The sequence below is a fragment of the Periplaneta americana genome, chromosome 8, assembly GCF_040183065.1.
Source record: "Periplaneta americana isolate PAMFEO1 chromosome 8, P.americana_PAMFEO1_priV1, whole genome shotgun sequence".
NCBI classification, from domain to species: Eukaryota; Metazoa; Arthropoda; class Insecta; order Blattodea; family Blattidae; genus Periplaneta; species Periplaneta americana.
The window spans coordinates 122,849,971-122,994,149 of NC_091124.1; the positions used below are offsets into that span (position 1 = coordinate 122,849,971).

Genomic DNA, 144,179 nt, shown 5'->3' on the forward strand with positions numbered 1-144,179 from the left:
GAATTTAATGTTCCTAATTATGTCAGGTGATGAATACAATGCTTGCAGTTCTGTGTTGTGTAACTTGCTCCATTCTCCTGTAATTTCATTCCTCTTAGCCCCAAATATTTTCCTAAGCACCTTATTCTCAAACACCATTAACCTATGTTCCTCTCTCAAAGTGAGAGTCCAAGTTTCACAACCATAAAGAACAACCGGTAATATAACTGTTTTATAAAATCTAACGTTCAGATTTTTTGACAACAGACTAGATGATAAAAGCTTCTCAACCGAATAATAACAGGCATTTCCCATATTTATTCTGTGTTTAATTTCCTCCCGAGTATCATTTATATTTGTTACTGTTGCTCCCAGGTATTTGAATTTTTCCACCTCTTCAAAGGATAAATTTCCAATTTTTATATATTTCCATTTCGTACAATATTCTCGTCACGAGACATAATCATATACTTTGCCTTTTCGGGATTTACTTCCAAACCTATTTCTTTACTTGCTTCAAGTAAAATTCCCGTACTTTTTCCTAATCGTTTGTGGATTTTCTCCTAATATATTCACGTCATCCGCATAGACAAGCAGCTGATGTAACCCGTTCAATTCCAAACTCTCTCTGTTATCCTGGACTTTCCTAATGGCATACTCTAGAGAAAAGCTAAAAAGTAAAGGTGATAGTGCATCTCCTTGCTTTAGCCCACAGTGAATTGGAAACGCATCTGACAGAAACTGACTTATATTTTAATAATAATAATAATAATAATAATAATAATAATAATAATAATAATAATAATAATAATAACAGCAACTAAATAAAATTCTGCGCACTTTCTTAAGCTTCAATTCTGTGAAATGGATTGCGGCTCTCGGCAAATTATAATTTTTCGCTTTTTGCTCTCAGTTTCTAGTGAGTAGCACTGGTCTATAGAATCAATTCCTTTTTTCGTCGCTTTGAAACATGGAAACTGGTATACCGATTGCGAACAGAACGATCGCTTCATTCGGTTCGCATTCGCTATAGAGCTATCCACATCAACCGCATTGAGTCAGCAAACGCATTCGTTCGTAAGTTTACGGTTAGGCCTATTATAGCCGCCTTGCTTCCGAAGTAGTGACAGGAGTTCGCGAGCCTGTTCACACACAATTACAACTAATGATTTTGTTCTCAGGTTAACACAAATACGCACGCACACACACCCCCAGCGCGTACACACGCGCACGCAAACACCAGAAAATAACATCGAGAACCGTTAGGCCTATACAGAATCTTGTCACATTGTAGACAATTCCAAGAATAATTACTAAAACCCGGATGTTTAGGCATTTATAATAGTTAAAATAGGCAGGCAAAAAAAGCCAATAAAACGTAAAAAAAAACACAAGAAATTTTGAAAATGGCATAAATAAAAAAAAAACCTAATAGTTTAGCAAGAAATTTAAATAAATGATATCAACATAACTCACATTTTGGTGAATCTTGAATTTGGTATTGCCAGTATAGGGAATTAAAAACAAACACTGAAAATACCTTAGTTTTGTAGTGTGGAGTAGTAGGAACTCGATGTGATCACTGGGAGAGCTGTGGTCCCACCCAACCCCCCCGTAAATAGGTTCCTTACTTATGTAGGAAAATCGTCGTACTTGAATGAAGAAGGCGCCATATTTCGTCGTTGTGACGAAATTTGAGGTGGGGTGGGAGAATGATTGCAGTGTCGCCAACTGTGGTAACCATTCATATAATCTTACACACCTAACCAAACCTAACCTAACCTAACGTACTACACACCTATTGTAACATTCCTAATGTTTAGCACACCTGTTGTAACATTCCTCACAGTTTCATTTCGTTTCCGATATTGGCATCCCTGCTACACCTATAGCATATCGTCTGCTGGAAGTCAGAGTCATCTAGTGGAAGTGAAGTGAAACTGCGACTCTGTTAATTACGTTTTCCTAAGTTGATTCTGTGTTATCTGCAAGAATTATTGTGTCATTATAGTGATAATTGCATTTATATTGTACAATAAGAATTGGAATGTGTCGCGGCTGTGATAAAAGTGTTCAAAATGGATTTCCAGCGCCACAATCCCAGTGATAAACGTGTGAATATTCGTTAGGAGTCCGTTGGAAGTGGCAATAAGAAACTGCAGATTGACCCACATTTTTATTGGTTGCACATTACCACAAGATATTGTTGTAAACAAAGCATAATATATTTTAACAATAAATTTAAATTACCGTATATCGTTTCACATTTTTATTGGTTGCACATTACCACAATGTACTGCTGTAGATGTTTTTATGTGAAACTTTGCCTCCTAGCTGACAAAATAGTTTTTATTATAGAAAAAATCGTTCTACTTCTGTTGATATAATTGGTACATATCTGAAACAAGTTAATGTAGACGGTCTTATGTTTGTCACAATTGTAGAATCACCTTTCATTATTTCACCAATTTATTTTATTTATATGAAGCCAGGTATTAGCAAGACATTACACGTTTATAATTTTTACTAATGGCACTTCCCACCTCACCTGGTACGGCTTCAAGTTGGGTGCACAGTTTCTTCCACTATCTTCATTTATACCACAAGCGATTCTCCCCTTTTTTTGAAGTTTTGTGATAGTTTCATGCAAATTAACATAATGAGCTACTATGAACGAAAAGCTATTGCAAACACTACTTTTTCACTTCACGAATGGATGTAGTTTCATCTTCAGAGAGATCAGCAACAACCTCACTTACCTTTTCGAAGTTGTCGGCATAGTACAAGGCAGCAGAAATCCATGTCCCCCACCTTGTTAAAGTGGGCTCTGGAGGCAAAGCGAGTCCAGGGGCAAGAGTCTTGAAGAGTTGGATTCGAGATGGGGCTTTGAAAAAAATTTTCTTCATGTTGGATATTAGTATATCTACATCAGGAAATAAACTGCGAATCTCTACTGCTATTCTGTGAAAACCATGCACCAAACACGTTAGATGAATCATTTGAGGGAATAGAACCTTCAAAGTATCACCAGCTTTCTCATGTATGGGGCTGCATCAGATAAGACGAGGAGGCATCATTGGTTTTATACCGCCAGGCCAAAGTAAGTTCAAAGAATCTGTGAACAATTGAGCAATGGTTGTACTGTTCGCTTTTTCCAATTCCTCTGACGACAGCAAGAATGCTTTAAGTGCTGTATCTTCCACAGGTTCCATCGCTCCAATAATAACGTTGGCAATATGCTTTTTCCTACAATCCGTGGTTTCATCAATGGAGATCCAGATTTTTTTTGTCATTTACTTCATTGTGTATTTTCATAGCAAAGAGGAAAGTAGTTTTCCCCAGCGTTGATTCCCTTGCAACAGCTTCCCCTGTATATTTTTGTGAAAAGGTTTTCAAGGACTGACTTTATAATTTCCAGAAAGGAATGCCAGCATTAATTAATGTTTTGCACAAATCTAACGAAAATTGTGATTGTTTGCTAGATGCGGTGAATGCTGTAGAAAGTAGCGTCATTTTCTTTTCACCACTCTTTGAGGCAAGTTCAGATATATGCTTCGTAGTTTACACATGTTGACTTATAAAATACTTTTTTTTCGTGATTAACTGTCTTTTCACAAACCTTACATAACAAAACTGTTCCATCGGTTGAAAACACATGGGCACTAAATTCACTAATGTAAACATGAAGTTTACTTTTCAATAGTTTACTGAATTTAGACATTCTAGCTAACCGATCTTATACCTTCTGTCACCCGACAATAACTGACTGTTCTCAACTTTTTTTCTCCTACAATTATAAACACGTGTAGCACAAAATTGTAACAGTACGATTTGAAAATATGAAAGCAAACAATTGAAAATCCTACGCGACAACTTGTATGAGAACGGGTTTAATATTTAAAATTATAAAGCTGATTGTTGGTATCGTGAAGACATGACATTGTATTTGTAACTGTGGATTACAGATCATTATTCATATTACACCAATAGTATTAAAGCACGATTATTGCAGATTAAGCACCGAAATAAATTACTTTTATTTACAATTGTTATTAAAGTGAGTCATTGTTTCATAACATTTCATACACATTACATTACAATTAATTAGAAAATTGCAAATAAACAAGTAATAGCCTATATTGCTTTAAAATGACAAAAAAAGTCATTTATTATTGAATTAGTAAGAAACACCTTAAAAAGGCAAAATAGGCAAAATAAAAATTTGCCCTGTCACTTTGATTTACTCCAAATCACATTTAGACTATATCTATGATTTACTCCCAGCCACTATAAAAGGCATTTTGCCATACATCCTGGCTCTACAAATCGCAGTACCTGTATGAGCAAGGCGCTATCGGGTTCGTTTAGACTTGCATAGTCCACTCGGCCCGATAATGATGATGACAATGCCTGTTGTGGGGAATTGTAAATTATGCAATCATTGGACTAGAGTGGCACGTTGCCGGCCCACGGCAGCAGCAAATTGCTGTTTTACACTGAATGTTTTATATATCTGTGCGTCGGCGTCGTGGGAAGCAGCGCGTTGCCTACGCAACCGACTTGTTACACCCACACAATAAATGAACTGCTGCTTTAAGTGTGCAATGAACTGTCAGTGCAGTATAGGGCGGCAGATATTTTTGAAGGGGAGTACAATTTCGAAACAGGGAGAGAGTCTCTGCGAAAGAGACAGTAAGAGACACAAGAAGAAGATTTGTGAGAAACATATTACGGTACATCTATGTATTGTTACGAGTTCGTGCGCATGAAAAATGTCTTTGATTTTCCATTCCAATAAGTCGCTTTTGCACATGACTGATCTTTGGTGAATAACATATCTGTTTCAAGCTGCTGATAAGTCAGTGGAGTTCACTTCGTTTGTGCCCATTAAAGAATAAGACACAATCAGATGTCTTGTAACAGCGAACAAAGTTTTGGGATTAAAGAACTACTTCTTGTGTAACATAGTGTGACATATTACATAAATACAAACCTGTAAGATATAATATAATATAATATAATATAATATAATATAATATAATATAATATAATATAATATAATATAATATAATATAATATAATATAATATAATATAATATAATATAATATAATATAATAATATAGCAATTACGTTTTGTTATGTTTGAATGCACATTATGTATAAATTTACTAATATATTTTAGGTATAGTTATATTAACCACTTTCATGTGTTAAAATTAAAACTCAGTTGTATGTTACCTAGTTGACTAGTTTCAGCTTTGTCTCAGCTGTTTTCATGATATTCTAACCTATGATTAATTTCTTCTAAAATGTTGAGTACCACGATCTTCTTGACGCGGTATCTTTCGTGAATTTTTGTGTCATTCAAATTTTCAAAATGATCGTTTCTTAAATTTGGTTTCTTGTATGTAAGTTTACCGGTTACTACTTTAAGTATCCCTTCCACTCGAATGAGTCCATTTGGAATCACTAACATTTCTGTAATCTCTGACTCATGATTTGCCTGATGATTCCGTTTGGTATCCCCAGAAGTAGTTTCGTTCTTTACCGACATAGCGTAGGCGGCCGGGTAGCTCGTTGGTAGAGCAGCTGGCTACGGACTGGAAGGTTCGGGGTTCGATCACAGGTCATGACAGGATTTTTTTCTCGTTGCTAAACTTTCAGAGGTTTATTCAGCCTCCTATAAAATTGAGTACCGGGTATTTCCCGGGGATAAAAGGCGGTCAGAGCGTGGTGCCGACCACACCACCTCATTCTAGTGCAAGAGGACTAATAATATCTAGGCCTCTTGTTCTAGTGCCGAGGTCATGGAAAGCCTTCATGGCATGTTACAGGGATACCTTCACCTTTTACCTTTTTACCGATAGAGTGCAGAATTCGCCAGTTTCTTGGCCAGCTGTTATTAGGAAGAGAATTGTTTTGTTTTATTTTTTGACCTTGTACACCCATAATGGTGGAAAATCAAAAACAAATTCATGTCAGAAAGGGTTGAACTGTTAGGGAACTGTTTCTAATTGGCTGTAGAAAATGGCTGTAGTACGACAAACGAAGAGTTTTTGAATCATAGATTTGTATACCGTAACATAAAATAAGCTTTTATTGTTGTTTGTGTTAACCGAATATTTATTTAAAATTAAATCAAAGAGTTTAAAAATAATATTTTTAATTTAGTTCTTTTAACGTAAAATAAGCATATTGTATTTTTATTTTTTTCTTTAAAATTTTAAATGTTTTAAAATTTTGTTTTTATAACGTGACATAAGCATCATTATTGTTTACGTTCTCTAGAATATTCAATTGAAATCAGAGGGTAGAAATATATCTTAATATTTTCAATTTAGTTTTAAATAAGCATATATTATTGTTCGCGATTTCTGAACATTTTATTAAAATGAGGTTGTAGAGTTTATTTTAAATTTCCCAATATTTTATCTAAATGACATGAGTAGTATTCATTCTCCGCTCTCGAAGACAAATTAAACACAAAAATTAAACGGTATCTCATCTGTATTTTTACGAGCTTAAAAACAATGCACGTGGCATAACTTTCACTTTCCCTGTTCGTAACAAGCCAGGTGAACGGATGGTTCAGAGCAACAAAACACTCCCTGCCGATTGCACAGCGTTGCACAATCTCGTAATTCATGTATTTTAAAATGCACATTTTTCTGGAAAATTATTAAAAAAATATGGCAAAATGGTATTTGCCTTTGTTTTGTTGTTCTTTACCAAAGGAATTAACCACCAGAACTAATGACATTACTTACGGTTCACTCTGTAGCTATATACATATCTGCAGGTGACCACATCGTGTCTCGGACTCCTGTCGAGTGTGGATTAAGGAAGCTTGTTACTATAATGCTGGGTAATAAAGCTCCATTTTTATTAATATTCTGTCTTTGTGTACCATAATGGATCGCTGGGTTTATGTGCTTGTAAACGAGGATCAGGAACAAGTGCAGCAAATTATTACTGCAATAAAAGCGAAGCAAGGCGTAATAGGACGTGGAAATACAGAGCAACAAATGTGTGAATGTGTTCAGTGAGCGTCAATCTTTACTCAATTCATATCAAAAGCATCTGGTTATGAATGTAGCCTACGCAAGGTGATGGCGGAGTTTTGAAGCTGTGGGTATTACTACCGCTTATGGCTTGTGCCACGAATGTTTGTACAGTGCGTTGTGAATATAATATCCCTTGTTGTCTTAAGTCGACGCCTCACCTAGAGAAAAGCCCTAATAACGCTTACGATAAGCGTCACTAGGAGTAATGCAAGGCAATATAATGAAACATAACGTGCTGTAATGTACTCATAATACCATTTCAATGAAAGCTAGTTTGGAAAGCAGTACACAGATGTGAGAACGTGACATTGCGTCAGGGGCTGTTATTGTTTACCACATAATTGAGTTATTTCTTCTGCTTCTCGACGTCATTATTACATGTGAGGTTTAATATTTCAGTAATATCTGGGGAAGTCATGCTCTCCTGATGCAACACAATTCGTTTCCGTCAAACCCAAGTACGTCTCTTGCAATAATGTGATGAGATTTTCCATAAAAACTTACTTCGTATTCAGTACAAAATATTCATTGTTTAATTCAAGAGGAATGTACATGGATGGGCAACTCGTGCTCACAAAGTGCTAAAAAAACCTTGAAAGAGAGAAAGACAGACGTAGCCAGCCGCAGCAGTTGCAAGTTGTTTGTAGTTTCGCTGCAAAAGCAGTTCACTGCCGCGGTGCGCTCTGGCGGCTCATGCAGGTGGTCGTGATATCTACTCCATGATTTGAATTTCAGAATGACGCATGGTACAATAATTATAGTAATTTTAGACAGACTGTACTTGAACACATAACAAAATTATATTATTTCCTAGCTTTGTAAATTGGTTTAGTACTGGAAACACAACCTGAATACACCTTTTCAGGAGACAATAAACTAAGCTGCAACACTTATACTATACTATTTGTTAATATTTATTATTATATGTCTTATTTGAAACATAGAACGCGAGAATTTACACGTCTTTGTACATTAAAGAGTATTTCTCTGTTCTCAGAAAGGTAATAGTCTATATTCGCAAACAAACACAAATTCAAGGAAGTATTTTTCACATGTCACGGCAGATGAAATAAACTTACTTCTAAGCTCTTCTGTACGTTGAGAGCTTTTACACTTCTTTCTTGTATTAAACTCTGACTCAAGTACGTAGAGTATATATTGAGGCGTCTAGAATCAAAACCCTCCAAGTCCATAAAACAAAATTTGTGGGAAAATGGAAAAAAACTGTTTCCATATAAATAAACATTCTTGGGATATAAACAATGCTTTTATCAAGTATTTTATTATCATTAGATACATTCAAACAAATTACAGGATTGCCCCTTCATTGAAACTAACAAATTCGTGAGGTTAAATTAGCACCTAACTGATTTTGAAACTGAAAAGTGTATTTGGAGGCTTTTGAAAGTAAGAGAATTAGTTCTAAGCATTAAATGAGTCAAAAAGGAAAACATTTTAACTTAAACCTTACAAATTATGTAGGCAATAAAACTCAGACATGAAGTATGATTATGCACATACTTTAAACATAACATCAGTATAAATCCGAATATATGTTACACTTTTTAAGTTCATACAAATTTTACACGATATTGTCACATTCCTCTTCCTCCAGATTAACAGTTTCTTCTTCGTATTCTTATTCTTCACGTTCAATTCTATTGTTTTTTCTTGTTACTACCTTTGCAACAACGGTGTCAGTTCTATAGTTAAACTCATCTTGCACTGTTATTTGTTCTTTCAATGCAGATCTTCTTAAAATAAATCTTTTACAGGGACTGAACTTAAAATAACAGGAGATCTTAAAATTATGTCTGCCTCTTTCTTCCAGTCTTGAAGTGGTAGGCCTACATCTTCATTTTCAAGATTAAAGACTGTTCCATGTTTGCCAATAATATCTTTATATTCTTGGGGATCTACAGTCACTTCCTTATTTCTTTTTCGATTACTCCAAATATGCGATCGGGAGGGAGAAATGAATGCCCAAGCACAGAAAATGTAATTTACACTTTTTAAATAGTTAGAGATGCTTCAGTGAGTAGCCATTTAGAGCACATTCCAATCATTGTTGTATTTTTATTTTGTGCAGTAATAAAATTGTCTTATTGCTGATTATCTGATGAAGAGTAGAAAACGGAATGGAACTTCTTTATGTCCAACAAACTTAAACTGTTGGATTTCCATTTACTGCAAACAGCATGATTACAAGCTGGTATAGCAGGAGGGCACAAGAGGAGTACCGACAAAATTATGTAATTAATTATTAATTGGTAAGAATAGGCCTACAGTATGTTATAATAATTTAATACTGTACATAATATTTATTTTCGTCATATTATGTTTTCTATGTGATGAAAATATAATTTCAACCACACATACCTTTCTTTCCTTTTCATTTATCTTTTCCATTTCTCCCTATTTAGTTTTTTTACAGGAGCTTTTCTTTGTGAACATTTTTTTAACTCACTGCTCACTCTATCCACCATTTCACTGAATATTATTAGAGTAGAAATTAAACTTAATAAGGTTTAACAAGAGCTTAACCACACAAATAATAAATGAACATCGCACAGCTGAGGAATGCTGGGTAAAGCAGTCCCACAACCTGATTGGCAGAAAGGAACTTGGAGGTTTTTGAAACTAACAATGGCCGAAATTCAGTTGGATCTAGCGGATATTGAAACTAACCCTAACTTTTGTCCAGCATTTTCAGAGGAATCCAGCGGATATTGCAGAAAAATAATGCCAGCATCGGATTGGCCATGTGAAGATACACAGAAAAATAACTTTATCTCATTTTTTTTCTTCGATAGACTTGGTGGGTTTTGATTCTAGACGCCTCATATGGAAGCAAAGAATATATTTGGAAATTTTGACTTAGGCAGCATTATGAACAGTTCGATTATATGGCGCGCTGTTCTGCATATTTATCAATTCAAGCTATAAACTTTCAGGATCTCCTATCGGCTGTAAGCCAAAAGGATTTCAGAAAAATTTCGATTCCTTGTCAGTTGTCACTGTTTCTCCAAACTTACCAGTGAATTCTGCTGTAGGTCTTGAAGTAGGGTCTCATATTTGATAAGAATATTTTCTTATCACACTTCAAGATAGTATATAATCAAAGAAAGTGAAGTTGTCTATGTTCTACATGATACTGCTACATTTCAAATTTATCCATAAATGCTCTTAGCTAGTCGATCATGTATCGTGCAATTCTGTAACTCGCACGCACAACGCGCTAGCGATATTTGATATCAGTCTCACCTTGTTGATATCCCATTTTTACCTTTAGCTATTCTAAACCAGATCTAGACAGTATTTCTTTAGGCCTACTAAAACTTTCACTGTGTTTATTTGTAACATAAAATGTCATGCGCAAGAAAGTTAATAGAACATAATACAAGCTTTACCTCCTTTCTTAATAAAAAATCTTTCTCTTTCGACTCATCACTAAAGGGAAATGATCTGGGGATTATATTGTTTTTCACTTAAAACGAGCCGCCACTTACTGCAGACGCGAGCAAACTTGTATACATTCGTATTCAGCCATCACCCACTATAGAATGAACACAAATTAACAACGCATATGACAACATATAACAAGAGTCTGTTTAACATGTTCTAAGTTTCAAATATAATACTGTTAATTCTACATTTAACATTTTATTGCTGTTATTTTCCTAACTAATCTATCTGTCCTAGTCATGGCGGATTTTATGCCTACTCATACAAACTTCCATCGCCACATAACAAAACAGTGGCCACCTAGATTTAAACAATTAACATTTTTCTTACATTCAACCAATAACATGCGAAGGGTCAGGAGAAAAAGAACATCGATGTCCACCTTTTGACATTTTTGAGTTTGAGTACTACACTCTGTTACTCTGTGCTTTCAGAGGTAGTACGAGCCTATCGAATCACCACGCTCTGTAATAAGTAGGGCTAGGATTTTGATGAAATTGCATCTTTTTTCTAGTAAGCCAGAAACATGACTGCTTTAGTATTTATATGTTGTGTGATAAATTGAGTGTTTTAAAACATATTTGTTAGGGCATTTTTTGCATTTTCTTTCCTCTTACAACTCATAGGAGCATTTTTTGTTTTATTGGGTAATTTGTGGGGTATTTTCATTTAATTTTGGCCATAAATCCCCATTATATTAATGTAGAATATTATTTATTTCCCTTGATATTTTCTCTACAAATTTTGTCTATTAATACCCATTATTTTGTATATTATTTTAATCGTTTTTCTTCACAAGTATTTATTTTAACATAGTACACCCCATGTAATGGATCAATCCAACCACCCCTTCAATATAGACTCCTCTATACCTGCTCTTTCCGAATAATAGTAGTAGCCTTGTGGTGGACTACATGGAACTACATGAGGTAAAATAATTAATTAAAGTGTACTACTTAGAAAAATTGTGTAAAAGTAAATAAACTTGAATGTTGGTACTAGAATTTAATTTAATTACTAGTCTAAATATTAATATTTCTATTAAGCCAATTATGTAAGATCAATTTTTAGGGCATTTTTAAGGGTATTTTTGAAAGATTTTTAGGTCATAAATGCATTGTTTTAGGACATTTTTTCATGATTTATAGGTCATCAAAATCATAGCTCTAATAATAAGCAACGTAGTCCTTGTAAAACAGATTTGAATACATGTACTGCGGGGAAAGAACTGGACCGATGTCCAATGTCATTTTCTCGGAACAGCTCATTGCGGACATCGACTTTCTTTCACCTGCCTAACCCTCCATGTACTCTTCCCATTACTTCTCTTATATATTTCTATCTAGTCTATTCCTAGGTTAAACATTCCGATTCCCTGATAAGATCAGTCAAAATCATTTTGTTAGTATTAAGAGGAATACATACTGCGTGTGTCTATACACAGAATGAACTATAAGTAATGTCATTAATTTTAGAATGTTATTCTGTGAGGTATTTCTAACAAAAAAGTTTAATACAATTTTGCACGTTTTTTAATTCCTTTTCGAGAAAAAATTGTTTTATATGAAACATTTCATGGCGTGTTTTGGGAAAGCCATTGATTTAATTCCCAATATGCTCAGTCAATTTAAAAGAGCAGTGTATTATGATAATAAATGATTTAATGATTTTATCCTTTAGAAAACGTATTATGTGTCTTTCACGTGTTAAATTTTATGTTACCTTGGTAACAAGTTTCGGCCTGCTATTGGCCATCATCAGAACTGCAACAACTTCTACATAGGACAGAAAGGCAGATCATTTCAAACACGTTACAAAGAACACATCACAGCCATAACAAAATTACAAAACACTTCCATATATGCACAACACATCATAAATGCTAACCATAAATACAGAGACATCAACAACATGTAAATTCTACACATCCTATCAAAAAGCCAGTAACTAAACACACTAGAACAATACGAAATATACAAACACACAAAAACACATCCAAATGATATTCTCAACACACAACTCAATTTCAGAACACACACACTCTTTGACTCCACATTACACTACACAAACACACCTCCACAGGAAACAAAACAAAAGGCGACAAGACCAGCAACGACCAGTTCTGATGAGGCCAATAGCAGGCCGAAAAATGATAACAAGGTAACAAAATTTAACACGTGAACGATACATAATATGTTTTCCAAAGTGATATAGTGTTAAAAGTTTTGTAATCAAGATGTTTTTATCCTTTAAATGTACAGAAATTTGTAAAAGAATTTTAAAGTGTTACATTAAATTAATGACTTTCCCAAAACACTCTATCAAATGTGTATATGAAACAATGTTTTTCTCGAAAGAAAAGAAGAGAAAACGAGCAAAATTATATTAAATTTTTTCTAATTGTTTCATATAAAACAATTTTTTCTAAAAAAAAAAAAAAAAACAAAAAAAAAAAAAAGCGAAAACGAGCAAAATCATATTAAATTTTTTGTTTGAAATATCTCGAAGAATAACCCTTAAACTTAATGACTTTACTTACGGTTCACCCTATATGTGTGTGTGTGTGTATGTATGTATGTATGTATGTATGTATGTATGTATGTATGTATGTATGTATGTATGTATGTATGTATGTATGCATGTATTTATTAACACTACAATTGAGTATACACCCGGTGGCAGTGGTATATAGTAATAACAATAATAATAATAATAATAATAATAATAATAATAATAATAATAATAATAATAATAATAATAAGAATAATCCGTGGCGCTATAGTCCATGAAGAGGCCAAGACCGACCAGCCGGCTACTGGCCTCACGGCCACATGCCGAAGCAGAGGTGGACAAACATCCAACCAGAATGAAGGTATCGTGTGGTTAGCACGATGAGCCTCCCAGCCGTTATAGCTGGTTTGCGTAACCGGATTTCGCTACCTATCGTAGCTCCCCAAGTGCATCACGATGCTGGGTGGGCACTGATCCCATACACTGGCCGAGGTAGTGACATATATATATATATATAATTACATTAATAAAATTTATAATAATACAGCAACAAAAATAAAATAAACGTAAATTTAATTATAACTACAAATAAATAAATGCAATAAACCTAGGACTATAAATAAAAACTATGTTATAAAAAGGCCTACTAATAAGCAAAAGTAAACCTAAGTTATACGTACTTCTATTAAACCCAACTATTGTCAACTTAAGTAACTACATATACCTTAATTATATATATGTTACAGTTAGAACGCGAAATCCGTCAAAACCCGAAGTTTCTATAAAATTCTAGTTCTGACAAAGCTCTTTAGGAAATTCTAGTTTTCATTTACGTGATTCAGTTACATCTAGAAATAACTACGGCTCTTTAGAAAATTCTAGTTTTACTAATATAACTAAGTTAGATCTAGAAATAACTTATTGTTATTCGTAAAAACCCATTGTAACGATTTCAGAACGCGAAATCCGTCAAAACCCGAGGAAATCCTAGTTTTCACTTACGTAATTCAGTTACATCTAGAAATAACTTATTACTAAAATAACTTTAGGAAATTGGTACTTGCATATTATTACAATTGTTTGTTCTCACAAGTCACTTGTTGCGACAAGGCATGCTATTGTGACATTTAGAGTTGCAGAGAATTTTCTTTTTCACACACAAGCACCATTTTGAAACATATTTTTTTTTGCAAGTACAACGGACGATCTCTTGTCCGCTTCTGATGGCTTATTTCTTTGCTGCAGTCCTTAGCGAAATTTCTACATCTCTCACCTGTTCTAGTGTCGAGAAAATTTGTGGACTTACTACTGTACATCAAATTCGGATCTGAAAGAAAGAAATTATGTACCGGGTGTTGATGAAATTAAATACGCTATCAGTTTTTTTAAGTTCAGTGAACCTACCTGCAATATACTGGGTGTTCAGTTCAAAATGTGTCATGGCTCGCTGTATGCCGTCATGTGGCTAGCTGATGAGCCTAGAGAATTCAATCTTCCTACACTTCCGCAGAGGTGTATAACCTAAGAGGCAGAGAAGTTGCCTAGCAAGTACGGCGTTCATTCTGAAGAGTACGTACCGATACGTACGGTAACGCCGGTAGTGGCAGGAATGTGAACTGTTTGGAAATACGTACTGTCGGGATATGGGGAGAGGGTTAAGACGATTACTTACTGTACGTATTTGTTGACATTAACTTCGACGGTCAACATGGACACGGAGCATTTGATTTGTGTTGTGGAATGTTACCGTACGTAACCGATGATAACAAATACCCTGCGTACGACTTGCCGGCGCAAAACACAGTTCGAAAGAGGTTATGGTAGCACACAGACCGTACAGACCGCCATCTGTTGCTACGACGTTCAAGTTATACCGTACACGTTCTCAAGTTCAGATTGAAGAACGCCTTAAATAATAGGCAACTTCTCTAACATATAAGCTGAAACTCGCTTCAAATCGGTGACCCAACAACAGTGACGTCATGACACACTTGGAAATGAACACCCAGTAGTTTATTCAAAATGTCATCCTTTGTTCCAATTCTGTACAAGTCGTCATTTGTCTCAAGCAAGACTCCTAGGAGGTTTCGCAAATCGGCCTTTCCCCTGTCTACATCCGGAGTGCGTATTATGATGTTACCTCCTATACCAACTGGAGGAAGCGTTGCATCTTACTTGAAATCGTTACAACGGGGTTTTACTAATAATAATAAGCTATTTCTAGATGTAACTTAATCATATTAGTCAAAACTAGAATTTTCTAAAGTTATTTTTAGATGTAACTGAATTACGTAAGTGAAAACTAGAATTTCCTAAAGAGCTTTGTCAGAACTAGAATTTCCTAGAAACTTCGGGTTTTGACGGATTTCGCGTTCCTGTGTGCGAAAGTGGTTCACTTTATCTTTCCTGTGTCACTGTTGCATTTGTGTATATATTTCATTTGTGTGCTGAACTAGTTTTGAATGTCATTCAGGAAAATGGTACTAGTTTCCAGAAATACGCTTGTGAGATAATATCAGACAATACATGCATTCAGAGTCTTAAGGCTCGTACAGAAATGCTCGCCGAAACCCGTATCGCAACCGCGTCGCGCACCAAGGCTAAACGAGGCAAGGTTACGCACTGTGGTTGCGCGGTTAACTTTTCCAACCAGCGCCGGAGTCCACAACACGTAACCTACCAGGGTTCCGCCAGTTCAGGTTCTGTCGGTGAATGGCAGTTGGGATTCGAGCGAGTGTTGTTGAGGTTGTTGAGTACTAGTACAACCGCTGCTTTCCCTTTTCCTCTCCACCGCAGTTATGACGTCGCTCACCGGCAGAGCTAAAATCCGAGATCTGTACCACAGTCTAATACTTACAGTCACGCAACTCATACGTATAAAATATGCCAACATTTGACAGCTGGCGCGACAGTAGCCCTCTAGCAGTAGGCAAGTTAAAAGTGTGCACACGACATATGATAACACATCAGAAAAGGGGTTTTGGGTAATTTGTTTTATATTTTCATGCTATACAGTAAGTGTATATGATTCTTATTAATTTTACTTTAGAATCCTAGAAGAATTTCACATGCAGTTAATCTACAAGTTTCAGAAGCTGAGAATAAACGTAATTCTTTCTGCTCCTTACAACTGAATCATGGAACTGTTCACGTATCATGGTTTGAAATAATATAATTGTTCGTACGTGGATGGTTAATTAAATTCATTCCTGAATATATTTATGAATCATTAGAACTCTATATTTCCTGTGAGAAGAGTCAAAATTAGTAGCTTCAAAATTGTAGGGTACATTGCGTGGTGAACTCCTCTCCCTATTTCCTGAAAAATTAACTATTTTCCATACCGCAAATTGGGGTAAACTCGGCCGCTGAGGTAAACTTGAAAATAAAAAGGGGAAGATTTAAACCTTAACATGACAGACATTGACTTATGAAGTTCATTATTTTTCATTTCTTAAGAACCGGTATTTCCTTTATTATTTTGAGTCACAAATAGTGCTGATATTATGGTTTAAATGTTTATGGCAAGTTCACCGCATTTTACATTACATTTCCAGTTTTCACACATAAGTTTAATTTTAACTTATCCTACCTATATAATACGTAATTTACATGCCCTTACTGTTAATATGGCGTAGGTGAGAACAAATAAATGAACACAATTTTGTTGAAAAAATTGTGACTTCAATTAACTCAGAAAATGTAGGCCTAATTTTATTTTCAGAGCAGAAGTGGTGTGAGTCAAAATGGGTAATGAGGGTTAGTAAATATTCTTTAAAATACAGCGCAAAGTAGCAGTTAATATTGAATTTATTTAAACTATTAGTAGTCAGTGAATAGCACGAAGGATATATTAATTGCTACTTTGCGCTGTATTTTACAGAATTTTTACTTTAAATCTCATTACCTAATTTTGACTTACACCACTTCTGCTCTGAACGGCTCAAATAATCACTGGGAATATAAAATCAACACCAATAACAGTCATGCAAATTATTACAGAAAAGATTGCTTTTTATATTAAATTTAAAAAGGCTCTTGAGAACTTAATACGTCTGCCACATGAATCTACACCAACACATCATAAATTTATCGACACAGTCTGGATTTATTGAAGAAGTGAATATTTTGCAAAAGGATTACAAAACTCCCTGAATTCTTGAAAAATTAACACCATAATCCCTACTTGAATGCAATATAACGTTCATCTTTTGAAAAATATATAGAAAAAAAAAACACGAATACAAAAAGTATGGAATTACTTGCATTAAAAACTGTAGATACATTATCCAAAATCGGAATGGTTACACATTTACACATACTGTAACAGGTATTTACTTTGTTTTTATTTAAACTCTCCTTCCTGACATACAAATAGGTAACTGATAACTAATAAATGTTTTATAGAACACAATACGTAGGCTACCTACAACGTGGATTATTGGTTATTCCTGAGTTATGATTTTCTCTTGGTCTTTAGGGAATCTGAAGAACGACAAATTCGGAGATTTAAACTTGTTACTGCAATTTTCGTCATTGCACACATTGCCTTTATTCCGATGCATGATTAAAACGTTATTATAACATCTCTCATCCCTTTAAAGCACGTGCTGGCTGAACGAGACTATGACCAGTGCCTTGCCTGCCGCTTGGGCGCTAGTGTCGCGAATGTTGGCAGAAAAAGTGTTGAAGTTTCATGACTGTATGTATTAGACTGTGATCTGTACTCCTACTTTCAATCATGGACGTAGCTGCAGCAGGCTATATTTATTAGCATTATGCGTGCAAAAAGAAACGGAAACAGAGGCAATGGTGGCAAACACAGTATATACATGTAGAAATAAATGTGGTGGTTCAAATTTGCTGGCTGACTTGAAATTTAAAACAGTTAGTGTACATTATAAACATTTTACCAGAATGTCACCTACAGACTTTGAAAATTTGATTAATTTGTTAGGGCCTAAGATTGCAAAGAAGGATACCACATTCAGAGGGCTATCTCGGTTCAAGAAAGAGTAGCAGTGACGGTGCGATTTCTAGCAACCGTACAATAACATACAGTAACATTGCTGAATCAAAAACACCAGACTAAAATTAGGATAAGAGTCATAAATGAAGAATCTTTAAAGGACTTTGAAGCAAAATTAAAAAGTGGAACTTGGAAATGAGTATATGGTAATGATGATATGAATAGTAAATTCAATATGTTTTATAATACAGTCTTTGAATTCAGTTTTCCTGTAAAGTACAACAATTCTCAAACATCTAAAAACAATTGGATTACACAAGCCATAAAAATCTCATGTAAAACAAAGAGGATTCTATGTATTCAAAGTATGATCCCAAATTAATACCTCTAATTTCTGTAGTATAATTTTATGATTAATAGGCCTACAATCGACAGCTTTGGAGAGATCACAGAATATCCCTCCTGCTTGTAATTTTTAATTAATTACTTTCAGAATTTTATCAGTTAAATTAAACACAAAGTAATCTTAAAAGCCAAAGAACTTTACTTTAACGAATTTATTCTAAATTCGAATAATAAAATCAAAACAACTTGGAACATAATAAAACAAGAAAGCGGAAAGTTTAGATGTAAGGAACTAAGCTACATTCTTGTAACATATAATAGAAAAACATCAGATACAACAGAAGTTTGGAACATATTCAACAAATACTTTCTCTAATAACTTATAACCTAACATCCTACAAAATAATAATAATAATAATAATAATAATAATAATAATAATAATAATAATAATAGTCTAATAATACAAAAAACACACACATACATACATATATACACAATATATGTATTCTACCCATGGACAGGTCTTTCACTGCAAACCCAGTATTCTCCAATCTTTCCTATTTTCTGCCTTCCTCTTAGTTTCCGCATGTGATCCAAGTATCTTATTGTTGTCTATCATCTGATATCTTCTCCTGCCCCGAACGCTTCCCCATTCCTTCCAGTGCATCCTTCAGTAGGCAGTTTCTTCTCAGCCAGTGACGCAACCAATTCCTTTTTCTCTTTCTGATCAATTTCAGCATCGTTCTTTCTTCACCCACTCTTTCCAATACAATTTCATTTCTTATTCTGTCTGTCCACTTCACACGCTCCATTCTTCTCCATATCCACATTTCAAATGCTTCTATTCGTTTCTCTTCATTTCGTCGCAATGTTCGTGTTTCTGCTCCATACAATACCACACTCCACACAAAGCACTTCAATAGTCTCTTCCTTAGCTCTTTTTCCAGAGGACCGCAGAAGATGCTCCTTTACCTATTAAAAGCTTCCTTTGCCATTGCTATCCTCTTTTTGACTTCCTGGCAGCAGCTCATGTTACTGCTTATAGTACATTCCAAATATTTGAAGCTGTTCACTTGCTCTACTGCCTCATTTAGAATTCGCAAGTTTATCTTCTTTTATATTTCTTGCGATAACCATGGTCTTCGTCTTGTTTGCATTTATCTTCATTCCATACTGCTCACAGCTGTCATTTAGCTCCAGTAGCATAACTCTTAGTATCATCTCTTCTGCTAACAACGCCAAATCATCAGTAAATCTTATGCACATTATTCTTCTGCCTCCTACTTTTACCCCTTCCATGTTCTGAAAACAGTTCTTCACTAAATCCTCCAAGTAGATATTGAACAGGGTAAATGATAAAGGGCATCTTTGTCGTACTCCTTTATTGCACTTCCTTCAGATATTTCTTCTCCTATCCTGACTTTGACTCGTTTTTTCATATATATAGGTTACTGAACAGCTTCTTGTCTTACCAGTCCACACTTCTTTTTATTCAGGATGTCCATCACTTTGTTCCAATCCACTCTGTCAAACACCTTTTCTAAGTCCACAAATACTATATACACTTCTTTATTCTTCTCTAAGTATCTTTCGCCGATTGTTCGTAGTAGTCCAACTGCATCCCTTGTACCTTTTCCTTTTCTGAAGCCAAACTGCTCTTCTTCCAACTGTCGTTTTATCTTGAAATATGAACGTCGATTGAGTATTCGCAGGAGAATCTTCGCCTAGTGCGATGTCAGGCTGATAGTTCTGAACTCCTTACATTTCTTTGTATTATTTTTCTTCGGTATTGGCAGCAACATCGTCACCGTAAAATCTTTAGGCCATTCGTCTTGCTCATATATTTCGTTGTATAATGATAGAATTTCCTTCTTGTCTTCACCCAAGCATTTCACTAATTCAATGGGGATTCCATCAACTCCTGTTGCTTTCCCATTCTTCATTTTCCTAAGCGCTAGTTCAACTTCTTCTCTTAAAATAGAAAATCTTTTTCGTCTTCTGATACAGTTGTTTCGTCTTCTGTGGCTAACTTATCTGGACGATTCACTGTATCATATACTGTAATTCTTCTACATATTTCGTCCATGTGTTCAGTATTCCCTGTTTGTCTGTTATTTCATTTTCTATTTCGTCTTCTATCAAGCACATGGATTTTCTGCTCTTATTTGTGAAGTCAAAATATTTAACTTCGCGGTACATTAAATCATATCTTCCTTTTCTCTCTAGATCCTCTACTTCTTTACATTTCTCTTTTATCCAGTCTTCCTTGGCCTTGTCAGTTTCTCTTCTTAGTTCGTTGTTTAGTTTCCTGTAGTTTCTTCTACCTTCTTCCGTATTGAAGGTTTTCCATTTTTTTCTTTTCTCCATCTTCTCCAACATTTTCCCTATGATCCAAGGTTTCTTCGTTCTCACTCTTTCTCTGTATCCTATTGTTTCTTCTGCTGTTTTCTGTATACAGCTATTTAGATGAGTCCAGTACTCATTACTATTCTCAGATGTGAATTATAATGTAGCAGCTTTCTCTTGAAAATTTGCTTGAAATTTTCTTCTTTCCTCTTCGTTCTTCAGTTTTTCCATGTTAAAATTTCTTCGTCACCTGTCTTCCTCTTATTTTCTTCAGACGAATATCTACTTCGCATATTAGCAGAACATGATCTGAGTTAATAATAATAATAATAATAATAATAATAATAATAATAATAATAATAATAATGCTATATCAATTTTTTAAAAGTATCTGTTCCTACAACTTTCACAAATATTAATATATTTCCAAGAAATCCACGAGAAATAATTACAATTCTAAATCAATTAAAATCTAAAAATTCCTGAGGATATAGTGAAATTACAAGTAATATATATATATATATATATATATATATATATATATATATATAGTGGTGTATTTAACTATGCTCGCAATTCTAGAGGTTATATCAGCGTCGCTGTGTGCCGGAATTTTGTCCCGCAGGACACTTAAATGCCATCGACCTGGGCTGGGATCGAACCCGCAACCTCGAGCACAGAAGGCCAGCGCTATACCGACTACGCTACCCACGCCGACCAAGTAAAATATTAAAAGCAAATTCACTAATAATAGATAAGCCCCTATGTTATTTATGTAACTTTTGAATGTTTAATGGTGTATTTACAGAGCGACAGAAATATTCAGTTGTTATTCCTTTATTCGAAAAAGGGGATAGAACCTCGCCCGAAAACTACAGGCCTATATCCCTTCTATCAGTCTTCTCAAAGGTTTTCGAAAAAGTTATACAGAGTGAGCAATAAGTATGGAATATTGTTAATAACTTCTTAAATTTTAATTTTATAAAGAGAAGTTTTATAGAAAAGTTGTTGGAGATGAACGATACAATATGAAAGAAGTTAGTTATTCAGGCACACGGAGTATGTCAGTAAATTTAATTTTTTATATGGCACCCTATATGTGTGTATCTAATGCCTACCCACTTCACTTACATGATTCAGTTTCCTCACACTGCGGATAGATGGCAGGACTGTGACCCATTTTCAAGTTGCACACCACTTCGGCGGGCCACGTTATGCATGATGTGTATCTGTGAAGAATTATGTGTGTACTAAGGTAAGTGTATGTTAAGTGTTCGTGTAAGTGTAGTGTAGGGAATGGGTGAGGATGATGATGAAGGTGGGGAAGGGAGAAGGGGAAACTCTGTGCCGAGGGGACCGCCAGGCTTAACGTCCCCATCTGACGGACGAATCACTATCAACAGTGACATATTATGTCTTCTCTTCATATGCACTGCGGAGAGATTTGGGATTTAACCCAGGCATATTGGTGCAGAATTTAGTGATTAGAAGTTGTGCAGCGCCATCACTCCTAGTATCGAGGTAGAAATTTTACATGAAAATTTCTGATTCCCACAGGAATCGAACCCGGGCCGGTTAGTCTAGAGGTAGACGTGCTACCACAGAGCTAACTCAGCGGGTAAAATCTTTGTGCATTCATACGTAAAATTTAGTCGAGAATCGGAATATGTCAATTTTAATGTAGAGTGTCATTTAAACAAATTTAAGTTTACTGTCATATCCTTTTGTGTCTCAGTGAAACGTACAGCAGAGTCCGTATAGGCCAGTTTCTGTCAGATGTTTTTCAAATTCAGTGCCGTCTAAAGCAAGGAGATGCACTGTCCCCTTTACTTTTTAACATCGCTCTAGAATATGCCATAAGGAAAGTTCAGGATAACAGAGAGGGTTTGGAATTGAACAGGTTACATCAGCTTCTTGTCTATGCGGATGACGTGAATATGTTAGGAGAAAATTCACAAATGATTAGGGAAAACACGGAAATTTTACTTGAAGCATGTAAAGCGTTAGGTTTGGAAGTAAATCCCGAAAAGGCAAAGTATATGATTATGTCTCGTGACGAGAATATTGTACGAAATGGAAATATAAAAATTGGAGATTTATCCTTCGAAGAGGTGGAAAAATTCAAATATCTTGGAACAACAGTAACAAATATAAATTACACTCGGGAGGAAATTAAACGTAGAATAAATTTGAGAAATGCCTGTTATTATTCGGTTGAGAAGCTTTTGTCATCTAGTCTGCTGTCAAAAAATCTGAAAGTTAGAATTTATAAAAGAGTTATATTACCTGTTGTTCTGTATGGTTGTGAAACTTGGACTCTTACTTCGAGAGAGGAACAGAGATTAAGGGTGTTTGAGAATAAGGTTCTTAGGAAAATATTTGAGGCTAAGAATGGAGAAAGTTAGGGTACGGTTACGAACCAACTCGCTTCTACTAGAGACTTGTCGTGCTAGAAGCTAGTAGATGCTTTTGCGCTTGTTTTCGTTAGTTGACTGCATGTTTATCTGAGCGAGTTCTCGCCAGTTCAATTACTCAATACACAGATAACACAGATCTTCTGACCTCTTATCTAAATCGATGCTATACACAACCAAGAGCCACCGGCGTGGCTCAATCGGTTAAGGCGTTTGCCTGCCGGTCTGAAGTTGCGTTCGGGCGCGGGTTCGATCCCCGCTTGGGCTGATTACCTGGTTGGGTTCTTTCCGAGGTTTTCGCCAACCGTAATGTGAATTCAATTTAATCTATGGTGAATCCTCGGCCTCATCTCGCCAAGTATCATCTCGCTATCACCAATCTCATCGACGCTAAATAGCTAAATAACCTAGTAGTTGATACATCGTCGTTAAATAACCAACTAAAATAAAAAAAAATAAATACACAACCAACACTTCATCGCACAAAATACACCTGATGTCACTGAATAGTGTATGAAACACCCACGTATATATAATATAGCTGTCGTACAAGCAATGAATTTCTCTATAAGTGAAGAGTTATTTTTATATTAAAGTAGTTTTCTGAAATCGAGATATTTACATAGACGAAGGTATTCCGTGCATCCAATTTATGCAAAGCGACGTGAACTAGATGAATTTCATCATCTGCATAGAATGCTTAAAGACGACGAACAAAGATTTTTCGAATATTATAGGATGAAGCCAGTTACATTTTACTGTATCTTAAATTAGATGAAAAACAATATTACAAGAAATAGAAAACATCGCATTTCATCAGAAGAGAAACTTGCATTAACAAAGAGATACGGGATTTTTTTTTTTAAATTAAACTATTTGATAATATAATGGAAGTAGAATTTTCTTACACCTTATACAGTTTCCTTTAACTTCTAAAATAAAATAAAATGAAATGAAATAAAATAAAATAAAATAAAAAGGTCTTTCATATTATATAATATAAGATACTTTAATTTAAATTCTAAAATATAACCAAATGAAATAAAAATGTCTTCCATATTGCATAGTACAAGGTATTTTGCTTTAAATTCTAGTCAAATAGAATTTTCTTTAGTATTATAGTAGTTGAATCGTAAATAATGTCTCTATTAAATTGACTTAGCATATTGGGAATTAAATCAATGGCTCTCCCAAAACACGCTATGAAATGTTTCATATTAAACAATTTTTATGTCGAAAAGGAAGCAAAAACAAGTAAAATTGTATTAAAATTTTTCGTTCGAAATACCTCAAAGAATAACCCCCTGAAATTAATGACATTACTTATGGTTCACTCTGTATAGTACAAACCCAGAAATAAAATTCAGGTGGCCCAAATTTTGTTTCTGGGTCTGTACAAGACAGTTTCCTTTCAATTCTAAAATGTAAGCAACTCAATCCAATAAAATTTTCTTTCATGTTATAATTAACTCAAATAATACATAAAATTTTCTTCCATATTATATCGACGGTGTTCAGAAAAAGGGCTTATCCCACAAAAGAAAATTTTTTCAGGAACAGCTATAATTAAATTTTAACACATTATTATTAGTTACTTTATATGAAGTAATGTAAACATAATTGCCAAGGAACATATTTTCACGTTTTGTAATTAAATTTTAACTAATTACAGCAAAAATAGTCACATTTAAAGAAATGAGGGTTAAGCACTTTTACGTAAACTTCGCCGATGTAGTACAAGATAGTTTGCTTTAAATTCTAAAATATAACCAAATAAAATTTTCTTTAATGTGATTTATTCCAAAATAGTTTCCTTTAAATTCTAAAATATAACCAAACTGAAATCAAATAAAATTTTCTTTCATATTATACAGTAATGTAGCACAAGGTAGTTTGCTTTAAATTATAAAATGTAATAAAATAAAATAAAATAAAATTTTCTTTTAGATAATGTAGTGAAGATAGTTTACTTTAAATTCCAAAATCTCGTCAAATTTTCACTATCATTATTACTTCCCTCTTGGTTGTTACTTTCTCAATTAGATACTCTTGCTGGACGAAGAGGTGAATGAAATGATTGTACATTACTACTTATTCCAGTGGCCGAGGAAACTGGCTGTGATCCAGTCATTATTTCGAAATCAAATGCACTCATTTTCATCATAAATTTAACTTTTGAATATCATTCATTTGCTTCATTATAGGCAGAAAACTTATCAAGCAATTATATTCTTCAATTATGAAAACATTTAGCATTATCTTCCATGACCAAACATCGTCATGGAAGACAATGCTGTTTTCCAATTTTTTTTCAACATCGTCATGGAAGACAATATTAAATGTTTTCATAAATTTTTCCAAGTGTAAACGAAAATGGTTTGAATGCTTCAAAGATCTGTGCACTGTAGCAATATAGTAGCCTAAGCGCAATATTTGAATGTGAAAAATGAATGTGTTTATAATTTAATTTAATATAATTAGCATAAATACTTGTACTGCCCAATTCTTTAGCTATTTCTTCCCACAGTTCTGCAGTTTTGCTTCTATTACTGTATTCTTTGTCCCTCATGTCCCACAAAGAGCGTCGTTTCTGCATTTCGCTTACTAATTTTTCACAATCCATGATTACCTCTCTACTTACAGGCTTCAGCTGGTGCGAGCATACCCGTTCAGACCTAAAGACTCGCTCATAAGGTAAACAGCGAACGCTAGGTAACGCCAGCTAGCGCGTTGAAAAATGAGAATTTAAAACACATCCATTCAGAATAATGTCAATATAAAGTAGCGCTAGCTAGAGCTAGGTCGCGCAGCTAGCTGCTAGTTGTTCCGTAATCGCAGCCCAACACAACGCAGAACTTCACGCATTGTATTATTCACCTGACATAATTAGGAACATTAAATCCAGACTTTGAGATGGGCAGGGTATGTAGCACGTATGGGCGAATCCAGAAATCCTTATAGAGTGTTAGTTGGGAGGCCGGAGGGAAAAAGACCTTTGGGGAGGCCGAGACGTAGATGGGAGGATAATATTAAAATGGATTTGAGGGAGATGGGATATGATGATAGAGAGTGGATTAATCTTGCACAGGATAGGGACCAATGGCGAACTTATGTGAGGGCGGCAATGAACTTTCGGGTTCCTTAAAAGCCATTTGTAAGTAATTAAGTAAGTCATATCCTTTAAGCCTGAATATCTAACGTTTTTCGGACACTGGTATCATATTGTATGGTTTATCTCCAACACCTTTTTTGTATAAAACTTTTTTTGTAAAAATTAAGAACTAATTAGCAGTATTCCATACTTATTGTATTAGGTCGTTACAACTTATTTGTAAATAGAAGTATCTGAAAGACAGTATATTTTCCTATATTCATTCCATTATGTTGCATGGAATAATATTTTGGGGAAATTCTGCAGGTAGTAAAAATATATTATTACAAAAAGAGCAATTAGAATAATAGTTGGAGTAAGGACTAGAGAATCGTGTAGGTCATTTTTTTAATTAGAGAGTCTGATCTTAACAAATCAGTACAATCTCTTCAATAAATTCCTCTAATGTAATAAAGAAAAATTTGCAACTAATTCAACTATACATAGTTTAAATACCCGCAGAAAGAATGATTTTCATACGCCATCATCAAACTTACCATACTATCAAAGGGGAGTACGTTACATGACAAAAAATGTTCAATAGTTTTCCTCAGTCATCGGCAGAATTGTACTCACGATGACATCAGGCAATGCAACCAGCAATACACATACGTCGCATGGTTGTTGGTAGGGAGGAGGGCCCGCTCAGACATCAGTGGCGTGCAGCCATCACAAACTTCATATTTACTGTACCGTAACTTTCAAGGTGCCACAGACTTCTAAGTTTATGTCACAAGTAGCCGATCTCAAGATAGCGAATAAACTTTCATCTTTCAGCCGCGATCTTTGTTTTGATTTTGCAAGCTTCAATTAAAAAAAAAATGTTCTCAACTGTAAGTGGAACCAAACATAGGCGCTATATAGGCTGCAAATAACCTAAGAGAAGCATACTTTCCCGTAGACAGAATTTTAAAGAAGTTTAAACCACACATGTCTTTACACCGCGTTTGTTTAATATGTATCACTCTGTAAATCAGCTACTAATTGCTGCATTTATGACCCAATCTTGTTTATGTCTATGGTCAAAGGATTCGCAAAAAGTAAGAAATCATTTGCAATATTTAAAAAATCACCGAATCTCCGTTGTTGAAATTCTGTTTTTAGAATTAGAGGAGCATAATTATTTAAATTTGATTCAGAAATATCAGAAAGAGATTGTAAGCATGAGAAATGATGGAACTGTTTTTCCCTCATACTTGATTTCCAGATATCTATCATTGCAATGAATGATCGCACCATATCGTACATATCTACTACGTTTTGCTGTTTCCCTTCGTACTACAATTTGGATTTAAAATCTTCATGAATATCTGTGATCTTCTGATGCTCTTTATGACATAGGCTACATTATAATGACGTTTAATATTGTGTTGATAAATGCCCTTTAAAATTTTCGAGCACAATAAACATATACTATTGTTTCCATAAGTACAAGAAAAATACGCCTCCTCCCTTTCTTCTTTAAATACATGTTTCCTATCTTTGGATAGAGCTATGCTTAACTAGCTATATGTTACGCCACTGGTAGCTGCTTGTACAATGTATACCTGCAAAGGGTTGGTTGGGAGGGGGGATGTGTATTCCTTGCCTGCCCCTGAAACGGCACTTAGTAACAGACATCGCGATGACATTTCTGCCGACGGCTGGTCTTCCTGAAGACATTCAGAGTCATAACCAAAACCCTGTATTATTTAAGGTAAAACTAAAAAATTACGTAATATCTAACACTTTCTATTCTATAGATGAATTCTTGACATTTTACATATTAGTAGTGTGAAATGATGAAATGATTAGCCCAAAAATGTCCCGTTAAGAGCAAAGGCCTCCTCCTATAGAGGGAGAGCTCTATTTGTCTCACGCGGTGAGCTACTCCGCGTAAGAGTGGAAATATTTTAATACTATTAAATGGTAAACATATTGGATTGTATATGTTACTGTCATTAAGGTATTAATTCTGCATATATATATATATATATATATATATATATATATATATTTGCGTTTTCATATTTTAAACGTAAGAATTGGACATATTCTTTATTCTGTGCTATAAAGCAACTTTAAGAATTTTGTGGAACGAGTAAATCTGTCTGTCTGTCCGTCCGTCTGTTCGTCCATCTATCAATTTTAATAATTGTTATATTATATCTGTGGGTAATATTAGGTTTCTTGAAATTTTTTTGTCGACAACACTTTACAATGGTAGGCCTATATTGACTTTATTTAAAAAAAAGAAAAATACCGTCAACTTTGCTATTTTTACAGCTTAGGTCTATGTTGAATGTGCATTCTCTCTTACCTATATATTATCCTTATTTTAAGTATGTATTTTATAGGGAAATGCTGTTGATACTCGTATTAGCAGAGTCTTTATTGCTCAGAAACGAGTTATTAGAACGATTTTGTTATTAAAAGTACAAAACCTTGTAAATTTTTCTTTTCTTTCTTAGGAATACAGAATATTGGCATTTCCTTGCATAGCGTATACTTCTATTTATAAATGTCTAATGCTGTTTAAGCGTGACGAAACTGAACATAAAAATATATTACGAGTAAATTGTCATGATTATAATACACGTAATGCAGAACTGTAAGAACAGAAAGTCACAGATTAAATAAATATGAAATGCCTAATTATTGTAGTACTTTATTGTTTAATAAGTTAAAATCTACGGAGTTAGGCACGGTAATTTGCGGTGATATAGACTGATTTCGTATAGGTGTATTGAATTAAGTTCAATTAATAATTGAGAAATTGAGAGTGACTTCAATTTTGTGTCCCTAAGAAGTGTGAATTACTTTTTAGTGTTTGCTTGTATTTAATTTTTAATAAGTAGTTCATTATCGCTTGTGTTTGAATGAAGTGTGGACTTCAGCAGTATGTATACAAATAATTATTGTTTATACTTGCTAGTGTAATAGAATGCTATTGAGATATTTTTACATGCCAATAACGTTATACTTACTGATTATTCGTATTATTGGCAGTAATATTTTGTATATTAACAGTGATTTTGGTTTCCGACTGTTAATTAACATAGATATTACAATTTTGAATCGTATTGATTGAATAGGACGTCTCTAAATAAATAAAACCACCCTAATCTTGAAAAAGTAATTATCCAGTGAGACAGGTTACAATATAAATTATTATATCCTTATTGGTTGCATTAGAACAGCATTTCCTACGGGTTATTGCATAACCAACATAAATTATGAAAAACTTCTCAGTCAGGATAAATAAGGACATAATAAGATAAGTGTCAATAAAGTAGTCGTATTAATATAAATGATGATGATGATGATGATGATGATGCTAATACTTACTTACTTACAAATGGCTTTTAAGGAACCCGGAGGTTCATTGCCGCCTTTACATAAGCCCGCCATCGGTCCCTATCCTGTGCAAGATTAATCCACTCTCTATCATCATATCCCATCTTCCTCAAATCCATTTTAATATTATCCTCCCATCTATATCTCGGTCTCCCCAAAGGTATTTTTCCCTCCGGTCTCCCAACTAATACTCTCTATTTGTATTTCTGGATTCGCCCATACGTGCTACATGCCCTGCCCATCTCAAATGTCTGGATTTAATGTTCATAATTATGTTAGATGAAGAATACATTGCATGCAGTTCTGTGTTGTGTAACTTTCTTAATTATCCTGTAACTGCATCTCTCTCAGCCCCAAATATTTTCCTAAGCATCTTATTCTCGTACACCCTTAACCTCTGTTCCTCTCTGAAGGTAAGAGTCCAAGTTTCACAACCATACAGAACAATCAGTAATATAACTGTTTTATAAATTCTAACTTTCAGCTTTTTTTGAAAGCAGACTGAATGACAAAAGCTTCTCAAACCAGGAACTCCGAAACAAAACATTTGAAATTCAAAAGTGGTTAAAAATTATTATTTTATTTTTTTTGGTCTTTCCTATTTACCAGCATCAGAGGTATCAGGTGCTTTTGCAAATTTAATACCAGGGGCCTTTCCTGTTAGTGAATGTTTTTAATTGTCTCATATTCTGTAAAACCATATTGAAACATCAACCATCCCTCCTGAATTATGGACTGAAGCACTAACAAACTGTACGAATTACAACACGGCAGAATGTTACCACAATGGACTGCAGCATGAATTTTATAAGACACATACACCTGTCTTTATGGTCATAGATGTACCGGTATTAAAATAGAACTATTGACTACTGTGAGATACTAAAAATGCGGGAAATAGAAATGGGAAAGACAGTAAAAAAAGCGGAATGGAAAAATACGTAAGAAACAATTAATCTTGAATCATTATTGGGAACGAGATATACACTTCGAACGAGATATTCTGTATACAGTACTTGAGAAGCATGGGATATCAAGAATAGGTGAGCACAGATTTAAATTTTCATTACAGTTTTGGGATTGGATGAAATGAAAAATATTTATATGCTGAAAAAAAAAATAAATTTCGACGAAATGACGGACAGCCATTTCCTTCTATTATAATTTTAAGTCGGACACAGTGTATTTCAACCTTCTGCATTTCTTAGTTAGTTCCTTGAGAACATCATTTTCATTCACACTGTTTCTTATGTAAATTGTATAAAGAGGATTGTTACCAAGATACGTGCAAACATAAATATGCAATAGTCGCATTGGCTAACAAGCAAACATTCTGATGGGGGCAGATAAAAAAGTTATTGTTTTTCTTCCACCATGTTAATAATGTCAAAAGAAGTGCTTATACAAATTTTGGCCACTCGACCGCAATTACGAGGCCTTCCAGAAAGTGATTTTCCCTGGACCGCTTACAGAAAAAAGCAGAATTGCATGGAAAGATTTATTGAAACAGATGAGGGGTGCGCGGGAAAAACGATGAATGTCACAGTTTTGTTAAGGTTGATTGATGTCATTATCTAATTCAAATGTTATGTTTTATTTAACGACGCTCGCAACTGCATGCCAGTAAATCTACTGACATGAGTCTGTCGCATTTAAGCACACTTAAATGCCATCGACCTGGCCCTGGATCGAACCCGCAACTTTGGGCATAGAATCTAATTCAATGGATCACTACGAAATTTAATGTTGTTCTTATGAAAAATGGTAAAAAGGAGAATTATCATCACGAATACAGTAATCCTTTCCTTTATTTTCTATAGAAACAGCACTACATCTTGCAGTTATAGACTCAATTAGATCATTATCTAATCCTTAACAGAAATATGATATTCATCGTTTTTCCCGCGAACTCTTCAGATACAACAATTATTGTGCTATTTGTCAACATATCCCCACTGGAATTAAAATATTTGTCTTATCATGGGATCAATTTTTATAACCTTGTGTCGTAGAAGTCAGCCGCCTGGGATCAGAACCAGCGTTTGACAGCCGTCTGCACCTCTCCGTAGATCCCATATGACAAATGTCTTAATTCCGGTGGAGAATATGTTGATAAATATCTCAACAATTTCTGTGTCTGTTCCAATAAATGTTTGCAATGAAATTGTGTTTTCTTTCTGTTAACGGCCCCTGGCGATCTTATTTTTTTACGGCCCTCATAATTAGAGTCGAGTGGCCAAAATTTGTATAAACACTTCTTTTGACATGATTAACATGGTGGAAGAAAAATATTTAACTTTTTTTATCTGCCCCCATCAGAATGTTTGCTTGTAAGCACAATTTGTTGTAATGCTGTATATATAAGAAATAGAACGTGTTTCGTTTATGCTGACATTTATTTCAGATCATTCTGAGCCATTTTTTATTATCAAATCAGGTAATTTGGTTGTTCCTGGATATAGGAACTTAGGCTGAATGCGAAGTGACTACAAAAGAGACTACAATTAATTTTTTTCGTTTTCCAAAGCAAAGAACAATGTAATAATAAAAATATATTTTAGACTTTATTTGAGTTTGAATATCATTACCATTACCATTATCAATATCACCGTCACCACCATCATTCTTGCCTCCACGGCGCTATATAATATGGCCTTCCTCTGACGTGTTCCACATTCTTCTCTATTTATTGCTAGTTTCCTCCAATTCTTCCTCCCCCTCCATATTTAATAATAAACAACCTCCTTGTTAAGCGTTTCTCCCTCATTCTTAACACACAATAATCAGTCCATCTTAATCTGCTAATTTTAGTATGTCCGACTAGATCTATATCTGGGTCAATACACAAAGCATAAAGGTGCAATTTACATCTTTGTATCAGTTGTTCTCTGTCTGATATACTCTGAAGATGGACCTGAGATAAGTTTCAATTAATTCTGAAAATTAATGACAATGGAAATTTTAAAGAATTTGTTTTAATGAATATAATTTAAATAACTTGTCTATACAGCAAATATTTTGTAGAAGACATTAACACTTCTCAAACGCGAGTAACCCCATAGGGTTGTGTTATTATTATAGAGTCCTGCGTTTGGTTATCTTAAGCCTTCAAGCGACTCGCAACAGTGTAGGTAGAGCCTATGTATGGAATACAGATCGGCTGCACTCGACCCTTCTGGACGGTTCAGTGAACATGCGAAAACAAAATAAAGCTGGACGCTTGGAAATCAGTGCTATAATAGAAGAATTTGGTAGCCAGCATTTCATTAGGAAAGAAGAAAATTTATTTTATAAAAAAAAAAACACACACACACACTTGAAACACTTAAAATGTTTACAGTCATTCATAGCAATGTGTAGAGAATCTTAAAGCATGTACTAGGTAATATGTTTTATTTTAAGTTTGCGCTGAATTCCGGGGAGCATGTAGCCATGGCGACTAAAATTTATTGTGTGGTGCCTGAATTGTTTATTGAGTTCAAAATTGTTTAAGACTACGATTTCTTTTGTCACTACGACTAATAGACCCTACATAATGTTAACTAAAGCGGTTGTAGGAAGAAATTCGACTGTGATTCTTAGATTAATATTGTCACATTTGTTGCACATCTCAAGATATTACCACTACATAGCTTCAGTGGATAGCACAGAGTGTCTCTGAGAGTATGTGTTTGCATTGCATAGATATTTTTTTAATATTGTTTAAAATCAGTAGCGGCCGGTGACCGAAATCCTCGGTGAGGCCATATGCAACTAGTTTAAGTGCCTGCGATAGGAAATGTTTATTCATGATATTAATTAGTCCTGTTGTTATATTATTAATGCCATTATTACTTTATTATTATTATTATTATTATTATTATTATTATTATTATTATTATCATCATCATTATTATTAACGAAAAAAAATAATGTCACTCATCAAATAAGTTGTTATGCTGTGAGTTTGTTTCAGTGATTGTTTGAGTGTGATGAAGCAATCCATATTATGCTCAGCTGAAGAAGTATATGTTGAAATTCCCCTGGAAATATTTTTCAGATCGCTGAAGCTTTCAGTAGACACACCTTTCTTTCTTTCTTTCTTTCTTTCTGATGGTCCTGCTCTAATTTATCGTATGGATGGCCACCGATACGATGAACGCTTCGTGGGACGACTTAACAGGTCGGGTCGCGTGAGTGTCGCGTGTTGGGGGTGGACGTCATACGATGGGGCAGGACTTCTGGAACGCATCCACTATCGGTTTACGGCAGAAGTCTACGAAACATTTTGGCAAAAGTAATGATCCCTTCCGCCCGAGAACGATATCCAGAAGGAACACTTTTCTTCCAACAGGATAATCACCCAGTACACACCGCCAACCGGATTCAAAGGTGGTTTAAGAGGAGGCCTGATGTCGACCTGGTCGACTGGCCTCTAAAATCACCTGATATGAATCCTATTGAAAATTTGTGGGCTACAGTCAAACGGATCTTATGCTCTAATTGGGCAGAACAACCACCCGTTTGGACAGCTGACGAATTGTTGGACAGAGTTCTAGATGCGTGGAAGGAGATGGCCATAAATTTAGACCTGTTCCGTAATCTTGTGGACTCCATGCCACGCAGAGTGAGGGCAGTTTTTGACACAGGTGGTGTGTGGACGAGATACTAGTCCCCACCACAGGCCTTTTTTGTTAATATATTAACAAATTGTTGTTTGTTTATTTAATTATTTATTTATGTTTGTTATGCGTCCGATTTTTTAGAATGTGAAACAAGTATTTTTGTTTATACAGGCCAGGTCTCGCCTATTAATAGCCAACAGGTGATGGGCAATAATATTTTTACAAGGCAAGCATAACAAAGTTTATGAACAAACGCTATTTCACATTTAAACTAATAAATTAATTAAAAACTAAAATAAAAAAATAATTTTACTGTACTTGGAGACGAACTCACAACCTCTGTTACGGATGTCAGACACCTTACCACTGGGCCACATACAGCTCGGAAGGTTGATTACATTGTAGACGGACGACTTTCAATGAAGAGACACTACAGCAATGCCTTGAAGTGCAGTGCGTTTGCACGAGTGAACCGCGCGATAAAACTTAGCATTTCTATCGACCAAGAGTCGACCCATTCTTTTTTGCCGTTAGGTGTATGTACTTGCAACTAGTTCGAAAAAAACTGTTCACTATGAATTGAAAATGCACTGTGATGTCCTGAGTTCGTATTGTAGCGATAGTCGAAAGAATACTGTACCTCTGATCGAGAATCGAAATTGTACACAAACGCACAGGTAAACAAAACTCAATGCGCCACCTCACTCCACCTGTACTCCGTTGCACTGTAACTTACTTCACTTCATTCTTAAGTTGTCTCGGATCCTAAGCCTGGTTATTACAGTGTGCAGTAAAAATGTAAGCTTCACAGACCTATTCATGACACACTATTCAAAAACGTGAGTAGTGTTGGTTTGTTCTAATCTGTATATTGCTCTTTCCTACGTAGAATCTAAGAGTATATGTATGTTTGAACAGTTAATGAAACTTTGAATTTAGTTTTCATGTAATTAAAAAAAAAGTGGGAAATCTTTCACTGGAAATACATGATTTTGAGTCCACCACTAGATCTATGACGATTTTATTTTTTATGATTGTTCAATATAAGAGATGTTTTAAATCTGTGGTAATTGGAGTTCCACATCGGAGATAATGGATCTTGAATCAAGTAGTGTACCAGATATTGTGAAAATATCTCATTCTAAATCCCTGCTCCTTCTCCTTTCTTGGGGTTAGTAACAGATCCATCCGTGTGGATTTTAATCCATTTCTTTCCTGTATGTTTAGTGTTTATAGTCTTAAGTGATTTCTGAAGTAATATGTCAGGTAATCCGTTGATTTTGAGACCTTGTTGATTTGATGCTGGTTGTTTTATATCTATGTGATCTCTCGAGTTTGCTGGATGGAGTTTGGAATTTTTCCTCTATTTTCAGGTTTGTCAACAACTCTCCTGCTTTGGTTGTGAAATAATTGTATTTTTTCAGTTTAAAATCACCATTATTTCATTGGGACCATATATGATTTTATTAGTGGCATAACTTTCATACAGTTGTGTTCATTTTCCAGTGAAGTAGTGTTCGCAGCTGCATGTAGTGCTATTACATGTGTAGATTTTAATCTTCGGTACGTTGTTTTGGCATAATATTTCTATATCTGCTTTGTTCATCTTTCTGGTTGTTGGTGCAGTATAATTTCATATCTATTTAAGTATTGGTTTAATACAGGGCCGGGCATGAGAGCGGCTCCGTTTAGACGGCCAGAGCTGCTCTCGCTCCGCAAGGCAAGCCGGAGCAGAACGCTCACTCAGTGGCGGACTCACATTATAGCTACCTTCCCAGCATTAATATAACAGCAGCCACGGTTGTTCTATTCATTCAGCCTATCAGTACATAACAGTTTATAAGGATATTACATCAATCCATTGTACAGTACAGACTTTATAACACTCATTAATTTAATGGAATAAATTTCGCTCTATGTATACACACAAATCATTAGGCTTATTTACATAATCTCCTCCCCACGGTTCTACGAGACAGGCGTGTGGCTTCCACTTCCCCTACTTGCTGTGGACAGAGTTCATCTGCCAATATAATTAAACATCGCTTGATGAATTCACCTTCGTTGAATGTTTTCAATTCCTTTGCAATTTCGTGGCAAATTTTGTAGCTAATTCTCACAGCCGATTCACTAAGTGGATTATTGTCATCCTGTTAATATATAATATAATATGATATATGATATGATATATGACATGATATGATATGATATGATGTGACATGATATATGATATGAACTGTAATATACTATATTATGATATAACATAATACTTGTATAATTTAAAATTATACTTTACTAAATTTATAATAACTTATAATGCAATATAAATATCAAATAGATACTCTAGTATAGTGTACCTGAGAAACATTTTCTTTAAATTTTTGTATTAATTTATGGCGTTCATTACCAACATATTTGTCATATTCAGTAGCATGTTGTAAAGAATAATGCCGTTGGATATTGAACTTCTTAATCAGTTGGAGTGTTTTATGACAAATTAAACATTTTGCTACTCTACTGCTCTCTACGAAAAAGAACTCCTCCTCCCATGATACATTAAATGCATTGGGAGTAGCGGGCCGCTTTAATGTATGAGCGGAAGCTCCGTCTTCAGAGTTCGCCATCAAACAGCAGAGTTACCACTGCACCGACACTGAATGACGTACAGTATGCATACGTCACAGCGCTCGGAAGAACCGCTTTTTAAAGCACACAGCGCTCATTTCTCAGAATCACGTAATGTGCCCGGCCCTGGTTTAATAGAAGATTTGTATGTTCTACTTGCATAGAACTTCTCCATTTGCATCATGCCAGTCTTTTTTAGAGTGTTTGACTTTTATTTTGTTTTTGTTATTTGATTGTCTGTATGTTGGACAAAAGATTAGAATAAGTAACATAACACGACTTACAGACTGCCTTTCAAAGCAGAGAACGTCACTGAGACATTTCTCGCAGCGTCACAATACGTTCCAATTAATACGTCGAGTAATGGGAAAGTAAACATATCGTGCTATAAAGAAACATCGAGCAATTAGAATCCCTTCTAACTCTTATAACAATACTAAATCTATTGCACTGTCGCGTTGGACATCTCAAGATTTGAACTCTTTACTGCAGTGTGAAGACCCGATATTCATCACTGAGAAATGGGAATAATAACTTACGTTAAAAAAATGTGGTCCAACACTGTACTTCCCTACCACAAGTTCACATGCTAGCGATGTGTCTGTACCGCATTGGGAGTGTGTAAACAGCGTAACAGTGTGGGCCGTCAGTCTGTTAGCTTGACGATATCGTGCATCAGAATTTCCATTCCGGCAGTAAACCGTTGAAAACCGCCCAGTGTTTGTTCAGGAGAGAAATTGAGAACTACCTACTTCAGCACTTTTACTGGTGAAACTGAGTGGCGGGTCCACACAGCACCGGGATAGAGTGCTATGGCCAATTTTTCAATGGTACAATTGTCATTTTAATCGTATTGTTTGTATTTAGTTAAAGTGGTTTAATCTGAATGATAAATTGAGATTTAGAATTAAAATTACTGTAACGCCCTGTTTGAATAGACCTTGTAGATTAAAATCAATGTTAAACGATGTATAATATCAGTGGCGGCTCGTGAGATTTTAGGTTGGTAGGGCTGCACTAAAATTTTCAATATACAGCATTATTATGTATTATGTACCTGTACCTAGCGAAAATTAATATTATATTAATAAAGTTCACCTGTATTGAAACTGCAGCCATGATCAATCACTGATTCAGTTCTTTTTGGTTCTGATGCTGCTGTTGTCCTTCATATTTATGATTGTTTATAATTAAAGTTTTGAAACACTGTACACTATAAAATTTAATTTAAAAATACTATATTGGTTTGTGTTACTAATTTTACTGGAGATAACATTTCACTGTTCGATTCACAATTTTATTTGAATACGAAGTTTAGCCTTGTTTGTTTGCGGCTAGAAAATGTATTAACAACTTTATCATTGAAATTAACAATATTTTCAATTATCACTTTTTCTACGCTTAACATTGCCAAAGCAACAAGACGATCTAGTTTCATTGTACTTCTTAGAAAAGTCTTCATTCTTTTCAGCATAGGAAAACACCTCTCAAGTTGAGCACTAGTCATGGAGTAATAAGAATTATTTTGAGGAGAGTGAACACTTCTGTGCAGAAAGCGCTGATTCCTGTATTCAACATGATTTAGTACATTTTCGTAAGTCCAGAAATATTACAGAATTCTTGCCTCTCGCACAAAACAGATAGTTCAGTTTTCAGATGTTCTTTACACAAGAAAGGATAAGGTTCAATGGTTTCATCAAGTTCAGCTGCAGAAAATTGTATGTAATTTATATTGTCTTTGAAAAGAAAGAAATTTAACAATTTTGCTGCCGACAAATGCTTATTGAAAGCAAATTTCTCTTTTACCTGACAAGAAATGATATCATACACCTCTTTCGCTGAGACAAGACTTTGCGACTTGCTTTTCCTTTTCTTCATGGGAGGAGTTTCTTCTTGTTGATGAGTAACAAAAGAAAGTTTGTTTCTTTCTTTCATGATTGCCTCAAATAATGAATTTACTGCCTTGTAGATACTGGTGGAATTCGCATTACGATGCTGCAGTTGGTTATACAAAATATCCAAATAAAACATGATACGATGAAAAAATTCTAGGCAGAAGTTGAAGTCCAGATCATTCAACATGCGAAGAATCTCTGTAGCTCCTTTAAAGTGGAATGATTTATTTCAATTTGAGTTTCCCAAAACATTCTATTAAACTCTCCTTATTTTCAGAAAAACAGTATTAACTAATCCGCTATGAAAATTCCATCGTATATTTGATCCTCCAGATATTCATCTAGAAATACTATGGAGCACAGCCAATCATAAGGACGACTTAGAAAGAAATGCAGGTATAGCAGCAAGATTACCGAAAAAAATACGAGCTTGTAAATTATATGATGCTGCCCTTTCTGTGATTAGATTCAGTTGATGTGCATAGCAATGCACAGAATGTGCGCATTTATAGAATTGTTTAATAACTATTTGTACATCTGTCTTCCCTCTACTCATTACAGCTCCTCAGTTGTAGGTCTGGGCGATAAATTTGTCACGGCCGCCATTCAGAACTGTATTCAACTGCTCTACAATGCATTCCGCGAATACTTACACATTTACTTTTGGGTTAAACAATCCCCACAATTTTTCATGCACAGCAATGCCCAATTCATAACGGAAAACAATAACCTGATGAGTATGACTTGATACATCAGTTGTGTCGTCTGACATGACTGATAAAAATTTTGATTGTTGTATTTCAGAAGATATTTCATCACGCCACACCTCCAGAATACAGTCAAGAAGTTCATTCTGGATTGTCTTGGAAATTCCTGTAAACACTTTTGAATTCAAAAAATGGTTTTCGAGAGACTCATCTAACTTTCCAGCAAATTCCAATAATCCTCGAAACACGTCATGATTCGATGACTGAGGTTTCGTCATGACCACATATTGGATATTCAAATTTTCCACAAAACTTTATACAGTCTATAATTTTCGAGAGAATTTCTCCATTTCTTTTCACTTTCTCATTATGTTTGTTTATTTGCTGTCTGTAAGCGTCACTTAACTGGTTTACGATGTTTTTTTTCCCTAACATAGCCGAATAAATGACATATTTAATATGTTTTGTCGAATCTTCGTGTTTTTAGCTTTCTCGGCTGAATGTTTTAAATCGTTTATTCTCATCTTTGTCCAAGTGGCATCACTCCTGAACAATAAACACGGAAAGCAAAATAGCGCATTTTTTTTCAGGACAGCCACACAAACCATTTATGCCTATAATAAACAGAAGATTTAAATATCCTGGAGTAAGAGCCGGTTTCACCAACATGTTACTAATCCACAATAAACTAATTGTAATTTAACTTAAATAGGGCGGTTAAATCGTATTTCATTCGTTTGCATTTCGCCAAACTAAAACACATTTAAATCCAATTAAGTTATCACAGTCTTCGGTATCATAGTAAAATCGTAATTCCGAAGGCCCTGTGCCTTATTAATGTAAGCAGTGACCTATACTGTGAGTTCATTTGTTATATTACGACAATCAAATGACGTCATAAACAAAGGTAACCTAAAATATATTAAAATTATCGAAAACGAAAATACCTATGGGTAAACTTTATAAGAAAAGAAGAAAGGTTGAAAATAAGTAAAAAGAGATTTCAATGCAAGAAAACCTCATCCCAATGTCTTCAGCAATATTGAAGACAAAATCGGGGTAATATGGAAGTAGATGCAAGAAAATATCATGCGACAAGCAATATGAAAAGACTTTATCGAATTACGCTTTTCTAATGCCTTTAAACGTCATATTAGGCCTATATGATAAATATGTTACTCAAGTTACTTTAGTTGCCGTTGAAAAATAATGTTTTTATCACAATGAAAAGAACACAACACACCACGAAAAAAATGTGAAATCGCTACCTGCGTTGCGTTGCCGTATGGCAGTCATGTCAACTGATGCCCATAGGAGCAAGTGCGCGCTTTAGAGCTCAGGAGAGCCTGAGCTCTTTACAGCGGAAAGGAAAGAGACAGACGAAAGAGGTAGTAGCTTATATGCCGCTTGGTCGAGGTATATACAGGGATGACCAGAACTGATTCAATGGATAAAGGGAAGAGAACTTATTAAAACTGTATCCATGTTAATTTTTATATTTGTCTGAGAAGTATAAGTGCATTATAAGAATGTAAGATTTAATTTTAATACTCATTTTTCACAAGTTTGCTTTTTATTCAAAATGAATATTTTCTAAACTTTTTTTTTTTACAGAAAAGTGAAATTTTCAGACATGTTTATTTAGTAGCTTACAGGTACTGAAACAATGTTTTCGTAAATCTAATATGTCGTAAATACGTAATATTGAAGATAGTGTATTGAAAATTTGGAAAATATTCGCATGAAAAATGTTTGCAAGGAAATGAATTAACAAAGCAACTAGTGTTACATCATAAACAAAAGATATGTGACCATGTGTTGGTAAAACGTCAGCTCTATATCTTCAGCAGAATTCCAGAAAAAAATTTAATATTCTGATGACAGGAAGTTGTGCACCAGTATCACCTTAAAAGCACAATGCGATAAGATTTTTGTTGTGTAATATTAGTTATAGTTAAAACATATACCTAGGTAACTTTGCTTTATACCATAATATTGTTTTGATTAGTTTATTGATTATTTTTATAAGGCCAAAGATACCATCAATATCAATTCCAACTTACCATGTAATACTTAATCTCTTTCTTTGGAATATCACTTTCTTTATGAATGATTTGTTTCATTCACTTAGTATAGTATAATTGTACTACAATCGAATTTATATGAATATTCTTTCATAACTCTTTATTATGTTATTAACATTTAAAACATAAGTGCAATATTAAGCATTGGTGTTAGTACTTTTATTTTACAGAAAGAAGCCATATAAAAATAACGGTATAAAATTTCACGTTCCGTTTGAAGTTTGTGCACCACTGTTTTCTTAATCCAACAGGCTTCTTATTCATATACATAATTCTTCCTCTTCCATACCTAGCGCTTGATGCCCGCTCACGACATCAAGGTCAGAAAAATGTGCTTGCTTTGACATCACTGTCGTATGGTCTGCATTGCCTGCAGTCCGAAGCTGTTGCTGTTCACAACACCAATACACCCACACCACCGCTCTGAAACAGGAGTCAACCTACAAATTCATGTGGGCACAGCCCGAGCCGCTACGTATAGCTTGAGAAAAGTATCTGACGGCAGTGCACTACCCATAGCTTGACAAAAGTATCTACCGGCGTTTTGCTGAAGACGAAGACAATAGAAACAAATAATATATTCAATACACATGCATATCTTTCAGGAATAGCTTACTAGGTAGCGCTGCAGCCCAGCAGCCCTTATTGGCGCACCGCCATTGTATAATATACATTTTCATTACTCACTTTTAACACTTTTATTACTTAAGACTCGGTAAATTTGATGTGTGGACGTAATGTCCTCCTTTTCACTAGTGTATTTATGACTGCAATTAATATAGCATGTTGTTTTTTGAAACTAACATTTCATACATGCTAGAGTTTGTAACAACCATCAGTACCACTTCATTTTCTTTTTTTTCAATACGTTAGCCATTATGGAATACGGTAGTTTGGTATAATCTGCATAGCAGTAGCCGTCTGCTATATTAATATATTTGCTCATTTTCAGTGTTTTTATTTTAAATGGTGCACGCATGTTTCTTTAAGATAGCCATCGCAACACATTGTTCAAGTAGCAACCTGTCAATGTTCTGTAAGTCCAAGATTTACTGCGTGACGCCAAATGTTTTACGAAAGGAACTAGACATCCCTTTACCATACTATTTTGGAACGAAACTTGAGCGGGATTTATTGCATTAATTTTGAATTCCACTAAGATTAATTGTAGCTTTAAATCCGAGTTTATTTGTTATAATGTAGTTTTAAAATGTTGGAATACACTTCTTTACATACTTTCATCTCTTCTAACGGAAAGTGCATATAGGTCTACTGTATAATCGGAAAAATAATGTTGCGTTTTAACTTACAACTACATATTTTACATTGCTTGGAAAGAAAATACAGAATATTTGTTCACTACTCATTTTCCTTGTCATATTTTTCGTAAGCCTCTATTCTGGCATCTATTTTTTTTTTTATAAAGATTAGAGTTCAGATCCCACAAACACTTGTGTTTTTCATATACGTAAAGAGGCTTTGTGACTATTTCAGAATTGCACTTCCTCATTCTTATAAATCAAATTTATAAAACTTGATGCAAATACATCAGCGGACTATGTACTGTACAATACTGGCGTGCCGATGAGAAACTTCAAGTTTACACGTGCAACAGAAATGTCCGTTTGCTCATGCCACTAACTTTTCGAAACATTGCATGCAGTGTCTAAACTTGCACGCCAGTAAAGGTTTACACGTGAAAGTTGTTTTTACTTGCGCGCCAATAGTTATTGGCGCCAATGAATCCATGCACGTGTAAACCCACCATAAAGGACGGTACAAGCCTGCATGATATGATGACGCAACTTACACTCTCCGCGTAACGCAATGATGTCAAAGCAAGCGCATTTTTCTGACCTTGACGTCGTGCGCGGGCAGCAAGCGCTAAGTATGGAAAGAGGAAGGGTTGTGTATATGAATAAGCAGCTTGTTGGATTAAGAAAACAGTGGTGCACAAACTTCAAACGGAATGTGAAATTTGATTTCGTTATTTTTATATGGCTTCTTTCTGTTTCATATTATCTATATTGTCTGCAAAACAAAAGTACCAATACCAGTTTCTTAATATTGCAGTTGTGTTTTAAATGTTAATAACATAATAAAGAGTTAAGAAGGAATATTCACATGAATTCCATAGTGGTACAACTATACTGTACTAAATGGATGAAACACATCATTCATAAAGAAAGTGATATAAAAAAAATAAAAAAAAAAGATTGCGTATGACATGATAAGTTGGAATTGATGGTACTTTTAGCCTTATAAAAGTTGTTGCGTACCTCAATTTTCGATGCCCGTGCGTCCTACTTTAAATGGTTCAAACCTACCCGCGCGAACGACAGTCTCTGTTTTCTCTAAGAAAGCAGGTTGGCTCGTTTTTCCCTCTTATGAGGGAGAAAGCAAAGATCATGCGGCGACGAGTAGCGTTGGCAGTAGAAATACCCCCAGGCTCTGTGACGTGAACCCACGCTAGCACCCCAAACAAAGAAGAGCTTAGTGACGTCAGCTCCGAGAGGGGTATATAAGAAGGCCCAGCGGCCGAGAGCGAAATGGGCGACGATCAGATCAGGATCGGACTTGCTGTTCGGACTTCAGAGAGAGCAGATCTGAGCAGAGCCACCAGTCCACAGCCTTCCGCTTCTTCGCACCCTTCTGCCACCCTCGCCGGTTCTTCGGTTCGGCGCTGAATGAATGAATGAGTGGGGGGAAGTGGGAGGAGAAACTTTAAAGGTACGTGAAAACACGTCCTTTTTGCAAGGGGGGAGTTGGGGCTGTGAAAAACTGAATATGTGAGCTCCAAGCCTCTTGGCCACTTGTCTCACTTCGGGTTTCGCCGCCCCAGTGAAGGAGCGCTAGAAATTTCCAGTGGGTAAGCCGAAAATGGACGTAACTGATTAGCTACAACATACGGGGGGGGAGGGGCAGAAGTACAGCGACCTGATCCGGAGGAGAGACGCGATGGAGGAGAAGTCTAGGCACGAAACGGTGATAGCCAGTTTGGCTGTTTGAAGATTCGAACGCGTAGGGATTAATCTTACAATAGCCAATTGGCTCTTTGATGATTTTTCTCAGATCAGGAGACCAGCCAATTGGCTCCTTGATGACTCCAGTGATCTGTACAAGGGGACGATTGAACCCTGCCAGGCCCGAGTTCGATGTGAACAATCATTAATCTTGAGCCGTCACCAATGTCTGGGGAAGTGAATGCAGGTCCGTGGCCCATTTCTTTTAGGGCTCATCCCGACATTTGTCTTAACGCCTTAGGAAAACCACGGAAAAACCTTAGGCAGGATGAGATGTCTCAATTTTAGAGACTAGCCAGTTGGCTCTTAGGTAAAATGACTTGATTCGATGGATGTAGACTAGCCAATTGGCTCTATTACAACTCCATCGATCAGCAAAACGGATTTATTGGGGACGATATGTTAGCTCAAGTTATTTAACCATCATAACGGTATTAGCCAATTGGCTTTTTGATGGTTTCTGTCAGATCCGGAGACTAGTCAATTGACTCTTCACTCCGTAGACCTGTAAGAGGGATAGAATGGATTTATAGCCCGAGTTAGAGCAGGCCATTTCACAGCGGTTGCTTATTAGATTAAGTCATGAATTAATAATCTACTACCTAAATCTGGGAGTGACACCTGCCTCCCTGTTTTCCTGTCTTAAGAGAATAGCTAGTGGACCTGTCTGGTGTCTTCGCCGTAACCTAGGATCATACCGGCCGAGGCCTGATATGAGCGGGTTGGGGCTGGCACGAGCGGCCTCATACAGATTGTGTTGCTGTGCTGCTTATTGGGTGCGGACCGTGGCGACAACGAAGAGGAGGCCTTGCAGTTTTGGGAATCTATAGGGAAGACCAGGTAACTTGATACCCTAAGGGTGAAACCTAACCATTTTTCCCCCATTACTACAAATGCTAGTGGATTATGGTGATTTTCTAGTTTGAAGGTTGAATTTTCTTTTGCCAACTTCGTTTCGAATTTCGATACTGACAAATACTATAAGTGGTAGTGATTTTGTAACTGGTATGTTTGCAGCTGAGGCAAATATCGACAATATTTGCCGGCACTGGAGTTCCATGAAATTAAAATTGTACTAGATTTCTCAGCCGGTTACTGGAAGATAGTGAAATCCGAACTTATTAATAATTAATTAATATTAGTATTAATATTAATACATAATAGTTATTTTACGTGTTGCGTTGTGGTTATAATTCAAGAATAGTCAGATAAGTACGAATAAATATAATATACTTGGGCATGATAATGCACGTGGGTAATGGATAGAAATATTATTTCAAATTTTAATGAATTTCTTTCGTGTTTAGATTTTTATTACAATGTCAAAAAAATGAAATAGTGTGGCAGTGACTCCTCCAAGGAAGAAAATGTGTGGCATTCAGAGTACGCTTCAGAAATCTGTAGTTCACATGTATAATGAGTTGAAGAAAGAAGATAATGAAGAAGGAATTATGCTAACAGAGACAGAAATTACAACCAGAATAGGAAAATTATTAGGAGTAAGTATTCTTAAGCATACATTTCAAAGTGGTATTCAGTTTTAGGAGTTTGCACTAATAATTTCATGATTGTGGTCAAACAAAACAAATTTTTAGGTTAGGCCTAGATGTTTAATCAAGTCAGTGATTTTTATATTGCCAAACTAAATACATTTAAGATACTGTAATACTGCAGTAGGTGATAGCTTAAATACATTTACAAATTAGACGAACAAATAATCAAACAGCACGAAAGTAAATTTCCAGTTTTCTCTTTTGGTATTAAATTAACCGTTCAGATCACAATTTACATGCCACATCGGCCGAAGAAAATACAAGTCATATTGTATTATTAACTTGATATTGCAGCAAATATTACATGAATGTTGGCCTGTTATGGTGCTTAAAAATAATTCAGTTTTATATAATAACTATATAACATACTCTATAAAGCATAGGAATGCTGACTCTGGCTGAATAATTTATTCATGACTGGTCTAAGTAATATTAAATATGGTGTTTCTTCAGAAAAGCTACCCCATCTAAAGTACTTGTTAAGATATAACACTCGAGAGGACGAGGACGCACTACTGGGAAACTAACCATTTCTCTTCGTCCTGGACCTCTCGCTGTTATATTGGTAATTAGTAACAAGTTTGAGGGAGGGACTACAACAATGCATTAGAATATACAGGTAAGTGTCAAAGGATTTTTGTGCTGAAAGTATTTGTGGCTGTGCACAAAAACCACGTGTTCATCACTATGTAAATATCACAGAAATCAATTAAACAAAATAAAATTATGCCTTCTTTGATGTAGCTTTTCTGGAGAATTACCTAAATATTAGCCTACTTAAACCTATCGTAGACCCAACCTAACATGTTGATCATTTTCTATTCATATAGCTGTAAATGTTGGTATCATGCATGAATTTTATGACATAACAATTTTTAAAAGTGTTATGTTATTGTTTGTTATTACAGCTTGGTTTTACTACAGCCACGAAAGTGATAACAAATTCACAGAAGGGGACCCCACTTGTGACACCAGGAAAACATAGACTACGTAAACATCCAGTGACTGATGCTGATGATTTTACGAAAGATGCAATTGCGAGATTTATTTATGACAAGTTACATAAAGGTAGGGAAGTTACAGGAATTATTGTGTTGATTTATGCAATGCAATTCTGATATTAGTCATATGTATAAAAATATGGCATAATTTTCATTTATTGTTACAGGGGAAGTACTAACAGCAGCAAAAGTTCTGGAACATATGAATGATGATTATGAAACATATTTATTTAGAGTATCCTTATCATCGGTGAAAAAAATTTTGAAAGAGATGACATTTCTATGGAGCAAAGGGGATCCTTATACACATGTACGAGAAAGTGATGTTATTCGTTTTTAAGAGAATATATAAGAAATGTGGAGCGTGAGAACCCTAAACCCGTAGTATTCTTGGATGAGACTTGGATTTTTATGAATGGTAAATTTCAATGTATTGTGAGACATTGAGTGATTGAATTTTTTACTAACAAATAGGTTAACACTTATGTGGAATATGAAATTGCAATTAATATAGGCTACTAGTAATGAATTCAGGTGGGAACAACATGTTTTGCAATTAATAGTTTCATATTATAACTAGAGGTTAGTTATAAAATTCTTGAACGGTTTTCCTGTGTTTAAAATTTTTGTGTCTCTTAGAGTGTCAAAGTGAATTGCTTTTCTCTCTCTGTTTTTTTAAGTAGGATCACCCACTTATTCATGAAATAAACCAGGTGAAGTTTCCAGTGACATGAATGGTGTTATTCGTAGACCAACAAATGAGGGTGAAAGATTAGATGCCGGAACGAAAGGTGGATTTATACTCGGTAAGTTATATTGATTTATATTTTACATAAATTTGGCAAGAGTAATTTTTTAAATCAGGGTACAAAAATATAAAAATTGGTGACTAAATAAAAACGTGGGAAAGCCTTTCACCAAAGAGGATCTCATGTCATGTTATGTTATGTTATGTTATGTTTTATTTTCTTTATTTAAATGCTGTGAATTCATGTGACGTAATTATATGCCCAGGTATAATTTTTATTGCAGGTGCTGATTTAATTTTTTCATGCAATTGAAAGAAAAGTCAGAACTACCATAGTGCTATGAATAGCCCTGTAGTTGAGAAGTGGGTGCAAACACAGTTGTTGACCTGAGAATATTAGGGCAATGCGTTATTGCCATGGATAGTGCTGCATATCATAGCAGACTTGTGAAAAATCAGCCAACAACAAAGTGGAGGAAAGAACAGCTACTGGTGATTGCAACTGAATATAATAGATTTGTTGTACTAAATGATAAGAGTTGATGGTGTGAAATCACCTTTTCATATTACATTGCAATATTAATTTCCATACTTTACAGTCATTATAATTATCACTACTACTACTACTACTACTACTACTACTACTACTACTACTACTACTACTACTACTACTACTACTACTCCTCCTGCTGCTGCTGCTCTTATTTCTCATAATTAGGCATACTTATAGATGCTACTTTTTTCTTTCAGGTGAAATTGAATCTACATAAGAATCCTAAGACAACAGAGCCTTGCCAATTACTGTTCTGAAGCGGCCTTGTCTTATGTGTTGTGTCTATATACAATTAATTCTTTCAGTTTTTTTTCCCCTTTAATGTAATGAAGTTGTTGGTTGATTGATACCAAGTGTTCAGCAGATGATGTCATTTGTTATCTCGCACTCCAATATTTAACCAGATGATTGAAAGCTGTGTAAAGTTAAACAGTCAAGACAATGATCCATATCTTCATTGAGATTTCAGAAATGGCATGGCGAGATTCTGAAATATCAGTTCTTTGTAAATATTTGAGACAATCATGGCCTGTGATAATATGAGTACTGCCACTGTAGATTTTCATAGAAGTTCAGTTATTAAATTAGGTGTATTATTTTTACTATGTATTGTACTATATTTTTGTTTCGCTTAATTGATGAATTATATATGCTGTAAATTGAATAGTAGACTGTAGGCCTATAGCTTAACTGATGAATTGAATGTGCTGTAAATTAAATAGTAGGCTGTATACCACAAGTGATGAATTGTTTATGCTTGTAATGTGAAGTAATTTGCATGATATTTATTATCAATTTCTGTACATTTCAACTGATTGAATTGTTTATACTTTTAAATTGAATTAACTTGCTTGCTATGTATTATATTTTATAGCTTAACTGATGAATAATTGTTTAGGTTTGTCAATTTAATAATCTGAGTGCCATGTACTTCATATTTTTAGTAGAGCCACCAATGTAGCTTAGTCGGTAGACTCGTTGGCCTGCAAATTCAGAGCTGCACTCAAGGGTAGGTTGGAGCCCCCATTTGATCTGATTAGTTGGTTTCTTCTGAGGATTTTCCTTCATCGTGGAGCGGATGCCGGATGGCCTATTGCAATTTTTTCATTTGCTTTAGAATCATTCCGATTTTTGTTACCTCATTGTCATGTTCTGATCTTGTTATTCTTTTAACAGTGTGGTAAGATGCAGGTATAGATAACCTTACAGTAATTTTGCTACCTTTCAGCTACCTCATTACCTCCCACTCCATAAAGTTCATGGATCCACGGAAGTACCAGTCGTTGATGTAATTCGACCATTTTGCTTAAAATATTAAAACACTGTAAAATATTGAGATTTCATGCTGTTACGTCCAATACTGCAGCAAGAATATCTGATTTTGAATCTGATAGTATGACAGCCTTCTCAGATTTATGAAGTTGATACTGGAGATTTTGTAAGCTTAAAAGTGTATCTAAATTTTCACTATCAAAATTAGTCAGTGTTTGAAGTTAGTTAGTTAGTTAGTTAGTTAGTTAGTTAGTTAGTTAGTTAGTTAGTGGCGTTTAAAAAGGGCGCGTCAGCTACTATGGCTATTTGCGCCCTTATCTAAAATCTTTCACTAAACACAAACACAATACAATAACCAGAATGTTTAAAAGAACTAAAAAGCGTTGTCACGGTTAAAATGGGGCAAACAAGTGTTTGAATATAATTCCCTGTAAAAGGGAATATATTGGTATTGTACTACAACATCACTACATGTATGGCTTGGTAAACAGGATCCATCTATAAAAAATACTGTATGTAGTCACTCACTGACCAGATCATTTATCGTTTCTAATGATTTTTAAAATGTCTGGAGAAGTATCACATTTCTTAACATCATCTGTTAAAGTTAACTTATATACTATTCATTTTCAAATAACTAATGTTTTATTAGTAAAGTTTCCCTTAATTGAGCAAGTTTGAGTTCTCCAAGTAGAGTCAAAAAGTCTGTTGGGATTTTGGCTCAGTTTATTAATATTTGTGGACTGTGATTTTTTGTTCTAGACAACCATATTATCTGCAAATGATGAGATTATCATAAGATCTATTTCTTTAGTTAGACCATCGACATTAATATTGGAAAATGTATTCCTGAAAACAACAATGTGGGAAGCCCAGATGAATCTGTCTCTATTTACATATTTGTGTCAATGAATCAAATAATCAAGTCACTGACCCAGTGTAACACTTTATCATGGACACCCTAAGTTTGCAATTTCTTAAGTGATTTATATCTACAGAGCCATATGATCCTTGAAAATAAATTAAAATTGTTAAGGTGTTTTGTTTTCTGTTTAAAATATCTTCAATATCTTGACTAAAATTTAAAATCTGTCCATTTGTTGAATGCAATTCTCTAAAGTCAACCCAATAAGATGAAAGTTAGTTACTAGATTCCAGGAACCAATTCAATCTAAGAAATCATCTCTTCCATAATTTTGGCTATCATACTAGTAAGTGGTATCTGTCGATAACTCGAAAAGATATTAGTTGAATAATTGCTTTTCAAAATTGATGTTATGATAGATTTTCTCCAGACAGATATTGTATTTTAGATGAGATTACAAGAAAAAAGTAGTGAGTTTGCTTGTTTGCCAACATGTTTAAGAAAATCAGCATGTGTATTGTCTGGACTTGGAGATGTTTTGGGTCTCATGTTATTAAATTAATAGTAATATTCAGTTCTTGATTAAATATTGTTATATAAAGTAGATTGTACATTTTATATTTCTTTCAGTTTTTCCTTAATAGTCTGACGTACACAGATAAAACTACCAACCACACCACCAACTAATCTAATAGAAATTAAAATATAATTAAATGTAGAAAAAGTAATTAAAATTATAAATACACGTAATAAACCATAACCCCCTAATTTCAACAATATACTATTTTATTCCCTTTTACAGCTTGTAGATAATTATTAATTATAGTTATTACTTATTAGCATAATATTTATTAAACTTATTGGCTATTTCACCACGTTTGAAAGATGTTATTGTGTACAAAAAGCATTTTTTGATGATCGTTTCATGTTGTATGTTGTGTATAAATCTATGATTTCTGGCCATCTGTTCTGTGTAATCCATCTTTTGTATAGAATTAATAAAATACTCTTTTGGTAGTAATTATTTTATTAATTGAGTATTTAATTTTCACCAGCTCACATTTCTTGAATCATTTGTTTTTTCTTATTTAAATTTAGGACACAAGAGCCACAAAGAGACTTCACAGTTATGTATCATACATTTTTTCAATGACAAACGTGGAGTTGCAGAAATAATAAGTATAAGTGTAACATTATTAAGCAATTTACAAACAAATGAAATCTTTAAAAAGGTATCTAGAAGTGAAATTACTTATGGCTTTTAAGGACCAAAATTATTTTTGTAAGTTGATTTATTATTTCAGTTTTAGCCTAGTTGTATTATCCATTTCCTTACTAATTTCAAAAGATAATCAGAAGTTCATTCGAATTCCAACCAAAAGTCAATTGATTATTAATTTATCTACCTTTAGGAAGTACAGTATATGTACGCTGGAATCTTTGAAGTGAAGTGACAATAATTTAATTGGTCTTGGAACAGATTTGATTCTTGAATATTATATTATATACTATACTTTGTTGTACATTTACGTCTAATAACCTATTAATGCTAATACTAATAATAATGTAAAGGAATAAAAGAATAGAACATAGCAATACATTTCTCATTATTATTGAAACTATCTAGAATAACCTTCCAACATTAATTTAAAGTACCGTGAGTAAAGAAGTCATTCAGTACATAGGATCGTGATTTTACTGCATGTGGTGATATCTGGTAACAGTTGGCAACACTGACAAGGCGGAAATATTTGCTGTTTGGGAACTGAACTTACGTGATCCTCACTATAGCTGGGCCAGGAGGCTCAGCGTGAAGAAGGGAACTATACGGTGTGCCTACCCACCGGTGTTCTAACAAGTCCGGCCACCTAGCGGTGTTAACTGGGGGACTTGTTAGGATAGCAGCTGCCACTCACTGCCCGGCTGGGCCGATTGAGTGGTAGCAGCTGAGCTGCACCAGGGCGTGCGCCCTATAGAATTCTAAATTTTTTACTTCACTTACGTGTGGGACTAACATCCTCTCAACTTCAAAAAGAGCATCGTCCGCGGCTGGCCCTTCTGAGGGCCAGTTGCAACTGCAGTGCTACTGTAGTCTGCCCTTCTTAGGGCTACTACGTAGTACATCCCTTTAACAAAACCATGTGCTCTGCCAGGAGGTAAGCCTGTGCATCACAGAAACCGAAATGAGAACCACACGTAAGTTGAAGACTGTGATGGAGAGCCGCGTTGGACTCAAGACATCACCCGCAGCGACTAGGGCGAGATTGTCCAGAGCTGTAGTAGAGTCAAAGACAAAGCTTCCTGTCAAGGTAAAGCAGAGGCAGAAGCTTGATTCGCCGGGATCATCTCCGGCATCAAGTACTGCCGACTCTTCGGAAAGTCTGCCCTCACCGGCAGCTTCCGAATCGTCAATAGGGGCTCGACCCTCGCCCTCAGTAGGCGGTGAGACCCCGAGAGCAAGGAGGACTAGTGTGTCCTCCATCTCTACAGCCTCCAGTACTGGAGAGCTTTCTGTGAATGATAGGAGACCTGAAACACGGCCTCCATCTACACTAGTAGTCAACGAGACGGGTGCAGCTGCAACACGCTCACCCACTCAGCCAGAGACGGTTAATCCCGAAGTTGCTGCGAATGACTTTCTGACCACGAGGAGGGATGATATTCCTCCTGTAATCATCGCAAATGATTACAATGGTGACCCGGTCACTATGCTCACGACGTACCGGGACGAGCATGATCCGATGGACATTAGCTGTAAGCGGTTAATGTCAGGATTCGGAGTGAAGACTTTCACGCAACGTGACTATGCTTCACTGATCAAATTCCTAGAGCGGAACAATGTTCCTTTTCATCTGTGGAAGCCAGAAACGAGAAGGTCATTAAGGCCGTGGTGAAGGGGCTTCATCCTAGGACGAACCCCAACACCGTGACACAAGAACTGACTCGGCTAGGTTTTCCTGTGCGGAACACAGTTGTCATGTATGACAACTACCGTAAGGCACCGAATGGGATGTTTCAGGTACATCTCACTGACAATGAGAAGGCGAGATCGATTCTCGACCTAACCAGTCTACTGTTCACGACTATAAGGGTTGAAAAATATTTTCAGAGGCCCACTCCTCCACAGTGTACTCACTGCTGGAGATTCGGTCACACTGCTAGACAGTGTAAAGCACCAGCTCGGTGCAGGAAATGCGCCGGACAGAACGTAACATCTGCGTGCATGATGCCGGCGCACTACACACGTTTGTGTGTAAACTGTCAGGGCGAACACCCTGCAACATATAGAGGTTGCAGGGAATATGTAGCCTACAAAAATCTGCACCAGAGAAGGCTTGGCATAACGAGTCGGACTGCCGGTTCTGCTCGACTTCCCCCTCCCCCTCCTGCTCCGGTTAACAACCTGGATAATTTTCCAGTACTGCTTCCCTCACAGGTCGCAGAACCAGAACCTGCTCCCTCCCGGCAAGTTCCTGCAGCGCCCTCAGAAGGCGAATGGCAGGTTGCCGGGAACAAAGGTAAGAAGGGGAAACGCGCTGTAGCACATGTTGCTACTAGCAAAGTTCCCCTTACTGCCACCAAACCAGCAGCCAAAGAGAAATCTGCTGAAAAAGAGGTGTTCATACTCACCTCTCAACCGGGTACGTCTGCTGACTATAGGCGACCCAATGAGAGCGGGCGGACTTTTAGCCAGGTTGCGACCGCCCCACCAGCACCTCGCCCAACCCTCCCTCAAACAAACCGAGAGTGGGCGAATGCTTTCAAACAGCAGGCAGCCACTTGGGACCCTCAGTTTACGCTGTCTCTCATGTTTCAGATATTGAAACAAATGAGCGCGTATCTGGGGGAAAATCCTTACCTTTTCCAAGCAGCCCAGACGATCAGTAGGGCTATAGCCACACCGACGAGACCACGTAGACCTGCCGGTGGAAGAAGGAACGCGAGGAGATCGCCATGGTGATTTTCGCGTCCTAATATGGAACGCTCGAGGACTACGCGCAAATAAAAACGAGCTTACTCTTGGTTTCACAAGTAAAGAACCTTCTTTGCAGGGTTGGGTTCAGGAAGCCATAAATCTGGCTGACACGCTCCCCCAATTAGTGAAACTGTGGACAAAGATACCGACAGGAGACCGCCGAGAATGCTGTGTTGTGAATTTTCCATTTTTGAAAGAATCCAACCAGTTGCAAAAGAAAATACACTTAAAGTGTCCAGCCAAGAGCAAACGTGGCAACAGCTTCCCCTAACTGGCCTGTCAATCACTGTCATCTGTGCAGAAGTGGTGTGAGGCCAGGGTTCTTTACTTGTGGAGCCGAGAGTAGGCATTATTTAGAAACTAAAGATATAAAAATTGCGCTCATATCGGAAACCCATCTCCGCCCTTCCGATAAGTTTAGAATTACAAATTACAAAGTTTACCGTACGGATCGTTCAATCGATCCGGGACAGGACGCGGCAGTCAGGGGAGGGGGCACTGCCATACTAATTCAAAGAGGAATTCCTCACTATGAGCAACTGCTCCCTCTACTAGAAAAATTGGAAGCCACCGCTATAACTTTACAGATCTTAAATGAACCTGTAACGTTTGTAGCTGTATATTGCCCACCCCAATCACTTAAGGTTAGGGACTTAGACATCCTCATGGATACTGGACGAAAGATGGTAGTCGGCGGAGACCTAAACTCAAAACACACTGTGTGGGGCTGTCGTGTGGGCAACTCGGACGGCAATAAGCTTTATCGCCACTCCCTTAGGAGTGACTATGTTGTTTCTGCCCCGAGTACACCCACACACATCCCAGACAATGCTAACCATCAACCAGACATTTTAGATATTGCACTACTCAAAAACATTAATTTTCATACCAAACTTTCGGTACATGACTCGTTAGCAAATTCAGATCATAAACCTGTTATCATTACGTTTCGAGCGCAACTACAATTATCCCCTCCAAAAACTGTGCTACTCTACAAAGCAGCCGACTGGGAACTCTTTCGAGATAAGATGGACGCTCTCACAGATGACGTGGTTCCTACACCATCTGTTGAGATCGAAGAAGCTGCTAAAATGCTAACGAATGCTATACAGGAATCTATGTCGGTAATTCCAACGAAAACTATTACTCCGGGGAAATTAGAACTTCCACAGGATACTTTAAAATTAATAAGGGAAAGAAATGACTGTCGACGTGCCTGGCAAAGAACGCGGGACCCTCGCCTAAGACCAAGGATAAATCGTTTAAAAAGGGAAATTTCTCAGAAAATAAACGATCAGATTATCCAAGCCTGGACTCAAAAACTTAGTAAATTAGATACCGACAATATGAGCGAAGTGTGGAAAATTACAAAGTTCTTCACTAAGCCATATAGTGACATCCCTCCCATCCAGCACAATGGGACAACGTACAATAGTCCAGAGGAGAAGGCTACTATTTTCGCGGAAGTCCTCGAGAACTCCTTCCATCCACACGGTGACTTATATGACAGACAAATACATAACAGAATAACACAAGACACAACTACGTACCTACAAAACGTGGACATCAACAATAACGACGCACCACTGATCCGTCCTGCTAGTGTTCACGAGATAAAATGGCAAATTAGACACTTGCCAAATAAAAAAGCCCCTGGCCCCGATGGCATACAGGCTGAAGTACTGAAACAATTATCACATAAATCGTATAAACTGCTTACAAGTATCATAAACGCTATCTTTCGGATAGGCTATTTTCCTAAAATTTGGAAAAACTCGCATATTATTCAAATTCCTAAGCCAGGAAAGAATAAATCTGATCCACGTAATTATCGACCCATTAGTCTACTAAATGTTCTAGGTAAAGTTGCGGAAAAGATCATACAAAAAAGATTGAAATCCGAGATCGGAAACAATGATCTAATCCGAAACGATCAGTTTGGATTCCGTTCAGGTCACTCGTGCACACAGCAATTGCTGCGCACAACGGAATTCATTACCACTGCATTTAATTTAAATCGAACAGTAGCGGCTATATTCCTAGATTACACACAAGCCTTTGACAGAGTTTGGCATGCGGGCTTGATTCATAAATTAATTAACAACAATTTAAATTGCCGCCTAGTTAAGCTGTTGGACAATTATATTCGGGGCAGAACGTTCCAGGTTAAACTGAACGACGTGCTCTCCACGTCGCGAGGTATTAACGCTGGAGTGCCTCAGGGCAGCATTCTGGCACCGATACTTTTCCAAATTTATATTAATGACCTACCTTTTCATCAAAATTTCAACAATAGCATTCTAGCGCTATACGCGGATGATTCGGCATTTCTCACTGCATCGTGGAAGCCAAATGTTGCCATTAATAGGCTACAAGGTCACCTACGTGACATTGAACCATGGCTCCTCAGATGGAGAATTAAATTAAATATATCAAAAACACAAGCCATATTATTTAGCAGGAGAAATAAATTCAATAGGCCGGGCATAAATCACACAAAATTAGCCATAAATGGATCACAAATCGAGTGGAAAACTTCAGTAAAATATCTCGGAGTAACACTGGACAGACGGCTCACTTTCTCCGAACACGTACTACAAAAACTCAGACTTGCCAATGCTAGAATGGTGGAGCTTTATCCAATATTAAATAAAAGCAGACATCTAAACATACACACAGCATTAACTTCGTATAAAACATTAATTAGGTCAGTAATACTATATGCTTGTCCTGCTTGGGGACATGCACCTATTACAGTCCGTAAAAAATTACAAGTTTTCCAAAACAAAATTTTAAGATTCATCACAGGACTTCCTAGAGTAACTCCTGTTAGATTGATTAATAAAGAACTAGAAATTCCGACAATTCAAGAATTTATTTCAAATCAAGCCTTCTGCACGTACACCAAGTCGTACAGCAGCACAAACCCACTAATTTCTTCACTAGGAAATTACAACCCTGCATTAGACAAACATAAAAGACCTAAGAGCGTACTCCACCCTCTAGCTTGGAACGACAACGTACAAGACGAATACCAACTTGAACACTAAATAACCACTTGACTCTACACAAAGACAAGGCTATTAATGCACTAATAATGTTATTTCTCTGTTTCAGGGTCATCACGTTATTGGCAGCTTAGATGCATTGTTCTAATTGTTAACACTTTTTATGGACCTTTAATGTATGTGTATTTTGAATAATGATTAAATCAAAACCTCCCACCCGAACATATTCCGATCACACTATAGCCAATTGGCTTGTCGTCAGCACGACATCTCATCCTGCTCTAGGTTTTTCCGTGGTTTCCCTTGAGCAATAAGACAAATGTCGGGATGAGCCCTAAAAGAAATGGGCCACGGACCACTTCCCTTCCCCCACTCTTTCTCTTCTACTATCACAAAGAACTTGCTAATTTCTTAGATACCAACCCTGAATTATGATAATAGGGGAACATAAATATATTGTAAGTTGACAGGGCTAACGGCTTCGAAGCTGGGTACCTGGTTCTAATGAAGTGCACTGGTAGCAATCTAAACATGGGGGCATGAGATAGTTACTCTGCCTGCCATTAAAAATTCACTTCACTAAATCCCCCCCTCCAAAAAAAAGAGAGCGAAGTGGGCCACGGACCTGCACTCATATCCCCATGAATCTCCCTAATTAACTCTAAATTAATTAACAATTACATCTCTCCCCCCTCTTCGCAATTGAGCCATCATATAGCCAAATGGCTGGTCTTGAAATTGAGACAAATCAACAAGGCTCATGACAACAATCACCTCCTATATAATAGCCAAATTGGCTAGTCTCTTATATGAGACAACTCATCCTGCCTAAGGTATTCCGTGATTTTCCTCAGGTGTAAGACAAATGTCGGGATGAGCCCTATAAGAAATGGGCCACGGACCTATATGCCCTTCCCCATATATATTCCCCTTTATTATAAACGACGTATGCCCTAGTTCAGAACATATAAATTGTCTATTAAATATACGAGGTCACTCAATTAGTCGCAAATTGAAAGGACAGGGACCTCTCAAATTGCAGATTTAGATTTCACGGCGCTTCTTCCGACGGCCTTCACATTCCTTGTCATCGAACAACAGATGGCAGCGTCTTGCCATCCTAACGGCAAACACCAGCCAGCTCTTCCTCTTCCCGTTCCGTGATCACTTGATCAAATCTCAGTCCCCCTCGCGTATGTGGTACCTAAGAGGTTACGTCCAATTTCGGCTTCCCCTTCAAAATTTTCTAGAGTTCCTTCAGTGGAGCAGCGTAACCCGGAGTGAGACTAGTGGCCAACAGGCTTGGAGCTCACATATTTAGTTTTGTACAGCCCCCAACCCCTTGCAAGGACGCGTTTTGCGTACCTTTTAAAATTTTTCCTCCCAATTCTCTTTCGATTTTTCGATTTTTCGAGAGCGGTAGACTGGTCAGACGGGGGTTAGCTAGCAGCTGCCCTCGTCCAGTGCTCACTCCTCTCGCTTAGGCGCAGAGACTTGCCTTTTGTTCGGACGTGTCTACACACGGCCACCACCCCAGGAACAGGGAGCCAGCCGCGCCCCTGTCTCCTGTATTCTTTCCTACACCAGCCGAATCTTCTTCACTTCTTACGTACTTATTTTCTTCTCGTCTCGCCACAGGCCTCATCAGCACCTCCAACCCACACACTTCTCTCCCCTGATCACCCTTATCTCTCACCACCCTGACTTCGACTCCCCGCTTGTTCAATTAAACACAACCATCTCCTCAGAATCCCCCCCCCCTCTAGTGTCGGTAAGTCGCATAGTACGCTGTGTTGATCCTCCGAACGCTAGGGGCCACCATTCTTCCCCCTCTTGGAGTCGGTAAGTCGCATAGTACGCTGTGTTGATCCTCCGAATCCAAAGGGGTGTGTTCTCGAACGTCGATAAGTCGCACAGTACGCTGTGTTTGATCCTTCGACCTAGAGAATCAACCATCATCCCGATTCCATCTCTCTCGTTATCCTGCCCACCCCACAACACACAAGAAAGCAAGCCGATTTTCCCCAGGCACTCCCGTTACCCCTACCTCCCTTTCATTCAAGTCGTACTTTACTATCACCCCTCATAACTTTCCTCGCATCGAAGCCTCAGGACGAAATTCTAAACTATCAATTTCTATCACGACTCTCCCGTTACCCCTACCACAGGACTAGGAGGGAACCACAGTTATACTTTCTTTGTTAGCTATTTCTGTAATAAACAAATGTTACTTTAAAACAGTCTTTCCTTTAAACTTCACCACAGTTCCTTATTATCACCCCACACACAAGCGACAGCCATCTTGTCACGTCACTCCCGTTTCCCCTCCCCACCTCGACAACACGTCGGAGAGGAACAACCACGGAGACCGGCGTACGACAAAGTAATCAATAAATTAATCAAAACAATATGACAGTACAAAGCAAAGTTACCTAGGTGCTGTATATGTTTTAAGTGTAACTAATATTTCATAACAAAACTCTTATTACATTATGCTTTTAAGGTGATATTGGTGAGCAACTTCCTATCATCAGAATATTAAATTATTTTCTCGAAATGTGCTGAAGCTACTGTATAGTGTTGACATTTTTAGAACACATGGGCACGTATCTTTTGCTTATGATGTAGTAATAGTTGCTTTGTTAATTCATTTCCTTACAAACAATTTCCATGCGAATATTTTCAAAATTTTCAATACACTACCTGCAGTAATATGTATTTACGCTATATTAGATTTACGGAAACATTCTGTAAGGCTACTAAATAAATAGGCCTATATCTGAAAATTTCACTTTTCTGTAAAAAAGGTTGTGAAAATATTCTTTTGAATAAAAAAATCAAACTTGTGAAAAATGAGCATTAGAATTAAAACTTAGATTCTTATAATGCACTTATATTTCTCAGACAAATCTAAAAATTAACATGGATACAGTTTTAATACGTTCCCTTGCCTTTTTTTATTGAATCAGTGTTGGCCATCCCTGAATATAGCTCGATCAAGCTGCATATACTACCTCTTTCGTCTGTCTCTTTCCTTTCTGCTGTAAAGCGCTCAGGCTCTCCTGAGCTCTAAAGCGCGCGCTTGCTCCTATGGGCATCAATGACATAACTGGCGTAACGCAAGGTCGAGAACTCGGGCCGAGACGGGATCATTGTTCATCTGTACTCACCCGCCAATTGTATAAAGGGTCCCTAATTTTGGTTTTTGAAAGGTGACAACACTACTCTAACACTGGCAAACATTTGAAAAATAAATATGAAACTTCTGCGTTATGTCCTCTAGCCCAGTGGTTCCCAACTTATTTGACTGACGACACACTTTACTGAACGCCCACGATATCGTGACGTATTTATTTGTTTTTATTAAAAATAATAATATAATAATAACAACCAAGTTTTCTTCTGGAGAGAAAGGTGGCGGAACTCTGTGTAGAATATTTTATAGCGGACAGGGAGATGATTACTGTTCACTGCACGGGAATTTTGTCGTTTTTAACCTCCTTTTCGTGCAACTAAGACTTTCGAGGTATAAGCGGAATTCAAAGAAAAATAATATTAAAAACATAGTTATTCACACATATTTCGGTTCCATGATGAAAAATGTAACAAAAAGGTGCCGGAATGCCGTTCCAGAGCGACCCGTCAGAAAAGAGCACTTATAACAATTTCTATGTAGTGTCGGACATAGGTCGATGTTAACACGCAATAAAAAAATCTTTTAAAAAAGCAGAAACTTGAGTGGCATTAGAAAAAAAAACAAAGGTATGTGTCAAAAATCTCAACCTGTCTATTTTGAATGTCCGATAAAAGATTTTTATCATCGTTCTTGGAAACTCACCTATTTCAATTAATGTGAAGTCTGGGCTTGGTGGGTTGCATAAAGTTTCTCTATACGTGACCTTATGATTGACAGGCCAACATGTAAATCATCTTCAAGATGCAGCAGTCAGTTACTTTGTTTAGAGTTCACTATTTTCATGGTACAAAATGCTGATTTACATAAGGATGACGTTGAAAACAGCAGTTCTAAATGTCTTTTTAGTTTATTCGGGCACCATCGACTGATTTGACAAAACATTTCCGCATATAAGACACTCGGGATTTTGTTTATATTCATCTCCATGCCACGTAAAACCATATTGAAAGTATTCATCACTACATTATTTACGAAACGCAGTACGTTTTTGCGAACCCTGAAAAGAACTTTCGATCACATTATTTGAATGAGCACTGTTGTCATCTAACCCAGACCTTAATACAGACTGAGTTTTTTAATTAAAAATTTGTCCATAAAATCTAAATAAAGCAATTTTGATAAAATAATCGCACTGTCACCCACTCACATGTGTATATACTGAAACTGACCAATATGTTCTGACGATTCTAAACTCTGCTTATTACTAAGTGGGAATAGTACACGAATTACTAAGCATTGTTGCAGTGTTCACTTTCATTCGAATAATCGCCAGGCAGAAAAATTAAACTAAGCATTGTTACAGGTGTTCAAGTTCTATTGGTAAAGTTTGTCTCAAAATAAAATGTACCATATCAACGACTTCGTTGTAAAAAAATGCGTTGTAAAGAGACTTTCTGGATGGCATAACATTTATTTTTTAATTCCAAAATTTCGCGACACACTCCATAGGGCTGCGCGACACACCGGTTAGGAACCATTGCTGTAGCCTATGATTTAGGTAGTTTTCATTTTGGGGCCGTATAGTTAAAAAACAAGTAGGGGAGGCTCGTCCAATTTGGCAATATTTGTATCTTGACACTGCTTGTAGTTACATATTCTGAAATTAAATATTCCTCTATTATGGAATGTGTTTAAACATTAAATCCCAATGAACCTCTGAAAGAAAATTCTACAAATCTAAATTACTTTACACATAACACACTAATAAATAACAAATGACATGTTTCCAGATTTGGTACTTCATCAGGATAAATTGGCAATAGTACAGGGGTAATTTGGCAATAGGATTAAAAATAAATTTTTCAAAATAAAACAGCGGTACAAGGTTTATAAGACTTAATTTAGTGGGACAAGAAGTCACTAAAAAAAAAAAAAAAAAAAAAAAAAAAAAAAGAATTGAATGGATTTTTCCGACCACTCTTATTAACTATATTGAAGGGTTGTCTTCTAATTTCTCTTGCCGATAGCCCAAACCCAAGTTCTTGCATTTTGATTACATATGTCACCAGTTTTTGATCTTCCTCAACGGTTAGAACTATGGGTCTTCCTTTCTTGGGAATGACTACGTAATCGGGTCCTGAGGTTGCATACAGAAACCTCTTTAAGTTGTTAAAGGGCACATTGTACTTCTTAGAAGCCTTATAAGTCGACGATCTATTTTTCAAAACACTCCCAACCGCAGCCCGCAAATCATCTTTGGAATATTTTTCAGAATAATGTCTTCGTTCCCTTGGCATATCTGCAACACACCACACACAGTGCTGCATTGAAGACTGTAAAAATCCCTCATACGTCCCTACTCTTAAATTTTACCATCGAGTACACATTCTTGTTCAAAGAGAGAAGCAATATATCACTATAAAGGAAAATGGCTAATTCACACTACCCTCGAGAAGACATTTTTTGCTAGGAAGAACATAAAACGAGCTAAGGCCTGATGAGTTATTAACAGAAAATATTAATTATATAAATGCCTTACCTTATAATATGGAATCTCAGCTTTTGCTATATAAGGCGCAAACATACGTAGGTAATGAAAAACACTTTCTTTCCGTCTTTGTATACACACGTCCACACAATCACCACGTTCACAGGAAGTATTCAATACTTCTTTCTATTAGTAACAATATGTGTCACTATAATGCTCGGATTCGAATGAAACGAAAACTAAAAGTACACTCAGATGTTGCACTCTATGAAGGTGTCATTGAACTTCTTAAAACTCTGGAGGAAATTTGGCAATAAAAGAAATACAAGAATATTGCCAAATTTCCCATATTGCTAAATTCCTTGAGTTCAGGAGAATAGTTCGCCACTTTTGACTTGAGGTCTAACCCCTAGATCGATTTTTATGAAATTTATATGTTTTACTTGCCCATAATGTCCTATTTCAATTAATTTTTCTTAATATTATTTTTTATTTTATGTGATTTTAGTGAATGAATAAATGAGCCGATGTGTCCCCTCTAAGGCCTCCTAATAGAAAGGGAGCCAGAGAGCTTATCCTGTGGACCACTCCGATGACTTGATTATAACCTAGCTTCTGTTACATGCACGCTTGTGCCTGTCACTTTCACATCGTGCCCTCGTAGCTAGTTGCAGTAAGACTTTGTTCATTCGGCCTGAACCCTTACTGGCATACATTTAATTCAATAAATCTAGTTTTGATCTGTTATACCTATGTTTTATGACAAGCACAAAAATATTTATTAAAAGCCAGTATGTATACAATATCGTGCCAGACAGGGTGGCTACGCGGTCTAATGAGCGGTCCTCTTAGAAGGCATGACTCGAAGGTTCATGGGTTCGATTTCCTTCTCTGGCATATTTCGATGTTCTTCGTTAATGTCTGTCCTGTGTGTGTCTCAATGCAGACCCTACACTCTGCTGACCCCAGGCTAGGGCAGACACACTAATGAGTCGAGGTTAGTGTGTGTCCATAGAATCGTCTCCACCCCTACAGTCATTGGTGGGGAAGACATATAACAGGTGGGGTTAAAGGGAAAACAATACGGGAAAAATGTGTACAATATCAGATAACTTGGATTACACCAAAAATGGCTTACGGAAATGTGATGTGACTGAAAAGATAACAAAGAAAGAAGTGAACTAAACAAAATATGTCATTGTCATTATCTATGATACCAAATATAATCCAATATGACTTACTGATCCTCCTCCTCCTCTTCTTTTTCTTCTTCTTCTTCTTCTTCTTCTTCTTCTTCTTCTTCTCCTTCTTCTTCATCACTTATTGCTGTGGTTTTTACCAAGCTGTAATATTCTTGCTCAACTGGATCAAGATACTTAGTGTTTTTTGGTTTTTCAGCCTTTATTGGGAATGTGACGGCTGAAATATAGATTATGTTCTCAGGCACTTGTAAGTCTTTCACTAAAATGTTACCGTTTAACAGATTGAATTTTACCCACACATTACTAACTGCTCTTTCTGATACTTGAATACATGACGACGTTTTTGTGTAGACAAAAGTCTGTATTTTGTTACTGTAAATTTCCCTCTCCTAGATACTGTAACTTTAAAATTCAAAACAATAATGTAGTTTTATTCTTACAACAATAACTCTTCACTTTCTACAATTTATTTCTACTCCCGTCAACAATGGGATTTGCACTCCACACGAGAATGACAATTTACTTGGATTATTAAGAACAACAATGAACTGTTAATTTTAACTAATGTTCACATAGCACTATTTACAAATCAGAACTGTCGGTTCTCAGTTCACAGTTCGTTTGCCTTGGCTAGTTCTTCTAGCTCAATCACTCGAGTTCACAGTATCTCGAACCCCAGACCTTCAGAGACAATCCGCTGAACTTCGAACTCAGGTCCCCCAACTGCGGTCCACTGCACTCAAACTCAGGACTTCCGGCTCCACAGTTACGGACACAACTCAAGTCGAACTTCGGTCTCGAAGCTGGCTTCACTGCTACACAAGACTGGCTGGCTTGCTATCCACTGACTATAACAACACTAACTCAAGTTCACTCGCGTGTCGTAATTTATAACCACACCATAGTTACGAGAAAGTACGATTGTTCGAAATTTCCAGAAGATGGCGCCTCAGTCACCAGCTGCTTTACTCCCCTCTCTTCCGCGGTCGCTCTCTCTCCTCTCCTCTCCTCTCCTCTCCTCTCTCCTCTTCTACGCCACCGCACATATCCCAGGAAGCAGATGCGCGCGCAACATGCCCGAACCACGGCCGACCTAGCCCTTCTTCTGCCGGTCGTGAGATCGAATCTCAGCTCTGTCACAATACTACACTTTTCTTAAATTACAACGAAAATAACTTACAAAATCATAGAATTATATCTCTGGTAACGTTATAATTACATAATTTTATTCTTCTGGAATACTGAAATGTAGTCTGCTGGAGAGCTGCTCTTTCTTTCTTTCTTTCTTTCTTTCTTTCTTTCTTTCTTTCTTTCTTTCTTTCTTTCTTTCTTTCTGTTTTTTTTTTATTTTTCTAATTTTGCAAAATCAGGGTCACAGGGAACGAAAAAGTGGTCACTGGTGGGGAAAAACTACAGACGTTTCTGATATGCTGAAACTCTGACCAAAGTGTTGATTAAAGTTGTTCTGAAAAACATGCAAGGCTAAGCAGCAGACTCGTCAACCTCTTTTTTATGAAGTCAGGTCAACAAAGATAAGACGTCTCCTGAAGGAAATTCGATGCATTTTAGCAATAGTCAAATCTGATTGTATTAAAAAAAACATAATAATACTACAAAGTCTTAATTCATAGTCACAGTCTAGTTGAAATATATACAGAAGAGTTTTACTGTATACTAATTCAACACAAGAGATAGTACCGATACTTATTACAAGACAGAAATATTCATGCAGCCAGCGTTGTTGAATGTCATAAATTCACCTACATAGTAGAAGGCGTGAGAAATTAGGTACGTACTTATTTAATTTGGCCTTTAATGATCCTATGTTTTGAGTCTGATTTTTATGTCCATAGGGAGGCTATTAAAAATTTTTACTGCCATATATCTAGAGCCTTCAAGCGAACCGCAGCAGTGTAGATATGTATGGAGTATAGATAGAAGAATTTGGTAGCCAGCACTTCAGTAGTAAAGAAAAAATTGTATTCTATGAGAAAGAAGTAGATATTTTAAATTTGAAACACTTAAAATATTAGAGACATTCATCGTAATGTGTAGAGACACACTCATATTTTGTTTTATTTTAAGCTAATGCTAATATTGATGTTTTTCATTTGTTAATTCCAACCTTTAATTAAATCTAAAGTGCCTTCATGCAATTTAATTAGGCTACTGTAAAAATGAGGGATATACAAATTCCAGACAGCATGTAGCCATGGCGACTAAAAAGTTTTATGTGGTACCTGAATTGTTTTATTGAGTTCAAATTTTTTAAGATTTGAATTTTTTAGGTCACTAATACATAATGTTAACAAAAACGGTTGTATGAAGGAATTCGAATGTGCTTCTTAGATTAATATTGTTACAAATTTTGTTGCGTATCTCAAGATATTGTCACTAGTTCAGTGGAGAGCACAGAGCGTCTTTGAGAGTGTGTGTTTGCATTGGATAGATGTTTAATATTATTTAATATGTTTCAGTAAATATATCTTTATTTTAGATCGAATGATTTTCTCATTGAGTGTGTGAGCAAAATGTGCTGGTTCCCGAAAATAAATGGGCTGGCTCCTGAAAATTTTTGGTTTTGTCTAACCGTGGTAAAAATATATTTTACTACATATAAACTCCCTTTAAATAAGTACTTCGTTATTATTGTTATTAAATTCAAGTGGTATTTTGTACATGAATACTATTCCTGTTGTACACCGACTTATAGACACAAGTATATGAATAGAATAAACACAATACCGGAGCGTGCGGGGAGAGCTCTCCGTACCAAGCTAGTATGATGGACGTACACCTAACTTGTATCTGAAGTACCCAAACTCAAGACTATACATATAACGCACTTCTTTTTTATGGCACTATTGGCTTGTCGTTGCAGTTTGAAAGTATTTTTGACTAGTATTTATACTAAACTATTGAATTAGTTACAAAGTTTTCAAAATTACATATGAGAAAGTTCATTAATTAAAAAGTATACTGACATTGACATTATTTGTGTTTTTCTGAAAATGGTCCCACACGATTCCCTAGATTTGGTATTTACTATTATTATAATTACTCTTTTTTTTAGCGGGAATATACTGTTACTATCTGTAGAATTTCCCTAGAATATTGTTCCAAAATGCATTATCGAGTGGAACTATGCAAAGTATATTGTTGTTAAAGTATTGATAGTTACTATCTCTCGCTTAAATTTAATAACAAAACATGGTGAATTTATGATAGATTTATTAATTTGTCCTACAGAATAATATCTGTAATATTGGAGGAGAAAAATTCGCTCCGACACCGGGGATCGAAGCCGGGTCCTTGGTTCTACGTACCAAGCGCTCTGACCACTGAGCTACGCCGAATTCAATCCACAGCACCGGATCGAATCTTCTTCCTTCAATGTTTCCCTTTATGGCCTGACTCCAAATTAGGCATATATGTTGATGTATATGTCCAATGTCAACTGCCATTATATTAGGAGCGCACTCAGCTGAGTGACTTGTTTGGCCGGGATTCCGCAGTTAAGTGCGTAGTAATCTGTACAGACATATGCGCTGCAGCTATGAGAATATTATAGATTTATTAATTTGTCCTACAGAATAATATCTGTAATATTGACAATTAATATTTGAGGAGAAAAATTCGCTCCGGCGCCGCGGATCGAACCCGGGTCCTTGGTTCTACGTACCAAGCGCTCTGACCACTGAGCTACGCCGAATTCAATCCACAGCACCGGATCGAATCTTCCTCCTTCAATGTTTCCCTTTATGGCCTGACTCCAAATTAGGCATATATGTTGACGTATATGTCCAATGTCAACTGCACTTAACTGCGGAATCCCGGCCAAACAAGTCACTCAGCTGAGTGCGCTCCTAATATAATGGCAGTTGACATTGGACATATACGTCAACATATGTGCCTAATTTGGAGTCAGGCCATAAAGGGAAACATTGAAGGAGGAAGATTCGATCCGGTGCTGTGTATTGAATTCGGCGTAGCTCAGTGGTCAGAGCGCTTGGTACGTAGAACCAAGGACCCGGGTTCGATCCCGGCGCCGGAGCGAGTTTTTCTCCTCAAATATTAATGCTGAATTTAGTTTTGGGGGTAATTTCTTTAATATTATTTTTCCAGTTTAATATATTATCAATTTGAAAGCCAAGAAATTTGGTTGTTCTTGTTTCTATTAGGAACCTGTTGTTAATTATTGCGCTTGAAATTTGCGAGGTTGACTTTGAGCAGGATTTAAATAAAATTGGATTATGTTAGTTTTGTTACAATCTAATAATAATTTATTGGCTGAGAACCAATCACATATTCTGACAAGAATTGCTTCTGTTGAAGATTGAAATGTGTTGGAGTTATTGGCTGTAATTACTGTAATTGTGTAATCTGAAAATAATGTTGATGACCTACATCTTTTATTAGGGAGGAAAGATCTTTTATAAACGCTAGAAAAAGTAGGGGACCTAATTTGTGAAATTTCATTATTAATAGGTCGCCATGTCGATGAAGATTTCATAGTTCTGTTAATTGTAATGATTTCGATTTTCTGCTTCTTATCTATGAGTTATGAGTGAAATCATTAGTGTGCAACGTCTTTATTTCCATAATAATCTAATTTCTCTAGAAGCATTTTATGATTTATGCAGTCAATGCTTTGGATAAATCACAGAAAATTCCTCAACTTGGAGTATTTTATTAATTGACTCCAAAATTTTGCCAGTTAAACTAAATGTTATATTTGCTGTGGATTTATTTTTCCTAAATCCAAACTGTTTTTGAACCAAAATATTGTATCTCTCAAGATGATGATATAATCTTTTGTACATTACGTTTTCAAAGACTTTGAAGAAAACTGGTAGAAATGGTAGGGGTATGTAATTTTCTGGAGACGTTGTTTCTCCTTTTATGAAGATAGGAGTAACCATTGAATATTTCAATCTCTCGGGGAAATATACCATTGGACATTGAATAGTTACATAAATAACTTGGTGGCCTAGCTATAATATGTGAACTCGCTTTTAAGCTCGATTCATATTATACGTCACATCAACGTCACGTCACGGACCAGCAGGGTTGCATCAAAATATTGTACAACGCATTTTATATGGTAGCGTTCACATATACAGGCAACGTCACGGACCGTCTGAGATTCTCGAGGAGAATGTTTAGACGTGACGTGGACGGTTTGTTCTGCTAGACTTTAGCAGCAACGTTAAACATTAACATGTCGTAGCTCCTACGAGAGACAATCAATTGCACTGTAATTTTTAGGATTCATATATAAATGCCTAAGGAAAGCATAGAAAAAATTTGGAATCAAAATCTCTTTTGGACAGTGAGAAAAAAATTACTAACAACGAAGTCACCCGTTCAAAATAGACATTGACACTCTCAAAATTGATAAGCGACTTTTTTTTTTAATTTTTCACGTTACATGGGGGGGTCAAGGCGAGAGAAATGTTTAGAAAGAATGGAAATTACTTTTAAAAGTGGCTGATATTTAAAACCTGTACCGGTTTCCGACTTACGGCGAGTTTAATGCGGGGGTTTGCTTGGCGAACTTTCTTATGCAGAGTGACAACTTTTATCTGTTAGAACTGCGGATTCTCATAGCAATCATCGGTCTGATTCCAAATTTGTGTTCAAAATATTTCCAGTGCTTAAGGTTTTCGAGTAAATTGTGAGTTTTGAAATGTAATTAAACTATTCCTAGTACAATATATAAATAACATCTATGTTGATTAACGACTAGTATAGCATAGTTTGAAATTGAGAAAAAAGAAAAGAAAGAGTTTATTATTGTATTACTGTCATTATTATTATTATTATTATTATTATTATTATTATTATTATCATTATTATTATTATTATTATTTTGAAAACAAATTTGAAATTAGAGCGATGATTTCTATGAGAATCCGCAGTTCTAACAGACAAGCGTTGTCACTCTGCACAAGAAATTCCGTCACGCAAACCCCCGCATTAAACTCGCCGTAACTCCCAAACCGGTACAAGTTTTGAATATCAGCCACTTTTAAAAGTAATTTCCATTCTTTCTAAACATTTCTCTCGCTTTAACCCTCCATCTAACATGAAAAAAATAACCTTTGCCGCTTATCAACTTTTGATATGTCAATATCTATTTTGAACGGGTGACGTTTCTCACTATCCAAAAAAGATTTTGAGTCCAAATTTTTCTTATGGTTTCCTTAGACATTTATATAATGAACCCTAAAAATTACAGTGCAATTCATTGTCTCACATAAGAGCTACGACATTTTTTTAGAGCATAACCTACTTATCTATTGTTGATGACGCCGGCAATCTGACGGTCACTTGCCGTTCAATGTGAATGACTTTGCATTGGACGTGACGGTGACGGTGATGGTCCGTGACGTTGATGTTCCGTATAATGTGAATCGAGCCTTAATATTTTGATTGTTATTTCATTATACCGTGATGATGATAAGTAATAACATATATCTTTGTACTCTAGTGTATCTGATGAATAGGGAAACACCTGATCACACATATTAGGTCTAGGTCTACTGTGATTTTTCCTGCGTTCATCACAGGATGCTAATCTCATTACAGAGAGACGTGCTAAGCTTTTTATTCTTCCTCCCACCTTCTCACCAAAAAGTCCACATTAAGTTTTCCCGCATAGTTAACTTCTTTTACACCATTTGTTTTTGTAGAAGAACAGTAAAATAAAGTTTTGGGTTGCCTACATTTTGTTTCTCCTTCTTACAGAAGTCAGTCGCCAGCAGCCTTGAAGAAATATATTTTGAGCCATTTTCGTACCAAGATAGTTGAATTTTTGTAACAATCCATTCCTCTTGTATTTCGAAAATTTGTGATGACCAACCCATGCTCTTTGTGCAAGACCATTCTCTGTTGCACACGAGCACGAACAGTTTGCGAGAGCAATTCCAAAGACATTCGGAGGATAGATAGACTACTGTGGCTAAGAGTTGAAGCACATCTGTCGTCACTTCTTTCCCGCAAATATACTATGACGCTACTATATACTATATTCTATACCGAGTGAAAAATGCTATTTACGTTTAATAATTACAAACCTTTATTGGTTTTAGAAATAAAAGATTAGCATGGGAAATCTTAAGTTAGATATATGGAAGATGAGTTTTTAATGAGTTGAGAAACAGTTAAGGCATGTAATTAGTAATCTTTACTGTAGATATTAATGTATAACCTGTGGCATAATTTTAATTGTATCACATATTATACACAGTCCCGTTACCTGGATTATATTCGCACGAAATAATTTTCTATTGGATGTTAAAAATGCTGTTTCATAAGTTTTCATAAAGCATCTCTACAACCAAATGTTCAATACAGTATGAATTTTGGAAATTTCGCCTATTCCTTTTCTGTTAACATCTAGGTTTAATTCTTACATACAATTTAAATTCTGAAAACCAAATTAATGATATCATAGATGAAGTATATGGACAACCAGGTTTTATTTTTCGTAATTCAAGATATATTTTAAATATGAACATCTTTTACATTACTTTATAGTAGTTTAACCCATTAATACGTAAAAAATCTGAAGATGCTTTAATTATGTTGTTACTTATATAAAAAATAATAGTAATTACCGCAGGGTAAAGGTTGGTAATATTGTGATAAGAGTAACATTGTGATAGTTCTTTTTAAGAATTTATTACAATTTTACTGAGCGAGAGGGAGATCGGTTTTTTGCGTCAACGCATTAAGGAATGTTCGTGGACAAGTTTCCGTCCTTCTCTCGCTCAGTAAAATTGTAATGAATTCTCAAAAAGAACTATCACAATATTACTCGTATCATACATAACATTACCAACCTTTACCCTATGTAGAAACAAATTCAGAAAGCTTTCTTTCGATATATGTGTATTTTAAGGAAATAAATGTGGCAGTAATTAATAACAATAATTTTTTTAATGCATTATTAAAGGAACTTCATTATGTAGGCCTAACTTCAATATTGGTAGAAGATTGGTGATGGAACAATTATTCTTTTATAAAATTGTTAATAGTGTAATTCTGTGGTGCCCGGGTAAGGGAGTATAAGTCCAAAATATGGAAAAATGAGTTACGTATATCATGGTGTTCAAAAAGGCATACCGGTATTCTATCAGATGGTTATAATTAAACTGACGGTGATCAGCGTGGCACAACACGGACTGTAATAGTCGTAGGAGTGTCAAACCTCATAGATATGTTAATCAATCAATGCGCTCGCCAATTATGAAAAATAGTTCCAAGTCTTACCGCCAGGTGAAAATATGGCGCTGTAAGCAGTCAGAACGTGGTATGGGAGCAGGAAAAAGGCAGGGAAGATCAAACACATGATAACGGTAGTTCTGGTACGTTTATTAGAAGCTATGGTTACAAACACTGTTCAACATGGCCTCCCACCTCAGCAACATGTTGCAACCGTAACATGATCGACAGTTGCAACATATCTGTTGAAATCAGAGCGACATGTCGTATGCTAACCTTTAGATCAGACAGAGACCGGATATGTCCCTGATAGACACGATCTTTCAAATATTCCCACAGACAGAAGTCACCTGGATTTAGGTCGGGGATCTTGAAAGCCACGCATCTGGAAATTGCCTAGAGATGATGCGGTCGTTACTGAAAGTTTCTCGCAGCAAATCTTTCACCTGGCGAGCGATATGTGATGTTGTCCTATCTTACATGAAAATAATGATGTGGTCACAGTTGCGTTCTTGCAAAGCTGGAATCACGTGTTGCACAAGCAGGTCCCTATAATGTGCAGATGTCACTGTACACTTATCATTTACACGAATTGTACATACATGTTTAGTACTGAACTTAGGGGAGAGTCGGGTAGTATCGGACATCGGGTAATATCGGACAGTGAGTTTCTTTCATCTACCATACGATGATAGTACCTGATTGACATGGTTACGTTCTGTGATGTCGCATAGAGAAACGTAACCATGTCATTCAGGTACACTGGCTCGCAAAACTTTTGTCCTATGAAATAACGTGGAAGTGAGCTCTGTGAGACGTTATGTTGGCAATATACCTACATACCCCACTCCACATGTCCTGGGGAGGGAGGTATTCGAACTCTGAGTTCCAGGTATATCGATGACTCAGAACCAGACTGTTCTAAGTCCATTTTACTATTCTTTTTTCAGGAGAGTTATTTTAAGTCCTGACATTCTATGCTTCATGAACAATTTGGAATAGTTTCATAGCAACCATATGGAGAGGAATATTTACAATTTTGTTCGATTCATATATCCAGACAAGAACTGGAACACAATGAAACACAGATTTCTTTCTTATAAAAAGTTGGACTCAGAACAGTCTGGTTCTCAACCATCGATATACCAAAAATATTTTAGAGCAATAACGGTATATGTAACCTACAGAAATAACAACACTGAGTCAATTTTCCACCGAAATATTTAAAATATGTTGTTTATTTCACTTGAGTATTACAGAACATTCCAGGATCATTTTTCATCTTTTCTGCACGTATAAATACAATGTTGGATCACAATATAACATCAGTTTGTAATAATGGATAATAAAGCTAAGGTGATAGCGCTTATTGAAGAGGGAGAAATGAGCGCTGCTAGTGCTGGAGAACGCTACGGAGTGCACCCAAGAACAGCATCCCGTTGGTGGAAACAATATCAAGAACGAGGTTATTTAACAAGAAAACCAGGGGGCGGACGACCACGCATTTCTATTCCAGAACAAGACGCTGCACTAATTGCTGCCCTTAGACAACAACCATTCAGCACTGATAAAATCCTGCGTGTTCGTGCTAACTTCCCAGGATCGAGAGACACAGTTCTTCGACGTATTAAGACACTAGCTAACACAAAGCCAAGGAGGGCAGCTATTAAGGATATACTAAAGGAAGATCACAAAATAGATCGCATCCCATTTTGCCAGGAATATTATGAATATCCGTGGGAAAATGTGATATTTTCAGATGAAAAGATTTTTCAAACTCCAGTCATGGGCCTATTCAAGTATTTCGTCCTATTGGGTCCACAAGGTTCCAACCTGAATATGTAGCATCAAGACAACGCAGTGGACGTAATTCTGTCGCTGTTTGAGAATGGATTTCCAGGCTAGGAGGAGGAACTGTGCGGAAAATAGAAGAGAATTTTACTTCCCAGCAATATATCCACATACTGGAAAATATAATGCTACCCAGAGTGCGCATGCTGCAACCTGATGGAATTATATTTTTCCAACAGGACAATTCCTCCATCCACACATCTTTGTTGTGTCAGAGATGGTTTCAGACTCATGAACATGATATTTCACTCGTCCCTTGGGTTCCAAAAAGTCCTGATCTCAATCCATTGGAAAATGTTTGGGCCGAAGTTCAGCGCACGGTGAATGATACCCTGGATAACACAAGACCCCAAACGTCACAATAGTTATGGGAAATACTACAGGATGCTTGGGATGATGTTGTCATGTCTGAATGCTATATAAATGGGTTGGTAACTTCCATGAGGAGAAGAATGGACAACGTATACGACACGATGGTAACTGGAGTGGCTATTGATTACATTAATCAAAACAAATTAAAAAGGTAATCAGTATTTCATTTATTAGCTACCATTCTTCATTACAAAAATGTTTTTTCATTGGCGCTTAAATTGATGAAAATTCAGTTTTCAAATAAATGTCATAAACCCAGCTCGAGTGCAAAGAAACGAAATAATGAAGTTTATCTGTGGCATACTATAATTTGGTTTTACTTGAAATTAAAAATTTTCACTAATTTCCTCTGCGTTATATTATTTATAAAAATATACACATGGAGAAATGTTTTTCATTTTATAAATCAGCAGTCAGTGTTTACTGTTTACAAGCCAATATCATGTTTGGTGTTGAAAGAACAGACATTTGAAGGGTACAGAGAAAAAACGAACAGAGTCACAATTTTCTTAAGGATGATGCCATCATCTAATTCAATATATTACTGCAAAATTTATTGCTATTACTAATGAAAAAATAGGAAAGGATAACTGTATTCGTAGTGATAATTCTCTTTTACCAGTTTTGATAAGAAAAACACATACATTTTGCAGTAATATACTAAATTAAATGATGTCGTCACTCCTATGACAATTCTGACTGTTCGTTTTTTCTCTGTACTCTTCATTTGCTATTTTCTATATGCTTTGTTTATTTTTTGTTCGTTACATCCTCATTTTTGTTCCATTACTATATGAGAGTAATATGCAAACCTATTTTTATGTGTGCAAAATATAAATTAAACTCCGTATCCCACGGGATACAATTGACAATTAAGGTTTAAATTATACACATACCCATAAAAATTTATCTTAAAATTATTTACACGATTTTTTTTTAGAATATTAATCTGTCGATTGTTAGTGACAGCTTTAATTACCTAATGTAATTAACGTAGTGTTATTTCTATGACAACAGCCAAAGAAAATAAACTATACGCGCATCATAACGCAAAGAAATGTGCCTAGAGGGGGATCTTCAATATGTAATGTTTATTCACTTATGACGTTAGGATTCTCTTTCAGTTTAGAATCAACTAGCTTACTTGTCGTCAACCTTCTTATTGTGAGGAGGGGTGGGTCATGGTTGGTTACCTGCAAGGAGGATACCTGCCGACTGGGGTGAGTACAAATGCCAACTTAAGAACGAGGAAAACTCTACAGTATATTGGACAAAAGTTTTGCGAGCCAGTGTACTACCATATGGTGGTAGATGAAAGAAACGCACTGTCCGATATTACCCGATGTCCGATACTACCCGACTATCCCCTATAGCCTTTTACACAATCTATAAATGAAGACACGTGTAGACCTGTAACACCGTACTTAAAATTTACTGACAGTTTGGCAAATATACTGTATCACATAGCAAGAATAACAACATTTTGCATATTTGATGGTTAGGGTAAGGTTGCTATCAATGGGCCACTTAAAAGAAATATTATATAATATTCTCGGATAAAATAATATTTATTTCCTTTTTCAAGCAAACTTAAATATTATCTTCTGTATTTCACTACGCTACAAATAGAAATTATAAGTATTCGATGTTAATGAAATATTTGGAAAATAAAAATAAGCATCATCGGCCCAATCAAAGAGACTGGTTTCCTTCTTTGGGCCAGGTAGTTTCCGTGAATGGGCTGCAGAATAATATTGTTAAATAACAACCCACATCTAAATAAATGCCAATACACAATATCTTCGGCATTAATATGAGTAGTGTGTTGGCATATGGAACCACAGAACGTGTATTCGAAAGCAAGAAAGACCACTAGGACACTTAAAAAATCTTCAGATATTAATTCATTAACACACGAAAACGAAATACATATTGTTAGTTTGTAATCAGGCTAAAACCTCCAATATTTCTATGTTTAATGATTTATGATCTTACAGAAATAAAAAGAAATCACTTTAGGCCCTATTTGTTCTATAGTGTGATTAAACAGAAATAAACCTTTCAAAATAACCTATGTTTAAGGGCTAATTAAACAAAAGGACATTTTATATACACTGAAAACAAAACATATCAAGACAATTAAATTATTAAACTATAAATACCATTACTCATTGTTAAGTCAATTAAAATCTATCCTTCTCCTCTCTTTGGCTGACCAAATAAAAAACTGAAAACTTAAAAAAGAACGTACAATGAAAACCATGAATTCGGTTTTGTTTATAGCAGCTCAGATGAGACAAAACAAAACTTTTATAAAATATTGCCACACTTTAGTCACAGTTTTCGCAATAGAACACTTTGGCTCCTTTTGCAACACCAGCACAATTCTCATGAACCCACTTGTTACATGACAGACAGTGAATCATATCTTCTTTTATGTCATTGCAACAGATGCCACAGTACCATGACTCCTTGTTAGAATTACACCTCGTTGAACCTTTCGAAGAAAATGAGAGTTTGGTTTGAGCTGACTTCTCCGGTGCAGAAATTTCAAGACGTCTTCTTTTAGTTATTTGCTTTTACCTCTTCCAGTCTCTGCTTGTACGGACTACTCGTGATCACTATAATTTTTTTAAGCTTTATTTGCACTTCTTCCCGAGAGAAATTTTGTTTGGTATAGGAGTGATTTCACCCAAGGAAACTTGCAATTTTGGTGCCAATTTGCTGTATCAGCTGGAAGAGATTCTAAACTATCTTGACTTCTAGATGCTATTGCTCCTTTTTCTTGAATCACGGTATTAGGCCTATTTGGTTCTGGAATTTCCTCACTGACAAGTTCAATTGTAGAAGCTTCCATAACGGAAACATCATCTGTTTGAAACTGCATCGCTGCCACAAAATGGCAATCTTGGAACACATCCCTGTTGACTGGCCAAACTCCTGTTTTTGCAAATCCATTCACTGCAGTCCCTATTGTTGCCGCCAGTCCATACGCTTTACCAAACAGTCGTGGAATATGAAATTGGGTAACAACTTCAGGTTTGCCTACTCAAATGCTTAAAAAACTATACGTCCAGTGGCTGCAACCTATGAGTAATGTGTACTGGAAGTGCCAGCATGATGACTCCATTCTCTTGAGCAATATCTAGATCATCGAGATTTCCGGTATGAGTTTAATGTCCATCGAGAAGAAGCAAGACTTCTCTTTCCTTTGAAGGACGGACAGTGTCGATGAAATGCCTTAACCACCTCACAAATACATCTTTGTTAATGTATCCATTTTCAGGATTATAAGCAAAAAATTATTCCCGTTGGAGCTCCAGCTTCTAACCCTTGCGCAGGACACGAACGTTTGTAGATGATCAGTGGCGAGCCCCTACCACGCTCTAGCGGAGAACTGAGAAATATGTTCCCAAATTGAAGCAGCAGAGAGCCGCCATTTGTTTGTTAGAAAACGCGCGGGATTTCGAAACCGCTATTTGAATACGTGTTGTATTGCGTATCCGAAAGCTAAATCTTTTTGTTTAACCCTTTGTTGCCTGACATAATAAAAAATTAAAATAAATCCGTTTTCTTTAGTGAATGTTGTTTGAATATTAATTCAAAACGTACAGTAATTTTTTCAGAAATTTTTTATTTTTTATTTATTTTTTTTAATTCTTTTATTTTAAAAAAGGTCGTATTTCTACGTACAGTACTGTCAGTATCCTTGATGGATTTTATTTATCAGGTTGCACTTAATTTCTGGCGGTTTATTATTCTTCCAGGTCTTCCAGTATGCAAAATAAATCACGGTACTTGTAAGTACCGTCAGGCAACTAAGGGTTAAAGTAACAATACTTCCTTTGCGATATATCTTTAATAACGTGTGTCTCCTGTCAGCAGAGTTGCTAGGTTTTCTGCGAGGGAAATCGGGATATCAGAAGCTAAGTTAAGATATTATATTTATCATCACTTTATCAAAGAGATTTATAGTTGTTTTCTGCAAAGTAGTATTCGCGTGCTTTTAATGCAATATTCGCCTCCCTGAGAAACACTAAAATACGAAAGACACACAGTAGGCTACAGTGAATACTACAGGCTAATCGTTTTTTTTCTTTTATTAACCATGAATATGTTTTAACCATTCGCTACTAAATTAACTTTGCAACTTTTCTTTTTCGGAACCGGTACTGCAACAGTACATCGACGATGAGTCCATGTTTAAACATAGTTCACTGCACTATAAAACGCAGCAATTGTATGTGTCTGTTATTAGTGTAAAATATAATATCAAAATGCTTTTTTTTTTGGCACTCAACGCACCTAAAATTAAAATACACAATGTTGATTACTTGCGAGAACAGCAACTAGGTACCGAAACGGATTAATCAACAATGTGGTAGAACTAGGGGAACTATTATCTTGCGAGTAGAGTTACCTTACGGCAATCAGCTGGGTTACCTCACAGACTTACTAAATTTCCGCGGGTTACCTCTGTGTTTGCAATGTAACCATCTGAGTCAATATATAAATAAAAATATCGGATAATAGGAAATGCAGACTAACTTGTTTAAATTGCGTTCTAGGCTATTATCGCTCAAATCGGGATTTTTATCAATCTCGATCCGCTTTATCGGGATTCAACCAGGCTGTCAGACTTGCATCATTTTCATAGGAACTCCGAATGTGAATATTCATAACCAAGGTTAATAATGCCTACTTTTTAATTTAATCTGTAGGTTAAACTGTTCTATAAAATCAAAAAGCATTATTATTATTATTATTATTATTATTATTATTATTATTATTATTATTATTTATTATTATTATTGTTATTATTATTATTATTATTATTATTAGTAGTAGTAGTAGTAGTAGTAGTAGTAGTAGTAGTAGTAGTAGTAGCAAGTAGCAGGCGCAGCAACAGCAGCAGCAGCAGTAGCAGTAGTATAAAAAACTGTTTCATTAATTCGTAACTAAGACAAGAGTTACTTTCAATCAGGGATATTAAAAAATTAACTTTTTGTAGTTTATACAGTTTCTGTTGAGTTGTCCAAAGGAACGATGGTGTGAAAATTCCTTCCTCTAACAGGCTATGTGGCTTAATACTTGTTCTGGGAGATGAATTTGAAATGTGTTATGCCATTACTTAATGAGTGGTTAGTACATGCAGTATTAATGAACATGTTTCAGCTTTTAGGCTCTGAAATTTGTTTATATATATTTTTTTTTTAAACAGGATCTATTTCTACCGTCCCGCGCCGTGGCGTGGTGGTCTAAGGCATACTGCCTAGGGCTCGCATTACGGAATGCGCGCTGGTTCGAGTCCTCATGGGGAAGAAATTTTGTCATGAAATTTCGGCCAGTGTATGGGACCGGTGCCCATCCAGAATCGTGATGCACTTGGGGAGCTGCGATAGGTAGCAAAATCCGGTTGCGAAAGCCAGCTGTAAAGGCTGGGGGGATCATCGTGCTAACCACACGATACCTCTATTCTGGTTGGATGATCGTCCACCTCTGCTTCGGTATGTGGGCGTGAGGCCAGCAGCCGGCTGGTCGGTCTGGGGCCTTCACGGACTGTAGCGCCACGGATTATTATTATTATTATTATTATTATTATTATTATTATTATTATTATTATTATTAATTCTGTATCTTCGAATTCGGCGAATAATTTTATTATTCAAGTATGCACTGAAGCAACAGCTGTTTGAAGAAAGGGAAGGATATGGAGTGGATGAAGGACAATGACAATGTATACGGTAATAACGTAGTTTGAGAGGTAACAACTATCTTCGAAATGAGTTGAAACACTGAATGATTCATTGTAGGGTAGAAATTCTCTCTGCGGATTGCACCTATCCATTTTCAGTTAAGGGAATCTTTACTCAGAGGAAATCTGAAGCACAAACAGCCGTATAAGTACAATAGTTTGTCTTCTGTAACATAATACGGGCCAAAAATATAGTAGAAATTAAAGATTAACTAATCAGTGAAATGTAACATTCCTTCCCTCTTTATCTTTACATCTGTGTGCATTGCTGCAATTAAAAATAGCACACGAACTAAACCTGTACTTATTCATCTCAACCAAGCAAATGGCCGCCAGTCGACTGTTAAATTTGGGAGCATAACACTAGCGCCAGTGAGCGGTCTAGCGGTTATTTAGTAAGTCTATGATCAGTGGTGGAACATACTGACACGCAGCACTTGTCCAGCAAACTGGAGCAGTAGTGGAACCTCTTTCTTCATTGGCTGTCGAACCTACTGCTCTTTTACCTTTGAAGGCAAACACCTTCCTAGATTTCTTTTACACAGTTGATAAACCAGTCTCATCAACGTTGAACACTCACATTGAATCAAGCTGGTTTTCATCAACAATTTTCCGCAAGGTGTCAAAAAAAACTTACGTTATCTTTACTAAACCAAAAAAGACTTACGTTATCTTTACTAAACCCCTTAGCTCGAGCAAAAGAGGACTACTCTGATTGACGCAAGTTAAGTTCGGAATGTCTCCTCATAAATGCGTAATACCATTTCTTTCCGGCGATTCTCTTTTCTTTACTGAATCTATGAGGGACTTCGTGGACCCAACAAAGTAACTTGGAAGGCCATGGTTTGATCAATGTGTGCTCTTTCATTTCAAACGTTTATTATGTGATTAATATCCTTAACTGGATTAATTCTTGATTATCCGAAGACTTTCTTATTTCGTTTGTTCATGTGTATATTAGGAAAGTTTTTCATCATGTGAATCTTCAAGAAATTCAGTGTGTTTTCTAGTGACTTTATAGGCTTGTTGATTTTACATAGCAACAGTGCTTACAAACATTAATTCGTTTTATTTCGTTTTTGTGTAGTTTATTTACGCGTTTTAGTTTAATTTATCAGTGATGTCAACCAACATCCCTCTGTCTACTCCATTTGATTTTACTAACACTTCTTCTGTCACTTGTACTTTATGTGATAAATCTTTTACTCATCGAGGCATCAATACCCACATTTCGAGATGTCACACATCAGAAGATTCTTCGCTGAATATTACCCCAGCAGCAGCAGAAAATCCTTACGATATTTCTACACATATTAGTGCTACTAATCAACCTGATGATAATGATTCATCATTACGACAAAATAAAATTGGATGTATTTATTGCAAAAAGTTGTATGATAAAAGGGGTATTCATAAGCACATGAAAGTGGCTCATGGTATACGGTCAACTGCACTAAACATCTGTCCTCATTGTAATAAATTTTTCAAAGGTGTTAAGCAGCATATTGCTAAAGCTCATCCGGAAGAATTTCGTACTAATCTATGTTCTAGTTATAATTCTAATAATCAGAATGTTTCCCTTGATATACCGGAGATACCACTCCCTAATCTCGAGAGTGAGAATGTTTCAGACAAAAATGATGTTCATGGGTTTCAACAAAATTTGGATGAGTGGATTCAAATTTTTCAGAGTAATATGGACGAGGAAAACTTTAAAAAATATACGGAAGATTTCAAAGATTTTCTTGGTACTGCTCATCATTTTCTCCCAGGCCCCAAACACCCCGCCACGCGGTATTATCTAGCACGCAGACGTGGTGACTTCAAAAATAATAATAGACACTATACTGAAACCACAAATCCGCAAAGGAAATCCAAACGAGAAAAGCAAGTCAGACTAGAAAAATACAATTACCAGGTGACACAATTCCTATATTATAACCAAAGAAAGAAAGCAGTTCGTCGAATATTGGAACCAAAGAAATGTCCTTTAAGTATTCCGGTAAATGAGATTGAAACTACGTTTAATAATAAATTTAATAATGTAAACCACCATCACTTGGATAATTATCCGAACCATATTACTGAAGTTGACAAAGATGATATTAACAACAAATTTCTGGATACTGTTAGTAAGGAAGAAATTCTTAAAGCTATGCAAGGTATTTCGATTGACACTTCTGCAGGACCAGATAAAATATTGATGCGAACTATTAAATGTGAAAAAGTTGCAGTAATTTTAGCATTAATAGGAACTAAAATGTTATCACACAATTGGGTACCTAATTTTTTTCGGAAAGCTAGAACTGTTCTTATATATAAAGGTGGAGAAAAAAAGGACCCAAATAATTATCGACCTATAACCATTTGTTCAGTAATTCGAAGAGTTTTGGAGAGGTGTCTTTGTTCAAGAATGCAACAATACGTAGAATTTAATGAAAACCAACGAGGATTTGTATCTACTGCTGGTGCACAGATTAATGCCTCTATATTAAATTCAGTTCTTCGTAAGGCCAAAATCGAAAAAGAAGATGTCACCATCTTGTTTCTTGATGTGCATAAAGCTTATGATACTGTTGGACATCGGCATTTGGAATCTGTCATTCACAATTCTGCCCTTCCCCAAAAATTACAGGATTTAATTATAAATTTACAGTGTGGAAATGAAACCCAGATAGAGGTTGGAATCCATAAAACAAAACCCATACCGTTTAAACAAGGGGTTATGCAAGGCGCTCCTCTTTCCCCAATGCTTTTTAATCTCAGCATAGACCACATTTTTGATGAATTATCCGAGCCTAGTGTGGCTGAAGAATTTGGATATGACCTTGTATCGGATCTAAATAATGTAGTAACATTAGGATTTGCGGATGATATTGCACTTGTTGCTAAAAGTACAATTGCTGCATCTGAAATATTTACCGTGACAAAACGGTCATTACAGCAGTCTAAATGAATCTAAAACTCAAACCATCGTTATCGAGAAAGGAAAATTAAGTAGTACGACATTGAATCTTGGAGGATCAATTGTTAATAGTATTGATGGAGATGAACGAATCAAATACCTTGGGATTAATTTTTCTGATGAAATTAAGTTTGACATTGCCAAAGTAATCAATAATTTAAATAATAAGATCCAAGCTTTAACATCTACTTATCTTCTGAAACCAGAACAAAAACTCAATGTTTTAAATATGTATATTTGGCCTATACTTGTTTATCCTCTTCAAAATGCTCCCCTTCACCAGCTTTCTGACCGGTTTCTCGAAGATGTGGATAAGTTAATTAAAAGTTCGGTGAAGGAAATTTTATGTTTGCCAGGAGACACGCCCGACGCGATGTTGTACACCGAACGTAAATATAAGGGTCTCAGCCTTTTCAAAGCTCAATGGGAAGCATATTTACAGCATCTCAATATTTGCAACACATTATTGAGAACCTCGAATCCTCTTGTCGTTTCTACAAGGAACATAGCAGCAGAAAAGAAAGTATGTTCCAGGAAGTTAAAAATTCCACCTGAAGATCTGGATATAAGTAACATCAATGTCCATAAACTACGACAAAATCTTAGGAAACAAGAGTACGACAAATGGTGTGCGCTTCCACATAAAGGAAAAGGTGTTATTTTATTTCAAGAATATACTCCCGGAAATAAATGGATTTTTTCTAAGGAGGGTCTATCTTCCTCTGAATGGCGGGACGCAATTAAGATGAATGCTAACGTAGCACCAGTGAGAAGTCTTCATGGGAGATCCTTGGACGGTTTCCGTTGCAGATACTGCAACGAGATTGAAACCTTAGCACACGTCCTAGGATCCTGTCAGCATGGAGAACTCCTGAGAAATTCACGCCATCATAACATCTGAAAACTAATAGCACAAGCCCTTAGAAACAAATCCTTCGAGGTCCATGAAGAGGTGCACTGCGTTGCGTCTGAAGGCGGCGGAATTAGAAGAGCGGACATCGTGGCTCTAGACAAGACTAATAGTAAAGGCTTTATACTGGACCCAACTGTTAGATTTGAGATGAGCCAAACCCAACCATCCGAGGTCAACAAAGAAAAACAACAAATTTATGAGCCTACTATTCCGTATTTTCGAGAAAAATATCAGATGGAAGGCACCTGGGAAGTACATGGTTTAATGATCGGAGCGAGGGGCACCATCCCACGATCAACTGTAAACACTATCAAAACATTTGGAATCCATGACATCATTCCAAAAATAATTACTACAACCATTAAAGGGTCTGTGGCAATTCTGAAAAATCATTTATACGGAATATCATAATACCCCCCCCCCCTTTTCTAATCGTTAGTGTGTGATTGTTACAAATATATGTACAAATTTATTATTTCTTAAACTTAAGCTCCTAGTTCACATTTAAATTTGGCTCATCTATCTTACTGTAATCATTACTATTCTTATATGTGTGTTATTCTGTGTTTTTGGCAACCCAGGATGCCTGGGCAGACTATTTCTTGAAAATATCTGCTATACCAAAAACTAGCAAGCGCAGTTCCCTTGGTGTAATACCAACATCAGTTCCTCAAGTTTGAGAACATGAGCAACAAGTTCATTTTTCACTTCTACTGGAAGATCAGCTATGTTATCTATATTTTTTTTATGTTCAACAGCAGAACAATTCTTGCCCGCTAAATGTCTTTGTAATGTTACCCTGGGCACATTATATGTTCTGGCAGCCTCATTGACACCCATGTTACCACTTCGTACTGCAGCTAAAGCACGACTCATGTCATCTTCCTGCCACTGACCATATTTCATTTTTGACGGCATCTAGGAAAGAAAACATACATATTAATAATATATGCATGTATAACTAATCATTGGTTTACATTATGCACGTATTAAACCAACTAGTACGGCTCTTTGTTAACTAATTCGAAACAGTAGTTACGAAATTCCGTGAGGATACGGTTTCCATCATTGGGCCACTAGCCCATTCATAGCAACTCGGAGTGGCTTATTGAAGGCAACTAGCACTGATTCGTTTAATATGATCCTGTCTCCGTGCACAGTAACTAAATTTATAATGTAAATGTGACTAAATAACGAGAAATCATCGTAGTTTCAGACGCTGTTTGTAGAAATTTATACAGTATTAATATTTGACAGAAATGCTTCCTCCATTACATTAGTAAATTAGAAGAAAAACGTGAAAATCTTACCTTCTTTAACTGCTGCTTCGTGTCTGCGTCGAGCAACTCACAACTAATAAGGCGACACTCTGGCAACCCAAAGTACACTAAACAGCCACCAGAGTGTGCCTATTGTCAATACCTATGGAGAAATCGAGCCGGCTCAACGAAGGAACCGGCCCATTGATAGCAACCTTACCCTACATAATATATCATTCGAATTCATGTGCGGTACCAACATTGTACATGATTATGACATGACAGCTACATTGTTTAATATGAAAGTATCGATTTATAAGGAAGAGATAGATCGAATTGAATCGTAATAATTACTGTACCTATTATAATACTGTCTTATGTACAGGTGTAGCCCTGATCATAGCAAAAATTAAAATTATGATTTATTTAACGACGCTCGCAACTGCAGAGGTTATATCTGCGTCACCGGTGTGCCGGAATTTTGTCCCGCAGGAGTTTTTTTACATGCTAGTAAATCTACTGATATGAGCCTGTCACATTTAAGCACACTTAAATACCATCGACCTGGGTCGTGATCTAACCTGCAACCTCGAGCATAGAAGGCCACCGAGGCAGACTGATTGTAGGAAAAGATAATTGCCTCTTTGCTAACTGCAGCTGATTGTTGTTATAGCTTATCATTATTATGTTTTGTAATTAGTTGTGTAAGTATGATGAAAGTATGCAATTATAGCGGTATTTTTTTATAAAACATAATATTGGTATTTATTTAAGCTTTTAGATGGTAATTTTAGTATAAGATATTTTTAATTAAGATACTTTTAATTCTTAAGTTTATTAATTTCCTTCTTCAGTTATGTTGTGACCAGGTTTTAAAATACAATCATTATGTAGAATATTAATTTATTAATGCTTCACTTTATAATAATTATTATAATTTCTAATTTTTTAGAATCAAGATGTATAGTGCAAGAACTCGACAAATATTGTCTATAGTTTGAAAATGTTATCTTATAATTCCTTAATTCCGAGGAATGGAGAATCGCCAAAATATCTCCCATATATAAAAAAGGAAACAAACAAGACTGTTCTAATTATATGAGGAATAAGTCTAATGAACATATGCTATAAAATTAATGCCAATATTAAAAAAAAATAGTTTAAACATAAAATTGTAGAAAATGTTATTTTGGATGTTCAAAATGGATTTAGAAAGGGAAGATCCTGTTCCGACTGTATATTCACTTTAACTCATTTATTTGAAAAAACATATATAATTCAATATCCCAACATATATAGGATTTATAGATTATAAAAAAGCTTTTGATATGGTAAATACAAAAAAATTATGGGATATAATGAGAAATAAAAATATTCCACAACATTTGATCACGGATTTTAAAAGTTTATATGTAAACAATAAAATTGTAATTGAAATTGGGTTTAAATCAAAAGAGCAAAAAAAAAAAAAAAAAAAAAAAAAAAAGGTAGTAATAAATCGTGGTGTCAGACAAGGGTGTTCTCTATCACCTTCTTTATTAAATTTATATATAGAGAGAGGGAGAGAGAAAGAGAGAGAGAGACGAAGTCATTTTAAAATGGCAGATCAGTTTAAATAAACATTTCAAAATAAATAATAAATTGTTAGATACAATATTATATGCCGATGATCAAGTAGTGATTTCCAGTTCTGAAGATGATTTACAAAGAGCCATTTTTACATTGGAAGAAATAAGTGCTAATTATTATTTTAAAATATCAAAGAATAAAACTAACATTTTAGCATTTAAAGGACATGATTCCTTAAGAGCAAAAATAGTAATTGATACCGAGAATACAATTTTAGAGCAAGTGAATAGTTTTAAATATTTAGGGCCGTATTCATAGACATTCTTATCGCGGGCTTCCCGTGGATGATCAGCGAACTAACATTTTTCGTATTCATAAACCAGTGTTAGCGATATGATATGATATGAATTCTGTACAAGTAATCAGTCGATAGTCGGGACTAGTTTAGCACGCTCGTAGCGCGGGCTAGCGAAATGTCTATGAATAGTACCTTTAGGTTTTAACTTACCTTATATTAAAAGTGAAGATATTAATGACAAAATAAATAAATTTAATCTGATGTGTGGCACTATAAAAGAATCCTTAAAAACACGAGGAAAGAAACAAAAATGAAATTTTATAAAGTAATAGCTGTTCCTATATTAATGAATGGATCGGAATGTTGGACGATCACTAAGAGACAAGAATAAAGATTGGAAGCAATAGAGATGAGATTTCTAAGAAATATAGCAGGATATACTCTACTAGATAAAAAACCAAATGAAGATATAAGAAAAGAATTAACCCTAATCTGCCTGGTTTTCTGACATGTGGCGATTTTTGCAATTTCTTCAACATTTGTTCAAACTAACGTCCTTATTATGGAATTAAACTCGGTTTTGTTTAAAATCATCTACTTTGAAAGATAAGGGGTGGTACCATACGGTACCGCTAGGCAGATTCGGGTGCAAGATTTCTTTTCTTCAGATTTCATCATTTTAAGTCGTTATTTATTTGAATGACAGAAAAACTTCACTATATCATTCACTATCTTTTACTATTTTGTTTCTTGTATGATAATAACAGGGCAATGGAGCTAGTTTTTACAAATAGCAAGGGTTCGCACCTCAATGCTCCTTCGTTTAGTTGCACTTCCTAAGATTTTACATATCATTTTTCAAAACATTTTACACAGAGTCCCACTTCACTCGTAATGCATTGTGTGAGTATACGAGGACAGTCAGTCAGTCAGTCAGTCAGTCAGTCAGTCAGTCAGTCAGTCAGTCAGTCAGTCAGTCAGTCAGTCAGTCAGTCAGTCAGTCAGTCAGTCAGTCAGTCAGTCAGTCAGTCAGTCAGTCAGTCAGTCAGTCAGTCAGTCAGTCAGCCAGTCCTCGCAGGTTATCAAAGTAGTTCATTCGGAAGGGTAGGTTCTTCATATCGTGGTAAGTTGTCGAGCATTTCAACGAGAGGTGTTGCACATTTACCATAATCAACTTCAAAGTGATCATTTGCACTTACCCTCTTCCATTGGCATATTTCAAAAGATATCAGATATGCCCATAAGCAATGTATAGGCACCATAATTGAAGCCGAACCTTTTCCCTGATGAAATGTTTATAGGATGACGTCTATAGGGAATCATACATTCATCAAAATTCATACATTATGCCAGAATGTAATTTTTCATAAATCTGTCCTTCATCAGATTTACCAGAAGTCGGAGCTTACACATTTTGTCTTGCCGATCTAAAATTTGGCATTATCGGCACAATGGACAAATCGGACGACTTTTTCAAATCGATCACACCACATGCTATTGTAAACTAATTCATTGCGTGTCCAGTGCATTTTCCTAGTAGTATCTTCTGCTAGGTACAAAACTGTAGCCATTGAAGAGAAGAATTCCGATTAAGAACTTCATTTCTTCAGCTGTTAGGCCTATTTGTAAACCTTGTACATATAGAAATAAAGCATAATGCTGGGTTTCTCTTACAAAATAAAATCAATAACATTACAGTCAAAGAATACTTCAAATAATTCTGTAGGCTATTTTCCTCTATAAAATGTGTAGTCAACTACAGGAAAAATGCTACTGTTAGAAGGGGGATGTTCATCATGTATCTATGAAGTTGGTTTTCGTGTGAGTTTGATTGTTTCCTTCTTGGTTACGCTTTCCTTCTGTATTTTGTGAGCACGAAATTGAACTACTTGTCCTCATCTCATCTTCATTCTTAGACACAAACTTCTTTCGATTCTTCAAAGTAAAAGTTTTCTTTATGTTTTCTTATTTCTTCTAACTTTCTTTATTTGTCACATCACTATCTTCATCACAATTAGATAAATCATATGCATTTCACCGTAATAAAATTGATTTCCTAAGAGATTATCAAGTAAACCGCCTGTATCTTTCTCTCTATAATCTTCATCAGAATTCACTGTGATGTCTGGTGGATCAATATAGATCTACTTAGATTATCATACTGTCATCCTCTATGATTCTTACAGCTTCAGTAAGTGTTATGTCCCAGGAACCATAATAAATTATCAATATGAATGCTATAAAGAGAAAAAATCGATTCCTTACAAAATGCTACGGCATCTGCCTAGTGGTACCATACGGTACCAGACTAACTCTACGTCATGTATATTTGACAGTTGGTATATTTATAGTGAAAACATGAATTGAATGCTTTACTATAAGCCTTTTCCAATATATGAAATCAGAATTTATTCAAAATTATAATCCTAATTGAATGTATTCAAATATTTACTTCAAACAGATACCAAAATTGAATGATTCAAGAAAATGTGTATAATTACCGAACGCCACTACACATACCAAGCCAAATAACTTCAAAATATTGTTTTCCTAACAAGGACTGGAATGTCAGTGAGTAAATTAAACAATGAGAAATTGTGAAAATAATCATTGTTGCCAACACAGCGACTGGAAACTACTATATGTACCTGTGGTACCATACGGTACCGCTAGGCAGATTCGGGTTAAATATTTTCACACTCACTGATCGAATAGTTAACTATAGGAACGCCTGGAAACAACATATTGCTAGAATGCCAGAAGAAAGATTTCCAAAACTGTTGTTAAATTATAGACCTCATGGAAAGAGAAATATTGGACGCTCACACAGAAGATGGTCTGAACAATTTTAACAATTCTAGCTTTCATGAAACCGGAACGAGCCTATGCCTTAATCCTTGTATGGTGATGATGATGATGATGATGATAATTCCTTAGGTACATTGAGACAGATACTATTTTGAAACTAACATTTTATTGACATTGAAAAATCTAATACTATTGGTGTTTTAAATAGTAACATTTTCTTAAACTTTGCTTAATTATTTTTATACAGCTGTGTAATTTTTAATAGAAATTGTTGTTGTTGTTTAGTCAACTGTTCGAAGACAGGTCCGAACTTCACAAGTAACACCAAGAAGACACCGCTGATGAGAAAAATAGGCCAGGAGATACTGGGGTAGGGTGACCTGACCAGTTCCTTTCCCCTTCCATTCCATACATCGCCAACTAGCTACATATTACACTGGTCAGACTTCAGATGCATACAAAGAATTGTTCTTCCTCTGACACATAACGTCAAGTGAGATGTACTGCCTGATTACTGTACATTTTCAAACTTTGGCAGTTTTTCCAATAGCAAAAGACAACCACGAAAATATCTGCTGGAAAAGTGGAATTTTCAAGTCCTAAATTGAATCTATCCAAAGTTATTACTGAAAATCTGAACATGAATTAGTATCATTGTATCGGTCAACGAAACTTATTGAAAGTCTGTTATCTAATTGAATTCTTTCAGTAAATTAAAATGTATCACTGTTTTATCCATAATTTTAATGAGCATCGAAGAATTAACATATTTCAATATTGATATACTGTAGTGCACAACACTTCTGGGTACGTCAAGAGAACTGGATTACATCGCATCCGGTCCCCCAGCTTCAAGCTACATTCACATACACATTGGCACTGAAACTTACATTTTAGAGCACAAGTAAATAAAATACAATAAACAGTTATTCTGATTGAAACAGTCATAATAGATTGTAAGACACGTTTAAACAGGCGTTTATGAAACAAGTGAATGTGTAGCAAGAAGCTGCATTAAGTCCATAGCAGTTCCCTGTTGAGGAGAACTGGAATGGAACGGGTCTCATCAGCCGCCGCTGACTCATTGTAGCCGGTTGACATAAACCAGCTCTGAAGCTAATAAAAAATAAAAAATTATAACATTAAAAAAATTACGATTATTTAACATTACTAGATACAATGAACTTCCCACGGAATTAATGATATATTTGCATTGAGTGTGAAGACATGTAGGGTAAACATTGGTAATTTCGTGATAATTTCATGAAAACTAATTTAAAATGCAAATGTGTAAATATATCCTAATTCCGATTTTTTCATCTAAAAGACGATAACTTGCTGTACAAATCTGGAGACATAAAAGATTGGATACGATCTTGAATATGTGCCAAAAATCACTTTTACAACTTAAGCTGGAAGGTTGGTTATTTCGTGATAACCTTGGTAATTTCGTGATATTGCATTGATAATTTCGTGAGAGGTAGAAGAAATTCATTAAAGTCAAATGAAATTCGCATTTATTGTTACAAGACTTCAAACATAGTAATTCCGTCTAATATTCATAGCAAGAAAACATAGAAATACATATCAACACATAATAAGAATGAAATCAAAGTAAAAATTGAAATTGAAAAGGCATCTTCTTTGCCCTGAAAGGGTGAACACTTTTATTACGGACTTTACTATAGCCTATATTACTAGGGTAACTCCAAAAGTAATGCATAACGTTTGTTTAAAAATTATATTTTTATCCTACAGCTTTGCTAATTTCACATAATGTAGATGCATCCTTAAGGAAAAAAACGTCACTTTTCCACATAATCCCCATCCCTTTCAACTGCCTTACGTAACCTAGGAACGAGGGCCTATAGACCAACACGGTAAAAGTCTGGACCAACACGTCTGAGCCACTCTTGAGCAGCGTGCACAAGGGAGTCATCTTCTAACCTCGTTCCGCGAAGGGATCCTTCAGTTTACCAAAGAGATGGTAATCGCACGGTTCTAGTTCAGGACTGTAAGGCGGATGTTTCAGTGTTGTCTAACCGAATTTTCTGATCTGGTCTGTGGTCTTGTGACTGACATATGGCTGTGCGTTGCCGTGCAATAGCAGAACATCCTGCTTCTCCCGATGTCGTCGAACACGACTCAGGCGAACTTGAAGTTTTTGAGAGTTGCAACATACCCGTCAGAATTAATGGTGGTTCCGTGTAGCATGATGTCCACAAGCAAGAGTCCTTCTGAATCGAAAAACACAGTAGCCATAACGTTTCCTGCCGAAGGTGTACTTTTGAATTTCTATTTCTTTGGTGAATTTGCATGATGCCACTCCATTGTCTGCCTCTGTCTCCGGTCCAAAATGGTGGAGCCATGTTCCATCTTCTGTCACAATTCTTGCAAGTCATAAAACACTTATCATTGACATTTAGCAAGATAACAAATCAAACAAAAGCTACACTGAACCCATTGCGTCTCCGTTTTCTTTTTTGTTATCACATCTTGTCTTCAGATTTCTAAAATTCCTATTGTAATACATTTTGTACTATTTTAAAAATTGTAACACTTAATGCTCAACAAAATTTCGTCTCAAACAGCTAAGATTTCTATCAGTAAAGCTAAGCCTATAAGGCGACTACAGATGTATTTGAAATTCCAAAAACATTTCCTAAAATTTCATGAAGATACAATAAATCTTTGTACCAAATATTATATGCTTACCTTTAGTAATAAGCCTGCAATGTAATTACAAACATCCACAAAATTTGTATGCCTGAGAAGTCGGCGCAAACTTGCTCTCTCCAAACATAAAAGCTCACTGAAGCAACTACAATAGTCACACAAAGCTTAGCTGTATGTTTCTGGAAACTGGACAACATATGCAATCCCTTGGCGGAAATTTGGATCTCGTAACACCATTGGTTAGTTCAAAAAGAGCAAAGAAAAAGGATCACGAAATAACCACTGCCACGAAATTACCAGTGTTTACCCTATAAGGAAGACAAAAGAAATTAAAACTTCAGAATTAAAGGAATTTGGAGACATTTTCAGCACTCATTCCGGTCGCAATTCCTGGAATCTTCCTCAAAGACATATTCTTCATGTTCTTGTCATCGTAGTTCTCTTCGTCCATTTAACCACTATAATTTCCATTATATTCCTGCATCTATTAGCTAAATTGCATTTCATCACATTTTATTAGTAGACTTATGTCTCTTTTTCACATCGTGCACAATGTAAATACTCAGTACGTGATTTATTTTAAATTTCTCAGTCTTCGTAGTATTCTTATTTTACTTAAATTTCATCCATTTCTCAGTCTTCGTAGTCTTCTTATTTTACTTACTTTCATCCTTTTCTCAGTCTTCGTAGTCATCTTATTTTACCTACCTTTCTTCCTTTTCTCAGTCTTCGTAGTCTTCTTATTTTACTTACGTTTCATCCTTTTCTCAGTCTTCGTAGTCTTCTTATTTTACTTACCTTTCATCCATTTCTCAGTCTTCGTAATCTTCTTATTTTACTTACCTTTCATACATTTCTCAGTCTTCGTAGTCTTCTTATTTTGCTTACGTTTCATCCTTTTCTCAGTCTTCGTAGTCTTCTTATTTTACTTACCTTTCATCCATTTCTCAGTCTTCGTAGTCTTCTTATTTTACTTACCTTTCATCCATTTCTCAGTCTTCGTAGTCATCTTATTTTACCTACCTTTCTTCCTTTTCTCAGTCTTCGTAGTCTTCTTATTTTACTTACGTTTCATCTTTTTCTCAGTCTTCGTAGTCTTCTTATTTTACCTACCTTTCCTCCTTTTCTCAGTCTTCGTAGTCTTCTTATTTTATTTACCTTTCTTCCTTTTCTCAGTCTTCGTAGTCTTCTTATTTTACTTACGTTTCATCCTTTTCTCAGTCTTCGTAGTCTTCTTATTTTACTTACCTTTCATCCTTTTCTCAGTCTTCGTAGTCTTTTTATTTTACCTACCTTTCATCCTTTTCTCAGTCTTCGTAGTCTTCTTATTTTACTTACCTTTATTCGTCTTCTCAGTCTTCGTAGTCTTCTTATTTTACTTACTTTAATCCTTTTCTCAGTCTTCGTAGTCTTCTTATTTTACTTACTTTCATCCTTTTCTCAGTCTTCGTAGTCTTCTTATTTTACCTACCTTTCATTCTTTTCTCAGTCTTCGTAGTCTTCTTATTTTACTTACCTTTCATCCTTTTCTCAGTCTTCGTAGTCTTCTTATTTTACTTAACTTTCATCCATTTCTCAGTCTTCGTAGTCTTCTTATTTTACTTACTTTCATCCATTTCTCAGTCTTCGTAGTCTTCTTATTTTACTCGCCTTTCATCCTTTTCTCAGTCTTCGTAGTCTTTTTATTTAACCTACCTTTCATCCTTTTCTCAATCTTCGTAGTCTTCTTATTTTACTTACCTTTATTCGTCTTCTCAGTCTTCGTAGTCTTCTTATTTTACTTACTTTCATCCTTTTCTCAGTCTTCGTAGTCTTCTTATTTTACTTACCTTCATCCATTTCTCAGTCTTCGTAGTCTTCGTATTTTACTTACTTTCATCCTTTTCTCAGTCTCGGTAGTCTTCTTATTTTACTTACTTTCATCCTTTTCTCAGTCTTCGTACTCTTCTTATTTTACTTACTTTTATTCGTCTTCTCAGTCTTCGTAGTCTTCTTATTTTACTTACTTTCATCCTTTTCTCAGTCTTCGTAGTCTTCTTATTTTACTTACTTTCATCCCTTTCTCAGTCTTCGTAGTCTTCTTATTTTACTTACATTTCATCCTTTTCTCAGTCTTCGTAGTCTTCTTATTTTACTTACCTTCATCCTTTTCTCAGTCTTCGTAGTCTTCTTATTGTACTTACTTTTATTCCTCTTGTCAGTCTTCGTAGTCTTCTTATTTTACTTACCTTCATTCGTCTTCTCAGTCTTCGTAGTCTTCTTATTTTACTTACTTTCATCCTTTTCTCAGTCTTCGTAGTCTACTTATTTTACTTACTTTCATCCTTTTCTCAGTCTTCATAGTCTTCTTATTTTACCTACCTTTCATTCTTTTCTCTGTCTTCGTAGTCTTCTTATTTCACTTACCTTTCATCCTTTTCTCAGTCTTCGTAGTCTTCTTATTTTACTTAACTTTCATCCATTTATCAGTCTTCGTAGTCTTCTTATTTTACTTACTTTCATCCATTTCTCAGTCTTCGTAGTCTTCTTATTTTACTTACCTTTCATCCTTTTCTCAGTCTTCGTAGTCTTTTTATTTTACCTACCTTTCATCCTTTTCTCAGTCTTCGTAGTCTTCTTATTTTACTTACCTTTATTCGTCTCCTCAGTCTTCGTAGTCTTCTTATTTTACTTACTTTCATCCTTTTCTCAGTCTTCGTAGTCTTCTTATTTTACTTACCTTCATCCATTTCTCAGTCTTCGTAGTCTTCTTATTTTACTTACTTTCATCCTTTTCCCAGTCTTGGTAGTCTTCTTATTTTACTTACTTTCATCCTTTTCTCAGTCTTCGTAGTCTTCTTATTTTACTTACCTTTATTCGTCTTCTCAGTCTTCGTAGTCTTCTTATTTTACTTACTTACTTTCATCCTTTTCTCAGTCTTCGCAGTCTTCTTATTTTACTTACTTTCATCCCTTTCTCAGTCTTCGTAGTCTTCTTATTTTACTTACCTTTCATCCTTTTCTCAGTCTTCGTAGTCTTCTTATTTTACTTACCTTCATGCTTTTCTCAGTCTTCGTAGTCTTCTTACTTTACTTACCTTCATCCTTTTCTCAGTCTTCGTAGTCTTCTTATTTTACTTACTTGCATCCTTTTCTCAGTCTTCGTAGTCTTCTTATTTTACCTACCTTTCATCCTTTTCTCAGTCTTCGTAGTATTCTTATTTTACTTACCTTTCATCCTTTTCTCAGTCTTCGTAGACTTCTTATTTTACTTACTTTCATCCTTTTCTCAGTCTTCGTAGTCTTCTTATTTTACCTACCTTTCATCCTTTTCTCAGTCTTCGTAGTCTTCTCATTTTACTTACCTTTCATCCTTTTGTCAGTCTTCGTAGTCTTCTTATTTTACTTACCTTTCATCCATTTCTCAGTCTTCGTATTTTACTTACCTTTCATCCATTTCTCAGTATTCGTAGTCTTCTCATTTTACTTATTTTCATCCTCTTCTCAGTCTTCGTAGTCTTCTTATTTTACTTACTTTCATTCTTTTCTCAGTCTTCGTAGTCTTTTTATTTTACCTACCTTTCATCCTTTTCTCAGTCTTCGTAGTCTTCTTACTTTACTTACTTTCATCCTTTTCTGTCTTCGTAGTATTCTTATTTTACCTACCTTTCATCCATTTCTCAGTCTTCGTAGTCTTCGTATTTTACTTACTTTCATCCTTTTCTCAGTCTTCGTAGTCTTCTTATTTTACTTACTTTCATCCATTTCTCAGTCTTCGTAGTCTTCTGATTTTACCTACCTTTCATCCTTTCTCAGTCTTCGTAGTCTTCTTATTTTACCTACCTTTCGTCCTTTTCTCAGTCTTCGTAGTCTTCTTATTTTACTTACCTTTATTCGTCTTCTCAGTCTTCGTAGTCTTCTTATTTTACTTACTTTCATCCTTTTCTCAGTCTTCGTAGTCTTCTTATTTTACTTACCTTTCATCCATTTCTGAGTCTTCGTAGTCTTCTTATTTTACTTACTTTCATCCTTTTCTCAGTCTTCGTAGTCTTCTTATTTTACTTACCTTTCATCCATTTCTCAGTCTTCGTAGTCTTTTGATTTTACTTACCTTCATCCTTTTCTCAGTCTTCGTAGTCTTCTTATTTTACCTAATTTAAACAATTTGTCAGTCTTCGTAGTCTTCTTATTTTACCTACCTTTCATTTTTTTCTCAGCCTTCTTAGTCTTCTTATTTTACCTACCTTTCATCCTTTTCTCAGTCTTCGTAGTCTTCTTATTTTACTTACGTTTCATCCTTTTCTCAGTCTTCGTAGTCTTCTTATTTTACTTACCTTTCATCCTTTTCTCAGTCTTCGTAGTCTTTTTATTTTACCTACATTTCATCCTTTTCTCAGTCTTCGTAGTCTTCTTATTTTACCTAATTTAAACAATTTGTCAGTCTTCGTAGTCTTCTTATTTTACCTACCTTTTATTTTTTTCTCAGCCTTCTTAGTCTTCTTATTTTACTTACCTTTCTTCCTTTTCTCAGTCTTCGTAGTCTTCTTATTTTACTTACGTTTCATCCTTTTCTCAGTCTTCGTAGTCTTCTTATTTTACTTACCTTTCATCCTTTTCTCAGTCTTCGTAGTCTTTTTATTTTACCTACCTTTCATCCTTTTCTCAGTCTTCGTAGTCTTCTTATTTTACTTACCTTTATTCGTCTTCTCAGTCTTCGTAGTCTTCTTATTTTACTTACCTTTCATCCTTTTCTCAGTCTTCGTAGTCTTTTTATTTTACCTACCTTTCATCCTTTTCTCAGTCTTCGTAGTCTTCTTATTTTACTTACCTTTATTCGTCTTCTCAGTCTTCGTAGTCTTCTTATTTTACTTACTTTAATCCTTTTCTCAGTCTTCGTAGTCTTCTTATTTTACTTACTTTCATCCTTTTCTCAGTCTTCGTAGTCTTCTTATTTTACCTACCTTTCATTCTTTTCTCAGTCTTCGTAGTCTTCTTATTATACTTACCTTTCATCCTTTTCTCAGTCTTCGTAGTCTTCTTATTTTACTCGCCTTTCATCCTTTTCTCAGTCTTCGTAGTCTTTTTATTTAACCTACCTTTCATCCTTTTCTCAGTCATCGTAGTCTTCTTATTTTACTTACCTTTATTCGTCTTCTCAGTCTTCGTAGTCTTCTTATTTTACTTACTTTCATCTTATTTTACTTACCTTCATCCATTTCTCAGTCTTCGTAGTCTTCGTATTTTACTTACTTTCATCCTTATCTCAGTCTCGGTAGTCTTCTTATTTTACTTACTTTCATCCTTTTCTCAGTCTTCGTAGTCTTCTTATTTTACTTACTTTTATTCGTCTTCTCAGTCTTCGTAGTCTTCTTATTTTACTTACTTTCATCCTTTTCTCAGTCTTCGTAGTCTTCTTATTTTACTTACTTTCATCCCTTTCTCAGTCTTCGTAGTCTTCTTATTTTACTTACCTTTCATCCTTTTCTCAGTCTTCGTAGTCTTCTTATTTTACTTACCTTCATCCTTTTCTCAGTCTTCGTAGTCTTCTTATTGTACTTACTTTTATTCCTCTTGTCAGTCTTCGTAGTCTTCTTATTTTACTTACCTTCATTCGTCTTCTCAGTCTTCGTAGTCTTCTTATTTTACTTACTTTCATCCTTTTCTCAGTCTTCGTAGTCTACTTATTTTACTTACTTTCATCCTTTTCTCAGTCTTCATAGTCTTCTTATTTTACCTACCTTTCATTCTTTTCTCTGTCTTCGTAGTCTTCTTATTTTACTTACCTTTCATCCTTTTCTCAGTCTTCGTAGTCTTCTTATTTTACTTAACTTTCATCCATTTATCAGTCTTCGTAGTCTTCTTATTTTACTTACTTTCATCCATTTCTCAGTCTTCGTAGTCTTCTTATTTTACTTACCTTTCATCCTTTTCTCAGTCTTCGTAGTCTTTTTATTTTACCTACCTTTCATCCTTGTCTCAGTCTTCGTAGTCTTCTTATTTTACTTACCTTTATTCGTCTTCTCAGTCTTCGTAGTCTTCTTATTTTACTTACTTTCATCCTTTTCTCAGTCTTCGTAGTCTTCTTATTTTACTTACCTTCATCCATTTCTCAGTCTTCGTAGTCTTCTTATTTTACTTACTTTCATCCTTTTCCCAGTCTTGGTAGTCTTCTTATTTTACTTACTTTCATCCTTTTCTCAGTCTTCGTAGTCTTCTTATTTTACTTACCTTTATTCGTCTTCTCAGTCTTCGTAGTCTTCTTATTTTACTTACTTACTTTCATCCTTTTCTCAGTCTTCGTAGTCTTCTTATTTTACTTACTTTCATCCCTTTCTCAGTCTTCGTAGTCTTCTTATTTTACTTACCTTTCATCCTTTTCTCAGTCTTCGTAGTCTTCTTATTTTACTTACCTTCATCCTTTTCTCAGTCTTCGTAGTCTTCTTACTTTACTTACCTTCATCCTTTTCTCAGTCTTCGTAGTCTTCTTATTTTACTTACTTGCATCCTTTTCTCAGTCTTCGTAGTCTTCTTATTTTACCTACCTTTCATCCTTTTCTCAGTCTTCGTAGTATTCTTATTTTACTTACTTTTCATCCTTTTCTCAGTCTTCGTAGTCTTCTTATTTTACTTACTTTAATCCTTTTCTCAGTCTTCGTAGTCTTCTTATTTTACCTACCTTTCATCCTTTTCTCAGTCTTCGTAGTCTTCTCATTTTACTTACCTTTCATCCTTTTGTCAGTCTTCGTAGTCTTCTTATTTTACTTACCTTTCATCCATTTCTCAGTCTTCGTATTTTACTTACCTTTCATCCATTTCTCAGTATTCGTAGTCTTCTCATTTTACTTACTTTTCATCCTCTTCTCAGTCTTCGTAGTCTTCTTATTTTACTTACTTTCATTCTTTTCTCAGTCTTCGTAGTCTTTTTATTTTACCTACCTTTCATCCTTTTCTCAGTCTTCGTAGTCTTCTTACTTTACTTACTTTCATCCTTTTCTGTCTTCGTAGTATTCTTATTTTACCTACCTTTCATCCATTTCTCAGTCTTCGTAGTCTTCTTATTTTACTTACTTTCATCCTTTTCTCAGTCTTCGTAGTCTTCTTATTTTACTTACTTTCATCCATTTCTCAGTCTTCGTAGTCTTCTGATTTTACCTACCTTTCATCCATTTCTCAGTCTTCGTAGTCTTCTTATTTTACTTACCTTTATTCGTCTTCTCAGTCTTCGTAGTCTTCTTATTTTACTTACTTACTTTCATCCTTTTCTCAGTCTTCGTAGTCTTCTTATTTTACTTACTTTCATCCCTTTCTCAGTCTTCGTAGTCTTCTTATTTTACTTACCTTTCATCCTTTTCTCAGTCTTCGTAGTCTTCTTATTTTACTTACCTTCATCCTTTTCTCAGTCTTCGTAGTCTTCTTACTGTACTTACCTTCATCCTTTTCTCAGTCTTCGTAGTCTTCTTATTTTACTTACTTGCATCCTTTTCTCAGTCTTCGTAGTCTTCTTATTTTACCTACCTTTCATCCTCCTCTCATTCTTCGTAGTCTTCTTATTTTACTTAGTTTTCATCCTCGTCTCAGTCTTCGTAGTCTTCTTATTTTACTTACTTTCATCCTTTTCTCAGTCTTCCTATTGTTCTTATTTTACTCAATTTTCAATTTCGTAAAATTTGTTCTGAATTCTTTCGCAGTTTATTTGTATTTCTGTCCTTTGTTTAATGCGAAATTTCTATATCCGAACACGTCCGGATCCCAGTTAGTTCGGACTAGCGGGATGCTACTGTATTTCAGTAGATTCAGGCCTTTAGACATAGAAATTATTGGACCCATAGTATCGAAAAATGGGGAGATCATTCATAACGTTAGAATAGTATTTTGGCCTCTTTTGCTTTTGTTCTTAGTCTTTTTGGGGATTTAACCATTTGAAATAATATTTGTCACTATTTAAACTATTTGTTATATCCTTTCTTCCTCACTGAACGTGTTAAATCTATTTTAACGCAGTCTCAGTCTTTACTTAAATATTAGTTTTTTTTTTTCATTTGTTCAATGTTCTGTTACTTCACCGGTTCCACAGAATATATCTAACTCATTAGATGTGTTTTAGGCTGTGTGCGCTCCCTAGTAAATATTTAAGCGATTTCTGGTTGCTTCCGGTGAATCTCCTTTCACGTGAGGATGGTTCAGTGCTCTTTGCTCGAAGGAAATGCTCTCGAGTGAGAGACCTTCGAACGAATACGAGCAAATGAAAGATTTGCATTGCAGTGTATTACCGTCAATGGCTGGTGAGAAGAAAGAATTCGTTGATAGGTTAAATCTTATTTGAAGGAACGGCAAAGATCTGATACATTTACAATTTTCACTGTATAATACATAATAAAACTCGAAAATTCCTAATTTAGAAAGTGTTACGAGCGTTGCAGTGAAAACAGTACTCAATAAAATAAAATAAAAACCATTGAAACAGACAATTCCGACAATTACTGAAAGTAGCAGCCACATACAATATGGAAATTTCAACAGATAAAACAAAAATAATGGCATTCTGTGGGAAATACCCAATACAAAGTAAAATTTGTCTTGATAATAAAATATTAGAAAGATGTAATAGTTTCCCATATTTAGGTTACAATCTTTCCATTTTTGAAGAATTGGACATATCAGAGAAAATTAATAATACACAAGTGTGATGAAATCATCCTTGGTTCACAAACACACCCGCATACGTCTCTACAACATATTGGCACGACCGATGCTCAGCTATGGCAGCGAAGCATGGTCACTGAAGAAAGCAGATAACGGCTTGTGAAATGCGATTCATGCGAAGAACAGCGGGCTATACTAAATGGGACCTGAAAAGAAATTGTGAAATTTTAAAGGAACTAAAAACTCAACCAGTTATAGATTACATTATTCCATATCAGTCTAATTGGAAACATCATTTGGAAAGAATCAGTACTAGTAGACTCCCAAAGGCAATTTATAATTATACACCTTGGCCAAAGATCTGTGGGTCGTCCTGCTAAGAGATGGTGTGAAAATTTTATGTGAGACCGTAACAGGCCTTGTGGCCTAACACTTGTCAGGCAGAAGAAGAAGAAGAAGAAGAAGACTGAAAGAGATAGATGATGGATATGAAGACTTGGCATGCTGCACACAAATGAGATGGTTCTGTCGTGGGAAAATGTTAAAATTTTTTTGATCTGAGGAACACCGTATGTAACCTTAAGCAGGTACAGCTTATATTTCAGTAATGTATCTTATATAATGTAACTGCTATAGTCTGAAAAGGAATAATAATAATAATAATAATAATAATAATAATAATAATAGTAATAATAATAATAATAATAATAATAGTAATAAACATACAATAATATAATCGTAATGTATTTCTTTCCTGGATGAAACGACAAATAATTTGCCAGACCAGAGTTGGGTCATTGATTTGGCTTTTCTATTCGACATAACCAGCAGTATAAAAGACTACAATGTTTCTCTTCAAGAAAAATATATAAATATCGTACATATGTATGATGAGTCAGAACTCTTTGTGTCTTACTGCGTCTATTTTTATGCATTTAAATCAGAGATAAGTTTATCATTTTCTTGTTTAAAATTGCTTAATCTGTAACTCGATGTTAATATTAGACACTTCAGTCAAGTATTGTAAAATTTAATAAGAGAATTGTCAGAAAATGGATCCAGTGATTTATAAAAATTGGAGAAAAACTTTCTATTATTTGCCAATCCATTCTCTTTAATGATCATTAAGTAATATTAGATCATCAGTTAGAAAGCTCTTCGACTCAAAAATGACATATTTACCAAATGCAAATGCACAAATATTATTGGTCTATAAACGACTTTGCAAAACAAAATAGCCATGTCTTCGGAGTTTTGTTATGAAAATTGCTTCTTTGTTTGTTTGAACCTATATTTGTGAAAATTCTTTCCTTTAGTTGGCTATTGCAAAATCCAAATCGAGATATCACACATTTCAGACGAGAATTTATTTCACTAGCTCCAGGGATAATTCCAATTTTGAAAAGTTTGTTAATTTAAATGACAAAAAGAATTAATATGGTATTAACTTTTAACCGTTGTGGAGTTTTGCATTTCTATTAATTTTTTACGAGTTTTTTACAGTAATAATTTAAATTAGGAGCGCAGCTGTATGTTTCAGCTATTTTTAAAATAAGCTATATTTATTTTGGAAATTTTATTTTCTTTCGTTGTCCTTATTCATAGAAATGACATTTCAAAATATTTTATTTTTGTCCTCTTTAAATTACTTCATTGTGATCCACTACTGTGTATGAAGTTAACAGGTGATGCATGTTGCCGCCATCAGAATAGTATGTTGCATCTCTTCAAATGCCCATTTCTGCTTTCGATTAATTATGTCACATGTCATACATAACCATTAAACTTTGCATACAATTGATTTGCTTTTTGTGGTGAAAATGAAATTGTCGACTATAGAAAATAATAATACAGGCACGCAACACAAAAATATAAATAAAAATAAGTTTTTATTTCATTTATAATCTTAACCATATTCCAAGTCGATTTTTTAATTTGAGATGCTCAGATTCACCGCATTAAATAAAAATATTAATGCAACATTTGTTAACCTATCAAATGAGACATGTAAAATAATTAAGGCATAGTTATGTAATAATAAGCTTATTTTAAATCCAATTCATACCTTTCAGATTTCATTAGATTGAATTCTTTTACGCAATATGATTATAATTCGGTATTTTTCCATGTTTGTTATAAGTACTCGTACCAAGAGAGACATCCTTAATATCCACAGAAATATCAACAATGAAGCTTAAGACATTGTTGTTGTTTCCCTGACGCATGACCCGCTAAATGCACACGGAGTGCAAGTTCAGATTGGCCATGAAATAATACCGATAAGTATTTATTTATCTATGGCATAATCTATTGTATTAAACAATAAAAAACAAAACAAGACATCTCATATTTGATGTACCCTGCCTGACTCTTGTGTATTGTAACTGCCATAATATAATGTGCAGGACATAACGCGAATTTCAAAATTGGCCTCATAATCAATACGAGGAAAACATAAAGTAGGTGTAATGCCATTAATCTTGAAGGAGCAGCCATAGCCCACAAATTATTAGAGTGTGATGGATTCGATTCTTGAAAGATTTTGATTCTGAAGATGAAATTAAGGCTAGCCTGACATGTACAGAGTGTTTGACTTAAGCCGTTCATTTTTGCTTAGGGAGCCAGAATAACAGTCGAGATAATGTGAGAGGTACTGTATTTAATGGTTTCGTACGCGGAATCAGCGGTTGATATAACGCTCACTAACATCAACATGTGAAAGTGAATACAAATTTTAGTCTTCGTATGATATTTTTTTATTAAACACGTGCTGTCAATCTGTTATGTTAATTATTTATTTTATTTCTCTTTCCAACGTTTATTCCTGTCTTGGATAATGTTTTATCGAGTCATTTGCTCTTCCTATAGTTCCTTTAACATCGTTTTCTAAATACGCAAGTTATATCCAATCCTTCAAACTAATTTATTTGTTTTGTTCCATTCGGAATAAGCAATGTATCTTTAAAAAACAGACAGCGCAAACTTTTAACAATTTATTTCAATATACTTTGAATATGTCACGCCTAGTGACATTACCACGAAAACGTCAAAACCTGGGTGTTATAAATGTATGTTTGTTTACTCAGACACATCGTATGGATAAATATATCAAATAGTCCATTGAACCTATGTCTATTTATGATTTTAGCTGTTCCAAATCGTGACTTAAACTAAAATACAAGCACTGCGAGTTGGAGAATTTCAACGACGAAATGTATTGAGTGTTCACCCCTAGCTGTGTTGTGCGTGACGCCTAAAACAATTTATTATGAACGGTTTCAGTCAGACACACTGTATAAATATTAGGCTACTGTTGATGAGGCTACGACAAATATATGTTAGCGACAGCTTCAGAAATATCTTACAATAGAGAACAATCCTTTAATTAATGGTCCTCTTTGTCTTGGCAGGGTATTGGAGTTAAGCATTTTGATGAATATGCGTAGGCTAATAAATTTATGTGTGAAAAAATCATCCTAACTTCTTCAGAATGGATTTACTTACTAAAGTTGAATGTACAGTTCCCAAAAAAAAAAAATCGGACGATGGAATATTCTAAAGTCCCACATACAAGACACTGCGCATGATCGGAAGCTCGGAGCCCAGATACACAAGATGATGCGTAAGCCTAATTTAGTTCTTTAAATTCAATCTTTTTGGTTTATTGTTGGAACTAGTTCCGAAACTCATTTTAAAACTGCAAAAAATATAAATGTTAAAAAAATAGATAAATACTCGTATTTATAAAAATCGTGCATTAATATCGAAATTTGAGCGTTCATAGTGAGATCGACATGCCTCGCCCAAGAGAGACCTTCAGTCTTGTCTCAGTAGCTCAGTCGTCAAAAGCTTCTTCGTGTCATGCGAAAGGAAGCAGGTTCGAGCGTGTTCCTTTTATTTCCGTAATAACGTTAAAACTGAGTTCTACAGAGTCCTGGGATTAAGTGAGCGATCGCGAGCACAATGAGAATTATTTTCGATTTGTGTTAACGGTTACAGAGAATACAAAATTAAAAATTATGATATTATAAAAATTAATGAATGCATTAAGTATGAAAAACATATGTTCAAAAATACGTGACTCTGCGACATATTTTAACAAATAATTATTATAATTTAAAACTTAAGATTCGTAAATGGGGTAATTTTGAAATAATAATTGCATTTTGAATGTTTTTAGCAATCATTAATGATTTAATGATTTTAAATAGCAATAATAATAACACTGCTTTTTTTCTCTACGAAAAGTGACTTTTTGCGACACAATTCCTTCCAATACCTTCATAAAAGATGAAAGATAATGGGATGTAATCGGAAACTTATGCCAGAAATAATAACACTTTGATTTAAAATAGAGTGAAAATACGCATGTACTGCCAGATGTCATCCTGCATGGTTACGTCGATATCGTGTGAACCGTGCTACAGAACTTACACATTCGCATCACCAGGAGTCGTCTCATTCCTTTTTGGGGAACTGTTCGTATTGTACCGGTATTAGGTACATGGTATTTGTAAACACTGCAGGTCTTGAAACCAAGTCACTTTCCAATGTATTTTATTTTACACAGCAACAGTGGATTTTGTTTATTCGTCCATATCACGTCGTTTCTCTGAGAGTTTGCTATTTGAAAAATGCGATTCACAAATGAAGAAACATTCGACCTGTTGATGATACTTGCAGAATGCCATCGGAATTGCAGAGAAGCAGCTCATGTTTACGCAGAAAGATATCCATTGCGCACCCATAATTCGTACAATGTTTTTCAGCGTCTTGCAAAGCTTGTGCTTACAAAGGGCGTGGTGCAGCCGAAACACAACAAGGGTGAGCGTATCAGACGACCTGTGAGGAATGAGAAAGAAGCTGCCGATGTCCTCGCTGCGGCGATAGTTAATCCTCATGACTCAACAAGAAGGATTGCCCGTGACTCAGGATTGCATCATAGTACAGTGTTTAGAAATCTCAAAGACAACAAATTTAATCCATACCATATTCACCTCCATCAGGAACTCGAGGAACATGACTTCCAAACTCTTGTTGATTTTTGCAACTGGTTTCTAAATACGGACCGTGATTTCGAGCTCAGAATTCTATGGACTGGTGAGACAACTTTCAAAAGAAATAGTCAGGTGAATCTCCACAATGTCCATTACTGGTCTCCGGTTAATCCACATTGAAGTGGATTACCAGCACGTCTGGAGCCTCAACGCATGGTGTGGCCTCCTTGGACGAGTCATAGGAGGAGAACTTGAATGGTATAACACACACTTCCTCCGAAACATTTTGCACCGGTTGATTCATGATGTTACCCTTGCGCTTCGGTTAGAGATGTGGCTTCAGCAGGACTTTCTTGTAATGGTCCAGCTCACTTTTCACGTAGCTCTCGGCGAATTGTTATCCGGTTATTTCCCCTATGGTGGACTGGACGAGTAGGATCAGTAGCTTGGTCGGCCCGATCTTCTGACTTCGCTCCAAATAACTTCTTCTTGTAGGGGAGAATTAAATACATGTTTTACCAACAACTAGGGAAGACATGAAACAAAGAATTAGAGAAGCCTGTGGGTCTCTCAGCTGTGCTGAAGTACTCCGTGCAATGACGGAGGAGATCAGAACATTGTTTAGCACAAGGTGGCGGACATTTTGAACACTTACCAGAGCGTTTAGAATAGAAAGTGTGGTAACTCGCAAGGGTCTAATGGGACTTTTAAATCCCCTAGTGTCGCCACGGCAACTGAGCGAAACATTGGCGTGGCGATCATTCTAGGATTGCAGTTTTCCTCTTAATACTATGGACAGAGCAGGTAGAACTCGTTCTGCTATGGAATTAAGAAGATATTTCTTGTGGCGTTCGGGTGATTTGTATTGTGCCGTTTATGTGAGCGAGTAGTAATAAGCCTAATTGTTTTGTTCTTGATGTAAATCCAATTATACTGTATAATCTGTAAGGAAGAGACGTTTCTTTTATCCATCCATAGACTAGACTATTTTTCAGAAGTGGCGTAGAGCAATTCCACGAACACAGAAAACTGTATGCTCGTTCTTATATCTATGATATCCATTTTTCTGCTGTTTTGATTGTGATTTTTTTTTTAAATTATGATTTATTTAACGACGCTCGCAACTGCAGAGGTTATATCAGCTTTGCCCGTGTGTTGGAATTTTGTCCCACAGGAGGTTTTTTTACATGCAAGTAAATCTACTGACAAGAGCCTGTCGCATTTAAACACACTTAAATGCCATCGATCTCGGCCGGGATCGAACCCGCAACCTCGGGCATAGAAAGCCAGCGCTATACCAACTGCGCTACCGAGGGCGACTTTTGATTGTAAGAGCCGATAAATTTATTATTACCAGTAAAGAGGTAGGACTTCCACGCAAGAACTGGCGACCAAAACCGTATGCCATAACACATATTTTCCCAAACATGCCTCGATATCTTAAAAAAAAAGAAAAAAGAGAAAATATCCAACGAAGAGGACATTAATCCTTTCTCATAACAATGTACCCTTACCAAATACCATCTGGCTATGACCAATTCCATTGACGCTAAATAATCCAGCAGTTGAGACAGAATCGTTAAATCTACAGTGCTTGGGAAAGTGACATAAGTCAGTTTTCACAAACCTTTTTTGATAATCTATTGACAACTTACACTGGTTTATGTCGATTTGATTTTTTTCTGTATGAATTATTGTAATGGGAGAAATACCTATGTATTTTTTCCAAGCGAACAGATGTTCCGTAAGTTGTCAATAAATTATGAAAAAAGGTTTGTGGAAACTGACTTGTGTCACTTTTTCCGAGCACTACAGAAATATCCGAGTAAAAAATAATTGGATGTGACACGCGAAAATCAGAACAACACCTTAGCTAATCATGCGCTTGTATGCATTTATGTGCCATTACTCCACACCTGAAAGCCCAAAATTATATATAGTTACATTGACCGTAATTCCTTCCAGTGAATGAATTCCAGACCAGCATTTCAGCTGTTTAGTGTGAGTTTTTCAAAATCGATACATTTTTTAGAGTCATAAACTATGATGGGTTCGAGGAAAGTGAAAATACAAAAGACTTGAAAGGTGAATGAACGACCTTGCAGATACGCTGAAGTCAAAGACTCCCTCGTCTGCTCTGTACAAAGGATTCTAGCACTACACGATTTTAGAAAATATATGACACGTAATTGACAATACAAAGAACACGTTTGCCTAAGAAAGAACCCTTGAATTATTTGGAGTGACAATTCAGAGCACTAGCGAAATATATTAATTCTTGTGGGATAGCAGATTTAAATATATTCTGACAGAAAAAAATTAACTAGGATCCTCTAGAGCGACAGTTTGGAATTAGGAAATGATTATCATGTGATGATTACCATAGACTTTCTACATCTGAACATTTTTCAATCTATGTGCCGGTTAAAAAATGTGCTGTATTACAGTGCTAATTGTGAACTCCTAATTAAATCCAAGCACCTTGTGTGGAATGCGAAAAGAGAAGACGTGTCGTCGTATTCACTGAAAGACTGCTTTTAATGAAATCGAAAGTTACAACAATCTAAAAAACCGACGTTGCTACAACAAACAATTGAATAGCCGAAATAGAAAGTTACAGTATAACATGGTTCAATAGGGTGGTCATAGATGGCAAGGGCGTCTTAAATCCTCCACATCCTCCCTACCCTGGTCGATCTCTAGGGGGACGACCAGCTGTACAGGTCTGGCCATCCTCTCTCCGTCGGCAGCGCGAAGTATGACAGTTCTTACTGTCCCATCTCGTCCTGTTTGTAGGGTCCCGACACGAGCCCTTTTCCACATGTGCCTCGGCCGGTTATCTTCTTGGAGAAGAAATATGTCGTTGACTCTCAGAGATGGTGAACTGCCGTGTGGACGCCGAACTTCATGGAAACGTCTGAGCTCCAACAGATATTCCTTGGTCCAACGCTTCCAGAAGTCGTCGGCTAACTTCTGACGCGTCGTCAGTTCCTTTGTTAGGTCTCTCTTCATCTTTGGTTCCGGTCCTGTGGGTATTGTGGTAAGTCGCTGTCCTGTCAGAAAATGAGCTGGTGTTAGTGCATCGCTATTGTCTACGTCCTGCGAGATGGGCCTGGAATTTATGGCGGCTTCTATGTTGACTAGGGTAGTATTCAACGCTTCCTCGCTAATCTGTGTCTTTCCCAGAACATTCCGCAAACATCTCTTGGTAGTGCCAACCATTCTCTCCCACCATCCTCCCCACCAAGCCGCCCTAGGTACAATGAACTTCCAGTGGAAGTTATGTTTGGCTAAATATTGATTGGTTGAAGATGCTGAGAGAAATGTCCAGATAGAAGCTAATTCCTTATTGGCGGAAGAATCTGGCGTTGTCAGTGCAGATGGTGTGAGGTAGACCTCGTCTTCCAGCAAATCTCTGAAGCGCAAGCAGGAATGTGTCAGTAGACATATCAGAACATAGTTCCAAATGCAATGCCCGTGTTGTAGCACAAGTGAAAAGGGCTATGTAGCATATCTTGTGTGTCCCTCCGACCACCTTTACGTAGAGCGGTTTGCGAAATCGATTCATGTGACTTCGAATGGCTTCTGTGGCGTTACGCGGTCTCCTGGGAGTGGGGCTTCTATAGCTTGACCCAAGTGATTATGCGCCATTTTGCAGGGAAGACAGGTGCGTAGTATTTTCTTAACTGGTTGTCGAGCGCGAAGTATCCAAAATTCAGAACGCAGCTCCGACAATACAATTCGCACTCCTAGATGGTGAAGTCTAATGTGCGTCTCCCGAATAAGTAGTTGCACAAAGGGATGCGATCCATCCAGGAGTAGGGGGTGTAGTTGCTCTCGAGAACGGTCTGCAAATTGTAAGCGGCCACCCAAGTGTATAAGGCCGTCCTCCAAAAGGGGGTTAAAGCGGACTATTTTAGACTCCTTAGGTAGTGGTAATCTATTCTCCAGTGCTTGTAGTTCTGCAGGAAAACAGTGCCTCTGCGCTACTTGAATCCAATATGTGCGCGAGTTTCTAAGTTCTGTGGCTGTTAACTCTCCGGTGTACTTTTCATTTCCTCTAACATTGTGAAGGAAGCGAAGAACCCAAGCTATGATGCGAATCAATCTCCAATATGAGCTAAATCGCGAAGGGTTCAGAAGAGGTGGAGATATCTCAATGTTGAGGACATGGCTAGTGGACTTTTCTTCCGGTAACGGAATGCAAGCGGAATTTTGATGTGGCCAGTAGCATGGGCTCTGTGATAGCCATGTGGGTCCATGCCACCATGTGTCAAGCGTCTTTAACTGGTTCGCCGGAACCCCTCTCGATAAGTGATCCGCTGGGTTCTCCTCACCAGGACAATGTCTCCATTGGGAGGGAGTAGTCAGAGTCTGTATTTCGGTGACACGGTTCGAGAAGAATGTCTTCCATCGATTAGGGTCGCTGCGGATCCAGCCCAATGTCACAGTCGAATCGGTCCATACAGTTGCCTCAGAAGTGTCGTGGCCTGTCGTCTTGCCGAAGTAATACAGAAGTCGCTCTCCAACCAGAGCAGCTAGTAGTTCTAATCATGGCAGCGTTACCTTCTTTACTGGTGCGAGTCTATTCTTGCTACAGGCTAGGCTGACGGAGACGCAGTCATCCTTGGTGGAGCGGACGTAAATGACTGCTCCGTAGGCTCTTTCACTAGCATCACATAAAACGTGAAGTTGGTGGATATATCGTTCGGAAGTGCCGATCCATCGAGGAATGCGTATTTGCGACAACTCTGAAAGGCTAGAGATCCACATGTGCCAATGAGTTCCTAGATCGTGTGGCAAGAGCTCGTCCCATGCCATTCCTCTGCACCACGTGCCCTGAAATAGCAATTTTCCGGTGATGGATATAGGTGTCAAAAGTCCAAGTATGTCGTAGAATCTGGACGTTACATGCAGGATTTGTCTCTTGCTGGCGAGTCCCTCCAGGACCGTTTCTGTGATGTCACGGTGATCTATGTAGAAGGTGTCAGATGACGTGTTCCACCTTCCTACCAGAACCTGTGTGTCAGTGTCGATTTTCCGATCCTCGGCCTCCCAAATATATCTTAACTTCTCGGAGTTAGTTGCCCATTTTGCCATAGGTAGGCTAAATATATTCATCAGTTGTGTGAGTTCGTAGTACAGGGAGATTACTTGGTTATCATTTTCCCCGCCGGCCACAAAGTCGTCCATGAAAGTACTGTTATCGATGAGACTGGCGGCACTAGGAAATGTGGACTTGTGTAGGTAAGCAAGTTTCCTTAGTGCTGCTGAAAGGAGAAACGGACTGCAGGTAAGGACAAAAGGTGGGCGTGTAAAACGGTAGATGGTGACGTCATTTGTCATTTCGTATTTCCCTTCAACTTTAGTTATGTTGTACCAGAAAAACCTGGTCAAATCTCTGTCTTTCCGATCCAATTTAAGCTGCAGGAACGCTTGTGCTATGTCCCCAATTATTGCCGTACAGTATGTTCGGAATCTCAGAAGAATCGAAAGAATCTCTGGTAATAAATTTGGTCCCATCTCTAATGAATCATTGAGTGAGGGACCATCGGCTTCACGAGCAGACGCGTCGAAGACGATCCTCCATTTCGTCTTTCCATGTTTCTCTTTCTTTACTAATTGGCGAGGTAAGTAGAACTCGTCATATGGTTGACTTCCTAGTGCAACAAGTTTCACGTGCCCCTTAACAATGTAGTCCATCATCTGAGTATAGTATATTTCTTTTAGATGCGCATTTCCTTGCAGTCTCTTCTCTAAGTTGTGGAACCGTCTCTGTGCATTATAGCGATTGGTGGGCGGAATAATTCCCTCCTTCCTGGGAAGGGAACGTACCCGCCGTTGGTCCTCGATGAGATAGGAGTCCTCGAAGGCCTAAAGTATTGCTGAGTCCTTGGAACTGCGTTGTAGATCTCCATTTTCTCTTATCCCCAGGGTCTCCAGATCCCAGAATTTTCTGAGGAAATCATCCGGGTAAGAGGGGCATGTTCTGAGTGGATGTACTAGTAATTCACAATTGTTGAGCCCACTTAGTATCCAACCAAACTTGGAGGGGATAAGTACCACTGTTGGTGAAATACGGATGGGTGAGCTGTCTTTCACCACCTTCCAGTAGTGATCACCTCCAATAAGGATCTCGATTGGGAGGTTCATATCGTCGGTGTGATCCTTGGGATCAGCTAGCTGCAGTTTTCTAGTATGCGCTAGCATTTTTACATCGTGAGGTACTGCTGGCTGTGGAGAGAAGGCATGAGTGCTTTCAAATCCAGTGATTCTCGCAGTTGAGTTGGTCCAGATACTCTTCATCGAAAATTTCACAAGTCTGCGTGGACTCGATGTAGAAGATGTCTCAAAGGATGCAATGGTTAAGTCTCGACAGTCGACAACCTCTAGCTTCCGCTCATCCACTATGGATTTGGTCACAAAACTAGAGTGACTCCCGCCGTCCAAAACGCAGCGCGTATGTTTAGTTAGACCAGTGGGTCCCGTGACCCATACGCGTGCTGTCTGCAGGTATGTGAAATCTGTTGCTTCAGCATTTATCCTATTTACGGACGTACATTTTGTCGGGTGAGTTGTTGGCTCGGTAGATCTGGGGTTGCTGCAGATAGACCTGTGGTGGGACATCTTGCAGTGAGTGCACAATGCTTTGCCCTTTCTGCTGCAGTCTGTGGTAGAGTGACCTCGATTCAGGCAAATAAAACAGCGGTTAGCATTCTTCAGTCTCTTCACTCGCTCACTGGCATCTGGGACTACTTTACAATCTTGAGCCCAGTGACCACGGGACTCGCAGAACACACAAAAGGGGTCAGGTGTCGAACTGCTTTTTCGCGATCTCGATCCTGTCTTGGTGTCGACTCGCAGTGTTGCTGTTGTAGGGATATAGGTAGAAGAGAGGGCGTCACCACGGATCTTCTGAGTAGTTAGGGCGCCGTCTACTTCCTCGCCCAAAAACTCCATTAGCTTGAGAATATCTCCCTCTGATAAGTTTTCTCTCTTCACGTGAATTATCCACCGGCGACAGATGTCGTCCGGGAACGCTCGCAGTATTTTAGGCGCGGGGATCCTTTCATATCCATTGACATCTTCTCCGAGTGCTCGAAGGGCTTGCACCCGCCGGTGACATTCTATGTATGTAGTGTTCAGTGCTTCAGGAGTGGCAATTCGTATGGGTTTTACATCCTTCAGATAATCTAAGTGTGCTTGAATTATCCTGTTCTTGTCGCCGTAGCGCGTCCGTACTATTTTCTTCGTCTCCTCGTACGTTTCTGCAATCACAGGAATTCCGTCAACAAATTGTTTCGGATCATCCTCCAAATAGCCACGGAGAAATATGTATTTGTATATTGTAGAGAGGGAAGGGTCCTTATCTATAGATGATTCGAACTGCTCCCAAAATCGTGCCCAGGTCTCAACGTCTCCGGAGAATGGTTTGAGCTTGATCGGTGGTAGTCGGACCGAGTGTGTGATCGAAGCTTGGTTTGGTGCAGTTGCGACTGCCTGCTTATCGGAGATACTTGTGTTCGTCATCGAGGTTGATAATCTATCTCCAATCCTTCGCGACGCTTTCTGTATCGCGCGTTTAGCGGAATCCAGGTACTCGTCACACTTCTCCACGTCATCATCGTACTCGCTGTCTAAAAGGAGATCGTGGATGGCGTCATCAAGTGTGCCCAATTTACTCAGGGTTTCCTGAAGCCGGTCACGGAAATATTCAAGATCATCTAGGCTGGTGTCATCAGTAAATGCATCTATTTCCGTAATGAAACGCGTAGCATTCTTCCTTTCTCTCGTGCGTTTCCGTTTCAAGTGGTGTAGTGTCGCTTCTTTGTCAGAATCAGGCATTACTTTTCCGAAGACTAATATAAATGCATATATAAGCCTGTGTGACCAACTGAGCCCCTTAATCTACTGTGTCTCTGGTGGTAGTATTATATGCTATCGATAAAGACACTACAATCACTTCACAGTAACAAGATACAGTAAGCAGTAATAAATTTAACAGCAATCTTTCTACTAAAGTTATATTCACAACTGAAACTGTTGTGACGATTCACTAATTTGATCTCTGACTAGTTAACATGTGCATATAATATCACAACAAAACTTATCTTGCAGTAATAGCGTCAGTGAGTGGCCACATCCGCCTCCTAGTCTTGTTACAGCAAGGGTGACTTCTCATAGTTTCAGCGTGCTGTGCGTCTTCTCTCGGAGTCTTCAAGTGTGAAGTGTACACAATATTGCTTCTAGTGTCAGATACAAATAGTAATTACGAATATCTCTCCCGGGTTTCGGCACCAAAATTGTGTGGGGAATGCAAAAAGAGAAGACGTGTCATCGTATTCACTGAAAGACTGCTTTAATGAAATCAAAAGTTACAACACTCTAAAAAACCGACGTTGCTACAACAAACAATTGAATAGCCGAAATAGAAAGTTACAGTATAACATGGTTCAATAGGGTGGTCATAGATGGCAGGGGCGTCTTAAATCCACCACACACCTAGCTTCTACTTCATTAAATATGCAGGTTTAATTATTAATTATTTTATTTTTAACAATAGCACTTTAGTCGTAATTAACGTAAAAGTTAGTTCGGCAACAAAAGTACAGTATAATAAATTCTACTATGCATCTAGGCTAGAACTTAATCTGGTTTACAATTTTATTACATTTGTTTATTACGTTTCCACATCATAAGAGATTTCTAATCGAGGATATGAGAAAGTAATAGATCTCATGGAAAAGTCGTTAATCTAATATTCTCTAATAAGTAGCATACAACTACTTAATACAATGCTAACAAATTGTTTTAATTTTACAAAACACAAAATAACCTAGGTATTTCAAAAGATCAAAACTTACATTAGCATAGATATAATAATTATCGAAGCATAATTTATGAGTCTAAGTTGCACGTAATATTTTTTGTTCCCCTGAATTACATATAAACCAGATACAACTGCAACTAATGACTAAATAGTAGATAAAAACTATTAGTGAAAATAAAGTGTCTCCTTTATTATATTACATTCTTTCTTGTGTATAAAAACTATAATTTCATGTCAATGCGTACTTTATAATTCCATAAAAAATGTTAAGTTTTGCGATGCTGTACTTTTTCTTGCGTATTTATGGCTGAAGCCTGCACAATGTTCCATTTTTCGGTCAATTAATATATTTACTACACAATTTGTTAATGTAGTAATATTACATTTTTTAAAAAGTAAAATATTGTAACTAAGTACTCTACAATAAATTCTTATGGAATGGATTATTTTAAAAACCTTTTGCATTCACTTGAATAGCGATCCTGAAACTGGACACGGAAAACAGGGCTAGCGCCACACGGCGACGAACCACTGAACTAGTGGAAGTAACGTCACTTTCTCTTCTACCCGCTCTGCACTTACTATGAAGAATGTAAGTACATAAACAACATACAGAATTTCCCAGAAGATACAATTTTTGTTGCTTTGTAAGTAAACAATAAAAGTTCGAATGAAACCTTCAATGAACTATGTTCTAATTTGAAATTTCGAAGTTGACCATAGGTACCCCTACTTCGGGTTTGTTACGGGAAATTGTACTACCACCATTATATTCTTTTCACAGGTTTTGGTTATCAACTTTTTTATGAAGAATCAGTATCATAATATAGTTTTCGAGAAAAAAGGCTGATACGGGTGGCCTGAAACACTAGATGGTTTATGTTGATGTAACTGATTTATATTTTTGCGATATTGATGATTAAGTTGCTGATGAATCATGGTATGTAAAATTACAATTCGGCATATGCCTTGCCCTCGTTACTGAGGGATACCATGAAAAACCCCAACCAGATTGGCCGACAATGGGAATTGAACCCTCGACCTACCGAATGCAAGTCTCTAGTGTTACCGTTTGGGCAACCTATCTTGGAAGGCGTTAATTTTAATGCGTGTTTATTGATGTCTCTTAAATTTGTAAATCAAATCATACCAACAATTTTTGTTCTCTTTCTGTATTGTACTCGTAGATTTATTTCTAATCACAGACAAAATATTGTTCTTCATTTTTCTATATACACTTAGGCTATATATCACTGATTAAATTTCCATCTTCTTTATTGTTTTATTATTTATTTATTTATTTAACCTGGTAGCGATAAGGCCATCATGCCTTCTCTTCCCCTCTATCAGGGGATTACAACTACAATATTAAGAATACATTTAAAATTATAATTACAGATAATATTACATTTACAAATACAATAAAATCAAAGTACTAAAAGATTAACTGATTAATAAAGGCTAGAAGTTTATTGTAGACGTTAAGAAGAAAGAAATTATTTTTATTAATTAAGTAAAAATTAAACCTACTCTACACAGTAAAAAAAAATACTTAATGAATTTGTTTTTGAACACTGCTAAATTCCTACAGTCTCTGATGTCACTGGGTAGGGTATTCCACAAGCGCAATAGGGAGATTATGTATGGTGATGAATACTATGATGTCTTATGTGTTGGTATGGCTAGTGTGAGGCTATTTTGCACGCGTGTGAAGAGATTATGATATGATGACAGGTAACTGAAAAGGGAGGCAAGGTGGGTAGGTGTAGAGGTGTGAAGGACTTGGAAAAGAGAACAAGGGAATGATAATTTCTACGTTCGTTAAGCCGTAGCCAGTTTAGAGTTGGAAGGATGGGGTTATGTGGTCAGCGCGACGGACATCGCAGACGAAGCGAACACAAGAATTATGAACACGTTGTAATCTTTGACATTGAGGTCAGTCAGTAGAAAATCACAATAGGCCTATTCAAAGTGGGGTATTACTAGTGATTCCACTAGTATATTTAGGATTTACCTTGCTTGACTAGTTTCAAAGTCTTGTGCTTCATTGTAAAAAGTCTAGTGGAAATCCCGTGCTATCTTCTGGTATCCTGTTGTGGTGGGGTGTGTTCATGATTGTGTCGAAAAGGGTGTGTGTTTTGAAATTGAGTTGAGTGTTCAGGATGTGATGTGGGTGTGTTTTTGTATGTTTATAAATTTCATATTGTTCTAAGGTGTCAAGGTTTTGGTTTTTTTGGCTGAATGTGTAGTATTTTCATGTCGTTGTCTATATTGCTGTAGTTGTGGTTGGAGTTTGTGATGTGTTCTGTGTAGTTTGGTTATGGCTGTGTTATGTTCTTTGTAACGTGTTTGAAATAATCTTCCAGTGTATGCACTGTAGAAATCATTGCAACTTTTGCATAATAGTTAAGTTGTATTTATTTGTGTGTCTTGTCTGTGTGTTAAGATGTTTTTGTAGTGTTCTGTGTTCTGTATGCAATGTTGTATTTTAGTTTCTTGAATGATAATGCAATTTTCTGTGTGTTTTTGTTTTCGTATGTTAGTGTGATGTATTGTTTCTTTCCTGTGTTTTTGTGGCTTTTTGTTGTTTGCATTTAGTCTTTCTTATGATGTCTATAACGAGGTTGTATTCATTTTCCTGTGCTATGTATTTCATAGTATGTATCACCTCACACAACACAAACACGCAACATTCCGATCCATGATACACAGACTCATCAACATTCCTATGAACCAACAAGACTATAACGAAGAAATACACACTATCAAATATAAAGCACAGGGAAATGGACATAACCCCAACATAATAGACGGCATCTTAAGAAAGACTAAATGCAAACAAGAAAATGCAACACAAACACAGGAAAGTCGGCCTGGATAGCGTAGTCAGTATAGCGCTGGCCTTCTATGCTCGAGGTTGTGGGTTCGATCCCGGCACAGGTCAGTGGCATTTAAGTGTGCTTAAACGCAACAGACTCATGTCAGTAGATTTACTGGCATGTAAAAGAACTCCTGCGAGACAAAATTCCTGCACACCGGCGACGCTGTTATAACCTTGGCACTTGCGAGCGTCGTTAAATAAACCATATTATTATTATTAACACAGAAAAGAAAGAAATACATCCACGGACTCTGAATATCTGTACTCTGGCGCTCATAGCGGCGGAAACTGGGACTCCGACGCGGACACGCTGATTCATTACAAATGAGCAGGTTTCTCTAGTAGAAGATGTAGGTCTAGTCTATACTAATAAAAATGTAACCTAAACTTCTAAGGTAATTTTCGCTTTTGCAGATATAGTGTAGGATAAGTTCGTTTCCATTTAGATTTTAGGATATATGGTATTCAAAATACTTCCTTTAAAATGAGGTCATAAGGGGGCCCGAAGTAAATAAATCAAAATATCTCGCTCATTATTGATTTTTATTAGAATTTCGGATAACAAAAGTTGCTTTAAATAATGTTTCCGACAAGTTAAGATTTTAGGATATATGGTATTCAAAATACTTCCTTTAAAATGAGGTCATAAGGGGGCCCGAAGTAAATAAATCAAAATATCTCGCTCATTATTGATTTTTATTAGAATTTCGGATAACAAAAGTTGCTTTAAATAATGTTTCCGACAAGTTATATTCCATGCAGTTTGATAGCATTAATACTGTATTTAACGAGATAGGCCTATATGAGTTTTAAAATAACAATGCTTTTAATGTCAGTGCCGCCTCAGACTAATATACGAGTAATAAAGATAAATCTAATGACTGCATTTATTTAAGACGGCCTTGCAAAACAATAGGAAAATATTCATTAAACAACCCTTTTTATACGAATGATATTCATATATGTTTGTGAATTAAACTTCATTTGGTTCATATAAAATATTAAGTTTTACTACATTTTATTTTTTTGTCCATGGAAATCGTATTTTTGCTAATGTTGTCGTAAATAACGAATATTTCCCTTGAACCAAAAATAAAATACAAATGGAGCAAACATTAAAATTTTACCTTGGAGCTCACTGGAACTGTTCATTTTCTAGATTATCCGCGTCATTTTACAAACTGCTATGAAATGGCGTTCTTGTGTTCATCATTTACCCACATTTGTTTCCTGTGGTTCTTAAAATAGAATTTATATATACCATGTTAACTTTAATGTGTTTTTATTTACGTAAACAAAGATGCGCAATGGGGTCAACACAAACAAATACATCTCCCTACACAGTCCACGCTACCGCTATTCATATTGGTTTGAAGTGATTTGTTAAGGAATATATTCAAGACTAATTTAGAAACATGTTAAACGAATTATTCTTGCACCAAATACGGATGCTCCTGGACCAAATAGTCGTATCTTAATTATGTAATTACTCACAGATTCATCTAGTGTATGACGTTATGATCTGAGATACCTATTTTTAATTGTTTTTGTTTATAACATTTGGCCATAATTGACTGAGTATATACGAGGTGTATAGTTCCAAAAGTCGACATCTGCCATTTTTATGAAAAATGAGTTACGATCATTTCTTATATCTTTGGGTTGAAATACATTGGAAAAACACTATTTCATCCTCCAAAACTCGATATTTCTAACATAAATCAAGCTTTAAAATATGGAGTTTTTTTTCCAAAACTTGACTTATTTTGTTAAGGTATTGTTCCAAAATTCGACATATGCAGTTTATTCCAAAGTTCGACATTTACACTTCCATTGTGTGAACTATGAAGGCCAGTAACGTTCCAGAAGTCGACATCTTTGCTCAAGACAAGAAAGTGTGTGATTTCTTTATGCCACTATTGTTTTCTTTTAGAATATCATAATTCTTGAGTGCACGGAACTTACTGGGAAAATCGACAATGGAACTTTAGCTGAATAAGAATATGCTTCATTATATTGGTACTTCAGAGCTGTGCAGGTTTTTACAACGTGTTGACGTGTTGTGTGAGATTTTTATAGAAATAAAATTGTCATAGAATCTCGCATACAAATTTCGCCTTCAGAGCCTGGGCATGGAAGAAGGAGAGTCGGTGATACAAGAACTAGACAAGACACAGAAAAGGGATAGGAAGTTAAGTTTTATGCTAACTGTAATGTTTGACTTTACAGTGATTGTGCGATGCTTGCCTGTATTTGATAATTTTTTGTATTGATTATTGGTAGCTACTCTCTCAGAACTCAAAACTTTACCCATAAACCAATGAAGTTTTCTAACTCAGCGTGATATCACCCACTTTTACAAAGTGTTTTACAGCGTCCCTAATAAGCTGGTTCAAGATGAATTCATACTGAATACACAACAGCTGATTATCCTAAAACATATTTTGTTAATAGAACAGTGAAACATAAGGGGATGGGAGCACGTCGTGTTCTACCAGTTTATCGACAAACTTTCTTAAAAATCTTGCAAGGTCAAAGAATTGGGTGGGACTTCTATTTAAGTGGCATTTAAAAATTGGACTTCCACCAGTAAAAAAAGAAGAGAAAAGGATACATGTAGCAAGAAATGTGAAATAAAGTGATATGCTATGAAAGATTTCATCGAACAATTAGGTAAACTGAGTCACTCCATTTCCTCCATACCAACGGATAGAATTGTTTATGGAATTGAGAAGAAGGCAAAGATGATGAACATTATGAAATCCGAAGATTACTGCAATATCTTCAACAACAATGACACCATAAACAAGTTCAGTATAGACTGTCCAGTTTATGACTGGAAAACGAATATACAAACTGTTTTGAAGCCACCAAATGGCTGGCATTTCAAACTAAAATTCTGTAAAAGAATCAAGATAAAGGAATAAAAAATAAAGTTGCGATAAGGAGTGAACAAAACTATAGAAGAATTATAAATTTGTGCAAAGGATTTTGAAAAAGGGGAAAACGTGCTCAGGATGGAAAAATCACACTTGCACAAAAACACATGCATAATCTATAAGGAAGAACTAAGTAAAGTTAACAAATTACTTAAAGAAATGTTTAAGATAACTGGAGAGACATGGAAACTTTGGAATATTGCAAGAATATTACAGACCGTATTTACAACGAGGATGAGGATGAAGAAGGTTGACTATCTGTGAACCACAGGGAGAAGAGAATTTCAGGATTTTTAAAATGTACACTTAATGAAGGTTAAATATAATATTCTGATGATATATATAAATAAATGACAATTGTTTATTATATTCCATGGATTCAATAAAATTAATAGCTTTTTAGTATAAAATGTGGATTATTTATGGGAAATAATGTTATTAGAATTTCCAAAATCCGACATAAATTTTATTATTAGTTCCAAAATCCGACATATATTTTATTGTTAGTTCCAAAATCCGACATATGCAATAGTTAGTTCCAAAACACGACATGTTCATATTTAATAATCTAATAACTCTTACAAAAATACATACTTTTAGTTCCAACATGTAATTTTATCCTCAGCTTTACTATTAAAGACTATTATAAAAATTTCCTGCACATCTCAACACTGGAAATACTACAGATAGTTTTTTTGGCTTTTTCTCTAAACCACTTAGAAAGCAAATGTCGGGTTTTGGAACTATACACCTCTTACGGTGTCGCGCTCAGAGGGGTGGAGTTCAGGGTTGCCTACAAGCAAAAAGAAGTGCTAAATGTGTTGCTTTGCTAATTATTCAGTATGGAGTACTGTGTACTACACAGAACTTTTGCCTATTAAGTATTACAATCTTCTCAGTGATCACATTGTTTATCTAGAATGGTATATTATATTATTCTGAGGTTATTTTCATTGATTTAAGTTAGTTTCTTCTCCCGTCTATGATGTGAGAGGATATCGGAGTTTAACCTTACTTCGTATTGTAGGTTGAACGTTAACAAATAACGTGTCTCGTTTTGTAGGTTCTATATACTACAGAGTATTCGCTTACATAATGTAGGTCGACTGGTCGGCGCGCGACCGGCACGAAGGCAATGCAACACGCAGCAAACAGTCTCCCGCACATTTTTTTATTATAATTGAATTTATCTTGATTATGAGAGGTTTTAGAAATGATGATCTTCTGTTGCAACACATCTGTGACATCTCTTAAGAATTTAATAATATTAGTGATTTCATATGTTGTCGTTAGACACCAGTTTCTTGCGCTAGACGACGTAAATATTCCTATTCCAATCTTTCCCCTATTTCATCCAGTTTTTCCTCAGTAAGTACAAGCCGTGGTATTTTGCTGGTCTTATTCGATACTGACCCAATTTCTCTAAATGTTTAACGAGGTTACGTATGGTGTTGCCATGTGAAACGGTAAACATTAGGAAATTTCCTTGCAAATCGTCTTCTTATCTTTCCGCAATCACTCTTTTTCAGATAAGTCTCTACTATGAAAATCCTTTCCCTAATGCACATTTTTGTGGTGCCATATGCCGATCGACCTACATTATGTAAGCGAACGCTCTGTCGATGGCACCTCGCGATTGTGCTTTGCTCTACTGAGAATCATGACAGACAGCACCCAGGCTCCGCTGTCTGCTAGAGGAGCGGTAGTGCATTTGGTGCTTTGAATTCGATTTGTGTTTCGTTCATTTGATGAATAAATATATGTTGTTCATTAATAATTTCGGGTAGTAGTCTCTGGTAAAAGATTATATACGTTAACGTTAGGCAGGCAGGCCTGTGCTATACTTGAATATATCAAAACAGAAGTCTCAATTATACCGTAACACTTCTGCCTGAAGGCAAAACAAAATTGGAAGACTTAATAAGAGTGAGGAAGAATGGAAAAATCATTTGTGAAATAACTTTGCAAAATTTCAGCGATTTGAGCAAGATAAGCTAGCATCGAACGCTTTGAACTACTTGCCAATAGGAGAGTTTGAACTTGCCAGACTCGAAAAAGAGAAAACATTGCCCAACGTTCTCTGAGGACTGTCAAATAATGAGAAAGTATTACTAAAACTAGACAGCATAGCAGAGAGTTAATACACAGTAATAGTATTTTAACATTCCATTATAATATAAATAGCGTAAATCAGACAAATACCGGCACCAGAAGGCATTTCACTTTATATCTTGCATTTCAACATTGGTAACAGCTTAAAAACATTCATTTTGGAGTATATCTATTTCAAAAGGTATAACCCATTCTAATGTAAAAATTATTTTTATATCGAATGTATATAAGTTATACTTACTTATGGCTTTTAAGGAACCCCGAGGTTCATTGCCGCCCTCACATAAACCCGCCATCGGTCCCTGTCCTGAGCAAGATTAAACAAGTCTCTATCACCATATCCCACCTCCCTCAAATACATTTTACTATTATCCTCCCATCTACGTTTCGGCCTCTCTAAAGATCTTTTTCACTCTGGCCTCTCAAATAACACTCTATATGCATTTCTGGATTCGCCCATACATGCTACATGCCCTGTCCATCTCAAACGTCTGGATTTAATGTTCCTAATTATGTCAGGTGAAGAATACAATGCGTACAGTTCTGTGTTGTGCAACTTTCTCCATTCTCCTGTAACTTCATCACTCTTAGCCCCAAATATCTGCTTAAGAACCTTATTCTCAAACACCCTTAATCTCTGTTCCTCTCTTAAAGTGAGAGTCCAACCATACCTACATAACATCCGGTAATATAACTGTTTTATAAATTCTTTCAGATTTTTTGACAGCAGACTAGAAGACAAAAGCTTCTCAACCGAATAATAACAGGCATTTCCCATATTTATTTTGCGCTTAATTTCCTCCCGAGTATCATTTATATGTTATTATTCGGTCGAGTTATTATTCGGTTATTATTTGGTTGAGAAGCTTTTGTCATCTGGTCTGCTGTCAAAAAATCTAAAAGTTGGAATTTATAAAACAATTATATTACCGGTTGTTCTGTATGGCTGTGAAACTTGGACTCCCACTTTGAGAGAGGAACAGAGATTGAGGGTGTTTGAGAATAAGGTTCTTAGGAAAATATTTAGGGCTAAGAGGGATAAAGTTACAGGAGAATGGAGAAAGTTGCACAACACAGAACTGTACGCATATATGCTTGTTATTAGAACCTTACAAGTGTCCATAGTGTCTGCACTCTAAGTATAATATGAGCTCATATATTGGTAATATGGGTAGTAGGAATTAAAAACCAGATATTTTGTATTCGACAGATAATGGAGAAAAAATGGGAGTATAAGGGCACAGTGCATCAGTTATTCATAGATTTCAAAAAGGCATATGCCTCGGTTAAGAGAGAAGTTTTATATGATATTCTTATTGAATTTGGTATTCCTAAGAAACTAGTTCGATTAATTAAAATGTGTCTCAGTGAAACGTATAGCAGAGTTCGTATATGTCAGTTTCTGTCACATGCGTTTCCAATTCACTGTGGGCTAAAGCAAGGAGATGCACTATCACCTTTACTTTTTAACTTTGCTCTAGAGTATGCCATTAGGAAAGTCCAGGATAACAGAGAGGGTTTGGAATTGAACGGGTTACATCAGCTGCTTGTCTATGCGGATGACGTGAATATGTTAGGAGAAAATCCACAAACGATTAGGGAAAACACGGGAATTTTACTGGAAGCAAGTAAAGAGATAGGTTTGGAAGTAAATCCCGAAAAGACAAAGTATATGATTATGTCTCGTGAACAGAATATTGTACAAAATGGAAATATAAAAATTGGAAATTTATCTTTTGAAGAGGTGGAGAAGTTCAAATATCTGGGAGCAACAGTAACAAATATAAATGATACTCGGGAGGAAATTAGACACAGAATAAATATGGGAAATGCCTGTTATTATTCGGTTGAGAAACTTTTATCATCCAGTCTGCTGTCAAAAAATCTGAAAGTTAGAATTTATAAAACAGTCATATTACCGGTTGTTCTATATGGTTGTGAAACTTGGACTCTCACTTTGAGAGAGGATCAGAGACTACGGGTGTTTGAGAATAAGATTGTTAGGAAAATATTTAGGGCTAAGAGGGATGAAGTTACAGGAGAATGGAGAAAGTTATATAACACAGAACTGCACGCATTATATTCTTCACCTGACATAATTAGGAACATTAAATCCAGACGTTTGAGATGGGCAGGGCATGTAGCATGTATGGGCGAATCCAGAAATGCATATAGAGTGTTAGTTGGGAGGCCGGAGGGAAAAAGACCTTTGGGGAGGCCGAGACGTAGATGGGAAGATAATATTAAAATGGATTTGAGGGAGGTGAGATATGATGATAGAGAATGGATTGATTTTTGCTCAGGATAGGGACGAATGGCGGGCTTATGTGAGGGCGGCAATGAACCTCCGGGTTCCTTAAAGGCCAGTAAGTAAGTAAGTAAGTAAGTAAGTAAGTAAGTAAGTAAGTAAGTAAGTAAGTAAGTAAGTAAGGAATTAAAAACATTTTAAATTTTAAAGCATATATTTAATACAAAACAAAGCATTTAATGCTTTCTACACTAACCAATCACAGAACAACGTTACTGGTGAAGTAACAGAACATTGAACAAATGAAAGAAAAAAAACTAGTATTTAAGTAAACACTGAGGCTGCATTAAAATTGATTTAATACGTTCAACGAGGAAGAAAGGCTATAAAAATAGTTTAAGTAGTGACAAATGTTATTTCAAATGGTATAAATGCCCAGAAGACTAAGAACAAAGCAAAAGAAGCCATAATACTGTTCTAAATTCATTTCGTGCAGTCATCACAGAATCTGTCTTCATGAATCTGTGGTGTCACAAGTGTCAGCTTATGAATGGTGGAAGAGCCTTAATAGTGCAATTGAAAAAGTTTGTTCTTATATATTCCCCATTACTGAAAAACTTTTAATTAATGAAGCACCTTCAACTAGCGTAGAAAGCATTTTTTTCTTCTTTCCATTTAGTTCATTCGAAGCTTCGAAAAGCCAGCGACGTAGCTCTTTCGGTTAAGGCTCTTGCCTATCGATCCGGAGTTGCGCTCGATTCCCGCTTGGGCTGATAACCTTGTTGGATTCTTTCCGAAGGTTTTCCCCAATCGTAAGACAAATGTTAGGTAATCTATGGCGAATCCTCGGCCTCATCTCGCCAAACATCATCTCACCATCATCAATCTCATCGACGCTAAATAACCTCGTAGTTGACACAGCGTCGTTAAATAATCAAGTAAAAGAAAAGCTTCTAAACGGACTGGAAACTGAAAAGACCTCTAAACTAGTGTGTTATACAAAGTGTTTAATGCCGGTGAGAATGCTTAATTTCTTTTTGTGTTCTCAAAAAAGTATTTTGCATTCTTTAATACTTTATTTAAGATCGATTAATTGCTTAGTCTTATTGCTAACTAAATATAAAATGCAATATATTAAAAGCAAGCGACTAAATATACAGAATCATTAAACTACAACTGATTAATAATGTTATTATTCTTTAACAACTGAAGAATCTGTTTTTATTTGTTGGAGTTATTAAGTGCAGAAGGAAGGTTATTGATGTTGGCTCCTTCTTTCCATCTAGTATGTAGTGGGCAAGACCGGTAGAATTTGTCGGACAGAAATTGGAGAGTGGCAATATACACAAGTTGGACGGGGTTCTTTAGTAAGTAAGAAGGAGTGAGTGAGCTTAGTATTTCGAATTCTGGGACAATTGCAATTTGTACTATTAATTGATCTGATTTAATATCGTAAGTAATAAGTATCACTAATGTTTAACATCATCATGAACATTCTTATTTTCAATTTCATTCAAGCTTTCTAATAGTCCTGTCCTACAGTAAATAATGTTTCACAGTATCAATACATTAAGACAAAAAGCAAGACTCGAATTTTTCTACCATACGAGTATAATATCAATGCAAAAAGGTGGTTAAAAAAAGGTTTTAACAAAATAATCGGTATTTGACTTTAAAAAGCCTGGTTTTTTACACCCTGATGTGCGGCATATCACCAATAGTAATCTGTGTGCTTAAGCGGAGTCTGCGAGCGACTCGGCCGAGAACATGTCACAGCGTTGCGGTTTTTCTAGAACTTATTCACCCAGTAATATTGTAAAATGTAACATATAGGGTAGAGTAGCATAAATCGCACCGCTTCCTAAATGGCACCACTGCTAGTTTAAAATAAGTTACTGTAGTAGTGTGGCATTTAGTGGTATTGTTACAATCTACCATATGAACTTCCACCATGTCACTTGATTTCTGCCACTTCTTTGTGTCTGCAACGTGGTGATAGTGTATCTAATATAATCGCTCAGGTGGATGTATATTTAGCTAACATTTTGTAACTAAATAACGGACTTGTATGCAAAGGAATCCATAATCTTAAGATGTTATTGGTTTAAAGAAATATTAAAGAACATTTAACTTAGTAGGATTTTAGAACATGTGGTGATTATAGGCTAGAATGAAGGTTAATAATAACTTATGACGTAGTTTCTAAATTCGCACCACTTTGTAGGTGCCTAATTCGCACGGTGCGATATGAGCAACTATAGCAATTCTAGCCGTATAAAAGAATGCCCCAAAATTTTAATTGAACGAGGAATGCATCAGGTGGGTGCAGTATCAAGTGGTGAAAAGGGCGTTAATACAACAAGTGTGTGTTTTGCAAACGCACCAGGTACTTTGTCCCACCTATGATAATTTTTAAACGTCAAACAGTGCATCCTACATTATCAGCTGGTGCTCCTCCAGGATCGTTATTTATTTGCTCTAAGTCAGGTTACATCAACAGTGAACAATTTGTCGAATAGTCAAACATTTTATTTGTCACTCGAACCTGCCATAGAAAAAAGTGCTGCTTCTGTATGTCCACCTATACGACCCATTAAAAAAATTTGGAAGCTAGATTATCTCGGGAAAATTGTGTGCTCCTGTTTCAGCTTCCTCGTCATAATACTCATAGGCCCAGCCTTTAGATATTTCTATCTTCGAACCATTTCAGACAGCTACATCATGAAGAAGTTCTTAGGCGGCTTCGAGATAATCGCGGAGAAAAGGTGACGCAGTTTACAGTCTGAACTGCCTGGTGAAGCACATGGCAAATGTGTAACAATAAAAAAAAAACGCAAGGAGTTTAAATGTTAGGTAATTTATGCTCTATTTTTTCAATTTCATTTGAAGATGCGTTACTCTCTATCATTAATTTCAATAAACTTGTAATTTGCATTTATTATATTATTCATATTAAAAATACTGTCCAATATGTTCAATATTATAAGCTTTCCTTCATCCTGTTCCCTGCAGATAAAGAGGTGCGATTTAAGAAACAGCAAGTGCTATTTAGGAAACTAGTTGCCTAAATAGCACCACTGACAAGTGTTTCGTAAATGTCATTCTAATTTTAAAATATTAAATCAAATTCAAGGATTTCTTTTTACATGAAAGGTAAATGTTCTGGGAATGTATCTCTGTAAAGGAATGTAGAAAATAAAAACTGTATTGTTCAATAAAAATTATAAATGCTAAAGTGGTGCGATATAGGCAACCTTACCCTACAGTAGGGACTTGATAATCTGAATAGACCTCGTTCGTATTAGCGAATCGTTCGGATTACTTGGATCTTTTTTGAACGAAAAGAAATTATGATGAAAAATGGAAACACTTTTATTTGTTATTTATATATACAGTACGTATATTGTAGCAAAACATGCCAAAACCTTCCTTAATAGATACTGCACTTCCTTATTACATAATTTTTTAACATTGCTATTTAGCTTTTGAGCCAATACACTGTTTCTGCTTTTTAATTCAGTCCATTGAAGAGGTATGTTCAAAGTTTTCGCTGCTTCTGAGACAGACACTTCCTTAGTCAGGTTCATGTTATTGTCTTCTTCCTCTTCGACCTCCTTGTTGTTGACAGTTTGCACGATTTCCTCACCAGTCAAAATTTCTCGGTGCTGTATTGCATCGTCACAGCTTTCAGATGCCCACTCTTGAGCCTCATATTCAGTGATGATCTTGTTGTCTTGTGCCAAGTTGAGCAAAAATGAGCTGAGACTAACCTGGACACTGGGGACGTAGTTATTTGACACTAGTTCTAGAGAAAGATTTTTCCACGACATTCTATCAAAAGTGTCGAAATAGATGACCAACCGGTCGCTAAACTGTTCTACTGCGTTCTTCGGTTTACCGAGTGTTCGGATGATCGAGTCCCTACTGTACACTCCGATACGTAATGATCTCACAACATAGATAGAAATAGGTTCATCACATTAGGCGAAATGTTACACTTAATTACAGGAAAAATAAAACCACATAAATATGATTCATGTTGCCGTACTAATAAAAGCAACGTTGAAGTAACAAACATACCTACAAGAAGCAATACAACAGAACGTTTTTAAAAAGTCGATGAAATCTTAATAATACTGATCATCGTTACGACAGACGTCGTATCAAATTCGGCGCACACAGATCCCCAAATATAATTATTAAACATTACTCAAGATACAGAATACAGTAATACCCACACATGCCGTATTATAGAATTTTTAATGCAGTAGAAAAATGCCTTATATCAACAACGACAGTGACTTCATTTATACGCCATAGAAATATTTTACTTACAGAGAAAGCCTAATGTGTAATAATAATAATAATAATAATAATAATAATAATAATAATATAATAATAATAACACAATATGTGTAACTCAGAGGAAGGAAAGAATTAGCTCGGACATCAGTATTCTATAATAAGTATTACCGCAAATTAAAGTAACTGAGTGAAAATAGCACTTATCGTGACAACACTATAACTAATTCATAATTTTTAGACTATTTTACATAACTCATGACATTTTATCGTACACACATGGCCTAATTTACACAATCGCCGCTCTGCTTCATGAAATGCGTTTCGAGACACTCTTACTCCGGATGCAATGGATGAGTGAACATGAATGTAGCCATTCATCTGATTATAATATCTACGCATTTATTATTATACATTCAAACTTGTAGGCCTATTATGCCTGCTGCACAGCCTTTTCACGGAAATTTTACTTCAAGCTAACAAAATTATGTAAATATGTGTGACGGGAGCGCTTGATGACTTGTAATTATGAAGTACAACCCCAAACCTCAATAAATAACGCATGAGAAAGTTACATATACGTAAGTCACGCGTACAATCTTAAGAACTATTTAGGTCCTAGAAATGAGAAATCTAGACGCCTAATCTACAACTAAAAATATAGAATCTAAAATTACCACACGGGCAGTTAAATTATGTAGTATTACAGATAATAGAACGGAATTTTAATAAGTTATAGCAAAGTAGGCCTACATATATTTGAAGTTAACCTATTTTGCATAATTAAAATTGCAAATCATTGCTTTATAAAATATTAATGTAATATATTAATTAGGACTGTGGTTCATTCAAATAGTGTAGCGCGAAGTATAACTATAGTATCGTTCCATTTTTCTGCAGTTAAGATTTGCCTCTTCTCAACTTTATTGAAGAATGACAGAAATTGTTCTGAATTATAACTTCCTTAGTGCATTAACAGATTTTGTGACATTATAAACTGTTTTAAGGTTCATTTCTTTAAGAAATCCACATCTTTATACATTTCGTATCTCAGTTAAGATTATTTTAATCTAAGTAGTACCGTTACGTACTTGATTTTTTTTTTTAATAATAGTGGAGAATCAATTTCTCTTCACCAGAACGTTTTGTAACCACTGCTGTATTGACACTAGAATTTACTTCTTGGTTCGAATCTCAAAAGTTGATTGGGACTCATTATACTGGTTGGTTGATTGACTCTTTCGATGATAAATAAATGACTGCCCTTTCTCTAATCCAGCGGTGACCAAAGTGGGTGTCGTGATTACATCGTGGTTTAGTAAAGAATGAGAAGGAGAACTTTTTGTTGTTTTGTCGGACAAAATGTAATATGTTTACTTTGCTCAATGGTTCAATTAGGAGTATATAACTTACTTACTGGCTTTTAATGAACCCGGAAGTTCATTGCCGCCCTCACATAAGCCCGCCATAGGTCCCTATCTTGAGCAAGATTAATCCAGTCTCTATCATCATATCCCACCTCCCTCACATCCATTTTAATATTATCTTTCCATCTACGTCTCGGCCTCCCCAAAGGTCTTTTAGCCTCCGGCCTCCCAACTAACACTCTATATGCATTTCTGGATTCGCCCATACGTGTTACATGCCTCTGCCCATCTCAAACGTCTGCATTTAATGTTTCTAATTATGTCAGATGAAGAATAAAATGCGTGCAGTTCTGTGTTGTGTAACTATTTTCCATTCTCCTATAACTTCATCCCTCTTAGCCCCAAATGTTTTCCTAAGCACCTTACTCTCAAACACCCTTAACCTATGTTCCTTTCTCAAAGTGAGTGTCCAAGTTTCACAGCCATAAAGAACAACCGGCAATATAACTAACTGTTTTATAAATTCTAACTTTCAGATTTTTTAACAGCAGACTGGATGATAAAAGCTTCTCAACCGAATAATAACACGCATTTCCCATATTTATTCTGTGTTTAATTTCCGCCCGAGTATCGTTTATATTTGTTACTGTTGCTCCCAGGTATTTGCATTTTTCCACTTCTTCAAAAGAAAAATTTCCAGTTTTTATATTTCCATTTCGTACAATATTCTGGTCACGAGACATAAACATATACTTTGTCTTTTCGGGATTTACTTCCAAACCTATCTCTTTACTTGCTTCCAGTAAAATTCCCGTGTTTTCCCTAATCGTTTGTGGATTTTCTCCTAACATATTCACGTCATCCGCATAGACAAGCAACTGATGTAACCCGTTCAATTCCAAACCCTCTCTTATCCTGGACTTTTCTAATGGCATACTCTAGAGCAAAGTTAAAAAGTAAGGGTTCTCTCCTTGCATCTCCTTGCTTTAGTCCACAGTGAATTGGAAACGCATCTGACAGAAATTGACCTATGCGGACTCTGGTGTACGTTTCACTGAGACAAATTTTAATTAATCGAACTAGTGTTTTGGCAATAACAAATTCAATTAGGAGAATATAGAAACATTAATTGTGGGATCAGCATTAACATTTCACTGAACAGTCTACAAAACGGTAATCGAGCAGGTTTTTCAGTGTCACAAAGATGGTTCACAATTTTGATTTTGTATGGATGGAATCTGAGATCTTCGTGTAAAATACGGCGTGTAAAATACGGCACTTGCTTGTGAGCGATAAATTCAGCAGCTGATTGACGCCTGGCAGAGCGAGATGGACTTCTGAGCACAGCTTCTCTAACTCTGGCAATGTTTTCCGGCTACGGACTCGTCGGACCACCAGCAAATCTGTCTCAAACATTCCAATTGTTATTTAATTTACTCACCCACTTCAGCATTGTGTTACGGGAAGGAATTTTTTATATCGTGGAACATTAAATTCATTTCTAAATCTTCTCTGGACATATGTGATGTATTTAGACTCAATATTTGCTGTTACTGCAAATACACCTTCTACCACCGTTCAGTTAGCCATAATATTAGCAAAGGTCACTTCAGTAAATGATATAGGAGTGGTAATCTCTCATGACCTATCCTTTTTAACACATATAAAAGCAATTGCGAATAGAGCCTTCGAATTGACAGAAACTCAAACGATTTCTGGAATGTTGAAACTGTCTTAAAAATATATAATAGTTTAATAAGAAACAGTTATATTACCGGTTGTTCTGTATGGTTGTGAAACTTGGACTCTCATCCTTAGAGAGGAACAGAGATTAAGGGTGTTTGAGAATAAAGTTCTTAGGAAAACATTTGGGGCTAAGAGGGATGACGTTACAGGAGAATGGAGAAAGTTACACAACGCAGAACTGCAGGCATTGTATTTTTCACCTGACATAATTAGGAACATAAAATCCAGACGTTTGAGATGGGCAGGGCATGTAGCACGTATGGGCGAATCCAGAAATGCATATAGAGTGTTAGTTGGGAAACCGGAGGAAAAAAGACCTTTGGGAGGCCGAGACGTAGATGGGAGGATAATATTAAAATTGATGTGAGGGAGGTGGGATATGATGATAGGGACTGGATTAATCTTGCTCAGGATAGGGACCTATGGTGGGCTTATGTGAGGGCGGCAATGAACCTTCGGGTTCCTTGAAAGCCATTTGTAAGTAAGTTTAATAAGAAGTAAATTAGAGTACGCACCTATAGTTTGGAACCCTCACTATCAGTCGTACTCGGTCATTCTAGAGAGAGTACAGAATAAAATCCTAAAACTGCTATAATTATATGGAATAACATTCTTGTTACAACATATTCCAGTCTTATGAATCCATGCTTATTGAATTTAATGTACAATCTCTCAGTAATTGTAAGATAACAGCACAAGAAATATATTTGTTCAAAACCATAAATGGTTTAATAGACAACCCTGATCTTCCACAGCTAATTAGTTTCAATATTGGCAAATCAAATTTGAGAAAGCGATCTCTCTTTTATTTACAGACTTAAAAACACGATCTCATAAAATGTCTCCACTTTTATTAATGCTTCGAAGATACAATCATCTATCAAATAAACAGGATTCAGACTTTTCGTTATCATACAATATGTACAAAAAAAAGTTATGTAAAGCATTACTCGATGTCAGTGATTTAAGTGCTGTTAAGAATTATTAGAACTGATTCGTACTTTATTATGCTTAAATATTAAAATATGTATCTCATGTTACAAAGAACAATATATGTATCTATACATATATAGCAATAGTTTCATGATAATATGTTAACCTCTAGTTGCATGTTAGTTATAGTTGTAATCATATATCCTACTGTAATTGGAACACATGTTCTGTAGCTGAAGAAAAAGATAGCGTTGTACATAGAAAGCGTGGAGAATAAGGATCTGACATGTTTCTAATTGATTTGAGACTATATAGAAGGAAATAACACAACAATGAATAACTCATTCATAGCAATAATAAAAGAACACCTTGACAATTTGCTTCAAAATATGAATTCATACTGCCAAGAGACACTCAGGAATCGATTCTAAAGAAATACGAGCGGACTGTAGATCCATTTTCAGTGAACTCAAAACCAGCAGCCCTCACTGCGGCAGAATATGAGGTCCTTATAAACATGGTTTCAGACAGCCCTGCCAGGCATCATTTAAAAGCAAACCACTTCCGGAATTTTGGGCTCAGTTAGGGGAGGATCTTTTGATATTTAGTTCAAAAGTTAAATTTATCTTACTGCCTTTTGGTACTACGTATCTCTATGAATCGGCCTTTTCGAAGTACACGGCTACAAAAACAAAATATCGAGCTTGTTCGGACACAGAAGACGATATACAGTCTTCAATCTCACTTCTGTGACAACGGACAGTAATAAAATCTGCCGCAAGAAACAGGCAAATTCTTCACATTAACTTCGTGTGTACATGCAACATTGTAACATTTTTTAAATATCTTAACTAGTTGTTATACCATTTTATAGATTTAAATAACAATATCTCCAGTACTTTTTTTACTGTTGCTTTCTTCATTAATATATCTTATTATTCATGCTTTCATATACGTATCGTGTGTAATATGATTCATAGAACATGGATATAACTAAAAACTAAACATTTCTTGGGGCTCCACGAGAAACTTTTGTTTCAAAAAGGGCTCCGTGGCTGAAGAAGTTTGGGAACCGCTGGGTTAGTTTATGCTTTTGGTATGCTTCGTAAATTAAACTAAGTGAAGTGAAATGTGCGTTTCACGTTCATTTTGACGTGTTCTACTCTATATTCCATGTGTTAAATAATCCCTTTTAAGTTACCTACACCGATCAATTCTTTCCAATTTTTTGCTATTTCTGATACGCTTTCAAGTCAACTGACGTCGAATTCTTCACATTCAAAACTATTTTTCCGGTCTGCAAATTGGACCATTTTTTTCACTTTTTTTCGTTAAAAATTTCAGTGTCACGTGCCATAGGAAACCTTCTGCTTTGTGAATGTGTACTTGAAGGGTGTGATCCCAAAACTCGCTCAATCGATTCGGCCATTTTTATGATTATATTTGAGACCTACACTATGTTTTAAGCGTGTTTTCTTCCAGTCTTTGTCCTATAGTTTGTGTTTTTGTGCATGTCACTTGAAAACTAGCTCAGACCAGTGGATTAAATAAATAAGTCCAGTCCTTCCTTAAAAATTGACTTTCTATGTTTTGGGATCACACTCTTCAATTGATAACAAAATAGGGTACCTATTATGAAGTTACGTTTCAATTTTGCATTTGTATATAGCCTGTTTCTTAAGTATATATTATTTTAATGTACCGAAGTACATACGATGAAAGAGTAATGGAACGGAGAAAAATTCTCTCCGGCGCCGGGATTTGTTTCTTAAGGGTAATTTTAAAAGTTTGATTGTGGTAAACAAAGTCACAATTCTCCCAAGGGTCATGTCATCATCCAATTCAATATATTATTGCAAAATTTATTGCTGTTCATAATGGAAAAATAGGAAAGAATGACTGTATCCGTGGTGATAATTCTCCTTTACCAATTATGATTTAAAGAGAAACACATAATTTTATAGTAATAATAATATACTGAATTTGACGATATCACCTTTAAGAGAATTGTGGCTTTGATTGATTGATTGATTGTTATTTAGGATAGTGATGTTCATGTTCCTTGGTTTTTTGGATAAGTTAGTCACTTTTGTATGTATTTTTTATTTGTTGTTATTTGCCTTAGTTGTTCGCTGTTTACATACTTTGTGTTGCAGTTGGCAAGTAACTTCACGGGCTAGAGACCACAGAATTTCGCATTAATTTCGAAAAAAAAATCGTGATAAATAGGCTATATAACATTTAGCGTTTTATCGCTAATTAGTTGTCAGATAATCGTAATAATTTCGTATAAGTTGGAAAGCGATTTTTACGTGAAAAAATAATTATGTATTAGGGGAAGGTTGCCTATATCATACCACTTTTCAGTCTTTCTTTATTTACTTCGAAATGGGAAGGAATTTTAATTGCATAAGTTATATTGTTATATATTCGGACAGTACCATGGGACACGAAATATATTTTATTTCAGAATTTTTTAATAATTATCATATATTTTTAAAATGCATTATTTAAAACTCTGCGAGCGTTACGATTTATGCGCCCAGTTTCCTAAATCGTACCTAGAGATTGCTTAAATCGTACCCATTTGTATAATATAGGCCTACATACAATTTTCAAAGTAAGAACTACAACAGAGACAAGCTTCCTTACGTCTGTTGTAGTAAGTTCAGAAAGAATATGTTGAACCAATTCCTCTTCTATTTTCACTGGAAAAGCTGTATTTCTCTCATTGACGAATCCTTTTGCAGGACGTTCCAGACCTCTCTTCACCTTGCCCATCAAATGTCGCTTGAATGTCAGTTTTGTAATTTCGTACTTACGGCAACATTCATTCAATCCCACTGCTCCTAATCGAAATTCATCCAGTGTCTTAAGTAACTCACTTGGTTCCCATTTTCCGTATTCTCATTTGCCCATTATCCAGTGCTGCCAAAGGTCCCCATGGTAACTGAGTGAGATCACTGGTCAGGAAGAGTGAAATTCAAGGAACATGAGTAAGACAACCAATTTCTTTTATATATCCATTTATTTAATAATTAATTTATAGTAAACCACAATTTTTTTATAATGCAAATTATTTTTATGTAACATTAATCAATTTTGTGGAAAATAACACAGCACAAAATAAGTTAATAAAGACCTATTCCAAATGTTGCACTTAATTGCAAACGATAAAAATCTCACTCTTTATTGCAATGTGTTTTATTACACTGATGCGTTGCTTTCTTAACATTAGCCACCACTTCTTTTGGTGGTTCGAATCTGTGGCATAGCTCAGGGATGGTCATTTTCATGGTCAAGGCAGATGATAACGTACAATCCACGTTCAGTGAAGGTTTAAAAGCTGTTTTATTTTTCCTTAACATAGAAAAAACACGTTCTTCGTCAGCATTAGAGTATGGAATTATCAAAAACAATTTTGCAACCTTAGATAGCTTCTTGTATCTTACTTCTCCATTTGGTATTTCCATCTGAGATAAATATGCCCAAATTACATCCATTCGGTAAATGTATCGCCTTACTTGCACCTCATCTTGTACTTCAGCACGTTCCCAGGGATAGTGTCTTGTTTTAAAATGTTTAAATCCACAAATGCGTGAGATTTTTAGCCGCGTACGTATAAGAGTGAGATCAGTCTCAAATCCTCGTCTCACGTACAATGCTTGAGACTTGGCAGGTCTGAATTATCTATTCCGAAATTTAAAAATATTATGCACCTAACGTTAATTGTTCACGTTGCCAAAATCATACTGGTACGATATGAGCAACCTTTTAAAGGTACGATTTAGGAAACTAGCACTCCTAGTAAACTATTTAGATTATAACCTAAACAAAGCTGTTACAGTGGCTATTTTTACCGTTTAAATAATGCAAACAATCTTATATGTTAGGTGTAATAAAATATATGCATTAAATTAACTGAATGTTTCAATAAAAGCTTACGAAAGAGTAACAGAATCTTATATGAGGAATCAGAACTTATTATTAATTACGATTTATTACAGCTGTCGTCTTGAGTGAAAGGCGGGAAACTGAACGAGTGACAGTTTCTATTTGTATTTCATGAAAAATTCCCCAGATTGTCCCCGCATGCAATACTTTCCTCAATATTAATAGTGGTACGATTTAGGCTACTTTTCCCTCCGTATTAGGCGTCAAAAAAGGTTTCATACATCAATTTATTCTACATATTACAATTAAACAACTTTATAACATTGAGAAAAAAGCATTATTTGTATTATGTAACATCTGCTGTTTCTATTTATGGAATGAAAGCTTAGTAGAAGTGATATTATTTTCTTTCATTCTGCGCCTACGGTCACTAACATTTAAATTATACATTGAGAAAAATCTTTCTGCGTCAACAGATGCACAAGGAACCCAGACATTTCAATGCAGCAGGTGTAAATTCAGGGTAATTCAACATGAAAGCTTGTAATGCCTCAATCACGTCAACTTTAACATTGCAAATGTTGGATGATTGTTCATAACCATTTATTTCAAAGTAACAAATGCTGCACTGCCATGAGTACTTTTTATATCCTTGAAGTAACATTGTTTTAATCCTTCCTGTGAGTAACATTTACCTGTACAATATTTGCTGGGTTAAATAATTCATTTCAATTTACAAACAAGGAATATGAATCATGTAACTCGTATTTTTCAGTTTTCTAAATCATCAGTTTACAGACATGTTCAATTAATTCTTTTATTTCAGTCTTTAAGTTCAAACTGAAATGGTTAATTAATTTGCCTACCGACTCCCCTACATTACCAGAAATTACTATATTCATTCTATAGGGGAGACTCGCCAAATCCGCAATATTAAGAAGTAAATCTATCACATTTTTATCAAAATATTTATTGAAAAATATTATAAAAATATGTAGAATGGACGAAACCTTTCATTACCAAATGAGATAAAGAGACCTAATAAAATGCAAATATATTTAGTTGTAAACACATTACAGTTGAAAAAGAACAAATCGGTCAATTCCGTTACAGTGCGGATAAATCTGCAATAGGACTTGGATAATTCCGCAGTAGTAAATAATTATGAAATACATTATGAAAGTAACACAAAAGAAACAATTTGTATGTAACAATGCTCACTTTCTTAACAGTTGTGTAGCAAAACACGGAAAACAGCCAACTTCCGATGTTTCACTGTATTGCCGACAGAGGTGTCGACTAATATCCTTGATTTTTTTCTATCGCACTGCAGAGGACATGCCTCCTGTTGACAGTCTCTCAAAACTTACGTTCACGCTATTGTAAAGCCGCAGTAAAATCATATATGCACTACTGCGGAATTGCCCGTACTTCGTAATTAGCCGAGTTTCCCCTATGTCATTATGCGAAAATCTGTGGTCTCTACCTATCCCTCTTCACTGCTGTCCATGAGTACTCACGCGCAAGTAAACAAACCCGTAGCTATAGTAAAGTATGAGCAAACCTGTCACGTCAGGCAACAAGTTTCGCTGCTTGATCATCAGTTTAAATAGGGTAGTGCGCGAGACAGACGTTGAGGGAGATCTGTTTTTGACTGTTTAAATTTTGGTAATGTTTCTGCATATCGTGTACCTGAAAATCGTTGAATTAAAAATTTGTAATACTATTTTAGCCTGTTCTTATTTATACTCATTTTATGCATATTGATTAACAGCTTCATTCACCATATTGAATCATAGAACATTCTAAAATATATAAAGATGGACAGTACTGTTCTCTGTTTATCTGAACTATCTTCTATTTCTTGATTAATTTTAATTGTTTGTTGAGCTGTGGGCTGATATAGTCTAAATCCTGCCTGAGCTCAGGTAAGTAGATTTAGGTTTTCAAGAAACCAATGAAGTCTTTTGTAGAACATCTTTTCCATAAGTTTGGCAAGAGTAGTTGTGAAGGATATCGGTCTATACTTTTGAATATTCTCAGCGGTTTTTTTTTTCTGTACAGAATAAACCGTGATCTTAATAGATGGGAAAAAATTGTCTTAATTATTATTTGTTTTGCTAGTGTCTAAAGTGACATTGATGATCACTAGTAACAAGTTCGCTCCCGCAGATGTTGGGAAGCATTTATATGATCAACCGCAGTCTGTGCTAACTTAAAAAAAATATGAGATCAGGTCATGTCTATTATCAAAATAGTGGAAAAATTTACATAAATTTTGATAGGACCATTTCAGATCATTACGAATTTCAGTTAAAAAATATAGACTATTTTCTTTTCTTCTGGCAAGTGATTTCGATCAGTATACGGTACACGATGTTTAAGCAATGAATTCACTTCTATATTAACAAATCTATCGCTAATCCTTCCACTCACATATTTATTATACAAGTAATTAATTCAATTTTATAATAACAATTCTATCATTCATCCTTACACTTCCATATTTCATATATAAAATTAGTTCGTTCACCTGTACATGAACAATCCAATCACTTACTCTTTCACTCACATATTTAGGCTATTATAGTCTATATTTCGAAATAATATTTTACTGAAATTATATATGTATGATATATCCTGTTTTGTAATTATATTTCTGTCATTCATAAAATACTTTCTCTTCTTCATTATGCAAAAGTTGTAGATAAATGTAAGATAAGACTCCTGGGGAAGAGAAAAAATGCTGTCCTTGAATTTTACTCTAAATATAGTTATTACATTTGTCCAAGAAAAGTTTAGTAAATTTTTATGAATAGTTGTACTCGACAAAGGTTTTCGTTGTGCATCGCTAGGATTTTGAACGCAAATAGATACTAAGTTTAATCGAGAACTCGTCTTGTTTGGATGAAGATATGTTTTCTTGTGGAATTAGTAAAATTAAGTGCAGGAATCTGCTTCGCGATGTTAACATTTGAACTTATAAACTTACGAGTCTTGGAACCGCGACTGGATCATATATTTCGAGATATATCTTCATTAAACCATATCCGCTGTTTGCTGAAACGGTAGTACATCTAAAAGAAAGAAGTTCGTTTCCCGCGCCGATAGGAAATAAACTTGGGGGCGCAGAAGACTTTGTTCACTTTACAAACAAATTTGCCAGCTATTGCGACATGTGTAGATAGACCTACATTTGTGAAAGAGTGATACAAACAGCTCTACTCAAATTTATTAATAGAGAAGAAGGTTAAAGGAAACAGTGTAGTGACATTTTCTACGTAGTTCATGATGTGGTTTATGAAGAGTAAGATTTTAAATAGACACATCAACAATAGGACAGTTTTCCTCGAAGTACGTCGATGAACTGAAGAATTATAATTACAATTAGCATGCTATAGTCCCCAACAGCCTCTTTAACTTAAAGGGGACTTCAAACAAAAAGCTAGAATTCTGCTTATAATCTTATCGTCTCTGAAATGTTTCTGCAGTTTAGAAGAAGGCTTGCAATTAAACCGGTTTCAGTTGTATAAATACTGAATTTATCATATGTACCGTATAGCCTATACATAGTGCATGCATTATCACGAAGTTAATTAATAAAAAATATATCGTGTTCAGATACAGTTAAAATATTTACACGTAACTTACTTTGGAACACTACTATGGAAAGCAGTCTTAACACTTAAGTGTTACACCGATAAAGCAATTGCAGCTATTACGCAACACTATGCACTATTACCCTACCTCAAAGTAATAATAATAATAATAATAATAATAATAATAATAATAATACTAATAATAATAATAATAATCCGAGGCACGACAGCCCATGCAGGACCATGACCGACTAGCCGGCTGCTGCCTCACGGCCACATGTCGAAGCAGAGATGGACGATCATCTAAACAGAATGCAGGTATCGTGTGATTACCACGATGATCCCCCAAGCCATTATCGCTACCTATCGTAGCTCCCCAAGTTCATCACTATGATGGGTAGACACCAACTGGCCGAAATGTCATGAGAAAATTTCTTCACCAACCAGCGCGCATTCCGTAACGCAAGTCGTAGGCAGGATGCCTTAGACCACGACGCCACGACGCTGGACTACCATACCTCAAGGAAAAAGTAATACATCAATTTAATACTTACGTATGACCACATCTAGATATTCCTGCTTAGAGATTTTGCTGCGAAGTCCAATACATCTTGAGTACACAACTTTTAATACTATATCACTTCGGAATATGTATTATATGACTTTCTCGTGTTAAATTCTATCGTACCTGGTTTACATGTTTTGACCTGTTATTGGTTCATACATACATACATACATACATACATACATACATAAATACATACATACATACATGCATGCATACATACATACATACATTGGTACATACTCAGTTCTGAAGAAGACCAATAACAGGTCGAAACATGTAAAGCAGGTACGATAGAATATAACACAAGAAAGTCATATACAGTAATACATATTCCAAAGTATTTCTCATTAGACTATTTACAGTGCTGACAGTATCTCTTATTCCATTATTGTCTACACCTGTGGAGTAACGGTTAGCGCGTCTGGCCGGGAAACCAGGTGGCCCGGGTTCGATTCCCGTTCGGGGCAAGTTACCTGGTTGAGGTTTTTTCCGGAGTTATCCCTCAACCCAACATGAGCAAATGCTGGGTGACTTTCGGTGCTGGACCCCAGACTCATTTCACCTGCATTATCACCTTCATCTTATTCAGACCCTAAATAACCTAAGATGTTGATAAAGCGTCGTAAAATAACCTACTAAAATTAATGGTGGAGTTAACACGCGTAATTGAGGTTCGTTTTCCGACCAAAGTCATCAGTAGGCAATTTCCAACAATGTGACATCCGCGATCTCCAGATTTCAATCCGGCCGACTTTTGGTTGTGGATTATCTTATAAGAACGAGTTTTCCTGACACATCCAACAACCCTACTGCAACTGAAAGATGCCACCTCGGAAGAAATTGCCAATATTTCAAGATAGTATCTGTAAAATGCTGTGCATGGTGTCGCAGACAGAATGCTGTACGTTGAACAAGAGAACGGCGGACATCTTCCCAATGTTTTGTAAACCCCGTTATTTGCCCAACATTGTGATGTTTTTGTTTTTTCCCTATCTCAAATATAATATTTATAGAGGTTTAATGTTTGAACTGACTTTTGAAATACCTTTTATATCATCTCTAAATAGCTAAAGAAACTTATGCAGACACATTCATGTACCAACCTTCTTATAAGAGCAAACGTTCTTCCGTCTGAGACGAATATGATTTGAAGTCCCAAGAGATCTTACTATCTCATCCTACATTATGTACAGCTGTCAAAAGAAAAAGTGGCCGCTCTATAGAAACAAAGTTCCCTTCGGGTATCTCCGCTACAATTCGAAGACAGGCGATCTTATATATTATGTTGTTGTACCACGTTGCATGATATCTACGGTTATAATTGAGCCGTTCAGAGCAGAATGGTGTAAAGCAAAAAATGGGTAATGAGGGTTAAAGTAAAAATTCTGTAAAATACAGCGCAAAGTAGCAATTAATATTCAATTTATTTAAACTGTTAGTAGTCAGTGGATAGCAAGAAGGACATATTAATTGCTACTTTGCGCTGTATTTTACAGAATTTTTACTCTAAACCTCATTACCCAATTTTGACTTACACCACTTTTGCTCTGAACGACTCAATTAAAGTATTCTCCATGCAACTGTTATAGCGTAGGCCTAATGGTGGCGTTTCGGGCTGGTGTATTGCATCGTGTAACATCACCGTGATGCGAAGTGTACTTAGAAAATATTCGCTGTTCACGAGTGCGGCCACTTTTTTTTTTTGACAGCTGTACAAGAGTGGGGATTTATCAGAGCTTATTTTTTTGTGTAGTTTAAACATGTTCTGCCTTTTTTTACACACATAGACTACATACATACATACATACATACATACATACATACATACATACCTCGTCCTCGGTAGCGCAGTTGGTATAGCGCTGGCGTTCTGTGCTCGAGGTTGCGTGTTCGATCCCGGCCCAGGTCGATGGCATTTAAGTATGCTTAAATGCGGCAGGCTCAGTCATGTCAGTAGATGAACTCCTGGGGGACAAAATTCCGGCAAACCGGAGACGCTGATATAACCTCGGCAGTTGTGAGCGTCGTTAAATAAACCATAACATACAGATATACACACATACACACAGTATACAGTATTCGTGTGCAGCTTCCCTTCCGTTTTTACGGATGTGAAGTAGTCCT

At 36.0% G+C, this 144,179-nt stretch overlaps 1 long non-coding RNA gene across 1 annotated transcript; it reads left to right on the top strand.

The window, feature by feature from the left end:
• Nucleotides 1-46,668: 46,668 nt before the first annotated feature.
• On the top strand, nucleotides 46,669-50,280 carry LOC138705021 (uncharacterized). Its single transcript, XR_011333541.1, has 5 exons — nucleotides 46,669-47,141; nucleotides 47,242-47,492; nucleotides 47,755-47,880; nucleotides 48,107-48,314; nucleotides 48,573-50,280. It is a non-coding gene; the product is annotated as an uncharacterized lncRNA (long non-coding RNA).
• The last annotated feature ends 93,899 nt before the right edge of the window (nucleotides 50,281-144,179 follow it).